Source organism: Panicum virgatum, chromosome 2K (assembly GCF_016808335.1).
Source record: "Panicum virgatum strain AP13 chromosome 2K, P.virgatum_v5, whole genome shotgun sequence".
NCBI classification, from domain to species: domain Eukaryota; kingdom Viridiplantae; phylum Streptophyta; class Magnoliopsida; order Poales; family Poaceae; genus Panicum; species Panicum virgatum.
Window position 1 is genome coordinate 42,717,596 of NC_053137.1, and position 140,376 is coordinate 42,857,971.

General features: G+C 46.0%; 14 protein-coding genes and 1 long non-coding RNA gene across 28 annotated transcripts in view; 8 read left to right on the forward strand and 7 right to left on the reverse strand.

Annotated features, from left to right (window-relative positions):
* LOC120678292 (transcription factor TFIIIB component B''-like) overlaps positions 1–7,119 on the forward strand; it is a 7,987-nt gene extending 868 nt beyond the window's left edge. The window contains exons 2-9 of one of the 6 annotated variants that reach the window (XR_005676473.1): positions 66–166; positions 247–284; positions 1,350–1,527; positions 1,663–1,807; positions 1,902–2,020; positions 2,109–2,311; positions 4,918–5,525; positions 6,699–7,119. Coding sequence is in view for 2 of the 6 variants with exons in the window: in XM_039959428.1 (XP_039815362.1) it covers positions 66–166; positions 247–284; positions 1,350–1,527; positions 1,663–1,807; positions 1,902–2,020; positions 2,109–2,258 (731 nt within the window). In the remaining 4 variants the exon portion in view is untranslated. Of the gene's footprint in view, positions 1–65; positions 167–246; positions 285–1,349; positions 1,528–1,662; positions 1,808–1,901; positions 2,021–2,108; positions 2,464–2,595; positions 2,871–4,146; positions 4,648–4,917; positions 5,526–6,698 lie in introns of those variants that run through there. The other 5 variants (XR_005676476.1, XR_005676474.1, XR_005676475.1 and 2 more) reach the window with 5 other exon arrangements.
* Positions 7,120–27,212: 20,093 nt separating this feature from the next.
* On the forward strand, positions 27,213–29,173 carry LOC120678281 (protein ALTERED XYLOGLUCAN 4-like). The gene has a single exon (XM_039959416.1). The coding sequence runs from the start codon at positions 27,556–27,558 to the stop codon at positions 28,984–28,986; it is 1,431 nt and encodes a 476-aa protein (XP_039815350.1). The 5' UTR covers positions 27,213–27,555; the 3' UTR covers positions 28,987–29,173.
* A 1,768-nt stretch (positions 29,174–30,941) lies between these two features.
* On the forward strand, positions 30,942–33,051 carry LOC120678322 (protein ALTERED XYLOGLUCAN 4-like). The gene has a single exon (XM_039959448.1). It carries the CDS (start codon positions 31,152–31,154, stop codon positions 32,583–32,585), a length of 1,434 nt encoding a protein of 477 aa, XP_039815382.1. The 5' UTR covers positions 30,942–31,151; the 3' UTR covers positions 32,586–33,051.
* A 272-nt stretch (positions 33,052–33,323) lies between these two features.
* On the reverse strand, positions 33,324–35,834 carry LOC120678332. The gene is made up of 2 exons (XM_039959457.1): positions 35,048–35,834; positions 33,324–33,630 (listed from the first exon to the last, which is right to left on the reverse strand). The coding sequence occupies exon 1, from the start codon at positions 35,771–35,773 to the stop codon at positions 35,051–35,053; it is 723 nt and encodes a 240-aa protein (XP_039815391.1). The 5' UTR covers positions 35,774–35,834; the 3' UTR covers positions 33,324–33,630; positions 35,048–35,050.
* Positions 35,835–36,717: 883 nt separating this feature from the next.
* On the reverse strand, positions 36,718–37,620 carry LOC120678339. The gene has a single exon (XM_039959467.1). The coding sequence runs from the start codon at positions 37,355–37,357 to the stop codon at positions 36,983–36,985; it is 375 nt and encodes a 124-aa protein (XP_039815401.1). The 5' UTR covers positions 37,358–37,620; the 3' UTR covers positions 36,718–36,982.
* Positions 37,621–38,582: 962 nt separating this feature from the next.
* On the reverse strand, positions 38,583–41,947 carry LOC120678346 (probable serine/threonine-protein kinase PBL28). 3 transcript variants are annotated; one of them, XM_039959491.1, is made up of 7 exons: positions 41,503–41,947; positions 41,084–41,348; positions 40,749–40,933; positions 39,951–40,149; positions 39,661–39,824; positions 39,430–39,534; positions 38,583–39,327 (listed from the first exon to the last, which is right to left on the reverse strand). In XM_039959491.1, exons 2-7 carry the CDS (start codon positions 41,169–41,171, stop codon positions 39,001–39,003), a joined length of 1,068 nt encoding a protein of 355 aa, XP_039815425.1. In that variant the 5' UTR covers positions 41,172–41,348; positions 41,503–41,947; the 3' UTR covers positions 38,583–39,000. The 3 variants fall into 3 exon arrangements, with proteins under 3 accessions (XP_039815425.1, XP_039815417.1, XP_039815410.1); XM_039959483.1 differs by having other exon boundaries at positions 41,084–41,366; XM_039959476.1 differs by having other exon boundaries at positions 41,084–41,360; positions 41,503–41,946.
* Positions 41,948–45,548: 3,601 nt separating this feature from the next.
* LOC120678373 (RING-H2 finger protein ATL48-like) lies at positions 45,549–47,449 on the forward strand. Its single transcript, XM_039959534.1, has 2 exons — positions 45,549–45,834; positions 47,037–47,449. The coding sequence occupies exons 1-2, from the start codon at positions 45,717–45,719 to the stop codon at positions 47,222–47,224; spliced, it is 306 nt and encodes a 101-aa protein (XP_039815468.1). The 5' UTR covers positions 45,549–45,716; the 3' UTR covers positions 47,225–47,449.
* Positions 47,450–48,096: 647 nt separating this feature from the next.
* LOC120678358 (CST complex subunit CTC1-like) lies at positions 48,097–66,480 on the reverse strand. 4 transcript variants are annotated; one of them, XR_005676498.1, is made up of 17 exons: positions 65,338–66,475; positions 65,144–65,262; positions 64,992–65,066; positions 64,811–64,889; positions 64,625–64,684; positions 64,280–64,357; positions 63,990–64,190; positions 60,284–60,388; positions 59,262–59,519; positions 58,827–59,165; positions 58,111–58,710; positions 57,939–58,030; positions 50,179–50,374; positions 49,887–49,977; positions 49,393–49,721; positions 48,563–48,993; positions 48,097–48,471 (listed from the first exon to the last, which is right to left on the reverse strand). XR_005676498.1 is itself a non-coding variant. In XM_039959505.1 (16 exons), the coding sequence occupies exons 1-16, from the start codon at positions 66,430–66,432 to the stop codon at positions 48,829–48,831; spliced, it is 3,882 nt and encodes a 1,293-aa protein (XP_039815439.1). In that variant the 5' UTR covers positions 66,433–66,475; the 3' UTR covers positions 48,148–48,828. The 4 variants fall into 4 exon arrangements, 3 of the variants coding, with proteins under 3 accessions (XP_039815439.1, XP_039815449.1, XP_039815456.1); XM_039959505.1 differs by having other exon boundaries at positions 48,148–48,993; XM_039959522.1 differs by lacking the exons at positions 48,097–48,471; positions 48,563–48,993; positions 50,179–50,374 and having other exon boundaries at positions 49,581–49,721; positions 65,338–66,480.
* LOC120678379 lies at positions 61,388–63,600 on the forward strand. The gene is made up of 2 exons (XR_005676513.1): positions 61,388–62,704; positions 63,338–63,600. It is a non-coding gene; the product is annotated as an uncharacterized LOC120678379 (long non-coding RNA).
* Positions 66,481–80,170: 13,690 nt separating the features above from the next.
* LOC120678385 lies at positions 80,171–83,161 on the forward strand. The gene is made up of 3 exons (XM_039959553.1): positions 80,171–80,277; positions 80,332–81,489; positions 82,560–83,161. Exons 2-3 carry the CDS (start codon positions 81,000–81,002, stop codon positions 82,604–82,606), a joined length of 537 nt encoding a protein of 178 aa, XP_039815487.1. The 5' UTR covers positions 80,171–80,277; positions 80,332–80,999; the 3' UTR covers positions 82,607–83,161.
* Positions 83,162–103,774: 20,613 nt separating this feature from the next.
* On the reverse strand, positions 103,775–105,006 carry LOC120695326 (serine/threonine-protein phosphatase 7 long form homolog). The gene is made up of 5 exons (XM_039978605.1): positions 104,942–105,006; positions 104,710–104,844; positions 104,418–104,626; positions 104,063–104,322; positions 103,775–103,779 (listed from the first exon to the last, which is right to left on the reverse strand). The coding sequence occupies exons 1-5, from the start codon at positions 104,987–104,989 to the stop codon at positions 103,775–103,777; spliced, it is 657 nt and encodes a 218-aa protein (XP_039834539.1). The 5' UTR covers positions 104,990–105,006.
* A 9,565-nt stretch (positions 105,007–114,571) lies between these two features.
* On the forward strand, positions 114,572–117,759 carry LOC120696047 (probable inactive receptor kinase At2g26730). The gene is made up of 2 exons (XM_039979208.1): positions 114,572–116,136; positions 116,967–117,759. Exons 1-2 carry the CDS (start codon positions 114,648–114,650, stop codon positions 117,599–117,601), a joined length of 2,124 nt encoding a protein of 707 aa, XP_039835142.1. The 5' UTR covers positions 114,572–114,647; the 3' UTR covers positions 117,602–117,759.
* Positions 117,760–121,942: 4,183 nt separating this feature from the next.
* On the forward strand, positions 121,943–123,933 carry LOC120678390 (RING-H2 finger protein ATL46-like). The gene has a single exon (XM_039959566.1). It carries the CDS (start codon positions 122,481–122,483, stop codon positions 123,732–123,734), a length of 1,254 nt encoding a protein of 417 aa, XP_039815500.1. The 5' UTR covers positions 121,943–122,480; the 3' UTR covers positions 123,735–123,933.
* A 1,596-nt stretch (positions 123,934–125,529) lies between these two features.
* On the reverse strand, positions 125,530–134,178 carry LOC120678395 (probable alpha,alpha-trehalose-phosphate synthase [UDP-forming] 9). 4 transcript variants are annotated; one of them, XR_005676515.1, is made up of 5 exons: positions 134,040–134,178; positions 127,135–129,127; positions 126,767–127,040; positions 126,169–126,667; positions 125,559–126,028 (listed from the first exon to the last, which is right to left on the reverse strand). XR_005676515.1 is itself a non-coding variant. In XM_039959579.1 (4 exons), the coding sequence occupies exons 2-4, from the start codon at positions 129,120–129,122 to the stop codon at positions 126,335–126,337; spliced, it is 2,595 nt and encodes an 864-aa protein (XP_039815513.1). In that variant the 5' UTR covers positions 129,123–129,127; positions 134,040–134,178; the 3' UTR covers positions 125,530–126,334. The 4 variants fall into 4 exon arrangements, 2 of the variants coding, with proteins under 2 accessions (XP_039815513.1, XP_039815527.1); XR_005676517.1 differs by having other exon boundaries at positions 125,559–126,031; XM_039959579.1 differs by having other exon boundaries at positions 125,530–126,667.
* Positions 134,179–137,861: 3,683 nt separating this feature from the next.
* The window catches only part of LOC120678414 (potassium transporter 23-like), a 4,474-nt gene continuing 1,959 nt past the window's right edge, over positions 137,862–140,376 (reverse strand). The window contains exons 6-10 of the mRNA XM_039959599.1: positions 140,096–140,148; positions 139,877–139,991; positions 139,512–139,766; positions 138,201–139,273; positions 137,862–138,110 (exon numbers count right to left, since the gene is read on the reverse strand). Coding sequence (XP_039815533.1) covers positions 138,225–139,273; positions 139,512–139,766; positions 139,877–139,991; positions 140,096–140,148 — 1,472 coding nt within the window. The 3' untranslated portion in view covers positions 137,862–138,110; positions 138,201–138,224. The remainder of the gene's footprint in view (positions 138,111–138,200; positions 139,274–139,511; positions 139,767–139,876; positions 139,992–140,095; positions 140,149–140,376) is intronic.

Sequence of the window (140,376 nt, forward strand, 5' to 3'; positions counted from 1 at the left end):
ATTTTGAAGCATCAGTTTAGATAATGTGAGTTTCATGCTTATATCTTGGGCCTTTATTGTTTAAGAGGTTAAGTCTTTACTGGAAATACCTCATGACGAGATAAATCCTATGAAGCTAAGTGCAGCACACCTGAGGTTGTTACAAGAGGCCAGAGAGCGTGTTAATGTGAGTTTTGTGGCAAGTTTAGTAGTTATATTTTTAAATAATTTTATGCTGATTCTAATGATTTTGTTTGGCTTCTTCAGGCAAAAGAGAATCCATCCGGCCCATCCTCTAATACAAGGTATAATATTTTTTTCACATTTCTTTTGAATGCTATGGAAGATATCATACAAGTTGTGTTGAGAGTGTTGAGCTCTCATCATTCTTGGTGCCTGGACCCTTTGTAAATATCGTAATAAATGTGTCTTCGACGTGTTTCCCCTTGCATCCCAGAATCTAGAGAAAAATCAAACTGAAGCCCACCTCTGGTGCTTGGCTGGTGCTAGAGGCCTTAGGAGTCTTGATCTAGGATAGTTTGATGGCCAAAGTTGTTGATCAGGTCAAGTGGTATCAATTCTGTAACTGGTGGAGTGGTGGTTGTGTTTGACATTCACTGCTACCTGCTTAAGCCTAGTCTATTGAGGTGATGTGGTTTATTTTGTAAGGGTCCGGATGTTCTCTCCTCTAGATACACATATTTCCTGCATTTTCGAGGAAAAAAAATACCATATAAGTAGATCTCGGGTATATAAACAAGCACAATGTATTAGTGTAGCACTTCCTACTAATCCAGATGTCATCTTGCAAAATGACCCTGCAACAGCACATCACAACGTAAATGTTAGCCTGTAAGAATTACTACATATTGATTTCCAAACTTTGTTAGGCTATTTATTTTTTCATGGACACATTTGATAGGTTATTGTTTGCATTGATGACATTGATGTTGGACCCCATTAAAGCTTGTATCGCGCTCCTATTAGTGCTATGTATTCCATTTCTGATATTATATTTCATACAACATCTGTTGAATAACCCAAACCCTTCCACTATATATCAGCTCCTCCCCTTTTGACTGTAGCGACTTTAAAAGTTCCCATCTAGTCTTGCTCCTCCTTGCGATAAAGTCTCTCAATATGTTCAGGCCCTCTCTGCTTGGGCCATGGCTTTCCAAAAGCATTGGCTGATTGGCTACCCAGAAATTCACTATTTTTTAGATGGCCGAATGGTTTGGCTGAATTTAAGTTGTAGACTAAAATATCTTAGGCATGCTTGATCAAGATTTGAAATAAAAGGCTCAAAGTACTTCAGTTTTGAAACTCTTGATTTGTGTTCCTCTGTTAATAATTTGTTATCTTATGCACAACAGCTTTCAATTTCATGATATGGATGGTTTGGACTATGGAGATGAGGAAGGAAGGAACTTCGACAATGACAGAACAGAGAACCATGTACAAAATATAAAAAAATTGAACTACCATTCCTACATGAACAAACAAACTCGAGGCAAATGGTCAAAATCTGATACTGATGTGTTTTACCAGGTATTTATTTTAAAAATCATGCCCTTGGACTGCTAGTTTTGCTGCATACAATCTCAGATCTTCTAAGATGCTATTTGCTTACCTATTTCTGCTAATTCCAGTTTAATATGTGCTTTTATATTAATTCTGGACCAGGGGCTTCGACAATTTGGTAGCGATTTTGCAATGATACAGCAATTACTCCCTGATAAGACCCGTCAGCAGGTGCGGGCAAAATTTAAAACTGAGGAGAAAAAAAATCCGTTGCTAGTCCATGATGCTATAATTCATCGCTCAGGAGGTGAGATATTGCTTAACTCGGGTCAACGCATGTTTTTTTCTCCTGATCTTTGACTTAGCTTCACTTAGTGCTTGTATTACTGATTTGTGTGCAGATAATTTGTATTTCAAAAAGGTAATTAAGAATCTCAACATTGAAGATGTCGCGCAGCAAGAGGTTAACAATACTCATAAACAAGATGGCGCATCAAGTGAACGAGGCCCTGAAAAAGAGGTTTTTCTTTAAGCACACATGCACTATATTTGTATTGAATTTATTTTAGTATTTAATTAGATTAGTATCTTATTTTCAATGTTTGTAGGATGTACTGGATGATTTCATCCATGAGGAAGATGATTCGAATTGGTTGGATGAAGAGCCCAGCATACAAATGCCTGATGTGCAAGATGAGCACGCTTCTGGAAATGATGATGATGATGGTGATCTTGATGATATTTTTGATTGGTACTAGCATGATAATCACGACAGAAATTAGGATCACGATCTAATTCTGCTTACTTTGAGGTATGGACATGCGTTGGGGTCACTTTTTATCAAAGTGATGCAATTGTACTGATTCAAATAGTAGTGTTGCCAGGTCCAACAATACAAACCATTTGATTTTAGCTTTTAGGATGGCTGGAGGGTTGAATTTTATTTGTTGCTCCTTATTTTTATTTTCAGTTCTCTTTACTCGCAAAAAACAACCCTTCCTCAGACCCCGCACAGTGCGGGAAGCCTACGGCACTGGATACGCCCTTTTTTTTTTACTCGCAAAAAAACATTCCCACCTTTTGTTGTTTGTGCAGAAGAATGATTCGTCCATACATGTCTGAGCACCTTTCCACCCTTTGTTTCTCCAATAGCATCCACTGTTGCTGTGTTTTCAATAGTGACCAGTGCCGCTAGATGTGCCTGTAGAATTGGTATCATGATGTTTATTACCAGTTGATATTTGATTGATAATTGCTAGGAAGGTTAGTGATTGGACATATCTGATAAGGCTCTAATCGTCCTTGGTTGAAGGTTCTGGTAATCATTATGTGTACTTGGATTGCCTAACAAGTAAACAGATGCATAACTATGGTCTGCAATTATTAAAAGAGTAAAATGCACTGTGGGTACATGAACTTGTAGTGCTGTGTCAAATAGGTCCATAAACTTAGAAACCAGACATCTAGCCCCTCGAACTTGCGAACCCGTTCACCCCAGGTCCAGTCCGGTTTTGCATGGCTTGCATGGCACTGTGCGCCCGCGATTTGCTACAGTAAACCCGGATTTGCTACAGTTACTGCGGTTTTGTTTTTTCTTTTATAATTTATTTCGGCTGAATCTTTGAAAAATCATAACTCTTCGATACAACATCAGATGAAGATGATTTTTATATGAAAATTGTAGCCCTCGACGAGATCTACAACTTTCTAGTTTTGAGTTTTTTCATTTGATGAAGTTAAGTTGCCCAAAAAAATTATACAAGTACAGCACCATAATAATCACGTACTTCTGCTTGTCGCACTAGAAAATTATTATATTTTTCTGTTTGTTGTCAAATAAAGACACTTGTATACTAAAATTTTAGTACTCTAAAAGATCTAGATTCTTAGAGTTTTAAGTTTTTATATTTGAAGTTGTTAAAATGTCGATAAAATAGTATAAAGCAGCATATTAAGTACGCAAAAGACGTTGAGGCTTTATACTATTTTATCAACATCTTAACAACTTTAAATGTAAAAACTCAAAACTACAAGAATCTAGATCGTTAAAAGTGTTAAAATTTTGGTATACAAAGTGTCTTCATTTGACAACAAACAGAAAAATATATTAATTTTCTAGTGCGACAAGCAGAAGTACGAGATTATTATGGTGCTGTACTTTTGTATAATTTTTTTGGGCAACTTAACTTCATCAAATGAAAAAACTCAAAACTAGAAAGTTGTAGATCTCGTCGAGGGCTACAATTTTCATATAAAAATCATCTTCATCTGATGTTGTATCGAAGAGTTATGATTTTTCAAAGATTCAGCCGAAATAAATTAGAAAAGAAAAAATAAAACCGCGGCAACTGTAGCAAATCCGGGTTTACTGTAGCAAATCGCGGGCGCACAGTTCCATGCAAGCCATGCAAAACCGGACTGGACCTGGGGTGAACGGGTACGCAAGTTCGAGGGGCTAGATGTCCGGTTTCTAAGTTTATGGACCTATTTGACACAGCACTACAAGTTCATGTACCCACAGTGCATTTTACTCTTATTAAAACTGTTAAAAAGAAAGAAAATATGCTCGAAGCCTTTGCTGCAGTCCATAATTTTTCTCTCTCAAACACCAATCGTAAGTCTTCAAGTAGGTTGCTTTTTCTGGTTTATCTGGATGGGGTTTACTGCTTCCTTCTGGCCTTGTGAGTTGCCAGCTCCCTAGTTGTTGCTAACCAGAGGATAGTGACAGAGTATACGTATCCCTGTAGTGCTGTGAATTAAATGGAAGTGGATACAACAATGACACATCCTTCCTGTAATGTTTTGTTGGAAAAGTGGACCTGTGATGTCTTGGCAACTACTATCATTAGTCAGTATTAGTGGTAGTGACAGATGTCTCCCGGAACGCCAAGTTTTGCAGGCTGATGGGAACTGTGATGAATGTTTTTTATCATATGATGCTGCTGAAGTGGCCCTTCCGTAGCTTCTTATGTAGTAATAATATTCTTTACCTCGCTGGCAAAACGAGAGGTCGATGGATGTTAGATATGTCATAATTCTCTTGGGTACTTCACTACTTTTGTATGTTGTTGATGCAGACTTGAATTCTGATTTATTTGAAAGGTGACGATGCTGTCATATTTTGTTGTGATCATGGTTCAATTACCACATCTGACATGTTTCTCGAGTCTAGTTCCTGCTAAGTAGAACAGTTCCCTTGTTTGTTTGAAAATGAATACTGTGTAAGGGCAAATACAACCGTTAGCCGGCACCCGTAGGCATGCAGAATATTTTTGCAAAAACACCCTCCCGGCTCAATCATGGACTAATTAGGCTTAAAAGATTCATCTCGTGCTAATTAGTTAGACTGTGTAATTAGTTATTTTTTTCAACTGCATTTAGTGCTCCATGCATGTGTCTGAACATTTGATGCGACAGGTACTGTAGAAATTTTTTTAGGAAGGTCCCGAAGAAAACGAGCCACGCCGTAGGCAGTGGCGCGTGCTCCGAAGCCAGTAGACGAGTCCGCGCGCCCGTTGTGCGATCCGCTTCCGTTCGTCGTCGGCGTCGGGGATCCGATACGCGCGGGGGCGATTTGCTTCCTGCGCGACAAATCTCGCGCCAAATCCCCCTCCAAACGCCAATGAAATACCCCCCAAATTCCCCATCGGCCAATCCCTAGCTGCAGAGAAGCGAGCAGCGGCTGCGGCAGCGGCAGCGGCGGCGCAGGAGCTGCTCAAGGCAGATGCGCAGCGGGAGCTGAGGGCCAAGGCGGCGGCGCAGAAGCGGAAGACCACGGGGGGACCTGCTGCGGCGGCACCGGAGATGAAGCGGAAGGCCACGGGAGGAGCTGCGGCGGCGCCGGAGCAGATGAGTTCTGGCCGCGCCGGCCATGCGCTGGAGCAGAACGGAACAAGTTCATCTTTGGCATGTACTCCTCCGATTTCAGTGATCGACGGAAGTTGCTTCTTCAATGGTGCTGGCAGCTTCTTCGGCAACAGCCCTTTGTCTCAACCATGGATGCTATCTTCAGATCCTGCAACATGGTACTGATTCCTACTCAATCTTGCTCTTAATTTGGGTCAAAATTGCTCATAGGAACCACAGGACAAAGGCATGGTCACCTTTCTGGTTATACAGAAAAAGCATTGCATCACTATTGTTGTTAAATTGCATCACTATTGGTTATACAGATGATGTAATTCAATTGATTCTCCTCTCCATCTTGTGTTTCTCTGGGAACTGATTATGCTATTTTCAATTGCAAGCCGATTGATTGCTTAATGGTAGGATGTGTTTATGTCACACTGAACTTCAAGATGCATCTGGCTTACGAAATGATTAGTACTGGTTTACTATCGACAGCTACCCTGTAGGTTCTCTTGGCACTTCATATGATTATAGGGCCTCCCACATTGCCCCTGTTTAACATGGATCTGTTCAGTATGCTTCTAGGCCTTGTTTAGATCCAAACTTCAAAATTCCAAAAGATTTGTAAAACGTCTGCATGGTATACCAAATGTAGTTGAAAAAAAATCGCATTACACAAATGAACTGTAAATCGCGAGACGAATCTAACGAACCTAATTAGGCCGTGATTAGACACTAAATTGCTACAGTAAAGCTACAGTAATCATGCTCTAATGATGGCTTAACTAGACTCATTAGATTTGTCTCGTAGTTTACAGACGAGTTCTATAATTAGTTTTGTGATTAGTTTATATTTAGTACTTCAAATATGAGAAGATTCCCTGATTCCCTTTCAAAATTCAAAAAAAGGGGAACTAAACACGGCCTTGGTAAAATGTAATTGTTTTGCATCCAAATAGGAATCTGACATTGTTTTAGTGGGCAAAACTGTGCCCTTTTTAAGAGTTTGGTTCAATTGAAGTAAATTGAAAGCGTCAGCTCAAACGAGCTGAAATTGTTCCTGAATATTGATGTGCAATGTGAACTGAAGTGGTGCATGTCTTTTGACATTTCTGAAACCTGTTTAGCAGATTGTTTGCATGTCTTTGTTTCCTGTCAAGTCTGAACTGTCAATTGTCATTTTTATTTTGTCTAGTGTAAACTGAATATGTCATCTCTTTTATTGCTGTCAAGTGTGAACTGAAATGGTGCCTGCATGTATTAGTGTCCAGTGTGAACCGAAATGGCCATTTGCCTATAAATAACTGCCTAGTGATGAAGTATTGCAATACCTCTCTTCCATTTTCTAGCCAATGTCGCCTGGTGATCACTCTGGCCTAGGCGATGGTGATTCTACTCCCCCTGATGGTGATCAAGCTCTCCGTGGTGAAGATCATTCCCTAGGCGCTGATTCACCACCTTTGGAGCCTGAAGACATGGAGGTACTACCATTATTCTGGTTATGTGTGGCTTCACAAGATGTGAAATATAGCAGCAAGAACAGTGATTTTTTTTCGCTAATACCGTGAACTGAAATTTGGGCATGCAGCATGTACTTGTATTTATTACATATAATTAGCCTTTGGTGGGTAAAGTATCCCTCGACAACGAGGTGTGTATGTGACATGTTTCACATATATGCCCAAGACTTAAATTCAACATAGAGATCAAGTATAAGACCAAAAAAAAAAAGGGAGGCAACTATGTAGAGGCCTTTCCTTGTAGTGCTAACCAGAGAGCCTCTCATGTTACCATGGCCCTATTTGATTTTTCTTGAAGTGGAACTGTTCACAAATTTGAGGATGGTTACTGTGGCATCACTTGTAGCCAGTTATCGGTTAATTACTTTATTAGTTTCGTCGCGAAAAGTTACACCCATCTATGAAGAGGTTTTGCAAATAGGATTCATTTAGTACTCCATACATGCAAGATTCTCTTCTAGAATTGGGTTTCTAGAAGGAACCAAACAGGGCCATGTTAAGCAAAGTCAACATTCCATTTTTTACCTCCTAGGTTATAGCTTGACACATGCACCCTCAGGTGAATTGCTGCAACAAAAAAAACTAAAGAGGCCCACTAAAAGAAAGTAGTAAAGCAATCCAAATTAAAATTCAATACATTATTATGTTTGTTTCAACAAGAACTTAAAAATAAAATTTTGGTTGAGTATGTTTTGATCAAAATGGTGAAGATACTTTTTTTAAAATAAACATTACTTCCTCTATCATGTGAATTGCTAACAAATTACTTCATATCATGTATATTATTAGCAAATTACTTGCTATCATGGACCATAAAATTACTTTTTTTAAAAAATTATGTACTACAAATGTTACTTTTGCTTAACTTTTCAGAATACAAAGTTACTTTATTATTCTTAATAAAGGCACATATCACAAAGTTATTATTTTCTAACATTAATACTGTACAAAGATACATCCTCTTAATTTTCACAGTGTAGAAAGTTACTTTTCTTAATACTGTACTAGATTGCAAGGTTATTCTGTCGTATAAGATGTATGGTGTCCAAAAACGAGTCCCTTTCAGGCTTGACCGCGAGATGGGGCATGTCAACCAACCAGGTGATGGCTAGCAAACATTCTCGCTCACATACACCCTGATCATGTGGCTCTCCCACGTCCTTTTTTCAGATCCTTTGAGCAGGGTGCCCAACAGCACCGACCGTGACTCTTTGGCTTGACTTGCCTTGCTTCCAGGGACGGCAATGGGTAACCGAAATCCGATGGGTTTTTACTCCATTAGGGTGCGGGTATAGACTAAATTCTATACCCGCGGGTTTCTTAACGGGATAAACTTTGTACCCGTCGGGTTTGCGGGTGCGGGTTTGTTCTTTAAGTACCCAAACCCGCAAATCTGTGGGTATAATAAATCCGACAACATATAACCTAAAATACTAATGTCACAAGGTTTTGTATCAAAATAAGATCCAATCACATGCTAAGAGAGACTTAGGCTCATGTACTTCCATTCCCATCGATGATTAACTATTCATAGACTCATTTGGCTATAATGCATTGTGTATTTGTTTATGTTTTCTATTAGATTTTGTTGCTTCTTCTATCGGGTACAGGAAACCCGCGGGTACAAAAAAAACCGCACGGGTACGGGTACAGGCATGAAATCATATCCGCGACGGGTATGAGTTTTTTAACGGGTACGATTTTATTTTGGCGGATACGGGTTTGGGTTAGTGATACCCGACGGATTTGTACCCGTTGCCATCCCTACTTGCTTCTGCTTCCCCTGCTTGGATGCAACGGAGGAGATTACTCCTGCATGGCCATGTTTGGTTAAAACCACGAAAACTTTTGCACAAAAAGACGAATGCATGCATGAAGTATTAAACGAAGTTTATTTGCAATACCTTTTTAGGAATAGGTGTAATTTTTCGAGACGAATCTAATGAGCCAAGTTTCATCATGATTGGCTACAGTGATGCTACAGTAACCGCGCTCAATCATCCTCTGATCGTATGGTCAAAGGCCTCATTAGCTAGAGCAACTGCTATAGTACCGCAGTTGTGGAGGTAATTTTGTAATTAGCCTTTATTTAATACCACTAATTAGTGGTCAAAGCTTCATTTCTCTCTCATCAAAACTTTTCTCCACTCTAACCAAACATGGCCCATGTTACTGCTATCTCAGATCGTTCTGTTCGGAGCAGGGGCAGAGACAGAGTCACAGAGAGGGCCCTCCAATCCAGAAGTCCCATGCCCATTCGCACCGTATGGCATGGCAGTCGGCGGAGGGGTTCCGTACCCGCCAGCTTCGAACGCGACTTGTGCGGCTGGAGGGCTGAGGTCTGCGGGAGGTCCGGCCAGTGCTTTACAAGCAAAATTTAAACTTTTGAGCAATTCCAGTGCCCGAAGAATAAAATTTGTTTGATCTGGTCACGAATCTGGACTGGGTGGATGTTTGGCGTTGCGCCAACACAACCGGCAGCAGCCCGTCCGATCGTCGTCGCGCAAGCGCTCCAAGCAAGCAAGCGGAGCCGCGCGGGCGCCACCGCCAGTGGAGGTACCCGTGTCAGGCCGCCCGTGCGCCGCGCAGTTCTGGCCAGCCTTGATGGTCTCGCCGCAGCTCGCCCCGCTGTACCGCGGCGCTGCCACCGCTGCCCGGAGGGCGGGGCCGCCGCAGGGGTGAGGCGGGGCGCGAAGCCGTGGAGCGCGGCGCGGAGGTCGTGCCGCGGGCCGCGGAAGTCGCTCAGCACGCGGCACAGCGCGCCGACGAGCGGCGGGTCTGGGTCGGGGCGCGGAGCCGAGGCCACGCCCGCGCAGGAGGAGGTGGGCACGCGGGAGGCGGTGAGGCGAGCAGCCTGGCGGCAGCAGATTGCATCTCGCGCGACGTGCCGCACGGGTGGGGGGGGGCGCTGTGCAGTGGGAGCAGATTTCGCTAGAGACGTGAGGGCGCACCGGTGCTCCTTACACGAGTTGGAATTTGGGGAAGGGGCGTGGGTGCGCGGCTGCGGTGGAAACGTGGGGAGAACGGAGGGGGGCCCAGGAACAGAGAAAGGGGTGAGCGAGTTGGAATTTGGGGAAAGGGCTGGAGTCACCTACAAATGGGTTGGAATCCAAACTATACCCACACCACTCTATTCTCATGAGGAAAATTATATAAACCCACTCCACCCCAAACTACCACTACCACACACCAATCCAACCCAAATATTTAAGTTCATAATATAATAACTATTAGCCAAACTATGGTTACAACTCAATAAGAACTCGTTTCTCAAAAAAATATAATATAGATATTGTCACATTGTTTTGCACAGAGTAGCTGCCAATTATACTGAGTCATCTTAAAAAAATTTCGGTCTATTTCGATTAAATTTTATAGTGTGAACGCGAGATTTTAATTTCAGGATCCGACTCTTTACATGGGGTCCATGTGTAGGTCTAGCTATACTACTTTGCACAGAGTAGCTGCCAGTCATACTGAGTCATTTCCAACAAATTTCGGTCAATTTCGATAAAATTTTATAGTGTGAACGCGAGATTTTAATTCTAGGGTCCGGCTCTTGACATGGGGCCCACATGTAGATCTAGCCACACTGCTTTGCACAGAGTAGCTGCTAGTCATACTGAGTCATTTCCAACAAATTTCGGCCAGTTTCAATAAAATTTTATAGTGTGAACGCGTGATTTTAATTTCAGGGTCCGGCTCTACACAAAGAATCCATTTCAACCTAACCCAACCCAATCCAACCCGTATTTACATAGAACCTTCTCCACCTCATCCAATTAACTAATATAATCTATTTCAACCCACTCAAATACACTACACATCAAAATCCAATTTATTAAACCCATTTGAATTCACACCGTTTGCAGGGTGAGGCTGGAGGCGCGTGTCGATGACGAGCGGCGGGCTGTCCTTGCCGAAAGCGAGCCAGGGTTTCGAATTTTGTTGGAGGCAAAGAACGAACGAGCGGGTCCGGTTTGTGTAATGGGCGAGAGTAGGAGTACCTACTGGTCAAGTTGCAAGTGGGGCGGGTGCGGGCTGCCCGCCCCGCGTCCGCAAGAGCAGCAACAGAGGTCGCGGGTACATGCGGCAGCCCGCGTGACGCCGTTTATTTTTGTGGGTTTAGACCGTCCACATTGGAAGGAGGAAATGAAGGAGCAAATATACTGTTTGGCACTGTAGATGCATTGTTTGGCACTGTAGACAGAGAGGGCGTCACTCATGTTACTAACATCAGAGTTTCACTCACTCATGTTTTAAGCACACTAACACTTATCTTATAAGGATTCATACTATAAATTCCTTAACAAGCTCATGTAGCAACTTCAAGTACTAGGAACAAATCAAACATCAACTAGATATGCATGCACGTCCTGTTCGTTCCTCACAAGATAAACAATTGCCAACTATTGTTGGGCTTACGTGATTAGCACGGTGGCATACATAAATACGGCTCTCCCTATATAGCTAGTCGATACATTCTAACCGTTCTTATCTTATCGAATCGTGGTTAGCATACCTGCATAAGATTGACAGAACATAAATATATAACCCCAATGAACCTTTCATGCCAGCACTCATGAAAGCGTTCCCAAACATTACCGCTCACTATAGAAGCGGCAGCCATACAATTTCCGCCGTATGGCCAACGTTAGCATACGCTACTTAGAGGCGTATTCACAAATTTCTTTACTCCCAATATAGTCGACCGAGGTCGGTATATTGGCAGCAGCTCAAGTAGGCCACTGCTTGAGCGCAGCGTTCGGTTCGCATCGCCGACGGGAAGGTCAGACTCCCTCAGCTGACTGAGCACACTTTACTTCCAATATAGTCAACTAATAGTTGGTATATTGGAAGCACCTCAAGTAAGCCACTGCTTGAGGGCAGCGTTCGGCTCGCATCACTGACGGGAAGGTCAGACTCCCTCAGCTGACTGAGTATCCTTACCATCTTACCTCAACGTAGGTGCGTCGTTACAGAAATTAAGAGTTGCTTCTGAGTATGGTTTGACAAAATGTAAAGTGCTGGAAGTCAGATAACATAAACCAAACAAAAATAACCACCTAGTAATTCCCATAAATTCCCTAGGACTTTACGTTCTAAACACAACTCTTAACGAATCCAACGTAGTTTTCCGAAATTCTTTATGGTTCCAATTTTATATGGAAAGCGATTTTTAAGGTTTCAACACCTCTGGTATACGCTTGTAGCTCTGATACCAGCTGTGGCAGAACCGTCTAAATTATCCCGGCTCAAGTGCGTAAACCATCACCATAAAGGCAACATTAGCTTAAACGCACTTCAAACGGAACAATTTTTGGTCTGTCGGGTAACGTCCCGATACAACCACCGATTCTCGGATCGAACAAGCATACCCCGCACGAAGGCGAGTCCAGAGATATTACAACCACAATTTTTACAACACAGGCATAGTAATGATTACAAGCCAGTTAAAAACATTATTACAAGGCCAACTTAAAATAAAACAGTTATACAAGTTATGATCATAAGTTCAGAGTCTAAACAGCGGAAGATGAGACACGATAACTACAACACGTCGCAAAAGTATACCAAGCTAGCCCAAGCATGGTATTACTCGTCACAGTCATTGCCGGCCGAAGACGTATCCCATTCTACGGACCAGCCAGGAGGCAACGAGCAAGGATAGGTCAAGCTAGCGATCTGATCCTCAAAACTCATACCTGAAAAAGAGTTTTAACAGCAAGACTGAGTATTCTAATACTCAGCAAGACTTAACCGACAACGGGTATAAGTAGCCCACCTTAGCTAGACTATGCAAGGCTTTGTAAGGCTCTGGTTTTCCTTTGCTGAAAAGCAATAAAGAATAGGTCCTTACTTTCAAGTTTTAGCTTCAAGATTCTAGTTGATTAACCATTCTATGTAAGCATCTACTATCCAATCATGGTGGAACTTCTAAGCAAACATCAAGATTAAATAAGAATATTGTTGCTCTTATTACTCTGTGTGGCAAAGAGATCAAGCAGTCTCATTTCATCGTGAGAGGCGGACGATTCTGAATCGAAATTCAACCTTGCAAGGGTAACCTAGCACACACGTCTGGAATACCGTCGGGTCATTCCCAAACAACCGTTAACCTTTCTTTCCGGCTTGTGGATAGTGCCACTCTCCCCGACTACAGGGCTCCAAGGCCGAACCTTGTCCCTAGAAGTCGTAGTGTTGCGCAACATATAATAAAAACCTATCCCTACTGAGAGAGTGGGAGGTATATCCACTCCCCGGTCCAATCGGCTACTAGGCTTGCCGCGTACCATATTTACGGCATGTGACTAGTACTTTCAAAAACTTAACCAGCACTACCACACACCGCGACCTTAGCAAGTTCATCAACACAGACGGGGTCTCACATAGGACATGATATCGAACACAACCCCGTCCGTCGTCCTTATATTGATAACAGAAAGTAAACAAGCAATTCCTATAAAGCTCGCGAGTGACAGGCAATCACTCGACTTTTACCGTTCCTATAAGCTTAGCAGATAGTCGAACTCAGGTCTAGTGTTCAATACATAGGTTCCTAGGATCATGCATCTAGGGTTTCAATTCAAATCCTAAGAACTGTAAATGCACAAGTAAATAATAACAGTAAATGATAATAATTTGAAATATATGTTATGTCCGGGGCTTGCCTTCTCGGTAGTTGCTAACTATTTCAGCCCTAGGCTCTTCCGAACTTTGGTCCGGGGCTTCAGTTAGTTCCGCAGTGTTTACTTGAGCTTCGAGATCACCTCCGTCAGATTCCGGGATCAGCTCGTACGTCCCGTCCGATAAGGCAGTCGTGTCTATATGCAATGCAAGAACAACATTATAAACAAATATGGGCAATCGTTTATAGAGTAGTTAAATAACAAATTTAACTACACAAGGCATCATGATCAACAGCACAAAAGAAGTTAACTAACTTCATAAAATGAGTGGTGGTGATTTACTATACCACTAAGTCATGGTTTGTAAATAAAACAACAAATCAGAGTACAAAAAGTACTAAATTCTACCAAAATTACCCTAAACAGAACATTAACATACTAAGCTACCCTGGAAAAATCATAACAAGACATGTAACCATTTAATCACAATAAATCATTTATGCAGGCAACACCTAGCACAAGCTTGAATTATACAGACTAAAATATAGCAAAGTAGAAGCTCAAAATTTAACAGGAGATCTACACAGGGATGATTTATCTACTGTGAATTTCTCACAATTTTATCTACACAGAAATAAATCTGAGAAAATAAAAAAAACAAACATCAGTAGCTTCTTTGGAGAAAATTTTCAGTTTCCCAAGTAGCTTCTTCTACAGTATGCTGATTCCACTGGATTTTGTACATTTTAACTTTCTCCCTTCTAGTACTTCTTTCTTTTGTGTCAAGAATCTTGATTGGATACTCCGTATAAGATAGATCGGATTCAAGCTCGATATCCTGTGGTTCAAGGATTTCAGTAGGTACCCTGGTGCACTTCCGAAGTTATGATACATGGAAGACATCATGAACGGCGGCCAACTGAGAAGGAAGACGAAGTCGGTAGGCAACGGGTCCACAAGTTTCGATAATTTCAAATGGTCCGATGTATCGGGGTGCTAATTTCCCTTTTAAGCCAAAGCGTTGAACACATTTAGTAGGAGATACTCGCAAATATACAAAGTCTCCTACCTCGAATTGTAAAGGATCTCTTCTTTTGTCTGCATAACTTTTCTGTCTTGATTGGGCTGCTTTAAGATTAACCTGGATAACTCTGACTTGCTCCTCTGCCTCAGAGACTAAATCTGGCCCAAAAATTTTGCGTTCCCCTGCTTGGGACCAATTCAAAGGAGTTCGACACCTTCGACCGTATAATGCTTCAAATGGTGCCATTTGCAAGCTGGATTGATAGCTGTTATTGTATGAAAACTCTGCCAGTGCTAGGCACTTAACCCAATTCTTGCCATATTGAATAACACATGCCCTCAACATGTCTTCAAGGATTTGATTGATTCGTTCAGTTTGCCCATCTGTTTGTGGATGATAAGCTGAACTACGAATCAATTTTGTTCCAAGGGATTCCTGCATTTGCTCCCAGAAACGTGCTATAAACTGAGGCCCACGATCAGAAATAATCGTCTTTGGAATGCCATGTAAACGAACAATCTGATCGAGATAAATCTCTGCGTACTTCTTGGCAGAATAAGTGGTGTGTACTGGAATGAAATGAGCGGTCTTGGTGAGTCTATCAACGATTACCCAAACAGAATCATGCTTATGAGGAGTAGTGGGTAAACCAACGATAAAATCCATACTGATGTCCTCCCATTTCCAGGATGGAATAGATAAAGGTTGGAGAGTACCAGCTACTTTCAAATGACTAGCTTTAACTCTTTGACAGACATCACACTCAGAAACATATCTGGCGATCTCTCTTTTCATTCGAGTCCACCAGAAATTTTGTTTGAGATCATGGTACATCTTGGTACCACCGGGATGAATCGAAAACTTCGATAGATGTGCTTCATCAAGGATTTGTTTTCTAAGCTCATGATTCTTGGGTACAACTAGTCGAGATTCAAACCATAAAACTCCCCTATGATCCACTCGGAAACATTTATACTTTGGTTCATCTTGTGATAACTTTTCCTTGATGACCTTGATACCCTCATCATGTAATTGCCCCATGATGATGCTATCATGAAGTGTAGGCTCAAGGGATATATGGTTCAAACTTCCTTAAGGTACCATTTCTAGGTTTAACTTCATTATTTCCTGGCATAGAGTTTCATTGAATGGTTCTACAGATAGACAATGGCATTGTGACTTGCGGCTGAGTGCATCCGCAACCACATTAGCCTTTCCTGGATGATAGTGCACTTCTAGATCATAATCCTTTATCAACTCTAGCCAGCGTCTCTGCCTCATGTTGAGATCAGCTTGAGTAAAGATATATTTGAGGCTCTTATGGTCAGTGTAAATATTACAGTGAGTTCCCATAAGATGATGTCTCCAAATCTTAAGAGCGTGAATGACAGCTGCTAATTCCAGATCATGGGTTGGATAATTCTTCTCATGATCCCGGAGAGCTCTTGATGCATAAGAGATAACCCGGTTGTCCTGCATAAGCACACAACCAAGTCCCGTACCCGACGCATCACAATAGACATCAAAAGGTTTAGTACTGTCCGGTGTAGACAATACTGGAGCGGTAGTTAATCTTGCTTTGAGAGTTTGGAAAGCTTCTTCACACTTATCATTCCAAACAAACTTCACTCCCTTCTTCAATAACTCCGTCATAGGCTTGGCTATTCTGGAGAAATTAGTAATGAATCGACAATAATATCCAGCTAAACCAAGAAAACTACGAATTTGATGAACTGAAATAGGAGATTCCCAATCCATCACTTCTTGTACTTTAGTTGGATCAACAGATATACCATCACTGGAGATAGTGTGACCTAAGAATTTCACACTGCCCAACCAAAATTCACACTTGGAGAATTTGGCATAAAGATGATGATCTCGTAATCGTTGGAGAACGATACGCAAATGTTCAGCATGATCTTCTTCATTCTTGGAGTAGATCAAGATATCGTCAATGAAAACCACGACGAATTTATCCAGCTCCGGCATGAAGACTGAATTCATCAAGTACATAAAATATGCTGGGGCGTTGGTAAGACCAAAAGACATAACCAAATATTCATATAGTCCATATCTGGTAGAGAAAGCAGTCTTTGGAATATCACAAGGCTTGATCTTTATTTGATGGTAGCCAGAACAAAGATCAATCTTAGAGAAAACCTTAGCTCCAGCTAACTGATCAAACAGAATATCAATGCGGAGAAGAGGATACTTGTTTTTAATAGTGACCGCATTGAGTGGTCGATAATCAACACATAGCCTCAAACTATTGTCTTTCTTCTTCACAAACAGGGCTGGACATCCCCAGGGTGAAGAACTTGGACGTATAAAACCTTTGTCAAGAAGGTTTTGGAGTTGGACTTTCAATTCTGCTAATTCATTTGGAGGCATTCGGTACGACCTCTTAGAAATAGGGGCGGTACCGGGTTGAAGTTCGATAACAAACTCGATGTCTCTATCAGGAGGCATTCCAGGTAAATCATCTGGAAATACATCCGCATACTCCCACACAATAGGGATATCTTCAAGTTTAATTTCTTTTGCGGCATAAGCACAAGAGTTAATGTACTCTCGTTGTGGTAGATAGAGTATGGTGGCTCCTTGATGTGGTGAATCTATCTCGATAGCTCGGGAAGAGATATCTAAGAGTACTTTATGTGTAGTCATCCAATTCACGCCTAGAATAACATCCATGCCTTCTAAATTTAGCAAGATCAAGTCTGTCTTTATCAATTTGCTACCCAGTTTAATTGGCACACATCTAGTGATTTGATTGGAAGCTATCTTCCCACCAGGGGTTGTTATCATAAAAGATCCCTTAGTATGACAAAAATCCAATCCTAATCTTGCTCCAAATTTGGCACTTATAAAACTATGCGTTGCACCAGAATCAAATAATATGACTGCGGGTTTATTGTGGATAGAGAAAGTACCCGTCATTACTGGTGCTCCTGCTGGAAGGTCTGCAAGAGTAGTGAAATTAACTCGCCCTTGCCGAACTTGCACCATTTGCCTCTTGCCCTTGCCCTTGTTGTTGTTGTTGTTGTTGTTGTTCTGATTAGAGTTTTGCCCTGAATTATTCCTTCTGGGTTGTGGACAATTCTTGGCAAAATGAGAAGCACTGCCGCAGTTGAAACATCGATTATTACTATTCCCACTATTGAACTGTGGGGCATTCGGCCTTGGGCTAAACTGCTGCTGTTGCTGTTGCTGAGGCACTGGAGGTCTGAATCCTCCTTGTTGCTGAGGCGGCCTAAAGACAAACCTACCCACTGGGGCATTTCTTTGTGGAGGCCTAGGTGGAGTATTTTGCACCAGGCGATACCTCGGTGGCTGGGCACTCGAGGGTCCCGTTGGTGCCTTCCGCTTTTTCTCAGCACGATGTGCAGCAATACAATCTTCCTGTGTAATGGCCATATTAACCAGCTCATTATAGGTATTGGGCTGAACCAAGTTTAAACATTCTTTGAGCTTAGTATTGAGGCCACGACGGAAACGATCACGTTTCTTGGCATCAGTATCAGCATGATGACCCGCATATTGGCACAGATGATTGAAGGTCTGTGCATATTGAAGAACAGTGCGGGTTCCCTGATCTAGAGCCAAGAATTCATTCAACTTTCTTTCCATTAGTCCATCCGGAATATGATGTGATCTGAATGCAGTTCTGAATTCTTCCCAAGATATGATATGTTCAGCAGGCTGCATTTCATAATAATTATCCCACCATATACGTGCAGGACCGCGAAGCTGTTGGGCGGCAAAGGGGGCCTTGTTCGCATCAATACATGGTACCGCTAACAAAGCAAACTTGGAATTGATTGTACGAAGCCAAGCATCGGCATCCAATGGGTCATCAGCTTTGCTGAAAAGTGGAGGTTGGGTACCAAAGAATTCCTGGTAACCCGCTGGTTGTGCCTCCCTTCCTCCATACTGTTGGCGTGGCTGATTTTGCTGCCCTTGGACTAGCTGGCGAAGCAGCTCTGTTTGCATGGCCATTAACTCGGCCAGATTCGACGGGGGTGGCGGTGGTTGCTGAGATCCACTGCCATTTTCACAACCGAAGCCATCAGGAGTTCCGCGTGTATGACCAACCATCTGTAATCATGGAAGACATCCATTAAATACATATTTCTCGCTTCCAAAATCAATGGTACATGCAATGATCATACATTTGGATAAAACAAAATCAGCAAAAAATGTAACTAGATGCGGTGTAGCACAATGTGCACAACACATAAATGTGCAACCCACAAAAATCAAAACTGGTCAGCTGCTAGATAGCTTCATGCTCCATCGTATAGAGACTCAATGCTGAGAGCAAAGGGTAAAGAAAATAATCTATCAATTCGCTCTTCATCGCTATGTGCTATGTTGCTAAACAACAGAGATTATAGAAGGGGTTGGACTAAAATTTAGTCTCACAGATTCAACACGCTAACATTTGATGAGCACATATGCCACAAAACTTTGCAACCTCTTGTATTCATCAAACGGCGTGAAAATGCACAAATAAAGAGATTTGCTAAGTAGAAAGATTATGATTTCCAAACTGGTAGTCGCTACTTATAATACATCCAAAGCAGCCTTGTTCTTACAACCTAACATCGCTTAACCTTACCACATATAATACAACAAGTGGTACTCCTCCCTAAGGCTATTTTACAATAACATCTTCCCTATATACATATGCTACAACAAGAGAACACAACTATCTAGGACAAGTCTAAGACGCCTAGAAGTCGTCGAGGTTGCCCACAGAAGAGGCACTGCCGGAAGAAGAGTCGTCCGGCTGAGGGTTAGGCTCAGCAAGTGCGTGCTCTGAATCTAAGTCAGATACTCCCTCAATCTCCTCTGGGTCCTCCTCTGCTGCTGCCGGCTCAGCTGGGGCATCTAGTTGCTCCTGGAGCATACCAACATGTGCTAAAGCATCAGCCCAATCTGCTTGCAGCTCATTCACCTGCGCCTGAAGAAAACCGATAACTGTGTTGCGCTGCTCTATCTCAGCACCATACTCCATAGCCTGATGCTCAAACTGTGCAATAGCAGTGTCCCTCCCAGCAACGGCATCCTGAAGTCCCTCAATCTGAATATCCTTCAAATGAAGGCCTCGCTGAAAACTCTGGGCCAAGTCTATCACCTGGTCCATGTGTCGCTGCTGAAGTATCTGGTAATGAGACTGAGCATTCATATATCTGACTACTGCCTCGATAGTCTCATCCGCTACATCTTCAATCAAGTGCCCAAAGTGTGTGACCCTGAACAGCCACTCTGCATCGCCAGTACGGACTGCTGGAAACAAACCAATAGGATATGCTGCTACCTCCTCGGGATGGTGCTCACAAAAAGTGGTGATAGCGTTGAAAGCTGCTTTCTCAAAAGCATCCACAAGACGGTACCCAATCACCTCAATCTCAATCGGTGGCCACTCCAAGGTGGGGTGCTGAGGAATGATCATCTTAACTCTGTTCTTCTTAATTCCATCCTCCGAAAACTGGCGTCCCGTGTACTGGGGTGGATCTGGGTAGTGGAAGATACGAAGTGAATCCCAAAGAATCCTCGGAAAACCCTCCCAGTACAGACAATCGGTATGAGCATTTCCCTCCTCATCCCAAAAGATCTGGGAACAAGTCGCCAACTGAATCAAAAAGGATTCAAATGTGAGTAATACAATTATCTCAAGACTTCTCAAATAAAGCTTTAAGAAGACTGCGGTAAAACAAATGTGATTCTAATTCACAAGATGATATGATTCCAACTCAAAGAATAATAAACCACAATTGGTACTGGTTCATCATTTGAGATTCTAAGGAATGAAAAGATCCTTATAACAACAAGATGGGGCTTAGGAGGAAGGCATGACTCGAAACCATATTTTTCATCTAAGGAAACCTAAGCATTTTACTAATATGCTACTAACATCAGAGTTTCACTCACTCATGTTTTAAGCACACTAACACTTATCTTATAAGGATTCATACTATAAATTCCTTAACAAGCTCATGTAGCAACTTCAAGTACTAGGAACAAATCAAACATCAACTAGATATGCATGCACGTCCTGTTCGTTCCTCACAAGATAAACAATTGCCAACTATCGTTGGGCTTACGTGATTAGCACGGTGGCATACATAAATACGGCTCTCCCTATATAGCTAGTCGATACATTCTAACCGTTCTTATCTTATCGAATCGTGGTTAGCATACCTGCATAAGATTGACAGAACATAAATATATAACCCCAATGAACCTTTCATGCCAGCACTCATGAAAGCGTTCCCAAACATTACCGCTCACTATAGAAGCGGCAGCCATACAATTTCCGCCGTATGGCCAACGTTAGCATACGCTACTCAGAGGCGTATTCACAAATTTCTTTACTCCCAATATAGTCGACCGAGGTCGGTATATTGGCAGCAGCTCAAGTAGGCCACTGCTTGAGCGCAGCGTTCGGTTCGCATCGCCGACGGGAAGGTCAGACTCCCTCAGCTGACTGAGCACACTTTACTTCCAATATAGTCAACTAATAGTTGGTATATTGGAAGCACCTCAAGTAAGCCACTGCTTGAGGGCAGCGTTCGGCTCGCATCACTGACGGGAAGGTCAGACTCCCTCAGCTGACTGAGTATCCTTACCATCTTACCTCAACGTAGGTGCGTCGTTACAGAAATTAAGAGTTGCTTGTGAGTATGGTTTGACAAAATGTAAAGTGCTGGAAGTCAGATAACATAAACCATACAAAAATAACCACCGAGTAATTCCCATAAATTCCCTAGGACTTTACGTTCTAAACACAACTCTTAACGAATCCAACGTAGTTTTCCGAAATTCTTTATGGTTCCAATTTTATATGGAAAGCGATTTTTAAGGTTTCAACACCTCTGGTATACGCTTGTAGCTCTGATACCAGCTGTGGCAGAACCGCCTAAATTATCCCGGCTCAAGTGCGTAAACCATCACCATAAAGGCAACATTAGCTTAAACGCACTTCAAATGGAACAATTTTTGGTCTGTCGGGTAACGTCCCGATACAACCACCGATTCTCGGATCGAACAAGCATACCCCGCACGAAGGCGAGTCCAGAGATATTACAACCACAATTTTTACAACACAGGCATAGTAATGATTACAAGCCAGTTAAAAACATTATTACAAGGCCAACTTAAAATAAAACAGTTATACAAGTTATGATCATAAGTTCAGAGTCTAAACAGCGGAAGATGAGACACGATAACTACAACACGTCGCAAAAGTATACCAAGCTAGCCCAAGCATGGTATTACTCGTCACAGTCATTGCCGGCCGAAGACGTATCCCATTCTACGGACCAGCCAGGAGGCAACGAGCAAGGATAGGTCAAGCTAGCGATCTGATCCTCAAAACTCATACCTGAAAAAGAGTTTTAACAGCAAGGCTGAGTATTCTAATACTCAGCAAGACTTAACCGACAACGGGTATAAGTAGCCCACCTTAGCTAGACTATGCAAGGCTTTGTAAGGCTCTGGTTTTCCTTTGCTGAAAAGCAATAAAGAATAGGTCCTTACTTTCAAGTTTTAGCTTTAAGATTCTAGTTGATTAACCATTCTATGTAAGCATCTACTATCCAATCATGGTGGAACTTCTAAGCAAACATCAAGATTAAATAAGAATATTGTTGCTCTTATTACTCTGTGTGGCAAAGAGATCAAGCAGTCTCATTTCATCGTGAGAGGCGGACGATTCTGAATCGAAATTCAACCTTGCAAGGGTAACCTAGCACACACGTCTGGAATACCGTCGGGTCATTCCCAAACAACCGTTAACCTTTCTTTTCAGCTTGTGGATAGTGCCACTCTCCCCGACTACAGGGCTCCAAGGCCGAACCTTGTCCCTAGAAGTCGTAGTGTTGCGCAACATATAATAAAAACCTATCCCTACTGAGAGAGTGGGAGGTATATCCACTCCCCGGTCCAATCGGCTACTAGGCTTGCCGCGTACCATATTTACGGCATGTGACTAGTACTTTCAAAAACTTAACCAGCACTACCACACACCGCGACCTTAGCAAGTTCATCAACACAGACGGGGTCTCACATAGGACATGATATCGAACACAACCCCGTCCGTCGTCCTTATATTGATAACAGAAAGTAAACAAGCAATTCCTATAAAGCTCGCGAGTGACAGGCAATCACTCGACTTTTACCGTTCCTATAAGCTTAGCAGATAGTCGAACTCAGGTCTAGTGTTCAATACATAGGTTCCTAGGATCATGCATCTAGGGTTTCAATTCAAATCCTAAGAACTGTAAATGCACAAGTAAATAATAACAGTAAATGATAATAATTTGAAATATAGGTTATGTCCGGGGCTTGCCTTCTCGGTAGTTGCTAACTATTTCAGCCCTAGGCTCTTCCGAACTTTGGTCCGGGGCTTCAGTTAGTTCCGCAGTGTTTACTTGAGCTTCGAGATCACCTCCGTCAGATTCCGGGATCAGCTCGTACGTCCCGTCCGATAAGGCAGTCGTGTCTATATGCAATGCAAGAACAACATTATAAACAAATATGGGCAATCGTTTATAGAGTAGTTAAATAACAAATTTAACTACACAAGGCATCATGATCAACAGCACAAAAGAAGTTAACTAACTTCATAAAATGAGTGGTGGTGATTTACTATACCACTAAGTCATGGTTTGTAAATAAAACAACAAATCAGAGTACAAAAAGTACTAAATTCTACCAAAATTACCCTAAACAGAACATTAACATACTAAGCTACCCTGCAAAAATCATGACAAGACATGTAACCATTTAATCACAATAAATCATTTATGCAGGCAACACCTAGCACAAGCTTGAATTATACAGACTAAAATATAGCAAAGTAGAAGCTCAAAATTTAACAGGAGATCTACACAGGGATGATTTATCTACTGTGAATTTCTCACGATTTTATCTACACAGAAATAATTCTGAGAAAATAAACAAAACAAACATCAGTTTAGAAAGATTCAATTTTAGCTCCTGTTCTAGCCATTAACTGATGCTCAAACTTCCTGGACAAGTTAAGATATTCTAGATGAACACTCAGGAATATTTTCAGGATTTAACAAGAACAGAAACTATTTATCATAAATAAAGTATACTAAACAAGGATTAAATCAAATAAAAAGCTACAACAAAGAATTGATCATGAAATTTTTATAGCAAAGCTAATGTAACAAGAGTAAACTACCACCAAAATTTCAGAGCAATATCAGCTTTCAAGTATCACATAAGAAAAAGGTTAAAGAACTAGTATTTATACACCTAGTAACACAAAACAACATCTACAGCAAAAACTTGCAACTAAAGCCTAACATATTATAGTTCTACTGCATAGAGCTCTTCAAGAGGATTCCAAAACATCAAGATTTGCTAATTTACGAATTTTCTACGAATTGATATTGAATTTCAAAGATCACTGAAAAACATTGCAAACCAGTCCCTAAGGCACTATTGCAATGAGTCACTGACATCGCAGATAACCCCCTGGGCTTTCTCAAATTCCAGCACGCGGTCCTTGGGTCGGGTCAGAGAGGGGAGGCGAGGTTTGACCGGCCGTTTCCCGGCGAGGGGCTCACCGGCGGCGAGGGTGGAGGGGTGCGTGAGCCTCACGGGTTCAAGGCGCACCTCTGGGTGCTTGGAATCGAGGCTAGGGCGGTCGGAGAGGGGGTGTCGACGGCGAGCGGCGGCTTGCGGGCTCGGAGCACGGCGGCGGGGTGGCTCCGGTGGTGTTTGGGTGAGGGGAAATGGCCTAGGAGCTGCGCGAGGTCGAGGCGGTGCTAATGGTGGGGGATGTAGGGGTGGAGCGGGTCTGGGTTGGCGGCTCCGCGGTGGGGTGGAGCTCGCCAGGGTTCAAGCAGGGCGGCGGCGGCGTTCTGCGGCGTGGGAGCGAGGGGAGAGGAAATGGACGAGCGAAATTGACCTCTGGGGTTTAAGTAGTGCTTAAGCGCTCGCTAGAAGAGGGCGGCGTGCTCTGCAGCGGCCGTTCCACGGCGGCGTCGCGGTGGCGGCCGCGAGAAGGTTCTGGGCTCGCCGGGGTGGCGTGGCTCGGCTGTGGAGGCTCCAGCGCGAGGCAACAGGAGGGGAGGAGCTCGCCCGCGACGCGTGGGAGCCAGCGCACGGCGAAGTAATGGCCGGGAAAACCGGGAAGGCGTCGGCGGCGGCGCTGTCGGTGGCGTCGGCGGCGAGAAGCAGAGCAGGGAGGGGGAGATGGTCATAAGGGCGATTTTGCAATTTCCAAAAGTTCCAGGGACCTTTCTGTAAACAAGCAATAACTTTTAAACTAAAGCTCAAATGAAAAAGTGCCCAACATGAAAGTTGTTCAACTTTTCAAGATCTACAACTTTGATGTTGTGCAAAAATTTATTTGACCAAAGACACAAGAGCTAAAATTAAAATCATTGAAGAGATTTTGAATTCTAGGAAATTTGTCTTTTTCAAAGCAAAATCACTTCAAAATTAGACTTAAAAGCAAAATGACTACCATGCATTAAATGCACTGAAATTTTGCACAAACACCCTCCACTAAAATTATAATTACACAACCTATTCAACACAACTGCAAAAAGGACCTTGCATAAAATCATAATTACACATATAACCTTTCATAATTACAAAAAGATCCTTTTTACGCATTTCAAGCACAAGATGCATAGCAACAAACACAATTACTGTGCAGACACCTATTTAATTACTGTGTAAACACCCGGGGTGTTACAGCTATCTATTCATTCTTCATCTGCATCTCCGCTCCTTCCGCGTTCTGCCTCCACGCCGTCGCAATCGGAGATTCGAAGCTCCCCTACCTCGGCTCCGGCTGCATCTTCTTCGTTGCCTCTTCCTCCTACTCCCACGCATGTTGAAGCTCCCATGCTCTGGCGCTGCAGGTTCCCTCCCCGTTTTCCCCAACGTTTGTGGCAGCCACCTCCTCCGCCACAAGTTGCGCTGCTAGGACTAGGAGCTCGGCGCTGGCGTCGGGGCCTCTACGGCTCTAGCTCCTCCGTGTCCTCGCGCCAACGCTTCCAAGCTGAGCTTGACTGAGTCCGCCTCCTCCGTATCCCCGCGCGGCAGCGCCGTCGGCGGAGGCAGAGGCTGAATACGCCCATCGTGGCCAGCCTGTTGGCTCTGCTCTTGGCGTCCGTCATGTAATTGTTGATTTTTTTTATTCGTTAAGACCCGGGTTATGCGGGCTCTGCGGCGCCGCTGGGTATCGCGAGCTAACCCGCGTAGTCCCATTGAGTTGGGCGGGTTGGCGGCGCGCAATGTGCAGGTTTGCGGCGCGGGTAAAGCCGGTGGGTTTGCGGCGTGGCCCGCGCCACTTGCATCCTGACCTACAGGTGGGCCACATGGCGTCATGGGGGGCGGCATTGCTCTGATAGATTTTTTTTTGAGGGGAAGGCATTGCTGAAATGAGGGCCGCCTCTCCAGAACCATAGGCCCGGCCCATATTTGGCCCAGTCCCCGGCACGAAACGCCGGCCCGGCCAGGGAGCTCGCTAGTCGCCTGCACTAGCCGGCGCAGCGCTGTGCCTGCGGCTGACAGCTGTCGGTGCGCCGGCCCGGCACGCAGCGGCCGGCGCGGCGCTAGAACGTGCGGCCGGTCGATCAATTTCTGCACAGAAGTGCGGGCCACGACGCGACGCCCCCGGCCACGCGCACGGCTTTGCACGTCTCCAGCTTTTTTTTTCTGAAAAAGGACACGTATCCAGCTTTCACTCGGGAGCGACCGGCGCGGACGCAGTGGCGCACGGCTGCATTAATGCATTATTCCTTTTTTTTGCGAGTGAGCATTAGGTTAATTAATCATGTCGATATTTTCATGTAAGCAAGAACTGTTAAACAATACTTCAAAACTATCTCTCACAATGTATAATTTCATGTTGTGGTTTCATGAGATATATGTTGCATTTAATTAAAGACTCATAATGTGTTGGTATTCGTGCAGAGAGGTGTTGGTATTGGTGCAGAGAGAGTTTCATCTAAATAAAATTGATTTCTTCTCTTTCTTTTTAAATTCTATGTTATGTCATCGTATAATCATATACTCTTATGACATACTAATTAATATGCATGAAACTTTTATAAACCTTCCATTCAGAGTGGCCTTATATCTCATCCTTATTGTGCAGGGCGGCTGCAGACCTGCCGTTGCCAATCCCAGTTCTTTTGTTTTTCCATTGGCAATTGCTCGTCGCTCTGTTTATGGTGAGCCCGTATCTGCCCATCCCTTTTAATCTCTGTATGACACTAGAGAAAAACAGATTTAGAGTATTAGACATTGTGTTCGACGAGAGTTCACGGTGTACATCAAACCGTACAATAATGTATCTTCTGGATTAAAAAGGCGTTTTCGTCCAGCTCGATGACGTGCAAGCAAAAAGTCATGCTATATGTTAATTTGTGTTAACTGTCGGTTAATGTCTCGCTCTTGCTTATGGTATTGTTGCCAAAGACGTCTGCTTGGTTGAATGTCATGGGCACCTATTTCTGGAGCTTTAACTCTTGATTTAATCTTCATGTATTGATGTATCTCTCACGTCTTTTTTTTCAAATAATTATCTCGCACATATCTTGCCACATTGTATTGGAACAAACAATCTACTCACTCCATCCTGAATTATTATATGTCCAGATACATAGCCAAAGCTATGCTCTAGAGAAAATTAAAAATAAATAATAATTTAATATGAAGGGAGTAGAATTGTAGATGTCCAGCATTTTTGTTCCCATTGTTTCGTCATGCTCACGGCAATAACAACCTAATCAACCTATTAGGCCATCGGCGACATGACGTAAAATAAGGCAATCGCCCCTTTCTCCTCTGTTCCCAAATCAAACCACCTTTTTTTTTTTTGCAATGGCCAGATCGCCGGCCCTCGGCTCTGAAGTCTGACATGAACAGCTACTTCCCCCATTTGGCCATTTCAGCCATCAGCGCAACAAAACTCTCGTCACCCTCGCCCATCGTCAGCTGAGGGTGGAGCTGGATCGATCCTCGATCCCGTCCCATGGGCGCCTCCACTCCCCGCCACCATTCCAGCAGCTCGTCCCTCCCGCGATCTCTCCTCGCCAAGCGGATCGTCACCTTCGCGCTCTACGCCCTCATCCCGCTCGCCCTCCTCCACTACCTCGTCTCCCTCCCTTCTCCTGCCCATCCGACCGCTGCCGCTGCCGCCGCCGCCACCGCCACCTCCTCCTCCCCATCACCGCCGGCGGGGCCCAGAGTCGCCGCGGTTAAGGAGAAGGCGGCCGCGGGATCCAAAAGGACGCGCGCGGCGCCGCGGTGCGACTACTCGGATGGGGCGTGGGTGCGGAGCGCGGCGGCGCCGCTGTACAACGGGACGAGCTGCGGCGGGACGATCAAGGCCGGGCAGAACTGCGAGGCGCACGGGCGGCCCGACACGGGGTACCTCCGCTGGCGGTGGCGCCCGCGCGGGTGCGCGCTCCCGCCCTTCGACCCGGCCGAGTTCCTGCGCCTCGTCCGCGGCCGCCACGTCGCCTTCGTGGGCGACTCCCTGGCGCGGAACCAGTGCGAGTCCCTCGTCTGCCTGCTCAGCTCGGCGTTCCCGGCGCGCCTCGTCCGCGGCGCGGGCGGCGGCGACGGGGACGGGGACGGCGACGAGCTCCGCAAGTTCCGGCGCTGGGCGTTCCCGTCGCACGACGCCACGGTGTCCGTGTTCTGGTCCCCGTTCCTGGTGAACGGCACGGAGAAGGCCAAGGGGGGCGCGGCGGGGCTGGACCACAACCGGCTCTTCCTGGACCAGCCCGACGAGCGGTGGGCGGCGGAGATCCCCGGCATCGACGTGGTGGTTCTGTCCGCGGGGCACTGGTTCCTGCACCCGGCCATGTTCTACGACCGCGGCGCCGCGGTCGGGTGCCACCACTGCCCGGAGCCCAACCGCACGGAGACGGGCTTCTTCGGCGCGTTCCGGCTCGCCGTCCGCGGCGCGCTCCGCGAGGTCGTCCTCCGCGGCGCCAGGGCCCAGCAGCAGCGGGAACGCCGCCCGAAGCTGGCCGTGCTGACGACGTTCTCGCCGGCGCACTTCGAGGGGGAGTGGGACAGCCCGGCCGCGTGCGCGCGCACGGAGCCGTACGCGCCCGGGGAGCGGGAGGTGGGGTACATGGACGGCGAGATGCTCCGCGCCGAGGCGGAGGAGGCCGCGGCGGCGGCCGCGGACGCGAGGGCGCGCGGAGCGGGCGTGACGGTGGAGGCGCTGCGGGTGACGCGGATGGCGGCGCTGCGCGCGGACGGGCACCCGGGCGCGTACATGCACCCGTTCCCGTTCGCCGGCGGCGCGAGGGAGCGCGTGCCCAACGACTGCGTGCACTGGTGCCTGCCCGGGCCCATCGACACGTGGAACGAGATCCTGCTGCAGCTCGTCAAGCGCTGGGCCGACGGCGCCGGCGCCGACGCCGAGTCGTCGTCCTCGCCGCCGTGAACCTGCTGAGTTTTTTGGGTGGGGGCAACAGTTTGGGTGGCTCTGCCGTTCTTTTGCGCTTGTTGTAATGATGGAATCTGGAATTAGAGAAATCCGTTTAAGGTAAACTCTGGGATCATTTTCTTAACCTGTACTAGAGTTACATATTAGTAAGGATGGATCTAGACATTCGATTTCTTTAAACAAATTTGATATTTTAAAATATATATGTTTAAAATTTTATGCTAATATTTTTTTATATTATCAAGCATATTATTACACATAAGAATAAAATTTTGTATAGATTTTTTATGTATTATTTGCTCCCTACAATTAAAAAGGTGAAAAAAGATTCGAATCTGTATCCGATCCGTATTCGAATTTTTATATCTATTATTTGAGAATATATATGATAAATTTGAGGTTTAGTTTTTATGAATTTTTACAAGATCAATGTTAAATACAAGGCTATGAATTTACATAGTAAATTCTATATCTTATTTATCCATAATCGAAGAAAAATGATCAAAAATCTGACATTCGAATAAACATCCGAATCCATCCTTATATATAGACCCTGCTAAAAATTACCAACGCAGAATTCATGGTCCACGAGATCCCTGTTTAGTTCTCACAAAATTTACTACAGTACCCGTCACATTAAATTTTTGGACACATATATGTTGTATTAAATGTAGTTGAAAAAATAACTAATTATACAGTCTAACTGAGTACCACAAAATACATCTTTTTAAATTTAATTAATTTATAATTAAATATTATTTATTAAATAATAACAAAGTATAGTGCAGTACAAAAATCCAAACTCTTCACGGACTAAACACAATTCTCTCGGAGACGGGGTCCCTCCCGGAACGGCCACGAGCCCTGAATCCGCGCCGTCCGGTGCGGATCGGATCGCGTTCGCGCCGCGGTGGTCTTGCTTTGCACTCTCCCCGGTCCCGCTGTACGGACGGTCAAACAGGCTCGATTAACAAATGGAAATGGGAGACGCCACCGCGGAAAGAATCAACCAGGAAGGAGAGGGAGGGGAGCCGAGGCATCTCATCAAAACCGCCCGGCCGCTAGAGATCGCGTGCCGCCGTCCACGGTATTTGGCCCTCACAAAATTTATGCTGAAGGTAGTGAACTTGCTTATCGCCTGAAGTTACCAGAGGGATGTGCGTTAGAGAATCTGCTTCTGAAGACTGAAGTTACCTACTAGTTCAGCCAGTTCAGTTCGCGAAAAGGTGATGAAAAATTATTGTAGTATATTTCATTGTTATTTAATAAATAATATCCAATCATAAATTAATTATGTTTAAAAAATTCATCTCGTATTAATCAGTTAGACTATATAATTAGTTATTTTTTTCAACTACATTTAATATTTTATGTATGTGTCCGAAAATTCGATGTGACGAATGCTGTAGAAAATCTTTTGAGAAGTGAACGGGGCTGAGTGCACCCAGATTTCATATCTCCCAAAGGATGGGACAAACAGTCCCATCAATTCGTAAGTTTGTGTCAGCACTCAGCACCGAGCTGCAACCCCATTCGACTATTACAGGAAATATCTGCAGGCACCTGAATTTGTTCTTGACCGTGCTATTCATAAGCTGTGGCATAACAAAGAATCAAAGAGCGGGATGCTAAGTAAGCAGTGTCATATCCAATACAGCAAGATTCGATCCACTTTAGCAATAGGCTTTTCGATTGAGGCCTATTTAGTTCAAAAAAAAATTCTACAGCACTCATCACATCGAATTTTCAGATATATACATATATTATTAAACGTTGTTGAAAAAATAATTCATTACACAGTTTAACTGTAGACGACGAAACAAATCTTTTAAACCTAATTAGTCTATAATTAAATATTAATTATCAAATAACAACGAAAATACTAAAGTACCGAACCCTAAAAAATTTGGCGAACTAAACAAGACCTAACATTTGAGTCCAAGACACGGAAACAGACGCTCATACATTGCCCATCGACTATTGAGAAGAGGTGCTGGGTTTCTGGCTATTCAGACGTCAGAGGAAGAGGGTAGAGCAGCAGCCCATTCCTGTCTTCCCCATTTCAGCCACCCGGGGCGCCTCGCTGGTCGCTGCCTTCACTCCCACTTCTCGACTTCTTGTCCCCATCCCATGCGCGCGCCTCGTGAGCTCTCGTAAGCTGGATGGCCGGATCGATCCCCATGGCCGCATCCACTGCTTGGGAGAAGCTCAGCCACCATTTCGCCTCCTCTTCCCTCCTCACCAAGCGCGCCGTCGCCTTGGCGCTCTACGCGCTCATTCCCCTCGCCCTCCTCCACTACCTCCTCACCCTTCCTCCTCCTCTGCCCCCTCCTCCCGCCGCCGCCGCCGCCGCCGCCCCCTCCTCCCCGTCGCCGTCGCGCCGGGCGAATGCCTCCGCTGCTGCATCGCCACCACCGGAGGAGTGCGACTACTCGGACGGGGAGTGGGTGCGTACCGCGGCGGGGCCGCGGTACAGCGGGGCGAGCTGCGGCGAGACCATCAAGGCCGGCCAGAACTGCGCGGCGCACGGGCGGCCCGACACGGGGTACCTCCGCTGGCGGTGGCGCCCGCGCGGGTGCGCGCTGCCGCCCTTCGACCCCGCGGGGTTCCTCGGCGCGGTGCGCGGCCGGCACCTGGCCTTCGTGGGGGACTCGCTCGCGCGGAACCAGTGCGAGTCCCTCGTCTGCCTGCTCGCCTCCGCGTTCCCGGCCCGGCTCGTGCGCGGCGCCGGCGGCGGCGACGGGGACGGCGACGGCGACGAGCTCCGCAAGTTCCGGCGCTGGGCGTTTCCGTCGCACAACGCCACCGTGTCGGTGTTCTGGTCCCCGTTCCTGGTGAACGGCACGGAGAGGCCCAAGACGCCGCCGCCGGCTGCGGCGGGCGGGCTGTACCACAACCGGATCTACTTCGACCAGCCCGACGAGCGGTGGGCGGCGGAGGCCCCGAGCTTCGACGTGGTGGTGCTCTCGTCGGGGCAGTGGTACCTGAACCCGGCCATGTTCTACGACCGCGGCGCCTTCATCGGGTGCCACCGCTGCCCGGAGGGCAACCGCACGGAGACGGGCTTCTTCGGCGTGTTCCGCCTCGCCGTCCGGAACGCGCTCCGCGAGCTCATCGCCCGCGTCGCTTCCTCCGCTTCCTCCTCCTCGTCGCCCGCCCGCCCCCGGCTGGCCGTGGTGACGACCTTCTCGCCGGCGCACTTCGAGGGGGAGTGGGACAGCCCGACGTCGTGCGCGCGCACGGAGCCGTACGCGCGCGGGGAGCGGGAGCCGCTGTACATGGACGAGGAGATGCTGCGCGCCGGGGTGGAGGAGGCCGCGGCGGCGGGCGCCGACGCGACGGCGCGTGGGGCGGGCCTGGCCGTGGAGGCGCTGCAGGTGACGCGGCTGGCGGCGATGCGCCCGGACGGGCACCCGGGCCTGTACACGCGGGCGTTCCCGCTCGCCGGCGGCGCCAGGGAGCGCATGCCCAACGACTGCGTGCACTGGTGCCTGCCCGGGCCCATCGACACATGGAACGAGATCCTGCTGCAGGTTGTCAAGCGATGGGCCGACAGCGCCGACGCCGGCGCGGCGTCGGCAGCGCCGTCAAACTAGTCGGGGTTACCAAGTGGTCGTGGGGACGGGTGAATTTGGCTTGGAGCTCGGATAGAATGTGAAATTTGTGGAGCCATCATTTTGTCCATATTCTCCGACCAAATGGAGTTGGTTCCGCAATGTAAACCTTGTTCTTTTTTTTTCATAGTGTAACCTTGTTCTTAGGTCTGCAGAAGATGGCAGAGGATGTGGCAATGGCCCTGAAACAGCGGCCTGAATGGGAGGCGTGTGACGCGGTCTTGACCTTTTCCATCAATTAGCGGCGCTCGCTATGCTACGAATAACCTTCTACCCGGAGACCACTGGCCTGTTCATGGTGCTCTTGGCTAAGCCTGGACCTGATCACCTGAAACATAGGAGTACCAGTTAAACAAAACATAATCAGTGAGTTATGCTCAGCTCAGCATACAGTTGTATAAACATGCCCTGGTTGTTAGCAATAATGTGTAATCTCAAAAAAAAAAAAGGCTGAGCGATTTGCGTGGCCAGTTATTACAATGAAAAAGCCACAGCAAAAGCGCAACTCTGCAAGCCACGATCGTCGAACTACCGGAGTTGGTACACTATCCGATTACCAGAAAATGTTACTTGGAATTCTATACAGAACGAGGTCTCCTGACAAGGCCGAACATCAGGATTGCAGCCTATTTCCAAAAATGTTTACAAAAAAGGCTTCAAGCACAGAACATACTACATGTAACACAAATCTGGTGAGCGAAAGAATGGAGACAGCACAGGTGGTTCAGGGCACACGAACACAATAACTAACAACATTCGTTACAGTAAACATCAAGACATGCGATACACTATGTGAAGTGTCTACAATGGAGGAACATCAAATACATTATCAACCAAAAGATTAAAGAAATGATCAAACAAAATACTGTATGTGTTAGGATACAGTATGTTCTAGCCTTCTTTTAAATGTAGTTCCTCCGAAGAAGGCAAATTGGACGAGCAAATGCCACATTATCACTATGCCGTCCTTGTTAAATATGATTGTCCATCCATGATGTTGTAGATATTGTACAAAATACATCAGCACCTGAAAACAACCATGGATTAGATTAACTTCGATCACCATGTCAATACAACTGCTTAGTAGAATATGGCTTGAAAGAGCACCTGGCTGATCAAATACAAAATATGCGAGTGGATACCGTTAGCAGTGATGAAGAACATTGAATAAGCACTGTTATACAACAGTGCTACTTGGAAAATAGATCAGCAAGAGAACGTCTGTGCCCGACATTTTGGACACTGGAATGTTGTCTACAAAGCTCAAGGGAAGCTGGTGTTGTAAATCTGTTAGCTGTTTTGAGACTAACATTAGGAGAGAGAATACATTAGATCAGGATTAGTTTATTAATTCTAGAGATTAGTTTCTTAAGGTCAAGTTTCCTTGTATATAAATAGGGATGGGACTGCATCTTCTTTCAATCAAGCAATGAAGAAGAATTAATCCCAAGTCCCATAATAGCCTAGTTTCCCTCCAAGCCGACTCCGCCCAGCTATCTTCCCCACGGTGTTTACCCCTTTTACTCCTAATGGAGTACGGTTCATAACAGCAAGTCACCCACACATCCCTTGCCTTTATCTGACAAATCCAAATCCTTCTATGTTTAAAAGTTTCCAAAGTTAAAAGTATTGTGGTGAACATTCTAGTACAAAAGGCAAAAAAGAAAGGAAGGGAACAGATAAATTGTGAGAATGATTTGTATTATGTGGTTGTTTGCTTTGTATCAATTATGCTGAGAACAAATAAACAAGCACATAATATCTACAACGATGCGATGTGTGATGTCAATTTGTTCTGTTCTAACGTCTAAACTCTAAGATACAAGATCAGTGGCCATGACACACAATCTACTTCGTTTGGTGGCCATATGCTATAATTGTGTTTGTTTATAAGTTTGGTTTTAGTAGCAGTTACTTAACAATTCAGTCTTAAGATTTAAAACTACAATTCAATACACAACTTAGTCTTAAACTTGAAAACTATTGCAAATCCTTAAAATCTTAGAGCCTACTATGCAATTAGATATGTATCTGTTAAAGCAAAATGGCAGATGTTCTTACAAGAAGGACATACATCTACAAATCAGTGACACACAATTATTCACAAGCTACAAAGATGAGGAAGGGGTTAAGAAATATTTCTTGTAATGCATCTAGAGTGGTTTTTCTTTTGGGGTGCGTGCAGTCAGTAGTACCTTTGCCGTCACTCCTAAGATAGAACAACCTATTAGTAATAAGTTGCTACTCTACTACTCCCGATTAGTCCATTCTAATTCAACACTCGTCAAACAATTTCAACCAGCTCCTAGTTGTTTGGAAACTACTCATGCCAATTGCCAAATCTGCACGCTCCCTACCCAACCTAAAATGAACACTACGTGTGAGCCGACCACCGAACTGGGAACTCAAATCTAAGATCAAGATCCAGTTGGAGAGCCTCTTACCTCTCAGTCGGCTCCAGCTCCACCACTGCCGCCGAGCGGGTAGGACACGAGCTCCCTAACCGCGTTGCCGACCTCGACGAGCGCGATGTCCATCCCGTACCCGGAGACGGGGAGCAGCTTGAGCTCTCGGAGCACGCAGAAGGCCTCGGCCATGCGGCCGCGGGGCACGTCGACGGCGACGGCGCACCGCGGGACCCAGTGGTCCGGGCGGAACGCGTCGGGGACCTCGACGCCGGCGTCCTTCCGCAGCAGCTCGCAGAGCTGGGCGTGGAGGCCCAGCAGCGCGGCGGAGGGCGTGGGCGCGAGGAAGAGCACGTTGTCGTTCGGGGAGGCGGCGGCGGAGGCCGGGAGCGCGGCGAGCGAGGAGAGCGCGAGCGGGAGCGGGTCGAGGCGGGACGCGAGCGCCCGGAGCGAGGGCCCGAGGCGGAGGAGCGGGTCCCCGGCGGCGCCGGTCCCTGGCGGCGGGAGCGCGGCGGCGGGGAGGTGGAGCAGCGGGAGGTGCGGGCGGGCGGCGGCGTCGATGAGGCGGGTGCCGAGGTGCCGCCGCGCCAGCGCGTTCCACGCCTTGAGCACCTGGTTCTCCAGCGCCGGGTCGAAGTAGAGCTCCACCGCGTAGTGGAACCCGACCGCCCCGGTGGAGGAGGAGGGCGGGGGCGGCGCGGGGCCCCGGGGCGTGCCCGGGGGAGTCGTGGAGGCGGCGGGGGCCGAGGGGCAGCCTTGCGCCATCGGGGATGGGGGATTGATTGATTCCGACAGGGAGGCGAGGGGGGCGGCGGAGGGGACGGAGGTGGGGCGGGGCGGGGTGGGGTGTTCTCGTCACGAATCGAGAGGGAGATTGGGAGAGACCTCGCTTGCCTGCTCGTGCTCGGGCGTGCCCGGCTCCGCTCCGACTAGTCCCGAACTCATGTGGTGTGCACGCTTGGACTGGACCTGCTCCGCCACAGTGCTACTACTCCATGGTTGACTGGCTGGTCCAGTGGGGGAGTCACTGACAGGCGGGACCGCACGGCCGAAATGGTGAATTCCCTGTTACCACTACCAGCACCAGGGGCTGAATCCACAGGGATGATTTGTTTGTTGTACAAAAAGACCCAGAACAAACGAAAACGCTTCTTTGTATTGTAGTATCGAAAATTCAAAAGGTTTCGTTGCAGCAGATGTGGCATTTTTGTGGTCTCGCGGTACAAGCGTTTCTTCTCTCTTAACCCAAAGTCAGGGCGAGAGGTGACTTGCATCGTGTTGGTTCCATGATGCCAATGCTTTATCTTGCCAAATTTTGGCAACTTCCACCAATTTCATGAAGCATTTATTTGTTGCCAACTTTGGTAGGTATTATGTCCCCTGCTTTTCGTTTCTTTTCTTGGTAATAATGCATGGGCTGCCAAGCTAGCCAGATATTGGTATCGCGAGAACTTGAGCAAATTTGTCACCATAAGCCCATATAATACAGAACAGAACCTCTAGTTTCTCGTAGCTCCATCATCATTGCAACTGGCATCTGGACATGAGTTCCCACCAAATTAACCAAAACATCCCATAGAAGTTTTACTTGATCATATCCTTCTGCCGTGTGTTTGGATTATGCTTTTTATTTTGCTCATGAAGATTTGCCTGCTTGCTTGGTTTCGGTGTAAAATGGTAACCTGGGAGCAATCGATGGTGATCTGTGCTTCCACGACAACACGAACTCGAATTAACAGATAACGCGTAATTCAACTCAAATTGCCGCCGCAAAGCCAAATAATCCGCCGAATTGGTATCAATTGGGCCAGTTTGAGACAATGCAAGTTTACCAATTCGATCCCAAGAACCGATCCCCTCGCCTCCAACCAAGAACAAGAGCAAGATTTAGATCTACCAAAAAAACCCCTAGACCTCGGCTCACCAGTTCGATGGATCCTTCGACGGAAGTACAGAAACAGCAGCGACCCTCTTCTAGTTGGAGCCAACGATCCAGCCCACGGTGGTCGACAGCGCGCCCCGGGCCGCCGCCGCCGCCCCAGCCGAGCTCACCGCGGGTGCATGCGCAGACCCCGCCACCGCGGCCGCGCCGGGCGCGCACGAGCGGGAGGCGGCGCCGCCGAGGTAGCTGCTGCCGCGCGCGGCGGCGAGGCGGGTGACGTCCTCGTTCTTGACGACGACGATCTCCTCCAGCTGGATCCTCAGGTACGCCTCGTCCTCCGCCGACAGCTTCATCCCCTCGGCATTCCCCTTCACCTCCTCCTCGTCGGGCCCCGGGGCCGCAGCCGCAGCCGGAGCGGGGGCGGCTGCGGCCCGGCGGCTGCTGACCATGGCGGCGAACCTCTCCATGCGCGCCAACAAGGCCGGCGGAAGCGCCTCGCCCTTCCTCTCAAATGGCCGACCGCCGAATCGGCTCGAGGATCTTGTGGAAGAGAGCGGAGATGTTCTTGCTGGCTACCCGGCGCCGCTGCTGCGTGATGGCGTGCGGGTTGGTTGGTTTGCTTGGTCTGCGTATATATGAGCGGAGACGGTGGCCGCGGCGGTGCCCCGAGTCCGAGCTCGGCATCGGCGTCTGTGAAAGGCAAGCAACGGAGCGTGTGGACCCCTTAGCGCTCGGGAATCTATGGTAACTTCCGCGACGCGTGCCGGACTTAGTTTGGGCATGCGAGGAGACTTGGCCTGGGCCGGCTTGTTGGGCTTTGGGATTGTGGTGTGTTTTTTCAGTTGGAAGTGTAACCTTTCCGACTTGTGGATTCTATACATTTTTTGGAAGTTTTTCCCTCTAGTATTTGAGATTCGTGCAAACAAATACACCTCACAAAGAGAATAAACGCCCTGTTCAACTTTCGATTTTAGTACTTCAATATTCCATGCTTTCAATTTCAACTTTTCGTCTTTACAGTTTCAACAATTTGAAATCAATTGTTGAACCTGTTTATGAACAATGTTGAGCTAATTCGCTCAAAATGTTGAATATGTTTGCAGCAGCTAATTGGGCCAAATATGCTTTAAAAATAAATGTCTTATCTACATTTCACAAGATGTACAGGAGCCCCCTTTCCGACTACCTCATGCACATCTATAAGACTATAACTATAAAGAAAAAAAACTAAAAAAAGGTCATGGTTCACATAGCACAAATTACAATCTGTAGTAGAAAGACCATGTTTAGTTCCCACCCCATAAACCCCGTAAACGCAAAAAAAAACCGTCACATCGAATGTTTCGACACATGCATGGAGTACTAAATGAAGTCTATTTACAAAACTTTTTGCATAGATGGGCTGTAAATCGTGAGACAAATCTAATGAGTCTACTTAATCCATGATTTGCAACAGTGATGCTACAGTAACCATCCTCTAATTATTAATTAATCATGGATTAATTAGTATCATTAGATTCGTCTCGCGATTTACAAGCCATCTATGCAAAAAGTTTTGTAAATAGACTTCATTTAGTACTTCAAATTAGTAAGATTCCAATACAAAAATTTTTTGCGCTGGAACTAAACAGGGCCAAAGCATCTTTTGGTTTCTTACCACGAGATTTCTCCAATAAAACTAACTTCAAAATGTTTATATAATATTCTCTCGAGAAATTTTTTCTATTCTATAAAATTGAAACACTTGTAATTTCTCCAGTCATATATATTTTTTTACAAATTTTGAACGCGTACGAGGATTTACAAATTTTGTACGCATATGACAGCCATGCGAGATCTCTCTTCAATCTCGTAGAAGAAATTGCGGTCCCAAACAGAGCCTTTATTGTTTGGTGTCCACTTTGTTTTTTTCCAAAAAAAATAAAGCATTGCCCTTTTTGCAGACCAAAGATGCATTCCTATCGCAATGAGAAGTTACTCCTTACTATAACCCTGTACATCACGACCGTGAGATCAATCCTCTCCAATTTTTGTTTCTACCAAACAAAAGTTGCAATTCCAATCCACCAGCGTCTCAAAACCCACCTCCAGGCTCCAGGCACCCGAGCGCTCAGATCTTCATGTTGGCGTACATGATGAGCTGGAGCTCCCTGACGCAGTCCGGCATGGACGGCCGGGCGGCGCCGTCGAAGGAGACGCACCGCGCGGCGAGCCCGGCGAACATGGACACCGACTCCGCCGTGTAGGACCCCCTGGCCATGTCCCGGTCCACCACCCGGCGCAGCCTCTTCCGGTCGCCCACCGCCTGGCGGATCCCCACGATGAGGTTCTGCTCCTGGGGCCCCTGGCTCAGGTCGATGGCGCGCCGCCCCGTCAGCAGCTCCAGCAGCACCACGCCGAACGCGTACACGTCGCTCTGCAGCGTCAGCTTCCCCGTCTGCAAGGAAAGAACCCGAGCTAGCTGAATTGATGCACGAGCAAAGATCATGGTGAATTGGTGGTGTGTGTGATCGAGTTGGCATGGCAGGCTTATTATTACCAGCGCGTACTCAGGGTCGAAGTAGCCGAAGGTGCCCAGCACCCGGGTGGTCGTGTGCAGGTCCTGGTCCTGCTGCATCAGCTTGGCGAGCCCGAAGTCGGAGATCTGAGTCACAGGGTTTCGATCAGCGTTCAGCGATGCATCAATGCAGAGGTGACCAAGATTTCAGTTTGAGCAGAAGCCACCACCACCACCAATGTCCAATGGTAGGTATCTGAGAGAGACTCTCACCTTGGCCTCGAAGTGTTCGGTGAGGAGAATGTTGCTGGACTTGAAGTCCCGGTGGACGACGGGGACGCCGACGGCCGTGCTCGAGTGCAGGTACGCCAGCGCCCTCGCCGCGCCCAGCGCAATCCGCAGCCGCAGCGGCCAGTCCATCCTCACCTCCCCAATGCCTGAACGAAGAAAAGAAATGTCAGATCGTCACTTGCGATGAACGAATGAATGTTGAGGCACAGGCGTACTGTGGCGTTGCAATTGGAAGATGAAAGAAAAAAATTGGGACTTGGTGTCAGTGTCACCATTGAGGATGTCCTGGAGGTTGCCTCTGGGCATGAACTCGTAGACCACGAACCGGTGCTTCCCGTCGGCGCAGTAGCCGATCAGCGTCACCAGGTTGGGGTGGTCTAGCCTGCTCAGGATGTCGATCTCCACCCGGAACTCGCGCTCGCCGTCGGCGTGCTTGGAGGTAGGCAGGTCCATCTTCTTGATGGCGACGATCTTCGCATCCAGAAGAGAAATACAAGTTCATATGGTTAGAATCATGTGTTCTGAACATTGCAAGTGGATATACTGAAGTATGGTATGAACTACTGACTGAAGGTTACCACATACAATTTCTGAACTGAAACGAATAAAATTTTAAACATGGGTGTTAATGCTTTTGCTGAAAACTTGGGTGTCAAGTTTTATCATGACAAACTGAGGATCAACTACTGACGTTTGATAAAATTTGACTGGTGGTTGCCACTTTGTTTTCTTGAGTGGACGTTCAGACAAAATGTCACACCACTCCGATCGTTGCTGTCTGCTGGACGTATCACATCCAGGTCAGATGGCCATCGCCTACAGCATTTAAATAAGGTATGCCAAATACATTCAACAGAAAAAAAAATGAGAACCTCTCTTCCAAACTAAACCATTCATTGGTGCTAAGAGTTGCGATAATTCGAAATGCTTCAGATGAAAGCTACTAGAGGACAAAATTGACATCAACGTCTGAGCTTAAGCAAACAGCTTAGCGTGCGTCAACAAATTCTGAAAAAATGAGCCCGCGCCGACAGGAACGAAATTGACAGGAATCGGTGAGAAGCAAGCACCTGGCCATCCTTGAGCACGCCTCTGTAAACCCGGCCGAAGCCGCCCTTGCCGATGAGGTTCCGGTCGCTGAACATGTTGGTGGCCTCCTCCATCTCCTTGAGGGTGAACACCATCGTGCTGCTGCGCTTCTTCGGCAGCGGGCTCTGCTCCTTGGCCTGCCATAGTTCAGCAGGCTTGTACACCCCTGCAGAGTGCAGAGGACTTTCAGATCATCAAAAAAAAATTTCATGAAGGCATCGACGGGTCAACTGAAACAACTCCTGCAGTGCATACTGCTTGGAAATTCGCGCATATATTGAAGGGGGGTAAAAAGAAGGAGAAATGGTTCGCTCACATGGATTTAGCTGATCAAGAGATCTGCTTCTCCTCCTCTTGTTCCAGGATGAGACTATGTTGAACATCTTGAACCCTCCCTTTTCCATTTCCACCCAAGAAATCTCGCGGTTTGCCGCGCAAAGATCCTCACGCAGGAACTTTGTGATGCATCTAGTTCGAAGATACCTCCCCGTGCTGAAGAACTCTGAAATATTCCTTGCTCCGGTCCAAGGCACAGCACACACGGGGCAGCACGCTTTACCAGAAAAGCACACGCCCTGGAGCTGCAAGAATGGCTGCCACTGCAAGTATCAGTTCATAGAACACACAGCAACTTATCCAATTCAGTGTTCATAGCAGACACTCACAATTCTCTCAGAAAGGGAGGGAAAAAGAAACAAACACATGGTGACCAACAAGCAAATTAACGGTGCTGACCTGAACCGATCGAGAAACCGGCGGCGGTGCGCCGCTGATCGCAGAGGAGGAATGGAGGATGTTGGATGGACAGGAGCACAGGAGCGAGAGAGGACGGGAGGGCACGGAGGTGCAGTACGCAGTGCAGGCTTGCGATGATCAATTCAAGGGTAAAGAAAGGAGGCGGTCTCTTGGGGGCCAAGTAGTAGGGTGACGAGACGCGCCACCTATAATCGGGGCTTTGGCCAAGAAGTAAAGGGAGGACAAGGCAAAACCGAGTAGGAGTGGGCATTACATTAGCAGCTCGCAAGGCATGTCGCATGGTGTGTAGAGATTGGAGAAAGGAGCGTGCTTCCGGGCCAAGAAACGCCGGAGCGGACGGTGCCTTTGCGAGGGGCGGAAATGGAGTTTGAAACTTCAGGGACGGGGAGGAGAGACCGTGTTTGTTTGATTGGTGCAGTGCAGCAGGATGGGTTTTCGGGCAGAAATCGTGGCGAAAGGGCGAGCGGAGACGGGGACGTCCGGAGGGAGGAGCGTGACGGGGGGTGATGGCGACCGAGAACGGAGGAGCGGTGGTGGAGGTGGCGGTGGTTGGAATGTAGCCGTTACCAGGAAGCTGTCAAGCTCCAGTGGTGAATTTCTTCAGTCCTGAGTTCCTGACCGAACCACAGAATCCACATTTGTTAATCCAGATGATGGTCCCCTTCTTGGCTCCAATCCGTCCACAACTTTTGAATCAAACCGTAAACCGTCCAGCCCATGCTAGAGGGATAAAGAAAAAAGAGAGAGGAGAGATGTTGATTTGCTAATTGGCAACGGAAAGCTTCAGGGAGGATTATGAAGAACGGTGACAGGAACAATTGACAATGGCTAGAGCGGTGACGAAGAGGGGGAGGGGAGGGCGAGCGGTTGATCGGATCCTGGCTGATTCCGACGCGCTGAGAGTGAGATGGACGACGGGTGGGGGGAAAGGTGTTTGTTTCGCAAGCGTTTCTTGGTTGGAGGGAGATCAATCCTCTGAAGCTCTCTCTGATGGCGACCGGTTAGTTCGTGTTGCAGGTGAGGTTGGTTGGTTTTGGGTGCAGGTCTGACGAACCAATGACCAAACTTGCCACTCTTTACGGTTCTGTGAGTGGGGGCGGAAACGGGAGGGGAGTGTTAGATTACGCACACGCTGCACGACGTTTGTATGACAAAATTCAGAGGATGTCATCAGATACTAGACTTGTGAACTAGATTGGCCAAAATATCTAGCAGAAGTAGCCTTCGAAATCTGCAGAACGTCGCGGCAATTGGACAGAGTTTTACCACCGTGGACTTCGGTGGTATCCTCCTTTTTCTTGCCAATCCTTCCTCTTTGAGACTGTGCAGATCATAACAACATATGATATGATCCTACGGAGTAGGATGTTGTACATCCTTATACGACAAAGATTTCACCAGATTGCAAACTGGAACATGATGAAGTACATGTATAAGTACCAAACTTTTTCATTGTACAACTACTTTTTAACATCAAGTCACCTTGGTGGCGACTATAAACACATCGAATTTCTTGGTCTTCCTGAATAAAGATCCAAATATATGATTCCTCTATGCAGACCGTTGCAATTTTGTCCTAAGCCAGACTTTCTTTAACGTTAGCCAAATTTACAGAAAAAAGGAAAAAACATGCTACAACATCTTTAGAGTAATATATATACTTTGACCATCAATTCTTTGTACAGCATATCATCAATTACCGCAAACCAGTGTTGTATTAAAAGATTTGTGAAATTCATATTGAAATTTTTATACACTAGGCATGCATATAGTTTGAATAACTGATGATCAAAGCTCATAAAGTTTTTTCTTTTAAATCCTAATATGACCTAAAAATAAATGGAGAGAGTTCTTATTTTATGTTTTGCTTTTAAAATGTTTTTTCAATTTTTTAACAGGCGATGAAGCTTTTCTTCTTAGTTCATTTCAGCTAACCACTTTACAAAATCAGTCTAGAATCACTTTTTTTTGTTTTGTTTTGTTGCTCGATCAAGAGAAAAAGACTAAAATTCACATGCTTATTTAAATGAAAAAATAATTAATATTACGTGTGATTCATGTCACAGATATTTAATGTTTACCAAAATACAAATTATCTTATGATCCACGTACTTTTGTGCATGCACATATACAACTGTTTATGCTTAATTTTTTAGTGGAGCAAATACACATGAAAATGATATATCATCAAACTTCTTGTTGCTCAAGAGAAAAAGACTAAAATGCACGCCTATTTAAAAGAACAAATCATTAATATTACCAAGTAAACACTAACCCTGCCTTGTTATTCATGTCACAGATATTTAACATGAATGATGATCAAAATACAAATTATGTTATGATGCACATACTTTTGTGCATGGCAGAAAAATACTATTAATTTATTTGCATGTAGGGGTGGGCACCACGTGAAAATCTCAAAAAGTTCCCATTCGTGTTGTAGCAGCACACATTACTTATTTACGAATGACTTTTTACAAATATAGGAGTGCGCACATAGGTGTACCTTTATTTACGAATGATTTTTATAAATATATAAAAGTGGAGAGTGAGGGAGAATAGGAGATGACAGTCAATGGAAGAGGAAGAGACCCTGATATAAATAAATTCGTCTATCTTATCCCACTAAAAGTGTGTTTGGTTGAGCTGTGCTTTTTTTAATCAAGTTGAGTTGTGACTTTTGGAAAAGTAGTTGTAGGCTGTGGTTGTGGAAAAAGCTGTTGTGAGGTATGGGCTATAAGAAAGCAACCATTTGGTTGGGCAATCGTGACTTTTGAGAAATTGCTAAACGGACCCCACAAGTCATCATAACCCTGCTCACTCATCTCTCTCACTGACGAACGGGCCCTGCTCGTCAGCCCCTTCTTCTCCCTCTCACGGGTCAAAGTGGCGCTGGGGGCTCGCCGGCCTGAGCGTGCGTGGCGGCCGGGCCTCACCGGCCTCGCATAGGAGCCCGCGACCTGGGTGCGGCGCGGCGATTGGACTCGTCGGCCTCGTACTAGAGCTCGCGACGACGTCCGCACAGGAGGTGGAGCTCGACCCGCGACGGCGCTCACTCCCTATTGGCCCACGCAAGAGGCGGAGCTCGGCCCACGGTGGCACTCGCCCCCATTAGCCTACGCGCGGCGGAGAATCGCGGCGGTGACGGCTCGCACGTGCAGGAGAGGCCCGTGCCGGAGCGTTAGAGAGGTAGTGGGGAGGGGAAGGCTCCGCGAGCTCGAGGGAAGGAGGTGGAGGGGGCGCTGCCGCTGAAGGCAGTGCCGCGTCGGGGGAGTTAGCAAGAGAGGCATTGGGGGAAAGGAAGAACAAACAGGTACGCTCATAAGCGGTGGCATTGCGGGTAATTTCAATGAAAAGTTTGCCCTCACAGCCGCTAAAAGTAGCGCGATAGTGGCTGTAGAGAATGAACTATAGAAAAGCAGCTTTTGTGGAAGCACATAAGAGGAAGCAACTCTGTTTAATTTGACTTTTGGCTTATTTTAAAAGTCAAAGCACTTTCACACCTAAACCAAACAGATCCTAACTCTCCCTCGTCCCACTATCCCTCTCTCTTCGGACACCTCCATGCGTGTTGCACACTCTTACTATCCCTCTCTCTTCTGACACTTGCATGTATACCGTAGTCTTGTCAGTCTATATTTATGTGATCCGTTCGGCAGCCATGCAACGACTCCTCTCCGCGATGAATTAGCAAATTACAAAATCCATATACTCGATTCTCCAATCTCTACCTCAACGTGGACAAAGGATGATATCTACAAAGTCATACTTTACATTATCACAAAAGCAAAAAAACTATGCTTAATTTTGGCATATCTCATCGCAAACACCCCATACCTAAACACCCTGCTTACGTTCGAAGCAGAAATTAGCACGATCTCTCAGAACAATTACCACAGTATTAATAGAAGCGTTCCAGAAGGTTCTAGACTGGTGTCACGTCGACGCCGGAGAAGGGGTCGCACCGACCCGGTTGGCAAGTTTGGCACCACAAGCACGCGCGGTGCTTTGCCCGCTGCCCACAACGGCTGTCCACCCTCGGATCACAGTTCAACGGCCGGGACACCTTCTCGCCACCAACTCAAGAGCGGCGGCGGCGGACCCGAGCGAAGAAGCGCAGCGGTCCCCGCCGCTGTTGCCAAAGACTCTTCCTTTTCTTCTGTTCCGTCCATCACCACCACCCCGGCGACGCCATGGAGAAGAGCAGTGGCGCCGCCGCTGGAGGCAGCGCCCCGCCTTCGCCGCCGTTCCACATGGAGGATTTCCAGCTGGAGGGGAAGAAGCCCGTCAAGAACCCCTTCGTCCCCATCGGTATGTACGCGCCTCCCTCTCGCTGATGCGCGCGGCGGATCCTTGTCGCGCTGGGGAACGGGGAGGAGTTGGTTCAGTCGCCGTGCCCCGGATCCAAGGTCGTGGGATCGTGATTCTTTGGGGATTTTAGGCGTGGGGTTGGGTGGGCGGGGGATCTAAACTCTATTGCTTTCCAGGACCGTGGTTTTGTTCTGCTGACCGACCGACCGGGCTTATGACGAGGCTAGATTGATTTAGCAGCTACCTCTGGATTAAAATGGGTTAACTGGTGTGAAATTGAATGCTAACATAATCCTTTTGGCGATGCCTTGGAATACCTGCTTATCATCACTTATGCCACAATCTTATAATGTATGCTTACTTGGGTGATTGCTCTCTGAGTTCTAATTTCTAAAGCCACAAAGACTGATAAAGGTTGACTTCTCATTAATTCAACTGCTCTTAGCCTATCGAACGGTTTCATTAATAATTCAAAAGCAGGTTATATAGTGTATTGCTCCTTGGTTGGGTGTACGAGAACAATGACTGTGTTGTGATCAGTAGACTGTTGATGAAAACAAAAATGAGGTAGCTAGGGTAACTCAGGGTAAATTGTAACTGTTTAAATGGGTATGTGGAAGTTCATCTAGTTTTGAGCACATGCAGTGGTGATGCTTGGGTGTGTAGCATATAGAGTAGATGTTGGAGTCAGGATGTGTAGCACCACCATGACCGCCATCTCAAGCGTCCACTTTGATCATGCCCTTATAACAGTTATGTGAATCATTCTTCAAGATGCAGATGTCCTGGAACTCATGAAACATTTTAAAGTTAACACAGTTCAGCTTATTTCACATCAATAGGCATCAGGTTTAAGTTGATTCATGAAGTATAAGCTAGGCCAGGTTTCTGCAATTATCTAGATTTAGTAGGAAGTATTTGATTAGTTCTGAGTTTATCGATATTCCTCTATTTGTTTCGCATTTAAACACTCATACCATTCAATCACGTCTTTTCTGCACTTTCTGGATCTGCCAACAATATGTTTTTTTTTTGTGTACTAGAATTGAATCATATTATCATTTTACATTACTGTTGCCGATGGAGATACTAATTCGCATTAGTACTAAATTATAATTTATTATCTTTGTATCATTGTGGACTTCACCTTATATGCTTGCTCGAATTACTACACTCCTATAATTTGTTGCATTTTCGTCTAGGTGCATTGGTGACTGCTGGAGTTCTGACTGCTGGTCTGATCAGCTTCCGATATGGGAACTCTCAACTGGGCCAAAAACTGATGAGGGCGCGTGTTGTTGCCCAAGGGGCAACAGTCGCTCTAATGATCGGCAGCGCTTACTACTATGGTGATCAAATCAAGCTGTTCAAGAAAGAATCTAGCCCTTGAACTTCGCTGGAGCGGATGTTGCTCCTTTTAGTGTATGGAATACCATATGTACGCTGAAATTGCAACTGGATCCTGCTGTTTGTCCCTCCTAACATTGGGCTTAACCCTGTCATTTTGGCCTGACATATAATAGCTAACCAGAAATGGGTATTGGTTCAATCGGCAGGCTTGATAATAAATAATTTATTAAAATAATCGCATGATTTTGCTGATCTTTGTGACAAATGAGGTTGCACGATAGACAGCTCAAGCGCCCATGTTACTTTACCATAGATGGCAACTTCTGCTATGTTCATTTGTGGTTTTCATGATTTGGCTGTGTGGAAGTTTGTCATCTGTGATACAAGTTCAGTGACTATATTGCGTTTTCAAACTCTAGCAGCTCAAGCATGATCAAGGAGCAAATGTAACATCGAACATCAACATCAAAAGATATCTCATTAGAAGAGATCCAACAGCCAAAACTATGTGTATGCAAAGATCAGCAGTATACTCCTTGCACATAGCAAAAAATGGATGAATATAAAATATCTGCATAACAGTGAATATATTCTGAGATCACAAGATGAGCATCTTAGAAGGGAGATCAACTCGACCATCCCAGCTGTTTTTGTGATTTCTACTCTAGCTTCACTGATTACTCTGATGATCAGTCTCGCGACACAACACACTTATGTCTAAATTTCACCCCTTTTCGTAGCTTTCGACGAGCAGCTTATGCCTTAAAAGTTGAAACTTATGGTTTAGAAACAAAAGTTTTGGTTACAACAGCAGTTGCGCAAGCAGCTCGAGCTCCATCCTTATCTGTCGGGTACGATACACTTTGATAACCTCAGACACAATTTGTACTAGACAACGATGGGTATTCTTACTGCTACAAGAAATCTCAATCTCAATATCTGTTGGAACACTAACAGTAGCACTGGATTCAGAGACTTGTACACATGCTATGTAATTTCACCTATAGCATTGCAAGTTTCTTACAGTAGCTTTGTACAAAATACAAACCAGGCAGGTAGTGCCAACATTGATCTCGTCAAAACCAAGTGCTGAACATGGATATCAGTCTACGAGCTACCATCATAATTCATAAATCAGGCCCCTTTGGGCATAAATACACAAGCCCCACCAAAAAAAACTGCTCCTTTACAAGCAGATACTTTGGAAATTGCTATACTGTCTATACATTGTGCTGTCAATAACAAAAACAAATCCCAATGAAGCCTCTCATCATGCCACCATGTCTCCTGTACAACCAAAAACAAACAAACATAAAGTTAAATTATCACCCCAGGCTTGATGAACTGAATCACCTAACTGTTCAGGTCACCATGTCACCATGAGAGAACTGCTTAAAATGAAGATGCAGCACCCTCCAACCAGGAAATACAAATACCACCTGTCCCCTTTGTACTCTCATTTCTTGTTCCTCACAAATATTTACCACTCAGCATATGCAACTGGCAAAACAGGTTTTCTGTTTGCAAACATCACAGTGAAATTGCAGTTCTCTTTGGATCATAGCATTTTCTGTATGGGTCAGTACATCAACCAAGATACTTTGCACTAAATCATCCAAAAGCTGAAGTGCTCATTGAACAACACTATCTGTTTAACAAAATGCCATGTAGCCTTCTAGCTTCGTCCATAGGATCTACTGGAAAAACTTCTTTTATCCAAAGCATCTGCATGTTCCGTACTGGGAAATCAGGAAGCTCTACATTGAACCCATTGAAATCATCTGGGTTTATAACTGATGCTATGACATTCTGCAAGAGTGTAAAGGTCATCAAACAACATACCTTCTAAATATTCAAGTATATTACTGATAGGTTTAATGTTTGACTAAACACTGCAACAATTTTCTAAGTCTATGAAACTACAAAATATAAGGAAGTTGCATATCTCATGAGACGCATAAATAAATACATGCTGTCATACTGCACAAATGAACAAAATACAAGACTAATGGCAGAAGCACCACATTTGATTCTGACGGAACAATTCACATGCTCATAGAATACTAATATTGAGTTCATCAAAACAATATGATGTCTTTCAGAATCATACCTAAATATACATTTTCTTAGCTCGAATACTGTATAATGTGCTAGATAATTGATCCAAACTGAAACATGCTTTGACAATTAATGGATAAATAAACTCACCAGAGCTCCCTTCCAACAAGCATTAAGGATAATAAATTTCAGAAGTTTGTCTTCAAAGCGACTTAAGACTTTATGCAAAACAGAAGATGCATCTAGGTCTCGGCAAGAAAAATCAGGAGGAATTCCACAGTTTTTAACAATAACACCTGTGTGCCTCTTCAACATTGTTTCTAGGCAGCAACCAATAGTACGATGTAATTTAGTGCTCTTTCCACCTTTTGAAAGCTTTAAATTAACAAAAGCATCCATTTGTGCAACTTCCTGCAGTCTAAGCAACAATTCAGCCCTTGCATCATCAGCCCAGCAACAGCTAAGGGATGATCCATCATCTAGAAAAAGCATAGGTAGTACAATATGATTAATACATGTGCTCCATGTGAATTATAAAAGTAAAATTATCCCTGTGTATCAATGGAATATTTTGAATTTCAATCTAGGATTGTATATGATGCACATTACAGTGTTGCCTAACAAGAAGAATTGCATCCTCTTACCAAGAATAAAACCAGCTAGCCGAACTTTTACATTTGGTATTTTACCATGATTAGTCGATTTATCCAAAACCAGCTTAAGAACAGTTGCCACCTGGAAACAAAGGTGAAGACATCAAATGCTGAACTTAAAAGTAGAGGCGTGAAAAGAGTAAAGCAAAAGATAAAATTGAGCTTGAGATCAAAGGAAACATCTGAACAACATTAAGCCGTTGTGAAAGAATCCAGGAAGATTCAAACAGAGTACATCTGTGTAACCTATACATGGGCCAAATATAACCAGAAAGCAACCTACCCTGCACTGAAATTGCATGCGCCTATCCTCTATAAAATGCTTCCGATGAAAGAACAAACATGGTGAAACTGTGCTAAGTGAACAATCCTTTAAGCAATTAGACTTGTGTGGTGAAATAACACTTTCTTCAGTCAGGTCAGGATGGCTGATAGAGGTAACTTCAATGTATGTAACAGGAGTTAACACTAATTCATGCCTGCAGCAAGAAAACAGAGGATGCATGAACCAACCACACAGAATGTAACTGCATATTTACATAGTGAAAACTAAAATATTATCCTGAAGTTCAGCTTTATTTGACATTCACATTATATGAAAGGGAACATATTAGGTGCAAACTAACATCTCCGTGCAAACTATGGAAACTTCAATCTGGGCCATAGGATCAACATCCAAGGGGAGGGGCGCAGGTGTAGGAGGGAATAATGGATGTATTCCTCCAACCCTAGAAGGGTGGGTATATATAATTCCTATATATGGGCCTCTATACACATGGGCTCAATATACACCAACACCCCCCACAGTCTGAACTACCGTCGCAGCAGTTTTCAAGACTGGACAAGAAGAGAGTACAAAGGGCAAATTACCCCCCCCCCCCCCCCCCCCCCCCGCAGCCACAACTAGCCACCTGCTACGTTGAGGCTGGAGCGAAACTCCGAGAAGGTCGAGGAGGGTAGTCCCTTGGTGAAGATGTCGGCAAACTAGGAGGTAGTCGGGACATGGAGTACCCGAACATCGCCGATGGCGACTCTGTCGCGCACGAAGTGCAGGTCGATCTCCACATGCTTCGTCCGCTGATGCTGGACAGGGTTGGTGGAGAGATACACGGCGCTGACGTTGTCGCAGTAGACGAGCGTGCTCTTGGCGAGCGGGCTGTGAAGCTCCGCCAAGAGCTGTCGTAGCCAGGACGCCTCCGCCACGCCATTAGCGACAGCACGGTACTCTGCCTCAGCACTGGAGCTGGAGCGGGAGACAACTGGCTGCCGCTTGGACGACCAGGAGACCAGGTTGCCGCCCAGGAAGACGGCGTAGCCGGAAGTGGAGCGGCGAGTGTACGGACAGCCAGCCCAATCAGCGTCGGTGTAGACCACCAGCTCAGCAGAGGACGAGCGGTGAAGGACCAAGCCGAGGTCCACAATGCCACGGACGTAGCGGAGGAGACGCTTCAGCGTAGCAAGGTGTGACTCTCGGGGATCATGCATATGGAGACAGACCTACTGAGCAGCGTAGGTGAGGTCCAGCCTGGTGAAGTCGAGGTACTGGAAAGCGCCGGCCAGACTCCGGTAGGCAGTAGGATCAACCATCGGATCACTCAGATCAGCAGACAATTTTGTCTGAGTGTCGACAGGAGTGGAGCAGGGCTTGCAATCAGTCATCCCAGTCCGCTCCAAAATATCAAGTGTGTACTGCCGCTAGTGAAGGAGACCAGACGGGCGAGGCTCAACAGTGACGCCTAAGAAGTGGTGGAGCTGACCAAGATCTTTCATAGCAAACTCCTGCTGCAAAGAGAAGATGACACTCTGAAGTAACTGCTGACTTGAGGTTGTGAGCACAATGTCATCAACATAAAGCAGCAGATAGACAGTCTCATCTCCACGGCAGTAGATGAAGAGAGACGTGTCAGACATGGCCTCGGTGAACCCCAATGTCAGCAAGAACGTGGCGAACCGAGAATATCAAGCCCGCGGAGCCTGCTTCAAACCATAGAGAGACTTGTTGAGCCGGCAGACCATGTCCGGGCTACTGGAGTCCACAAATCCCGCTGGCTGAGAGCAGTAGACCGTCTCTGACAGAGTGCCGTGAAGAAAGGCATTCTTCACATCTAGCTGATGCACAGGACAAGAGCGAGAGCGCAAGCGAGAGGACCGTGCGCACAGTAGCAGACTTCACCACTGGACTGAAGGTCTCATCATAGTCCACACCAGGCCGCTGGGTGAACCCCCGGAGAACCCAGCGAGCCTTGTAGCGCTCCAGTGTGCCGTCAGCCCGACGCTTATGCGTCCAGATCCATTTGCCAGTCACTACATTGCAACCAGACGAACGCGGCACGAGGTCCCACGTCTGGTTTGCGAGAAGAGCCGCGTACTCCTCTTCCATCGCGCGATGCCAGTGAGGATCCGCCAAGGCGTCGCGGACAGAGGAGGGTACCGGAGAGACCCGCGGCTCTCCCTCGGTGACGGAGAGAGTCGCGGCCTGAGACGCCATCCGCCGAGTCACCATGGGATGGATATGCCGAGGATCCCGATGGATGACTGGCGGGTGGTACACCACCGGCTCGGCTCGAGAGGGAGCCGGTGGAGGCGGCGGAAGCTCCGATGTAGGCGTCGCAGGAGCCTCCGGAGCCGGAGGCGGCGCCGAACGACGCTGGTACACCTGCACCGGCAAAGCGTACCGCGCAGGTGCAGGGGAAGGTACCGGGGCCGCGCGTGGCGCAGCAGGAGACACCGGGTCCGCGCGCGGCACGAGCGGAGTTCCGAGGGCCGCGCGTGGGGCGACCGCGGCCGCGTTCGGCGCAGCAGGGATCACCGTAAGCGGTGCCGGTGTACTAGGAAAACCTGCAGGGAAAGGACAGACAGGTAACGGTGGCTGAACCACCGGGTCAGTCGCAAAAAGAGAATCCAACTTGGGGTCAGGAGAAGGTGTGGAGGAGATGGAGTACGGGAAATCCGACTCGTCAAAGACGACGTGTCGGGAGATCAGGACGCAGCGAGAGGTGAGGTCAAAGCATCGATACCCCTTGTGGTCAGGGGAGTACCCAAGGAACACACAACGAGTTGAGCGGGGCGCCAGCTTGTGAGAAGCGGATGACGGAGGTGTTAGGGTAACACGCACACCCGAAGACCCAAAGGTGGTCGTAGCGAGGAGGGGTACCGAACAGAGCGTGGTGTGGAGTGGGAGCAGGAGAAGCAGTGGACGGAAGACGGTTGAGCAAGCAGGTGGCGGTGTGGAGGCTCTCAGCCCAGAAGCGTGGGGGCAAAGAGGCCTGGATCAGAAGGGTGCGCATGACGTCGTTCGTCGTGCGAATCATCCGCTCAGCCTTGCCGTTCTGAGGAGAGGTTTACGGACAAGACATGCGCAGCTGAACACCCCGAGAGAGGAAGAAGGAACGGGAGGTGGAGTTATCGAACTCACGCCCGTTGTCACACTGGACGGCCTTAATGGTGAGGCCTAACTGAGTGGACACCCAGGCAAAGAAGTGGAGGAGGGTGGGGAAGGTCTCAGACTTGACGCGCAAAGGAAAAGTCCAAGAATAATGAGAGAAATCATCCACCACGACCAGATAATATTTATAGCCAGACATGCTGAGTACAGGAGATGTCCACAAGTCACAGTGAACAAAATCAAAAGCATGCGCAGCATGCGAAGAAGAAGAAAAAAGTCTAACATGACAACCTAACTGGCACGCATGACAGAGGTGCTCAACAGGAGTCCTAGTACATGGAACATCGGTACTACGACTGAGCTAAGCCAAAACGTCGCGGCCAGGGTGTCCAAGCCGGCGGTACCAGGTGGTGGAAGAAGGCGTCACGGCAAAAGCAGCAGACGGAGAAGAAGTCGAAGGCGGAGCAGCGGAAGCAGGAAGCCGAAGAGTGTACAAGGGCCCCGGGCTGTCACATCGGAGGAGCGGACGCCGGGAAGCCGAATCCTTCACAGTAAGACCAGAAAAGTCAAATTTAATGGAACAAGAGTTATCAACAGCAAACTGGCGAATGGAAAGAAGGTTGTGAACCATCTGAGGAGCGACAAAAACATTAGGAAGACGAAAAGAGCAAGGAGCAAAACCCACGGTGGTGACAGAAAGACAAGACCCATCACCAACCATGATGGAAGAAGGACAAGAGGGGTGTGTGGGTCGGACAGAAGAGATGACACCGGCATCTGGGGTGGTGTGGAAGGAGGCACCCGAGTCGGCGATCCACTCGGTGCTGACCGGCGGCGTCAGTCCCATGGTGCTGAAGGACTGCGCCAGAACGGCCTGGTCCCACCCCCAGACTAGGTCGGCTGCTGGCTAGGCTGAGCGAGCGGGGACCAGGACGGCGCGAAGAGAGGAGCAGCACCGGTGAACATGGCCGCCGGCTGGAGCTGAGGACGAGGGCCTCCCCTCCCCCGGCCCTTGGAACGGCCACATCGAGATGCGCCCTGACCATGGGTTGCTAAAGGATGACCAGGGCGTACCTCCAGGGGCACCCTGACCAGAGTCGGCACACGCGCCCGACGGCCCCCACCGGTACCGGTACTCCCAGGAGCAGGGCCACCAGTACCACCACCACTCCGTCCCCCCCCGCCGCCGACGTCCACAGCCCCCCCCTCAGGTCTGCCCGGCGGGAGCAGCACCAAGGAGGGAGGCGGCAGGAGTGGCGGAGGAGGCTGGTGGAGTAGCGACGAGCGCGGTGGGGATGGGCGAGGACAATCTGGGCACGAGACCCCTGGTGATCTACTCGAGGGCGAGGTCGTCCCGAACCTGCAGGAAGGAGGGGAAAGGCCTCTGGCGGGTGATCCAGGTCTTTAGGTGGTCGTAGGTGCTGCTCAGGCCCCGCAGGACATTGAGCACCAAGACCCAATCGGACACCGGACACCGGACACCCGAGGTCGTGAAGAGCATCGGCCATGCCCTTCATCCGCCGGCAGAACTCACCAACGGAGAGGTCCCATGCTCGAAGGTGCGGAAGGTGCAAGGGCGGAGACAGGGGGGGCGGGCAGGGGACTGGCCCCCCCTAATGCTCCCGAGCACCATTATCAAAGGTGGAATTCATCCCAGCGACAGCCTGCGGCAAGACTGTTGGCCCCCCCAATTACTGCTTGGCCCCCCCAATGATCAAATCCTGGCTCCGCCCCTGGGAAGGTGGCGTCGAGCTGGAGAGCGCGAAACTCGGCGTTGCCGAGGAACTGCCCCTCGAGCGCCACCCAGGCCTGTCGCGCGGTGCCGCCGTGGGTCCTGATGAAGTCCTGAAGATCCAGGGAGATGGTCCCGAAGATCCAGGACATGACGACGCTGTCGAGGCGCAGCCATGCCGCGTCCCGCGCCTCGATCGGTGTGTCGAGGACGTGGTCGTCGAGGGCGTAGCGGCGGAGGGTGAGCAGAACCTGGTCCTGCCAGCGTCCGTAGGAGGACGACGTGGGGTCGAGGAGGACGGTGACCAGGGCCCGGATATTCTGGACGCCGGCAGCCTGGAGCTGGAGCTGGGCGACCATGGGGTCAGTCGGGTAGTGCCGGGGTCCAGATCCAGCGGGCGGGGCCTGGTGGGAGGAGACGCCGTGCTCGGGGACGACGGGCTGCTGGCCGAAGGAAACACAGATGTGGTGCTCCGCCTCGGCGACCCGGAGAGCGAGGGCGTCGGCCATGGCGCACTCGCGCTCCCAAGCGGGGGCAGCCACGCGGACCCGCTCTTGGGCCACCGAAGCCTCAGACTTGGTGCCGAGGAGGGCCGCGGCGAGAGAGGCGTCGGCCTGCTGCCTACGGAAGGCGGCGGCGGCGAGTGGTGCATCCGCGGGGGCCATCCCGAGGCCCGACCATGCGGGATCGGCAGCGGCGGCGTCGATGGCGGCCTGCTTGCCCGCAGCGATCGCGGCAGCGGTGGCGACGGGATCGGCGCCCGGCTGCAGAGGGGCCCTGCGCAACCCCTCCCGCGGCCCCTGCGCCAGCAGCGGCCGGCTGCTGCCCGGGCGCTTGCAGTGGCGGCCCGTGGGGAGGCAGCCCAGGGGGCGGCGGCCCATTGGGCACCGGCAAGTGGGGAGGCGGCCCGTGAGCAGTGCCCGCGGCCCCGTCCGCGGCGGCAGCGGCAGGATCAAGCAGCTGGGCCAGCGCCGCCAGGGCGGCCGCAGCAGATCCAGGCCCCGCGGCGCTCGGGACGGCGGCTCCCGGCGGCGTCGGCCCCTGCAGCGGCGATGGAGCGGGCCGGGCAAGTCCACGCGACGGCCGGAGCAGAGGATGGGATGGGGAAGGCGCTGGCGACCGAACCAGAGGAGGGCCCGGCGGCGGCAGCAGAGGAGGGGAGGAGAGAGGAGGGGACGGCGGCGGCCGGCCATGGCTGCCGGCGGCGGCGGCGGCTGTGAGGTGAGGGAGGAGAGAGAACCCTAACACTAGGCTAATGATACCATGTAGGAGGGAATAATGGATGTATTCCTCCAACCCTAGAAGGGTGGGTATATATAATTCCTATACATGAGCCTCTAGATGGGCCTCTATACACATGGGCTCAATATACACCAACTCCAGGGAGGTGGGAGGGGGGATTTGCAAAAGTGTGATTAATCAATCCAAGGACGGGTCCAGATTGTAAAATTACCCAATCCCCCATGTCCCTTAGATATTGATCCGATGATCCAAATTGAAGTTTTCATAGTTTGCACGGAGAGATTGGTTTGCACCTCATACGTTCCCTATATGAAAAGACCATGATCCCAGCAATTTGCATGATAAATTATTCTAGTCTGCAAACTTTCCCAAATATGAAAACAGTAAGATAATAAATTCAGGATGCAGTAATGCACTAAGCTAATTTACATTTTTATCCAGTATTAGTTAACAGCCATTTTGGTCCTTGAAGTATGCCAAAGGGTCAAACTGAACCTCAAATTTAAAAGGTTTAATCTAAACCTGAACGTTTACAGTTTTTGGGCCAAATCAGGATCCCAAGTCCCAGCCACTTGACATGCCATGTGCGGTGCTGGCTCAACACCTTATCACCTGCCCTAATATTCTACTTTCTCATCAAGGTTCTTAAGGTGTAATGAAGCCTATCTAGGTCGTCACATCTGCACGGGCCTAGTTAGACCTTGTTGGCGTACCCAAGTTACCATAGGACAGGCAACTCACTGCCTGAAGAACCTTGTCTCTCATAACTTGCAAACAAACCAAATTATCCTCTCTTCAAGGACATTTGGGTAGTTGGGTGCTTATCATAGCAAGCCAAGCTTCAGCTTACAGCCCTGTTTGCTCATCTGATAGGTGATAGCTTTCTCATCACAATTTCAGTAATGTGTATTCGGTTGAAAACCATATACAATGGAAATCAATGGGTGGGGCAGTATGGTCTCTTCATGGGGTATGAGTCTTCCAAAGAGGAATGGAGATTTAAGTGCTGAGTAGTGCTCCATGTGGTGTAACAAGCAGTCTCTCTCTTCTTGGGTCATGAGTACCCGAAGAGGAGGGATAGCCGGATGGCAATTAGATTGTGCAGAGCTCTCCATCTGGTGCAACAATTAATCTGAGTTGCCAATTTAGCGCAACAATCTATGTGGATGGGCTGGGATTTTAGTTCAACTCTCTGGTCCATCCACCATCCATATGAACAGTCTGGAGTGAGCCCCGTATGGGACTTGATTAGTCCTTTATGGATGAGGTTACACATTTGCATGTTTACTATTTGGGGAGATCAAAAACTTCTATAGAGTGCCTAAGTATTTGCCCTCACATTAGCTGCATAACAACATACAACATTGCTCACTCCAGAGTCGAGACCACTTACCTCTATACAAACAAAACCCAAGGACCGATGAACACAAATTGAAATAACGCAACTGTATGGAGAATGCGCGCTATTCTATTAGGATTGGAACAGCAACTCATTCTATTCAAGTTACCATCTTCTACAAAGTGTCAGACATCAGTTTCCTTGTCAGATAAAGGTCATACATCAAATTTGAGGTAAAAGCTACAATTTTTCATACAGGCAAATATGACCTTTTGCTGTAACCATACTAACAAGACAACGGAAGTAACATTTAATGAAAAAATAGAAGAAAGGGAAGGAACAAACTGTATTAAAAGGACACGGTGGAATGTCACTGTTGCCCCTGGTCCAATGCCAACAGTAGACGAATGTTTGCTTAAGTATCCACGGATACATACCTGCACAGGATGCCATGAGATGGAATATCATTATATCAAATTAACAACTAAGCAGTAAATTGATAGATCTGGTAATTTACCATATGATTATTATCGGCAACATGGATACATAGGCTGGACTTCTCATTACCAAGCAAACATCTTCCCCCCTTGTAGACATGTGAATGTATATTTTCTACTTTTCCCCGAACTGATATCAAATCTCCCTGAACCAATTCTCCAGTTTTTAAGTTAGCAGACTCAGAAGTTTCCTTATGCATCATAATGTCTACGCATGATGACACACTTAAAACTTCACCGGACGAAGCACACAGCCCATTCAATATATGACATACGATGTTATATTCTTCCATCTTTGTGCTTATCGCCTCACAAGAAAAATTCAAATGGAAATAAGAATTTCGGTAAAAGTCATTCCAAGACTGTACTAATTTTATTTCATCACGGATGATGTTTCTGGAAAATGGCTCATCCATCTTTACTTTAGTAACTCCAACAGACTGATCTCCAACCATCCCTTTGATGCTCATATTACCATCAAAGGTAATGGCAATGCTCCAAATTTTATCCTGAGAATCCAGTGAGACTTTACCACCTTCCAAACATCCACAACCTTCCATGGTGCTAGTAAGATTTCCACTAGGACATTGGAGAAGATAGTAGCCATTGATCCGCAGTAACTGCACATTGATGAGATCAAGTAGAATTTAGAGATGCTAGCTCCAGCAGCACAGCTAAATGGGGAAAATGGTGACAAATAAATAGTGAGAAATAGCCGTCATCATCAGTACCGTACCTGATACTTGATAAAACTTCCCTCCTTGAACTCCAACAAAATCCTTGATGTGCGTTCTCTTTCACATACAATACGTTCATTTAGAACATTACCATCTGATCCAAAGGAATTGGTAGACACCAGAGTACCACAAAGATTGGTGCTCCCGAAACTTAGCGAACATGGGACATTATACAATTTTGCCATAGAGGCTTCAGAATTACCTAGTAAATGAGAGTGTAATATTCTAAAGGCCTCTGCATGCTCAATGCATTTACCTTGCCCAATAAACTGCAAACCATATGGAAGTATTACAGCTTCAGCATACAGGATAGGCCCTGACATGTTCTGATGTTGAATCTGCAATAGCAAAATGAGAACATAGGCACTATTTTAGGAGCATGATTATGCAACAAATCTCTAGATTTTTGGCAGATGAAAAGAAACGGGACTCACATTATTTGCAGGAAATATGTGGGACAATTTAACTAGGTGAAATGACTTGGCACTATAATTAATGTGCAAAGGAATATGCAAGGAAGGACCAATTTGATTAAGCTCCCTCCAGCATACTATAACATACATATTGACGTGATGCACTCTTTTTCGGTATGGAAGCTTCTGAAAGATAGCCTTACAGGACAGGGGATCAGCAACATCACAATGATCTAGGTAAGACACCAGGCCTTCAAGGGCTAGTTTATAATTGCTGATCTGGATGGCAAAACAAAAATCAAAAAACAATTTTAATATATACACCCAAATGGCGCATAAACCAGTAAAGCAGAAGAATTAGGTAAGCTCTACTTTCTTGAAGTTGTGTGTAAAGCAAGTTAACAATAGCAAATAGGCACTCTTGGAACTAGAACTGCACGACATCATTCTTCTGTACATTATGTTGCTTTAAAAAAAGTACTAGGATGCAAAGTTTGTTCCAATCCCATGAGTAGAATCAGTACCACTATAATCCCTAGAATCATTAACCTGAAGATATATATCCCAAGGCATTTCTACAGAACAGAAGTATGTCCCTGATTTCAACATATTATCATGTCTCTGCAAGATTGTGCAGCACGGCAGTAAGCCCTGCTGCCCTGCAGGAGAAAGGATTAGTTACTGGATTATCCTTCTGCACTGCCACCTTCAGTGTGGTACCAGGTTGACAAGGCCTGGGACTTTCTCCGACCCCACGGCACTAGTTGCCCATCAATTCCAGGTGACACATCATCCACCTCTGCTGGATTTTCCAACCAATAATTGCAAAGGTCTTTATTCTGATGTCCAAGCGAACAAATGAGTACCACAAACTTTATGAAAGCAGGAACGGCAACTGATTAACAGAATTGCATTCGTCAGATGCATCATACAACAATATAGCCTTCTTGTGATCTTGTCCCAACTCCCAAGAATATTAGGGTAGGCCATTGCATGGCATATTCACATGTACAAATATTTCATAGTAAAACAATGGTTATTACCTCATAGATGCCATAGAAACTCCCATTCGATGGAAGATCAGGTATAATAACATCTACACATCCAGTGGAATCAACCAACTGCAGCCTCCCTGACAGCGGAGAAGTCTGTATGCAATAAGGGCACAGGCATTTCAAAATGTATTCTCTTGAACAGTTCAAAATGTATCCTAATCCAAAGTCTTAAGACTTCGGTCGTAAAGTAAAATAATTTATGTAGCACATCTATTCACTTGTCTGCACTGTACCATGAATATGCTACCAAATTATTTCAGAAAACCACCTTTGCATGTATTTTAATGTTTAAATTTGCCAAACTCTAGCCTTAAAAAGTGTCGTACAACTTTGAACATGAAGCAAAGTGAGATTCTCAAAGTAATTAGCCTAATCTCCTTACAGTACTGTCTACATGCAAACTATATTGAATATTAAGCCTGAAAAAAGTAAAGCCTCTGGATACAATAACAGAGGAATAAGGACTATATTTGTTGTGCTCCAAGATACATGTGCCATGGGAGAATTCATAAATAAAGAATGAAAAAAATATCAGTAACAAGGAGTAATAATCCAGTAATTGAGAAAATCCAGTGACAAGGAAAACCTGGGGTTCAATAGTCTTAGGCCCAGTTTGGTAAAGGGATTCAGTTTCTCCAAGAAACCTTTATAGAAAGAAAGTGATTCTGATTCTCATGCAAAATAGGATTTCCAGAGTTTCTAGTTCTGTCTCTGAATCCCTGAATCGTTTGGTTGGGATTTTCCTGTTTCTCTCCATAAACGGTTTCCGTTGGTAGGAATTCCTCTGAAAATTGGTTTGGAGAAACCCTACCAAACACACCCTTAGGCCTCGTTCGGAACGGCCCGGAACGAGGCCCAATCCGGACGGATTGGGACGGCCCGGAACGAAGTCAGGTTTGGCCCGGAATCACTGTTCGGTTGGCCAGGCCTGGAATCAAATCTGGGCCGGATCGGCCTCCACTCCCACTCCACGGCCCGGAACAAAGACAGACCTCCTCCCTCCCGGAACGAAACCAGGCGAGGCGAGGCTTCGACGCGAGACCGGGAGGCGGCGGCGGCATGAGGCCGCAGCGACATCGACGGATACGCTCTCCGCCGCCTTCTCGCCGGTTACGGATCGCTCTCCTCTTCCTTGCCCCATTCTCTCCCCTGCGTTATGGTTCTTGCTAGGGTTCTTGCCGGCGCTGCGGTGTGGTTCTTGAGGAACGCCAGAAGGTGGCCCAGGAGTGAGTGTGCGGTGAGGCCATGGGTGGTGGGTTTATTGGTCGTCAGGTTGTAGGAGAGGTCCCCCCATGGGAGAGTGCGATGGCTTGCAGTTTGGAGGAGGAACCATTGTCGTTGACTCGATCTGGTTGGGTATTCTTGGCTTTGATTCTCATGGTCGATCTACTCTCGATTTAGTTCTTGCTCTAGGGTCCGGTATCCATGGCATCTGCCGCACCACCACCATCATTGTTGCTGAATTTTGAAACGCTTCCCCTGCAAAAATGTCATTTTTTTATTGAGGTTATGTACGAAGGTTAGTAGTACATTTTGATTCAAATGTTCCAATTTGGATAATCATAACAACAATTCTATTCACTATCGAGGAATATGCATTTTACAAATATTGTCATGGAACAATTCGCAAGGCACCTCAAGTTTCTTTAATTCGCAAGGTGTAAAATATGCTGTTCTAAACACCTACTTAAGTTAATCTGCAATGTGCTTAAGATGTATATTCAAGCACAACTTATTTGATTTTTTTTTAAATTTATTTAGTTTGACCGACTCAGAAACCCCTGAAAATATACTTGTTCTTGTTAAGTTAAATGGATGCATCTTAAGTGGCTTGGTCGATGCATCTTTATATTCAGCATCGTGGATTAAGTCAAACAGTGGCTTTTTCAACCTTCAGATCTGAACAATTCCCAACAATCCTTATTGGTTTTTAAGAATCTTTGTAGATGAACTGTACCCATTTCAGTAACAGTATTACACATGTTCTTGGTTGTGTATGTGTTACACTTGAATGAGCATATTTCAGATATAGTATATCACTCTTTTTTAATCCACGGCAGACATGGATATGATAAAATCCATGGCAGGCTTGTGATTTTACTCTGTTATTGATAAGATGCTATCTCCTACATGCTTGTGAGCCACTAATTAGTCAAATCTCGAGTAGTCAATCCTTGTACAAGATTTTTTCACGGCATTATGCTTGTATACTTGTACAAGATTTCAAGTAAAGTTCCTAAAATTTACTGGCTGTCTAAATTATTTGTGCTTTTATACTTGTATACTTGTATACCATCTCGTTTCCTAATTTCTGGTTACTTTGTGCTTTTATTCAGATTGTACCAACAGTTCCTAGAATTGGTGAAGACGAGCCACCTCCATCCTGGGACCTGATTTTGACTCCGAAAGGTACTACAGATTAGTGGACATTAGTTTTTTTTCTTCTTTTTTTCCCCATGAGTTGTAATAAACTAATAATTGATTAAGATTATGTCAGTCAAATATTAATGATGAGTTATCATGTAATAATTGAATAAAGTAATTCATAGCTTTTCCTGATTGATATATTCATGGTATGGACTTGCATTGAAGCTAGATTGTATAGTTTGCTTACATTCCTTTCCTGGTATAGATGGGGTTAATCTGTGTAGCTCCCTCTAATTGATTCTAGCTGTTTGTCAATGATGCATCACTGCAAAATGCTTTTGCCTAGTGTGCCACTGAGCCATCACCATTTATGATCTGTACAGTTGATGTGCAACAAAATCTAGCTAGTCTTCAGCTGTAGAGAAAGAGAGAAATTTGCCCAGCTGCAGAGTGGTATAGGGAGGTGCTAGCTTGCTGTGCTCATGTATAGAAGTGAGTGGACAAGGTATAATTGATAGGGATAATTATTTGCTATAGAGATCGGCAGGTGCTCATGTACAGTTAGTCATAGATAGCTTGCTAGTATCAAGAACATGAAAACAATGTAATTGACTGTTACATAGCTTATTTTGTTGAATAAGCATGTCCTGAACTCTACATGTTGGTTTGTTGCAGGAGGCTCCAAGGTCAATACTCAAGCTGCTAGAAAGGCATAGGACAAAACCATGGTCTGAGTATAAGTGGATTTATCATGCTATTTTATCCCGCATCGTCATAAGTTACCTACCTATTGGATTTTGAGAATGAGCCTTGTTAGTTTTGTTTATTGGTTGCTTGGACAATCTTTCAAACATGACTCAATAGGTCTCTTATGTAAAGACTCGCACCTGGGTATTTATTTTCAGTTTATTTGAGAGTATACGGTGAAGATTCAAATATGTTTGCATGTTTATGTAATGAAAAAGCATGTGAAATTCAGGCTAGTTCAAAAGTCAACAGCAATGTGAACATGCATGTGAATACTTGGATATGTGTAGATGTTGTCAGCAGCCCTGGATTGATCCCTGGCTAACCGAACAACAAAATTGGAGCCTCCTGGATTGATTCCGCTTAGGAATTAAACCAGACCTGGAATGAGTGAAAGCAGGTGGATCAACTAATTCCAGGCCTAGATTGATTCCTCTCCTGGATTGAATCCCGAGCTGCCGAACGAGGCCTTAATAGTGAACATTCCAGATATCACAGTTCCGGTATCTTATGACAGGATAAAGAGTAATAAAAAAGTATAACAAATATGAGGCAGCTAACATAGGAAGTTAGACATAACCTTGATGGTCCCCACTAATACAAAATCCAGATCTTCACTCGAAATTATTTTTTTGGTACTGCTGGGATAAGAAAACCCATCACAAAAGAATTGGTTCTGTCCCTGGCTCGAGCCCACTTCTTCAGGACCATTCCAAAATTTAAGCATCGATGATATCCACAATGATTCACCTTTGCAGATAAAATTAGAGAAAGGTATGACCTAATGAATTCGAAATTGAATTAATAACAGGCATAAACAAAATAAAAGTAAGCTTTGTTTCCAGTAAAGAATAAAGAAGATACTAATACCAATTTGCAAGCCTCCAATTTTGATCCAAGTCTTGAGCTACCACAATCATGGCTGCAGAATTTCATTATTAAACTTTGCTGCACAACAAAGTTCAATTTACTTAATTCACATGGAAAAGGCGTCGGATGAGCATCAGAAATACAATAAGCACAATTAAATTAAAAGCTGTGTTACCAAAGTAAAGCTTCAAAAATAAACAAACGCAGTTCTGGTACTTCCAGCAAACTTTATTGTCCAGGGGCATGGCTCACCCAACCAAAAAAATTGCCCATCACATTCAATATCTTGAAGTAGAAATAATAGGCATACATTCAGTGAAGTAGATATACTACTAACAAACTTGCCTGAGGTTGGCACTTTGAGGAGAGAGTTTTAGTAGCATAGGCATGAACCACTCCTTGCTTCTGTTGGTACCTTGCAGTAAAAGAGTTTCAGTTCTTTAAATTAGCAGACAATATAACATGCTAACAACTAGTAACTACTGCAGTCAATAAATTGTTCAGATGATGCTATACGAATCAGCAACATACATTTTGTGAGCCTATAATCTCCTTATCCGAAAATAGTTTGGTGAACTTTTGTCTAAAGCAAGATATTAGAAGTAACATCCTGCGATAGAGGGGAAAGAACAATGAAAAGTGTTTGCTTTGTCAGTCACTTATCAAGTATTTGTCATATAACTATAGAAGTTAAATCATATCAAATCCATACCAAAATCTAGCATATATTTCCAGTGAGTCAACAAACTGCCCCAGGAGGCTCCTGCTCTCTGCCTTTATATAAGTTCTGCTCCAAGAGTAGAAACTGTTGAGTCTATAATAGCACATACTGGGTAATGATTGCCTATACAGTTACCATCTTACTTGGAGTCCACCAGGGAGAAAGAATTTACAGTGATGCTAGTTTTACTACATGTTGCAAGCAGAACAGTTCCCGTCCAAGCAAAATTCAGACGCATTGCTCGAAAGTTCTTTACAGAGATCTACAAAGAAGTAGAATAGCTACAGTGACATCTTAGGATGGAATTTTGAAACTCAAGGTAAAGATTAGAACATACAACAGCACCAACTCGAAGAGAATGTGGCGGCAGAAGCAGCAGATCATCTATGAGCATCCACACAGTGTCATCCAACTCAACTACCATGCCCTGCAAGTAGATCCCGGTGATGACCCCAGCATACACCCCACCACACTTCTCTGGCGAGCCATTCATCGGTAGATTTCCCTTGTAGGCTGGGCACCATGCCATTGCTGTATTTGTGGATGACAGAAACATTGTGTGTGAGCCTTTCTCCGCAACAGAGACCATCTTTTTCTTTAAACCCGAGATGTAGACCGGCCTCCCAACAAGCCACACCAGCAGAGGCCGCCATGTACATGCTGAGTCCACAAAGTACACGAACTTGACCACCTCAAACTTATGATCCGGGGCAGCTTCTGGCGGTGATACACAGCACCGGCGGCACCCACAGCACAAAATCTCAGCCAGAAACCCGACTGAACTAGCGCTCCTCTTTTCAGCCTTGGCTTGCGGCGTACTAAACACCACGCTGACGGACGTGACCACCCCAAACAAGCAGCCGCGGGCGGCCAAGTCGGGGTCTGGAGCGGGGCAATTGAGCGGGACCGTCGCCAGCAAGCCACGTTCCGGGGCCGGCGCGGGCTCCTCCTCCGCGAGGCGCCAGCGGACCACCTCCAGCACGCCCGCGGCGCCGTGGAGGCGGACGGAGGGGAGGTAGTTCCACGCGAGGGCGAGTACCTCGCGTCCCAGCGCCGCGGGGTCGAAGTCGAGGAGGCAGCAGCAGACGGAGGCGGCGGGGGAGGCCGAGGCTGCGGGGGCGGGGTCGGAGAAGGAGAAGCAGTTGTTGCGGCAGCCGGCGGGGGCAGCCGCGGAGGGGAGGGAGAGCGTACCAGAGAGGAGGACGGGGTGGGATATCGGAGCGAACGGGGCCGTGCCGGAGGTCGAGGTTGCGGTGGGGGTTCGGCCGGCGGTGGCGTCGAGCTTGGGTTTTTTCCGGGGAGGGGAGGTGGGGGCGGGTGCGGGAGAAAAATTGAGTGAGGAGGCGCCGGTGGTGGGGCGGCGGAGGCGGAGCAGGTCGGCAACGGTGAGCCGCCGCGGGGTGGGCGCGGGCTCCGGCGGCGGCGGCTCCATGGCTAGGGATTGCAGTGTTTGGGGTTTGGGAGGGGAGCGGGGGAAGAAGCCAAGAAGGGGAGAAGGCGAGCGGGCGGGAAACGAGGAGCGGGATATAGGGCCCACACAATTTTTTCGAGGGAAATGTAGGGCCCACCCAATCGGGAGTTGTGGTGCGGTACGTAGTGGGCTGATCTGGGCCTGGGCCTGATATTGTTAGTTTGGGCTTGAATAGAGACGGGCAGGCACGTTGTTGGGCTCGGTCTTTTTCGATTTGTTTACGACTAGGAACTCGAGCTTTTTCTTTTTCAAGGGCAGGATCATCCGTTGTGACTTGGTAGCTCACGGTGACCTTGTCAGTGAGTACTAAGCGGAAGAGAAGCGAGTCGTGTATGATGAAACCCTGGATAGAAAATGATCCAAATAAGCGCCGCGTAATCGATGTAATCACTGACCTATTGAACAGAAAACTACCAGTACTAGGTATTAGTACTAGATACCAGGACAAGATGTATACTCGAGCATAAACAAAGGTTGGGCCAGGAGTACTTGGCCTTGTTGAAGACGAGCGGAAGCAAATCCGATCCAGCCAGGAACCGGATCCTTCCATTGGAGGAGGAAGAGGAAACCGCAAGTGGATCGGTAGCCAGCTTGACCGAGAGCGCCTTTAATTCCTTCGCGTGGCTGCGGCTTGATGACCCGCCCACCACCCACATGCGTGGTCTAATCCTCGGGCCTCTTGCCAAAAATAGCAACCAAAACAAACCGTATTCGACACTGCACACGGCGAGGCGCCGCCGTTGGGCAGCCCGTCGCTGTCCACGGTCGTACGCCGACGACCACAGCACCCTGCAGGAACACCGACGAGAGAGAGAGAGAGAGAGAGACCGTGCGCTGCGGCGGCCGTTGATCCATCACTCATACCATGTGTTCTCACTGTATCCCAGTTCTAGTTCAGAATACGATCTCCTCATCCTGGTTTTGATTACCAGTTTTGTGAGATGAAGAATTCACTGACGATCGATCATGATAACAAAAGAAGAAGAAATAAAAACTGTGGGAGAGGCACAAGAGTGATAGGTTTTGTGTTGCCCTTTACGTGCGACTGCTGTTCGTAAAGGCATGCACCGAGCTGATATATATACTACTGGTATACCTTTTGCTTTCCTTGCTTTATTTGTAGGAGCAGTCTGTGTATAAGATCATTAGTGATTTTTTTTTTGTGTGTGAGCTCAGAAAACCATGGGCGCCTGTGCCGCTTGTCCGGGATGAAAAAAGAAATAAACTAGCCAGTGAAAAGCAGACTTTCACAAAGGGCAAGAATTCAATATTGATAAAAATGCAACCACGCGACACCTGGACTATTGAAGCAAAAGCTTGTGAGGTCAAGATCAAAAACCACAAAAAGCTCACTCTTATAATTCGTTCGACTTTTTTAACCCCGAGTTTGATCAGCCATCTTATTAAAAAAATATGCAAATATTGTCAAATTTATGTCATTCTTGAAAAAAATTATTAATAAAACAAGTCACAACAAAAAAAGTAATATTTTGTACAAATTTATGAAAAATGTCGAAGCAAAAGTGTGCAAGGTCCAGATCAAAATCAGATGTTCGCTCGTAGCTCGGATACAATCAGCCATCATTGATCGTCTTTGCTTCCCCCCAATTATGCTGAGGCCTTTACCCTCTAGGGCACGGAAGGTGCACAAGTGATGACCCGCTCATTAGCGGATAGGAATCGCTGATGAGTGGTCATGGCACAATCAGCCATCATTTTCCAAGTCTGATGACGGATGGGCGACTAATCATTCATATGGCTCATGGCTGGGGGCATCGCCGCTCACCAATCCAACGCAGGAGGAGAGCAACTTGCATTGGAATTGGACAGGCACACGCACACACAACTATATCTCCCTATCTCTCTCTGACAGTCACAGACACACAAGAATTGCTTCTGTTTTATACTACATTTATTATTTTTAAAAGGGAAAATTATGGGCATCTGCTGTTTTTGGCGAGCACGAAAGGCCAAGCTCCAGAAAAGAACTTGTGGTCGATGGCGCAGGTTGATGCCCAGAATCAATTCAGGCGCTTTCTTCCTCTCTTTTTTTTTTCCTTTTCTCTTTGTTCTTCTTTACTGCGAAAGGAGAAAACTCTTGAAAGCAGCAGCGGCAGGCAGCAGCGTGCTAGTTGGAGCGGACGAGGACCATGCGTTGCTCCCGAGTCTAGTACTATGCGGCGCTCTGTGCTACGCGAACCTGAGCTGAGGAGCTGACAGGCTATAGGGATTAGGGGGCATCTCTTTGATTGCCTTGATGTGAAGTTGCCTTTTGTTTAGAACACCGTCTCGGGTGGTATTAATTTGCTGGTTGCAAGAGGTTTTAGTTGACAGGGGACACTTTCATTGCGAAACCTTCACTTTCCTTTTCTATTAAGGCCATCCATAACAGCGCTTTATACTGGCCTATAGAAGGATTATTACACTGGCTAGTGACCACATTTGCCAGTTTTATAGATGTTACTAGAGTACTTTATGGATAACCAAATAATGGCATGGAAACTTCACATAGTTGTGTGGTAATCGAAGTACCAAAGAATGGCATGGAAACTTCTTCACAAAATTGTGTGGTAAGTGACACCACAAAGTCCACAAGCTTTTGCCAATCATCTGCTGGCTGACATTGAACTTGATGCAATGCAAGTGCTAGTAGTACTGCACATGCAACAACTTTACATATAGACATACTCCCTCAGTCCCATAATATTTGCACATCTAAGACCGGACACGCAAACCAATATATGATGTGAAATTACAAAAAAACCTCTTGCCTTTTGTAAAAGAATTCAAATACTATTCTGTCTCTTGTGAGAAGGATGTGGATATTGTCTTGTCTTTTTTTGAGAAGACTCAGGGTACTTTTGTCTTTTATGGTAATAAAGTCAAAGTAGCTATATTTTATGAGACAAATTTTAAACTCTAGATGTCCAATTATTTTGGGGACGAAGGAAGTACCTTATATTTAGATACATAGTAAATACTTTAAATTAAAAAAAAGAAACGATCTGCATTGGAACGGATAGTGTGTACTACATCATCTGAGAAGACAGCCTAGCTAGATGATTCACCAACAGGATAGACAGAACAAGAGGAAAGGTCAGCTGGTGCGTACTTGGTCCGAAACACACGCGTCCATCGCAGATACTAAAATGAAGCTGCACCGGCGCGTCCTAATCCTTTACACTGAACCTGAATCCTGATAGCACACGCGCACCCAATCCGATTGCCTAGAGTAATTGATTTCGTTTTAATTAATTTAATTAATCCCGGCGCATCCTAATCCTGAACCGTGTTGGCTACTGCCAAGCTGCTTACTGGACGGGACGTTCCTGTCATGCCCCGTAGGCGGCTGCTCAGGTGCGTGCGAGAGACCAGAGATGGGAGACGTGTCTGGTCTGGCACTCTGGTGGCGTGGTGGCCCGCGCGGCACACGTACAAGCCCACAACCCGGGAGATGGGGCGCGTGAGGTGTCGGGCATCTGACGCAGGACTCTCCCAGCTGACTCCACATGGACGCGACAAGTGGCGGGCGGGTAGCTATGGACCCACACTATAATGACCCTGCACTCGTATTTATCCAAGACTTTCTCCGGCATGCCAGTGTGATTCGTGAGCACATGTTCGAAGATTCTAGAGAGCGATCCACCCAAAAAAAAAAGAAGATTCTAGAGAGCGTCAATGGAGAGACCAGCCTAAAGAATCTTTGGAAATTTGGAAGCGTGCCTTAGCTTGAGCTTTAACACAGGGTAAATGGATTAGAGAGGAGCTTACCGGAGCTTGTTTGAAGAAATTACTTCCTCGTTGGAAAACAAACCACGAAATGTATTTACAAAAAAAGTTGATTTTTTATTTTTAAAAGAGTATAATTACATACAGCCTCGTAATTCTGAACCGTAAGAGCATAAAGTGCCAAGTAAACAGAAGAGCTCAATCTGTACTCCGGTTATAAGAACTTTGCTTTGTGGATCACAAGATCTGCAATTTTGTTGAACCTGTCCTCATTACTACTCCACCTCACCTCGTGTAATAAGAACGACAAAGTGACCGAGTAAGGTTCAACGAAGATGCAGATTATATAATAACATACACAGAGATGATAAATATAACAGCCAAGTAGTATACAATCTGCCAACTCCTGTTAAAAACTATAATAGTATACACGGAGGTGTTGTGATATGCTACTCACTGAACTATAATAACCAATCTTTGCCTTCCGGCCACGGAGGTCGCTCAGGCGGACTGCCGCCGCCACACCTACAGGCCCTCCCTCTCGCCTCCCACCACCTCATCGCCGCCGGTGTGCATCGTTGGAAGTCACAAGGACGGTGACGGTGGGTCTCCTCCCACGAATTTCCTCCCTCCCTCGAGTCCTCTTCCTCAACAAGAAGGCAGCCATGGGCAGGTGGCTATGGTGATTGCAACCGGTTCTGCAGGCCAGCGATGGCCAGATCCGACCCCAACCCAGCCGGATCTAGCATTTCCCAGGCCAGCCACTTCATTTTTTTGTTGGAGATGCATCTTGCGGCCGGCCTACACCGTCACCATGGACTATACCCCCTGGACTGGAGCAGTGGGCTTCGGCGTCATCACTGGTGATGTCATGCGACAGGGACAAGCCTTCGCAGAGGGTGGCTATGGCAGCGCAACTGCTCGGTGGCTTTCCCTTACTAGCGGGGAGCCGCGTGGTCACCATGGTCTGCGGTAGAGACAACAAGGCCTCTTTGGTTTTCTCTGTCATAGCATAGCACACAATTCTCGAGAAAAAAATCTTATATGCATGAAGTACTAAACGAAGTTTATTGCAAAACCTTTTTGCGAATTGGTGTAAATTTTCACGACGAATCTAATGATAGTAATTAATCGATGATTGACTACAGTGATGCTATAGTAACCATCCTCTAATCGTGCGGTCAAAGGCCTCATTAGGTTCGTCTCGCGAATTAGAACAGAGTTGTGGAGTTAGTTTTGTAAATTAGCTTTATTTAGTACCCCTAATTATTGGTCAAATTTTTTGTGCTACTTGTGCTAAACCAAACCAAACAGGGCTCAAGTTGTTGTGCTTGTAGCTTGCTACGCACATTAGGGTAAGTTTTTTTGGTGGTCTGACTATGGTGGGTTCTGGACAAAAGCGCTTCCCGGCTTAACGGCGGTGGCGGTGGCGGTGATGTTCTTAGGCTTCATCTTCCTCTATGGAGATGTTTTCTCCTTGGTGAAGGCATCGTTTCGAGGCTGCCCTTATACCACCATTCACGACAACTGCACAAGGTGATGGTCGTGCATTTAGGTGCCTTCTATTCTCTGTCACCCCTACATTTCATAATTCTTGCTGGTAATGGTTGTTGTGGCTTCCACTATAGTTCGGTGAGTGTCCCTCATTTGGCACTTCTACTCCGCCAGCGCTCTTCTTGTTGATGGTACCATCAAATCTTTTGTGGAGTGGCATTTCCACCTATACTGCCATTTCCCTCAAAGACTTCCTCCCCTTGTACGGCGTTGGGCGGCAGCACGTGGAGCCTGGATATGCTGCGAATGATGATACAATCAGCTCTAAGAGAGATCGTCGTGTGGAATGAGTTTTGGTTTGCGTGCCTCCCACCATCCTTAGTCTCTATTCTGTTCGCCTAACTCTCAGATGGAGGGTAACAACACAACGATTTAGTGGCAAGGGGTGATGTGGAGGTGTAATGACCACAAATTACCTGACAAGTACCCCGCATAAAATGTAAGGTATTTTAATTTTTCTAAGTCAAAATATTCTAAGTTTGACCAATTTTATATAAAATAATAATATTTTGAATGTAAAATGCGAATAATTAGATCTGTTGTGAAATATATTTTCATACTTTACTTATTTGATGTGTTAATGTTAATATTCTTCTTTATAAATATGGTCAATCTCAGACTACTTTAACTCAGGGCAAAGAAAAATACCTTGCGTTCAGGATGGGAGTAGGTTGTTCAATGATGGTCAGGCGATCGGTGGTTGTTTCATCAGCTAGCATCATGGTTTATCTTTTGAAGCATAATAAGGTGTTGTTTGTTCTTTGTTACTGCTATTTTCGGATTTTGTCGCTTCCTCATTTTTCCTGTTAAAAATTTTGTAATATTTTGTCCTGCTCAATGCCCTTCAATGGAATTCAGGTGGGGATTCCCCTTGCCTGATTGACATAGAAAAATGGTATAAGAGCAGGTATAACAATTGGCTTATAGCAAGCTAATCAATATCTTTACTGATGTGGAAGAGAGAAGAAAAGAGAGTACAAAGAGCTTGGATTTGATAGAAGTAATAAGCTGGGCACATAAGCATAGGCAGTAGTGAGTCCCGATATAGATGTATGTGAGGAGAAATGGAAAATATAACATGTTGGTACACTCAGACAGGAGTACCCTCTCCTACAAGACAAGGACGAAGGCGCTCAGGAGCGCCAACCACGGACCACGGGTCCGGACCCCCGCGGGCCGGACCTGAGCCTCTACAAGTGGAAGCCGGACCTCCAGGAGGCCTGAGTCATCGAGCCAGCCAAGGGACCCGGACCCAGCACCCTATTTGGGTAGGAGTCCGGAGCCCTTGCAAGCCCCTGTGGGCGCGGCCGCCGACCCCAGGGTCCGGCGCCGCCACGTGTCCCACAGGGCCGACCTCCGCTCCCCGCTTGGGCAGGGGTCCGGAACCGCCACGTGCCCCTGTGGGCGCGGCCGCCGACCCCCGGGCCCGGTGCCACCACGTGTCCCACATGCACGAGTCTTCTGCCTGAAGCCAGCCCTCCTACCGCATTAAATGCTGGTGGTTGGGGCGTGCGCTGCCAGAGCAGGGCATCGGATACCCATTCACGGGTTGGACAGGCGTGACATGACAACATGGTAAGCTCGCCTGTTTCCAAAGCGGCTCATCTGTTACCGAGGCATGCAGCAGTGTCTCAGCGCCGCGCACGTGGGCGATGAGTCATGATGACCAGCTACTAACTGGAGCAACAGTGCACGCTGCTACAGCGGACTGAGCCAGTAGTTCGGTGCTTCATCATAACCTCGACGCGCTGCTCCAGAGGCTAGACTCTACTCCGACAGGACAGCTCAAGACCATCCCTGGTCAGAAAGCTACGCACGGAAGCCGACGACAAGATCTCTGGATCTGAGGCATTGAAGGCCAAAGTGTAGTTTATAATACATCGCCGGGCCCACCTGTCGGGGTCCCACTCAGTGTACTCCTCCCCTTGGGCTTATAAAAGGGAGAACATGCACGGTAGAAAAGGAGGTTCAAGTCCACAAAACCAGGACAACTGAGTCACAACTCTTAGAACACTCTGAACATATCCTCCCTCTCGGGCGCAGAGAGCACACTCGGGGGTCAGGCAATACAACACACAGTGGATGTAGGGTATTACGCTCCGGCGGCCCGAACCACTCTAAATCCTTGTGTGCTTCCGTGTTCTTACGCCTCTAGATCGAGCACTCCTTGACTGCCCCCAAGCTCATCTTACACTTCGGATTAGGCGGGTGCATTCCGCGCACCCGGCTATGGTTTTCAGCACTCCTTGACTGCCCCCAAGCTCATCCTACACTTAGGATTAGGCGGGTGGCGGAATGCACCCGCCTAATCCTAAGTGTAGGAAGAGCTTGGGGGCAGTCATGGAGTGCTCGATCTAGAGGCCAATGAACGCGAGAAGCACACAAGGATTTAGAGTGGTTCGGGCCGCCTGAGCGTAATACCCTACGTCCACTGTGTGATGTATTGCCTGAGCTTGTGTGCAAGCTGGGGGAGGAGCTATGCCTGTCTCTGCATGTGTGAAAACTTGTGGAGCCTCTTTTTCTACCGTGCGTGCTCTCCCTTTTATAAGCCCAAGGGGAGCAGTACACTGAGCGGGACCCCGACAGGTGGGCCCGACAATGTATTATAAACTACACTTTGGCCTTCAATGCCTCAGATCCAGAGATCTTGTCGTCTGCTTCCATGCGTAGCTTCTGACCAGGGATGGTCTTGAGCTGTCCTGTCGGAATAGAGTCTAGCCTCTGGAGCCGCGCGTCGAGGTTATGATGAAGCGCCGAACTACTGACTCAGTCCGCTGTAGCAGCGTGCACTGTTGCTCCAGTTAGTAGCTGGTCATCATGACTCGTCGCCCACGCGCGCGGCGCTGAGACACTGCTGTGTGCCTCGGTAACAGACGAGCCGCCTTGGAACCAGGCGGGCTTACCGTGTTGTCATGTCACACCTGTCCAACCCGTGAGTGGGTATACGATGCCCTGCTCTGGCAGTGCACGCCCCAACCACCAGCATTTAATGCGGCAGGAGGGCTGGCTTCAGGCAAAAGACTCGTGCATGTAGGACACGTGGCGGCACTAGGCCCGGGGGGTCTGCGGCCGCGCCCACAGGGGCACGTGGCGGTTCCGGACCCCTGCCCAAGCAGGGAGTGGAGGTCCGGAGGTCGGCCCTGTGGGACACGTGGCGGCGCCGGACCTTGGGGTCGGCGGCCGTGCCCACAGGGGCTTGCGAGGGCTCCGGACTCCTACCCAAATAGGGTGCTGGGTCCGGGTCCCTTGGCTGGCTCGATGACTCAGGCCTCCTGGAGATCCGGCTTCCACTTGTAGAGGCCCGTGGGGGTCCGGACCCATGGTCCATGGTTGCCGCTCCTGAGCGCCTTCATCCTTGTCTTGTAGGAGAGGCTACTCCTGTCTGAGTGTACCGACATAACACAAACATACAATAATAATATGAAAATTACTAGATAACCAGAAGACTAACTGTTGTATAGCTCGGCTCAAATAATTTAACTTATAGCCAAACACTTGGCTCTATTAGGGCGGCTCCAGAGTTTGATGCATGCTCTTTTGCTAAGATAGGACCTACTAAGAAGGTGTTAGCTTGGAACAATTTGCTCCAACATGTGGTATAGTTAGCACCAAAGGAGGGACCCACATCATTATTAATTAAAGTGAAGTGATTCCTCATGCTCACTTGTGCTCTTCATCGGTTGGGTTATGGGCATGTTTGAATTTCAGAAATTATTTCTAACCCACCCTTTTTAGCCTAAAATAGTCCAAACTTTTCAAACATGAGGGCTGGTTCTTAACTATTTACAAATAGTCCACCTCCAAAAATTATCTCATCCAAGAGGTGATTATTTGAGCTATTTTGAGTGCACCCCACATATTCTCTCACACACTCTCTTGAAAAAGTAGGAGCCAAATGATTGGAAAAGTACTTTATGAGCTAAATAGCTCTTGCATTCAAATATGTGAGTGACTATTTCATTGGGGTGCTATTTGTTTAGGTTAAATAGCTCTACCAAATAGTCAAGAGTTAGTTCTCCAAACACGTCCTATGTACTATTCTCTTTCCACCGACATGTTCTGCGTATTGTTTATTCTATAGCAATTCTTGGCTTAGGCACCGGGTGCTTTGATAGCACCCTATCAAGAAAATGTTCCAATGTGTTGCACCTTGACTAAGGCCTTGTTTGGTTAGTTTTGATGGAAACTTTTTGTAAGTTTGACCACTAATTAGAGGTATTAAATTAAGTCTAATTACAAAAGCACCTCCACAACCATGGGTACTGTAGCCAATGAAGCCTTTGACCGCATGATTAGAGGATGATTAGAGCATGGTCATTGTAGCATTACTGTATCTAATCATGTATTAATTAGGCTTATTAGATTCGGCTCGCAAAGTTGCATCCATCCCTAAAAAAGTTTTGCAAATAGACTACATTTAGTACTCCATACATACAAAATTCCCTTTTCGCGAAATTTTTACTGTTGTAACCAAACATGGCCTAACTCTCTCTCTCTCTCTCATATTGGCACCCAAAAACATAACGTTGGAGCTGCCCATATGTAAACTTACATCGCTGAACCAAAAAGGCCTCTGGGAGACTCTCGCCTATTTCACCTGTGCTATTGCGCCGCGTGTGACTCTTAAAAAAAATTACCGCGCCAAGGCATCGATTAATGTCACCATGAAGCTTCGCGTGCACCTTACGCGCACGTGTCAGGCGGCCGCCGCTTGCTCGCTACCTATTCAGGGGTGACGTCATTGCCTTTGCACCAAATCGAAGATAGGAGAACCCACTCAGTCAGTGTTTGCTTCTTCCGTTCTTCTCTTCTCGCTGCTCCGGTCGGACGAGCTTCTCCCAATCCCTCGCCTGCTCCGTCCCTCCCCCACCCCACCCTCCACACGTGGCCTCGCAGAGCGGCCGAGCGCGGCGATGGCTGGTGGGCGCTGGTGAATCGTCACCTCTACGCACGCCATCGGCGCCACCACCATCATGGTCCTTGTGGAGGGACTGCTCGGATCGAAGATGGTGCCGTTGCCCTAAGGTTGCGCCATCCCTGTCGCCCTCGGTACCCTCACCTGTGAACGTGGCCACAGTTCCTGGGGAGTCCAGGTGCGCCGTCGGCAGTTGCCTTGCCGGTGGTTCTTCCCCTCAGATCTCTCTCCCTCTCTCCCCCTGTGATGGCAGGATCCCATCCGATCTTTGAGGACTCGATGGGTGGATCGATGGAGATGCAGCGCCATCCGCGTTTGCTAGGCTCAAGTGATTATTTTAACCCCCCCTCCCCCCCAATTTGCAGGCTTTTAGTGAGAATCTTCTCTACCTCCGGTTGCCGGGAGGATGAACACTACCCCATCTCTCTCTCTCCATCTGCTTTTCCCCTCCGCTGGCTTCTCTGATTCTCTCTGCCATGATTGCCTCTCTCTCTCTCTCTCCCTCTCTCTCTCTCGGCTTTGGGGTTCAATTACATTTAGCTAGGCGTATTTGAATTGATTGCCTTAAATGCTATAGATACTTCGTGTTCAATTTGACTGATTTGTATTATCACGTTAGTCATATATTAGCTACATGTGCATCCTGTGATTTACACTTCATCAGGTTTTTCCTTCGTGTTACAAAGTATATGTGTGCATTTTGTGTGGAGCCTGAAAATATGCCTAAATATTATCATCCTGGTTGCTTTTCAGCATGTAGCTCAGTTTCTTTTCTAAAAGAAAAATTGGGGGCGCACTCCTATAGCTCTATTTCTCATGAGATGTGTTTTGTTTCTTACATGTTGTGCAGTGCATGGGGGCATGTCAGTGCCTGTAGAAGTGGATTATTTGCTAAGGTCATGTTCCTAGACATGGTCAAATGAAACACACGATTGAACTCTATTTAGATGTTAAAAAGTTGAGTTTGGTGTCATTGGAAAGGTCAAAATTCTAAAGGATGCGGCCTTGCTAGGTTCTGTAGTTTGGTAGGGCTAAAATTCCTCATAAATTGATGATTGAAGTGTTATGATTAATATTTCATGTTAAGCCAATGTTGCATTTTAGCATTTAATAATTAAATATTGTGAATTTTATACAAAATTGTAAGTTTAACTTTGGTTACATCAATGTGATGTACGATGCAAGGAGATGTATAGAACTGGAAGCTGCTTCCTTTTCATATTTGCCATAAAATTCAGCCGGTGCGGTCACATAATTTAGATTTGTCATAGATTGCCTGCTAGATTTGAATGTACGAATCCATTCTTTTTTTCTTTCTTTCCTATGCAGGAACTTATTTTTCATTGCACGACTTCTTTCCAAAATTCAAGGTTAGTTCTCTCTGTATATACATCTATATTTCCATTCTGTCATTTATGTTTACTTCCCCTTCCTGCTATGACAATGAATGATATTTAAGAATAGATAAAATTATTATTATATATCTGTAGCTCTTGAACATCTCATGCACGTTCCTGTATCTTTTAAGATGCATATCTGTACCTTGTGTTTTATCAAATTGCATTTCCAATTCTTCTCTTTTTTTTTTACATTTGGCTGCCACAAAGAGTAAATGTGATGTGCATACCTGAAGTCCATGCAGTTTTGTGAGATACCAGATATGACCAGTTTTGATCTAGATGTAACTACTTTTGGCACAGCTGGCCTATCAACATGATAACATTCAGGGTTTAGGATCCACCATATCTTGCTTTAGTCACATGAGAGGTGTATCAAATTTTTGTCTTTTGCCAAATTATATTTTCTTCGAATATCATCTTGAAGATAAAATAATCATTTGCTTCTTTTTATTTGTCTAAGCCTGGGCTTGAGTGCTTGGAGAGACGTGGTCATATTTTCAATGCCTTTTCATATGAGAGGTGCTATGTTTACTGTTTATAATGGATTCAATTGAAATGCCCTAAGATAGAGATCATGATGCTAGCGCCATAATTGTCACATTCAGTTATTATCATTATTTTTATGCACTTGGCAATGTCATCATTGTGATTTTAAGAGACAAAATGCTTATGGCCTATTAACAAATGATTTTATTTTCAGCGGCTTCCTCCTGCACTTTCTGCCTTAGACCTTTGAATATGATTGTCGGTGACAGATAGGAACCTGCATTACAAATATTACCAACCATTTTCTCCCCTGCACCACTCAAATATCAAATACTTTTCTATAGGACAACAGAACTGGGTTGCAAAATTGCGTCAGGAAGGTATATGTACATTCCTTATACTTGATCTTCAATTTTTTTCATTACATGTTGGTGTTACCATTGTGTTACTATGTGATTAAACCAGCCTATCGTTCCAAAATATAGAAAATATAGGGGCAAATTTCCCATTGCGGAAACTGATTTTTCTCCATTATTTAATTTGATGATGGGGGTTTGACATTACCATACTACATTAAAGTTCATCTACCAATAATTTGATGCTTGCTCATGTGATTCAGTTCCATTACCGTATATATTACAATTTTACATGTGCATCGTTGCAGGTTCATCAAAGGTAATTCATGATCCGATGTATCACTTGGATAAATTTAAATGACTATCATTTTTTCAATTGTGATATATTTCGAGAATGTATTTATAGTTAGTTTAATTGGTTTTGTTGTTACTACAAAGTGTTGTAATTGCTACTTAGGATATCTCACAAAAATCTCACATTTACTGCAGATTTTTTCCCCTCTATATGCTGTATTGCTTGCTGATCAGAGGCATAAAATTTCTGCTTTGAGATAGTTTGTCACATGTACTTTTTTTCTTGCTTCAGATCAGATTACTTATGTACGGGAAAATAATCATCATTTACAGTATTTTTCCCTATTAGATAGAGCCATATATTAAGTTTGACAAAACTGTAAACATAACTGCTATATATGAACAAAAAACTACCACATTTATTTTTAGTAGTACAAATTAGATTTGTCTATTGATCGTGGCAGTCGACTTATTGCGCACGCTATACACACATTCCCTCTGGGCGCGGCGTTAGCACGCCAATATTCCTAGTATTGACCTTGCAGTAAGCAGCCAAGAAGGTCTGACCAGTGACAGATCTCCCCCGTGTTTTTACAAACGTGATGCACACACGTAAACACCACCACCATTTCAAACTGGTTTTTACTGGTATAATAACTACAGTAATCCCAGGTCCACGCACGCATGCATTCACGGAAGGTTCCCCAGCTGATCGCGACATGAAAACCCATGGCCGCGAAACCGGACCAGCAGCCATTTGCCAGGCAAATCCAAGGACCAGACACGATTCGCGGCTGCGAAACAAGAAAAATGCCCGGCGACAAGTGTCCCCGGAGCTCACGAAAGCGACACGTCAGTGCTCTCGCCGCGAGGACGACCGGCCTGGGTGGGGCCCCGGCGGCGCGGACGGTCTGGATCGTTCGCGCAGTCTGGCGGAGTCACGTCACCACGATCTCGGCCGTCCGCGGAGGGGGCGGAGCGGTTATTTATCCGGCCGTGCGGCCGCGGAGCTCTCCCCTCTCTAATCTGACCCCACCGATTTGGGTGGTTGCGTTGCTTGGAGTTGGAGGAGGTGGAGTGCGACGGAGATCCGGCGGTGGAGTGGGCCGCGTGCGTGCGAGAGGAGGGTCCGAGCGAGCGGGGAGGGCATGGAGGAGAGCGATTAGCTGTTCACGAGTCGGGAGGAGGGGTAGTTCTGATCTTACGAGCGGAGAGGCCTCGAATTTGAGCAGGCAAGGTTGTTTTTTTATTGGTGAATTTCGGGGGCTGCAAGTTGTTATCCTCGTGGATTTTGTGCTTTGGGTGTTCAATTTTGGTCGGAGTTTTTAAGCAGGAGCCAATTTGGGGAGATTTTTGTTTTTATTTGTGTGTTGGGAGCAATGATTTTGGTTGGATTCCCTGTTCGCCACATGAAGATTTGATAGGTTGGTGAGGTGCTTAATTTCGCACCCGATTAGAGAATTTTGCCCCAAAAAAGAGGCATTTTTTTCGGTTGTGCTACTCATCAGTCCAGTGAACTTGAACTTTGAAGGAAGAAACTATCCCGATTGGGCCCGGATTTTTGTTGTTGGCTTCTAAAGAAGTGATTTTCCTTCTTACTCTGGCCAAAAGCTTTTCCTTGGATTTGTAAAAAAATCGGGGTTTTTTTCTGAGATATTATTTGTTGATTTAGGTTTTCGGCCCGGCAGATCCAAGAGAACGCCGAATTTTGCTCGATTTCGCTGCGATTTTTGGTCTCATCGGGAGGCTCCCTAGCCTTTTTCTCGCGTGAAGAAGTATTTTCTTTTTTGCGCCATGTCCATGGCGTTGGGCCGCTTCACGCAATGGCTGTGGCCGGGGGGCGCCGCCGCCCGGGTGGCCACCCACGAGCTCCCGGGCACGGCGCTCACGAGCTCCTCCTTCCCGGACTTCCCCTCCGGGTTCCGGGAGCCCGACACCGTCACGTTCTACACCGCCGGCGGCGGCGCGGCCGGCCGCCGCACGCGGCCAAGGAGGGCCCGGAACCGGCGCCGCAGCCGCGGGGAGCCCAGGGTCGACAGGGAGTACGACATGGTCATCGTGCCGTCCGACGGCGGCGGGTGCCTGTCTGGGTCCGATTCTGACGACTCGGACTGGTCCATCGGCTGGCTCGAGCCCCAGGCGCCGGAGCTGCAGACGGACGGCGACCCCGAGAACTGCTTCGCCGTCCTCGTGCCGTGCTACCGCCATGGCCGCCAAGAGCAGCCTGAGAGGCGCGAGGGCAGGTTTCTTGGCGCCGGAGCCCTGGCCGACGGTGGCATCTCTGGTGAGCATGCTGATCTGATATAATGATGCGCATGCTGATCTGATATGTGAATTCAACGTGCTTTCTTCAAAGCTCACTAGCGGCCATGCTATTTTGGTTATATTTATGAAAGGATTTAGTCGTGCTATTTTAGTTATGTGAATTCAATTTAATCGCTTATGTTTATGGAAAGATTCAGTTCTGTAGTTGTTTCGGATTGGGAGGAAATCATGTAGCAATAGCACGCATACAGTCTATTGTAGAATTAGGAAAGAATCATGTGAGCTGGCTGATTCTTGTGTGGTACTTAAGTACTCTGAATAGTTCAGTCTTCTGTTTCAGAAGCTGACATAAACTGCCTGAATTCGGCACTTTTCAGTTACAAATTCTTGTTTTGGCAATAATTTCAGTTTGTTAAGCTGACATAACATAAGGTATAATAGGATAAGGAGCTAATGTCTTTAGCAGGTAGATTGGCTTTCTTTACCCCTTTTCTGATAGAGAAATTCGTGGTCAGATGCTAGAAGGCAGCTAGAGTTATTCCCCCAATGATTGCTTTTTATGTGAATATGTAATGTTCTTCTTTGATTATTGGTTCAGTAATGAGCTGCTCGGAGTAGTTCTATCACATTTGTGGGAGTAGATTGGCCTACTACATATGCCATTTTCATGATTTGTGTGCTATTGATTCATGGGTTAGGTGGCTTACTTGTACTATTGTCTTGCAGTCTAGGTTTGGTTTGTTTATAAAGTTCGTCTTGTACTCAACAGTTTGGTACACCAAGACTTGCGGTTTACTTTTGGTCTTAAAAGTTAACCAGTCCTACAGTTCACTGGGATAATTTCCCCCACACTGTTCAATCTGATTGATAGCATTCAGTAGCCTTCTCATGCTTTCTTAATTCGCATGCCACTGAATTGGATTGTGAAAAAAGGTTTCTCATCATAACAGAAATAATCACATTTAGTATTTAATGTTTCAAAATAATCACTTTTTTGTCCGTTAGTTCAGAATATTGATCAGAGAGCATTGCTAAGCCTACCATGACTGCGGTGTATGTTCTAATATTCTTCTTTCCTTGGATTTGCAGATGGAAAGAATTTTGTAGAGCACTGGCTTTCTTCTCTCAAGAACTGATAACTCAGACCTCCCCTAGCTACGCTGTAAATACTAAATAGTATGCTCCGTTTTGTTCTACTATGTTTGTCCTAGACGCAGAATGTATCGATGAAGGAAGACATGAAAACCCCAAAAAAAGAAGCATAAACCGAAAAGAAAAACGATGAGCAGTGGGATTCTGAAGCAGCACTGAATGGGTATGTCCTTCCTGAGGTTCCAAGGCTATTCTACTCTTGCAACGCAAGGCGAATGCTGAACAAGACAAGCTGTGCGTCATTGAAAAAAAAAAATTGCCATCGTCTGATATGTGCTGAGTGCTAACATTTGATTGATAACATGTAGAGATGAACGCTATTCCATTGTTAATTTTCCCACTTGCTTGTGGACCTCGAATTCTACGGCCTGTAGATAGTGTTCTTGCAGTGTATATAGTCTGCGCAGACTGCAGTTGCGCGATTCTTCAGTGTGTGGTGCGTGTGCGTGCTATTCTTGTACATTGGAACTGAATCCTTATGAATCAATTAATCTGCTGTATATAAATTTTGTGAAAATGTAAATTCTGATTTCTTGTGAGTTTGTCGGCCAGTCATGTGAGATGTCACTGTATTATCGAATCATTTTATAGGCTCTGTTTAGTTTCCAAATAATTTTCTACAATATCCGTCATATCGAATGTTCTGACACGTGTATGGAGCATTAAATACAATTGAAAAAATAATTAAGTAACAACAAAATGTGTTATGGTACCAAAATCAATCACTTTTTACCAACTAAACGGGGCCTAAGGATGTGAATGCGTGGCTTGAATTTGGAAAGGATGGGCTGAGACCATTCCAAATTGCCAAGGCAGGGAAAATCTCCTTGGAATAAACTGAAGCAGAAACAAGGCTTGGCTTGATCCAAGCTTTGTGGCTTATGATCATGAATCCATCATATCCTAAATTCAATGGTAAGTAATTTTACAAGACTGGACCGAAATAGAACTAGATTTTTTTTTGAGGGGTCCGAAATAAAACTAGATGCTAGAACATTATGAGGAGAACTATTTAATGGGCCTCATAGTAAGCCGTCATCGATTTCAATTCTGTTCTTCCAGGGGCTCTTTACTACGGGGAAGGGGGCGCTACTGGCGCGTCGGCGTGACTGGCAGCACAGCCATCGCGGAAGGAATATTGTGGGCCGGCCTATAGAGAATACATATATAAAAGAAAAAATTGAAATAGATAAATTTGTAATTTTCAATTGGAATGTCCAAATCGAATTTGCATTGCATCATTAAATTTTTATGATAAAATTTTCAAAATAAGATCCCTGTTGACTATATTTAAATAACTTTTAAGGTGGAACATTTTTTCTTGAAGGGGAAAATAAAACTGTTCTATCTTAATCTTAATTTTTTAATATAGTCAAGTGTAGTCTTGTTTTTGTAGATCTCGTCAATAAAATATAATAATATAATTAAAATTTAATTTAGATAGTTGATTTGTAAACTGTGTTTTTTTTTCATTTGATTCTCTCTTTACACGGAAGTACGGAACCCATGCACTATATAACCTTTTTTTAGATTACACAGTACAACTCAGACACTCACAATGAACGCACACTCATACCCTTATGAACACACGTACGCAAACCCTATCCCTATGAGCATCTTCGAAGACTGAGCCGGCAAATTCTCGAGATTGACGAAGTCACCACAAGCGGCCTCGCTGTCGACGGGAACGTCGCCTACCACTTAATGCACAACGCCGTTAAATCCCAGAATATAACTAGTTGGGCTACCGAATCATGGGCGGGAAGCAACGAAAGAAAAAAAACAAAGCCTGAAGAGGAGACTGCGATGGTTTGCCTCCAGGTTTTTTTTGACTTGCTTGCCTTTCATTATCAGCTGGCCGAAGCCTCAAGCATAATCAGGTCATACACTCTTTTTGTTTCGTTGTAAACGCGGAACACTTGATGCTTGAGTATAATTTCTCGGCGGCATGTTTCTTAACCAAAAAAAAGGAAAACTAGGTCCGTAGCATCGAAAGATCACGACTTTTTTCATAAGATACTACGAAAATGCTTGCCTCGTAAAATACCACTCAAAGATGCAAACGTTATGTGATAGTACCAATCTGTTAGAGAGGAGATCGGACACACTTCAAGGGCTTGTTTGCTTGCATTCCTGGCAAAGCCACCTGGCGCAGGCAGCGAGCCCAGGCATCCGATTTCAGTCGTCTAGAGGATGGATTCGGATGTCTATTCGAATGTCAGATTTTTGGTCATTTTTCTTCGATTATGGACAAATAAGATATAGAATTTACTATGTAAATTCATAGCCTTGTATTTAACATTGATCTTGTAAAGATTCATAAAAACTAAACCTCAAATTTATCATATATATTCTCAAATAATAGATATAAAAATTCGAATACGGATCGGATATGGATACGAATCTTTTTTCACCTTTTTAATTGTAGGGAGCAAATAATACATAAAAAAATTTATACAAAATTTTATTCTTATGTGTAATAATATGCTTGATAATATAAAAAAAGATTAGCATAAAATTTTAAGCATATCTATTTTAAAATATCAAATTTGTTCTAAGAATTCGGATGTTTAGATCCATCCTTACGTCTAGGGCTATAATCGCTGGCTCAATCCAAATAAGCCCCAAATGTAGCAGCCGCTCGGCTGAATTAATACAAAATAGTGAGTGACTAAAGTTTATCTTCACTCTTCAAGAACCATATCAATAGATAAAATTGGTCTAGTTTATACTCTCAAGCTATCATAAAAGTCCAATTTTCAACCTTCAACTACAAAACCGGATGACAAAGATCATCCAACTATCAAAATCGAATAACTTTGGCCATATGTATATTTTTTATTTGTAAAAACATAAATATTAAAATTTAAACTAAAAATTATATTTATTTATTTTAAATAAAAATAAAAAGGTATGCCAATATTTCTCTAAAATGTAACCTATGCCAGTTATTCATATCAATTTTGTATATGTTTAGTATTTATGTGCTTGTAGCTATGCCTATTATTTTTGAATTGGTAAGATTCAAATAGAGAAAAGGTAGATATTATATTTTTGAAAAAACTTTGTTACTAGTTTTTATTTTTCCTATTTAAAATGAATTAGTTTTGATTTTTTAAATATAACCAATTTTTATATATATATTTTTTGAAAAATATGAAACCACCTAAAGGGCCAAAACTTGTCCAGTCTTGATAGTTTGGATAGCTCTTGTTATCCGGTTTTATTATTAAAGGTTGAAAATTAGACTTTGTGATTGTTTAAGGGTGTAAATTGATTTTTTATCATAAAATTAGCATTAGTGAAATCATTTTCTTTGTTGATTTGTTTATTGTGTTGTGAAGGGTTTGCACTTGCAGCATAATATTACAATTTAGAATCTATATTCAGCCTTCGGTGATCTCAAAAGAAGCTCAAATAAACTTATTATCAAAGCCTTCTGTTTGTTGTTGTGCCTAGTGAATCGAACCATCATTTAATGCACTAATGTGATTGTGGGGTGCAATGGCTTCGTCTATCTAGCATTCCTTAACACCGAGGAGTTAGAGGACCAGATGAGATACACTAAGATAGAATATGTCAATCCAAACGCCCCATCACCGCCGATTGGTATTACGACACAATTGTGATGTGTTGACCCTATTTCTCCTCCTCTCCTCCTCCTCCTCTCACTCAATCCACTTCCTCCCCTGGTCCTCTTCTCTCTCAACTCCGCCACCCCTCCCCTCTTCTTCCTCGGCTCCCCTCCCTTCCCACGCCACCTCCCATCCTCCCGCCACCTCCTCTTCCCCAGCTCCCCTCTCTTCTCTCGCCCCCTCCCCTCCTTCTCGCTGCCGCCTCCCTTCCTAACCGCCTCCCTACTGTCGCCTCGCATCCCTGTTGCTTACCTCCTCTCACTTGCCTCCCCTCCCTTCCCTGTCCCCCGCCCCCTCCCGCCTTCTCTCTGCCGCCGCCCTTCCCTCCCTTTTTTCTGCCGCTCCAACCACTTCCCCCCACCGCCACTTCCGCACCGCTCCTCCCTCCCCCACCTCCACCTCGGCCGCTCCTCCCCTCCCTCTCTCCTGCAGCATGGGGCCGCTGGCATGGAGGAGGAGCAGTGTGGCGGCCGGCGCGGGGGAGTAGCACCCCATCACCGCCAACCCTAATCCAACGGGTGGGCGAATTGGTGGTGATAGGGGGTATCTGTATTAGTGATACTTTATCTGTCCATTTTCTCACCTTCTATACTCTTAGATACTCCACATCATGGTGCATCACTGCTCCTCTAACATTGTCATTCTCAATGACATAATCCATACACATTGAGTGAACACACGTCATGAAACCATGCAAGCAGCTAGTGGCACGATCCAGCAGAGTATCCTGCCATATATTTTTTTTGTGTGGAGACAACAATGACTACACTATAATGATGATGATGACTATTGCAACTATATGATATATGAATATTGCGATGAACTTTTTGATGTGCACTTGATTTAGCACTTGAGATGTGTATCTGAACCTATAAGTTGTGGTGATCTGTGATAATATGCAACATATAATTCCTGTGAGGAACAAGGATCTTTCAGCTAGAACAAGAGGAGGGACCATAGTAGGCCATGAAAATCTTAAAACATATATCACAGAGTACTACAATAAACATTTTGAGGAGCCGGAGCAGAATGACTTTTCTCTAAATGAGGATGCTAGGGAGGACATTCCTCAAGTGTCTCAGATAGAGAATGAGTTTCTCTGTGACAAATTCAGCGAAAAGGTAATTAGAGAGGCGGTAGGAAATTAGTCAGTTCTGTTCTAAGTTCGATTCCACTAAATGTCTCTTTTCGAAGGTTTCTGGTGGCTAATAACTTACTCTAGTGGCACCAGCTGGTGTCTAGAGTAATGGATATTCAGCTACAAGATCAAAGTGATAGTTTTGTGTGGTCTCTGCAACAGAATAGTCTATTTTCAGTGCGATCCATGTATAGGGCAATAACTGCCACTAATATAATACCACATAATCATATTATTTAGAATCTAAAATTGCCACTTTAATTAAGATTAAGATTTTTATGTGGTACTTGATTAAAGGGGTTACTCTCACTAAGGACAATTTAGCTAGACGGGGATGGAAAGGGAGTTTAAAATGTTGTAGTTGCTATCTTAATGAAACAATACAACACCTTTTTTTATTGTCAAAATACTAAATTTTTGTGGAGACTGATAAGTGCTGTTTTTAATTTGCCAATGCCGTTAAATGTGAACCATATGTTTACTCACTGGTTATATGAGCTAAGAAAACAATGCAAGCATCAGGCCTTAGTGGAAGCATGTGCCATCTTACGGGCGATTTGGCTAACTTGAAATGACATTACTTTTAACTGTGCGCGAGTTTCTTCATCTCTGCAGGTGCTGTTCAGAGGAACATATTGGATCCGGTTTTGGGCGCTGCAGCAAAAAGAAGAGGAAAGGCCGCCGGTGTTAAAGGGGTGTCGCGCACTTGAGTGCCTTGCCGTAGAAGTCTTCGCGTCGAATGGATGGCCATTTAGTAATCGGATTGCTTGTGTTTAAGCACATTTTAGTCTCTCTTATTTTTGCTACTCGGTTTCGTTTTTTTCGGACGCATTGTGTGGTGTGGTTGTGTTTTCGAACAGTTATATGTATCAATCGATACAAAGGCTGGAATATGCTTAATTTATTGCCTTATCTAAAAAAATATAATTCCTGTGATGTAATATTGCAATCGAATGATATTTTTGATGAATCGATGACTATGCAATTACAATCAAGGGGTGCTAGAACCTACAAAATAAAATTACAATGGGCAATTGGATGATGGTAGAGAAGTCTTTGTATAGTCAGTGTGTTATAAACCGAATGTATGAATTTATTCCCATTCTAAGTTGGATTTAGAACCGAGGGTACAAAAGTGTTTTACCATCAATTATTATTATGAATCGATGACAAAAAAAATTATCTGTACTGTTGTTACATGCTTATAAAAATATTCTTTTCTATATATGAACTAGCGAAGATTTAGAATCCACTTGTACAAATGGTCTTTGATCGATTATAATGGATGATTATGTACTAATGTAAAATATATAGTTATTTCTTTGGAAAAAGTCTATATCACCCCCTCAACTATGGGGTTGGACTACATAACCCCCCAAACTATGAAATCGTCTATATCACCCTCTGAACTTTCCAAAACCGGTCAAAGTACCCCCTAAATCAGTTTTGAAAAATCATAGTAAATCACAGAAAAATCATAAAATAGAAAATCGAATTGTGTTAGACTCCAAATGAGTAGATCTACACAATGAACATATAATATAGTATGCTTTAGTACAATTTTTTACAGCTATGAAGAAAAACATAGATCTAAAGCTACAGCAAAAAAATATACTAAAGCATACCATATTATATGTTCATTGTGTAGATCTACTCATTTGGAGTCTAACACAATTCAATTTTCTATTTTATGATTTTTCTGTGATTTACTATGATTTTTCAAAACTGATTTAGGGGGTAATTTGACCGGTTTTGGAAAGTTCAGGGGGTGATATAGACGATTTCATAGTTTGGGGGGTTATGTAGTCCAACCCCATAGTTGAGGGGGTGATATAGACTTTTTCATAGTATTTTACTAATTACAGTAAAAACAGTTCAAATAGGGTAAATCAACAGTTTCATAGTAATAATCTTATTTTGAGCAGATGTGTTATGTCTGTCTTTTAGCCCAGAATTTCTTTCGCAATGTAACATCGAGTGCACCATGTAAATTTGGCTCTAGCTTCTCTCGGATACATATGTACATTAGGGTTCGCATATTTTCAAACTAAAGGGATTTCACAAATATTTTGTTGAAAAAAATCATTGTTGACAAGAAAAGGGGACACTTTACATATACGCGGCTAGGTTAAATTTATCAAACATTTATCTTGAAGATGAGGAACTAACTTCTTTCATGCAACATTGAAATGAGAGTCAATAACATGCATTAAGAAGACATCATAAAAATGGACCGGCTAGCTGGCTATCTCTTTTAATTAAGACCAGCTAAGCAAAATGATGCTTGTGTGTGTTTGTGGATACAGCCAGCTTCCAGCTCACATATCTTATCATGCGAGAAAATTGAAGGCCCACAGACGACAATGGTAAGAAATAGAGAATATAGTCAAACTATTTGAAAAAACTCGCAGTTATAAACTAACTAGCTAGGTGGTCCCTTCGTTCCAAATTATAAGTCGTTTAGGAAAAACTAGGTATATAGTTTTTCTATGTATCTAGACATAGCATATATCTAGGTGCATAACAAAATCTTTGTATCTAAAAAAAATTAAAATCACCTCTAATTTAGAACGGAAAGAAGTAGCATTGAAAGATCAGTTTCAAATATACTACAACCAGCCAAATTTTCAGTTATTAGGTGCCAAGTATTTATTTTTTTGTTTATTGCTTCAGACAATATGGTTATAATTATTGTTGTTTATTCTTTATAAATCAACCATTTTACCTTTGACTAATAAAAACTAAAGACTTTTTATAGATTCTTAATGCAGTACTAGAATTATTTGATTCATTCAAATACTTTTTTGTAGTATATAACACTTTGTTCAAGATATGCTACGTTATAACATACTCTCTCCGTCCTGGAATGTAAGGCGCCTTGGGTTTTTTCAGACAGATTATGCAGGTTGAGAAAAGATGCATGTACCCCTCATTAGTACATTATTCAATCGATCAATTGATTAATTTTGAGCTGGCTCTTCAGCGGCCCGCACCAAAACCAAGGACATTATCATGTCTTTTTTACTCCCAGGCCCATCGCTACTACAAAAATGATTAATCGAAGCGGACAAAAACGATTAACCGAGACATTTTCCACAACAGCCTCGTGGGCAAGGTTACGGTAAATAACCTCTTTTCCGAGGCAGTTGTGCCTTCCAGCCTTGGTTAATCAAATAAAAAAAATTAAAAAAGCTCAAACCCGCAGAGCCCATCACGGGCCCGCCAAGCCCATCGCCATTGCCTCTGCTGGCCAGCGGCCGCAGGCCGCACAGCTACCGCTGTAGGCTGTCGCCCCGCGGATCCGACCTCGCCGCCGCCGGATTTGGCTGCGCCCGAGGCCGCGCAGCCGCTCCTCCTACTCATGCCGTTAAGCCCACCGAGCCGCCGCGCCCTTTCTGCTCGCGCCGCCTCCCCGCCTGCTCGTGCAACCATGCCTCTGAGCCGCCAGATCTGCTTGCGCCACCGGATCGGCCCCGCGCACCGTCGGGGCAGGGGCCCGAGGGAGGGAGGGGGCGCGGCTGACGGTGGGGCGGCGTGGGAGGGGAGGGAGGAGGCGCGGTGGGCAGTTGGGCTGGGGTGGCGTGGGAGGGGAGTGAGGGGGGAGGTATAGATAGATAGCTAGAGAGAGAAGTGAGGCTGGGAGAGGAATGGACTCATATGGGCTTGCATTGGGCTCGGTTCCATTAACCGTGGCGGGTTTTTATGAGTCGTCCGCCTCCAAAAATATGGGGTATTAATCGAGGCGGACATTTTAAGACGTCCACCTCGATTAATGGATTTTGGAAGGCGGTTTTTATAACTACTTTAGTTTAATAAAAAAATGTCCGCCTCGGTTAATCGAAGGCATTAACCGAGGCGGTTTTTTAACGTACTCGCCTTCAAGGAAATTTTAAAGGGCCTCGGTTAATGAAATTTTGTAGTAGTGGTAATTGATTTTTTTTTACAAAATTAGCACCAAAACTAGAGAGATTAGCATGCTTTTTTGTTCAAAGAATTCTAGGATGGCTTATATTTGGGTACAAATTTTAAACCCTCCAATATCTTACAATCTAGGACGAAGGGAGTATATGGCTACGTGTCAATCAATACTGGATTTCGGGGCTTCGCCGTGTGCCCAACTAGGCACACGGCGAAAGGTTCGCCGTCAGTGGCCGAGGGCGAACACCCGACGATAGCACTTGGTTCGCTGTGTGCTTCATATTCGCCGTGTGTTTTCTTTGCGGCACACGGCACAGATGAATTTCACCGTGTGCCCGTTGTTTCGCACACGGCGAATACGGGTACACACGACGAATTATCAGTTTCCATAGTGAATGTTCTAATAAACTTATGTTTATTATCAAGGGTGTTATGGCTTCGTAAAAAAAACATGCATGGTTTTCAAAACTGCAAAATCCGCAGTGTACCCTAAAAAAATTATTTGAGACCATGGTTATAAATACTAGTGTATTTTTTCCATCTTAATTATCTCAGTTCTAATTCCAACTTGCAAATTTGCAAAGCTACGTGAAATGCAAAACAAGTTAACAGCATATATATAGATAGAAAATGAAACGATCTATAGGAAATCATATATACCATATGTCTAAAACCATACCAATCATGCGGCAATCGCAAGTACTCTCACCTTTTTAAGAACAAGGTATTTATCAATAAACCACCCGGTATATCTATATCTACTCTCTGATTGATGAAAACCGCCAACCACTCAGAAAATAATCAAATCCCTATGGAAGAAAAAGAATAGGACATCTCAAGAAAGGCACTCTTGACAAATCAAACGACTTATAAACAGTGACAAAAGTATAAATAATGCGTCGCTAGAAAAAAAAGAAAGAAATTAAGGAAACAACAAACTGTAGGAAGATATAGAATGATACAGATGACTTAACTACAGCATTAATTCGCTGTAAATAGCTCAATAATCGATCCTTCATCTCTACGTAGTACCAAAACTGAGATTTATCCATGATATATTGTGCATATATATATACGCGGACGCTACGTATAATTATGTACGACGCACACGAACCACCGTAGTGGCCAGCTAGCCCGCCAACAGCCAGCTTACAGCCTAGAGGCACGCGTCACCGTCGACATGGCAGCAGCCATGATTCGTCGTCGTCGTCGTCACGGCGGCGAGCTCGGAGAGCGCCCTGAGGAGCTCTATCCTCTCCCGGAGTCGCACGATGTAGCCGGCGGTGCGGAGGAGCAGCCGGTGGGCCGGCACCGCCGTGCCGCCGGGCACCAGCCGCCGCAGCTCCCGGACCTTCCGGCTCATCAGCGCTGTCGTCTCCGCCGCACGCCGCCGGCGCCGCCCGTGGCACGGCGACCGCCGCCTCCCCTCCATGTATCTGGCAACAGCGAGCGCCGCGCCAGACGAAGATCGTGCGTGTGCGTGCGGCGACGACGTGTGTGGTGTGCGTGGGAGAGGCAGAAGAGATGGTGGAATGAATAAATAGAAGCGTGAGGACCTCCTCCGGGGAGACGTAGGTTTTAGCAGGGGGTTGGGTGCAAAAAAGCTGGTGAGCTGGGGCTTGTCGCGACGCGCGGGGCCCGCGCGGGGACGCCACCACCGGCTTGTCCTGCAAACGTGTCTGACAGCTCCCCTGATCGCCTCAGGACCGGGGGCAATTTAGTGCCTGATCTTTTGATCCCGAGTGGGATGAAAACGGTCGGAAACGGTAATTATTCGGTAATCAATTTTTTGGTCGTTTTTTTATTGCGAATAAATAGGATATAGAATCTTGTATACAAATTTGTATTCTTGTTTTGAACATTGAGCTTGTAAAGATTCATAAAAGATAAACATTAAATTCATCCTATATTTTCTCAAATGATAGATATAAAATTCGGTATGGATTCGGAAACAAATTCGGTATTTTTTCACTTTTTTTTGTTGTAGGGAGCAAATAATGCATAAAATAATTTATGCAAAATTTTATTCTTATTTGTAATAATATGTTTGATAATGTAAGAAATAATCACCATCAAATTTTATACATATCTATTTTAAAATATTAAATTTATTCTAACAGTTTAGATTACCACTTTCATCCACTACCCCGTTTTGCCCCTCCATCGTTTTGTAGAGTTGGACCAACTAAACTACAATGGTATCCAGGTTCGCTGGGTTTTGGATGAATCATCAATGCTGGTGCCCTGCCCTACATTTCGGTTATAAGAAGATCGCGTTGATGTCAGCCATGAACAATGGCGCCAAACCGTGAAGTATTGCGTAGTTTGTTGAGGTTGCTCCATGTCATTTTCGTACCATGAAACGGATCGGACCATGAGGGGGCAAAATGATCATAACCATGGAAGAAAGTGTAAATTCTGAGAAATTGTAGTCTCAACAAATTAAAACTGTTAGGTATAACCATATACTAGTATTAATAAGCTGATTTTTAGCTGTCTCATATCAAACTTCTCTATTTTTGATAAAAATTAGTCTCACGAGATTTATAGATTGAAAAATATATATTCACTCTGTTCTACTGGCTGCGGCTGGTGGCTGGTGCTGGTTTATTATGAGAGAAAATTACTGCTGGCTGGCTGGTTGCTGGTTTGATATGAGAGAAAAATATTATTAACTGGCTGGAGAAGCGGCTGACAGAACAGAGTGAATTGACAATGTATTTATTTGATACTGTAGATTTTTCGTGTGTGTGTGTATATATATATATAGAGAGAGCCCTCCAGGCTCCGGCCCCCTCCTCCGATCGATCCTCCGGCCATGCAACCCACCAAATTAAACAAACAATGCCCCGGCGGCACCGCGCCCGCGGACAGAGAACTAATCAAGCGCCGTGCTCGCTCGTCGTCGAGCAATGGCGTGGCAGTGGACGGAGCGAGAGGAGAGGAGGGTAACGACGACGTGGCGGGCGCCGCGGCCGGCCAGACGGCGACGCGACGGTGTACGCGCGGTTTTTGGCACGTAGGCGCGCCGCCCGCTGGCAACGAACGGAACGGGACGGCGCACATGCGCGAGCGCGCCGCTACAACACCTACTTCCAGCTGCCACGGCGACAGCCGGCCCTGCATGCTGACTGGGCCTCGACCTCTCAAGTCCATCTCAACTATCTTTAGGGCATCTCCAAGAACTTCTTCAAATCACACTAGCTAAACTTCCATTTAGCTAGTCATTTAGCAAACTATATAACTTTGTAAGGAGTGGGAAACCAAAAGACTAGTGAAATTTTCCTCTTCATATCTAACTCTCCTCCCTCCTCTTCTCTCTTCAACTCACTAATAAGTGGACCCATGATGTCATCTGCGGCTCCCACTCTTCTCCCTCCTCCTGCTCCATCCGCCTCCTCCCGTGGTCCCGCCGCTGGTAGCCTCATCTGCCTCCGTCGCCGGCCGCCCCATCTCCCTCCGCCGCCGCTGCGCGAGCTCCACCCGCCGCGCACGGGCTCCGCCGCAGCGCGCGAGCAGCGCCGCCGCGGGCGTGAGCTTCGCCACCGGGCGGGGCAATGCGGGTGGCAAGGCCGACAGATGGAGGTGGGGCCATCGCCACCGGGAAGCACGGAGGCAGGTTGTTGAGCACAAGGCCCGCCGAGGAGCTCGGCTGCAGAGCCAGGCGCGTGGAGCTGCGGATCTCGGCACCGAGGGGGAGCTCGCGCTAGAGGTTCGTGCCGGGAGGAGCTGCACAACCTCGAATCGGCCGCCGCCGCAGCCGATTCAGCCGCCTTTACTGCTGATTCAGCCGCCGCCGCCAACGTCGGAGCTCAGGGAGACGTCGGAGAGGAGCTCGGAGCTCGGGCCAAGGGGCGAGGCGCGAGGCGGATACCGAACAGCGCAGGCGATGTATTTTTGCCTTCCGGGAGATCTGGAATGGCTAGTGAGATAGCTAATGGGAATGTTTACATAAGCTGTTGGATCTAGTTTTTGTAGGTTTTTTTTACTTTTTTTACCTAACCAAATTCATTTACATAAGCTCTTGGAGTTGCTCTTAGCAAGCAGGAATTGGATTGAATTCAACCGTATCGGATGCACACTATACAAATGATTTTAATTTTTTTTAAAAATAATTTTAGCCATTTTAGAACTAATATTTTAACGCGGCTTGTAACTTAGTCACGTCGGTGTGACTAAAGTGCCACGATGGTGCGGTTCAAGATCCACCACTTCCGGGATCCATTTTCAGGTGGTGCATGCTATGGTGATTACTTTTGCTATTATTCTCATAAAAGATACTCTCCTCATTTCATTCTGTAGTTCGTTTTGGCAAATCTAGATGCATAATTTGCATCAAGACTAGTATAGTGTCTGTGCATTGCTACTGGTAATATAATAGACCCAATACCATCAACTTTGTGTTCATTCACTTCGTGTACAAGCTTGCCGTGATTGTGCGAGACATTGATTGTTCGTGTTTCGATTCAGATTCTGATTATTTGTCCGAGTTCCAATTAGAATTCGGATTGATTTGTCCGGACTCCGATTAGAATTCCGATTGACGGACCAACAAAATATTGCTTGCTTTAGAAATAGTACAGATACAAATAGAAATTTACCTAAACGATCTACAATTTTGAGCGGAGGGCCGGGGGAGTAACCATTAAATTGCATACGGAGACCATGTCGTGTTCAAATCATGCATCCTGTCACAAATCACACGACATATGTAGTCTTACGCTTACGGTGTCTCTATGTACTGTTACTTTGTATCAGTCTAGTCTAATATTAGCTGCAACCTGCGTCTATACGGAACTCCGTATACGGGTCTTCCTCGTCAAACTTTGCATTGCATCATCGATGGCGCCGGCACGCAATGTTAAGAAAAGCGAACGCGATTGTGGCTGATGCTAGCAGCCATGTGCCATACATTTATTGGCCATAAAAGTTGTCGTTTGTTGCGATTCAAGCAAGGGCACCGTGCGCCCACAGAGAAAAATGATCGTCGTCTCACTCTCACGCCACATTTTTGTTTTCTCTCGCGCTGCTGTATGGTGAAGTGTACAACATCACCCAGCTCATCAGACGCCAGACGTACGTGGACAATTAAGCCTGTCTATATGTCAGCCATGTATAGGGGTGGTAATTAATAGGCCATGACTCTAGTGGTCTCTTCACAGCCAACAAGACGTTTAAATTATTTAGTTTAAAATTATATAAGATCAGAGTCCGATCCTCGTATTTTCTAGTTCAAAATTTTAAACTTTTTACCACCCCTATGTAGCCGCTGGGCGCTGGCATGGCCGCAATGCATGGTCGTCGTCGATCGGTCTCGGTCCCCTTTATTTACACATGGGTCGCCGCCGGCCAGCCGGCCGGCCGTTCGGTTTCGCTCGCGTCGCGTGGGATGCCGGCCGGCGGCGCGCGCGGCCGTGAGCGTTTAGGCACACGCATCGGTGGGTAACAGCCGTCCGAGCCATGCTATTGGATGACGCACGCTGTGTACCAAACGTTCAGGACCACACTATGCTTGGTACGTATCTGGTGTACGTAATTTATTTGCTAGCTAGTTCATCAACAATGCGATGCAAGTTGGTGAATAGGGGCTTCTTCTGCATAGTAAAAAATCTGATATTTTTAGCAACATGATAGATGTATGGTCATACGGTTTAGTATTTGGCATCACTTTAGGCTCGTACTGCTACAACCGCATATACGCACAACTGCAGACAACAAACTCCAGCTGCACTCCACCATCGCCCCTGGAGCACGTACGTACCGCGCACAGTACACGGCTTGTCCCGGCGTGTAACGGACACACACAGGCACAGCTCGCGTGTCAACTTCTGACAGCAAGCATGCACATGCGTAGCCGTCCATCGATTGATCGATCTCGTTCGAGGATGCATCGTCGTACAGTACGTGCCAGTCGTTGCGCGATCATCTTCAGGAGTCAGGGAGAGATTGATGTGTATGTGCACGCTCGCTCGCACGTATGTGTATGTAATCGTTTGGATAATTGGGTCGTGCATTATTCCTTTGAAGCCTTGTATTGATGCACACATGGACAATGTCTCTCACTTGGCATCCGAGTCTCCGAGACCGGGCCGCAAGGCCAGTGTTGGGAATTAATTTATTGGTGATCAACACTAGTAACCGCCGGTGACGGTTACTTGCCCAAAGGGCTTCACATTCTTTCACCATGCCCCTTCATCATGTATATATATGTACAAACTAACAGATCAATGGAAAACACAGAGATTTCACCCTTGTCATTTGTCTCTCATTTGTGTCTCTTATTTTACATTCGAGTACTACTATTCTAAACACGTTATCAGAACTTTTGCTCTAGAGAATTTGAGCGACAAGAATCAAGAACAAGGGCGGCATGCAAGAGCAATTTGTTCCTCGACTTGCCATCAGCACTTGTTCTTGTCGATAAAGAAGAGTCAGCGAAGAGGAAATGACAACTTCTTCCCGACGGCGAGTCTCCGGCAGCAAAAACGAGGATGCTTGCCACCGCTAGAGCCTAGAGCACCATCTTCGTGGGCATCATCACTGATGCTTCTGATTGGCCATCAAGATAAGTAACCAATCGGTTTCTTCATGCAATCGATATTGCTATATGATTTTCCTTCGTAGAAGAAGGACATTTGATGTCTGTTGGCATCAATGATTGGCTGATCTTGAAGCACCTTGCCTACTCAATTTATGAGTTCGGCCAAGACACAGAAGAGGGGCAACAAGAATAGTTTCTGTTTCTTGACTCCATCAGCGATGATCTAGTTCTTCCCTGTTTCCAGAGTTTGCACGGAAATATGTGAAATTCTCCATCAAATTCAAGAAGAGGGGCATCATTGTGGTCTTAAACCATGAACTGATGCATCGATGGGATTAACCAGAGTCCAAAACTGTAAGCATCGATATGTTCCTTTTTCTAATACGAGATGTTATAAATATTCTGGTAGTAGAAATCAGAATTCTGCACATCTCGATCTCTCCAATTGTGAGAAACACAGTTGCCATGTGTTTGGATTGGAGAGAAGCAAGCAATTTTTTCTTTTCACAAGAGAAGAGCGGTTGCAAGAATGTCTCATCAATATTGAGAATGGTAAGCACTAATGGCTATTTTATCAACTGATTTTCGTTGGATTTGTCGTGCTTCCCCTGCATTGCTCTCAATGTTAGTGCTCATCTGCTCCCTGGCCGTGGCCGCACCGCCGTGGTTGAATTTTTTTATTTTAATCATTTTTAATCTAATATTTTAATATTAACTCATGCATATCTAAATTTCCAAAATTAGCCCTTTTGGTCGCGCCAAGCTCCGTGGCGCGACTCCCTATGCTTTGGCGTGACCAAGCTGCCACGCTGGAGCGCCCGCGGCCAAGCAGCTGACGTGGTAAGGCTGAGTCGCGCCACATGCGTTGGCGCGACTGAGTCGTGCCATGCGCCGTGGCGCGACTCAGCTGAATATAGGCCCACCCGCTGGACGGCTTCTTACTCCACCTCCCTTTCTTTTTTCCTTCACTCCCCACCCGACCTGAGCTCCATGGCGCCGCCCGTCGCTGTCCCCCTCTAGATCCACTCGATCTTCCACCCGATTCAAAGGGGAAACGAAGGGAAATCGATCCCTGAAGGTAGCTCATCCACTCTATCCGATTGGTTTTCATCCATTTCTTGGTTTTGTTAGGGTTTGAGTTGGCTAGAGTTTAGGTAGGGTTTGAGTTGAAATGGGGGATTGAGTACGAATCGGGTAGGATTAGTTGTGGTGTATCGTGCAATTGAACGATGGTGACACTTTTGTATCGTGTAATAATTGCCGCATGTATCAATTTGGATGTGATAGTGTTGTTTAGATTTTTTTTTATTACAAAGAGCTATAAAGTGTGAATAATCGTCATAGTAGCAAATCTATTTTATGTGTATTTTGGTAAAAATTCTTATGTTATGCTATATATAGTTATATTATCTTAATCATGTATGAAGTAATGAAGTGTGTTGTACTTATAATGAAGTAATGCCATATATAGTTATATTATCTTCTTCATTTTGTGTATATGTATATGTGTAGATGGATCGTTTAGTTCGTTTATTTTCGGGTGGGACGATTAAAGAAAATGGAGAGTTTGCAAGAATGAGGCAAGAAGTAGCAAGATTTGATGTGGCACCTTCATTCGATGATATAATGTGTCGAGTAAATTCATTATTCAAAGTAGAAAATAAGCATATGGAGTTAAGGCTTTGTGATAGGTTTGATGCTGGAAAGAAAAGGTCACACTATGTGATGATGCCAATTGGTTGTGAGAATGATTGGTTGTTTTACAAAGAGTTGGTCAGAGGTTCGCAAGTGGGTTGTGCAGAGATAGTGGTTGATGTGTGCAATCGTAGTATGGATGCCCCTGCTGAAGATGGTGATGATTACCCCATTGAACATGTAACTCAAGAAGCCATTTCACCGGATCATGATTCCGATGCACCCGAGGAGGAAGATAAAAGTTATGGTGATGATCTTTCTCATTACTCAGATGATGATGACAGTGGTGATGAAATTGGGATGCCGTGTAAACAATAATTTCGATGAAGACGACTTTGACAATGAGGAGGTCGGTGATGATGACATATCTCAGGGCTCGAAAGAAAATGAGGGTGGTGAAGACGACAATGATATGGTACTTCCAGAAACAGATGGGACACATATTGGGCAACAAATACATGGGCTGCCGTCGGTTAGGGTGTCCCAAGCATCTGCATTCGTTCCAAGAAGAACCGAAGCAACTCCATTCATGGCACAAACACCAATGGGAGATGAAATGGCAGAAGAGACAGTTAGAGAACATATATCAACAATGTTTGGAAGACGTATACCCCAATTGACTACAGTTGAGTTGAGGCAGTTGAAGGCTGTGCATGTTGATGTTCCAGAGGTCCCTATTTTTCATTCTATACCAAAAGAGGGTTTTTGTGATTCGGGTCTGCGTCATGCATGTATTGAGCCCGATAGTGGTGAGCAGTTGATAGAGAAGGGAATGATATCTGATAGCCTTGAGGATCTTAAATTTTTCTTGAGGGACTACTCTGTGCGGCACCATAGACCGTACGACGTGGTGCATTCATCGGCTAAATTGAGGTACACGGTTCGTTGCCAGCAGGGGTGTCCTTGGAAGGTTTGGGCACATCCTGTCGCTGATGATACGGTGAAATGGAGAATCAGTAATATTAAACAACCTCACACATGTGGGACATCTGAGGTTTCTCAAGAGCACTCCCAATATAACGCACCTTACATTGGGAGACGCATTGCCGCAATGGTTCATGCTGACCCAGATGTTTATGTGACCGCTATTATTGAAGCTATTAATGGTTTTACAAATTATCGGGTAAAATATGGAAAGCCTTGGAGGGCCAAGCAGCATGCTATAGCAATGTTATAGGGCGATTGGAAGGAAGCTTATGGAAGGGTTCCAAAAATATTAAGTGCAATTGCACACTTCAACCCGGGGACAAAGTGGTGCTCTCATACCACTGGCAGTCAAGAGATGCACAAGGGTTCCATGAAGTCTGTAATGAAACGTGCATATTGGTGCTTCCCGCAATGTGTAAAGGCATTCAGGCATTGCAAACCTGTTGTAAGTGTGGATGGCACGTTTCTTACCGGGAAGTACCAAGGGGCATTGTTGATTGCAACAGGCATGGACGGCAAGGATCGTTTGATCCCCCTGGCATTTTCGTTGGTTGAGGGTAAAAACAACGACAACTGGTCATGGTTCTTGCATTTGGTTCGTAGAGATGTTGTTGGATAGGACCGTAAGGTGAGCATTATTTCGGACCGGCATCAAGGAATTCTTAATGCAGTTGAGGACCACATGGAAGGGTACCAACTAGTCGTGCATAGGTGGTGTATGAGACACTTTGCCGCTAATATATGGCAAAGACAGAAGAGTAAAAAGGTCATAAAACAGCTAAAGTTAGTATATGCATCAAAGACGGAAAAGACATTTGAAACTAGGCTTGCAAAACTAAGGGGTATGATGAACGAACAGGCAACAATGTGGTTGGAGGACCAAATGGAAAATAAGTTTAAGTTGGCTCTTGCCTATGATGATGGTTCTAGATATGGTGTATGTAACACAAATATCTCAGAAGCGTTGAATAAGGTTCTTAAAGGGGTACGTGTTATGCCCGTTTCTGCCATTGTGGAGTACACCTTCTACAAGATCAATTCATACTTTGTGCATAGATGGGAGAAAGCAAGGCAACAAATAGCTTCTAGGCCCAACCAAGATCTATGGGGGAAAAGTGCCAAGAAGCTCCTAACCAAAGCAGGTAAGGTAGCTGCAAGCATATCAGCTGAGCTGTTTGATCCGACAACATATGTGTATTCAGTTAGGACAGCAACCGCATTGACTGTAGGAGAGATGACTGGTGGCCGCATGTACAAAGTGGACCTCACAAGCGTCACTTGCACCTGTTGTGTTCCATAGCTGTTGCATGTACCATGCTCGCATATGATTGCAGCATGCCACGTTAGAGGTGTGTCCCACCTATCACCAGCATACATGTCACTGTTATATTCTAAGAATACTGTCTTGAAGACATGGGAATCTAGATTTGAACTGATTCTTGATCCGGCACATTGGCCCGAGTATAATGGTGCTGAGTACATTTCAGATTATAGATTGCTCAAAGATAAGGTTGGAAGGAGGAAGAAAAAACGGCTCCGTAATGAGATGGATCAAATTAGTGGTTACGGTGATGATATCTATGGTTATGGTGATTTCAACCAAGAAAGTTCGAAGGTTCAGTGTAGCATCTACCATAAAGAGGGTCACCAAATGGAGAAGCACAAGGAGGGCCCAAAAAATTTGCCCAAAAATCAAAGAAATAGAGTGTCAAGAAATAGTTCGGCCGTGGTAAGAAAATAGTTGTACATAATAAGGTGTTTTGATTAATGTTTCATACCGTTTGAACCACTGTAATTTTATATTGTTTATGTTCAAATAGTAGTATTCTGATTATTTCCTACCTTTTAGCAGGATGTTGCCTTCACGGAAGCGTAAAATTGTGTACTCCGAATATGAGGAGAATGCCTCCGTGCCTTCCCCGTTGCCAATCCCGAATTGTGAATGTAGAATTCCAGCAGAGGTGAAGCAATCAAGGCATCCGAAAATAGCTGCAAGAGCTTACTACACGTGCTCTCGGGAGTGGAGTGTGACCATGTGTTTTGGGTGTCCGATCACGTGTAACCCATGCGACTTCTTTCAATGGATTGACGGACCTGAGAAGTTTGACCCTAGAATTCGTTTATTTCCTTATCATGAGAATGAAACTAAGCCATACCATGAGTTCAAGCGATGGGTGCCTCCTCCACCAAATCCTTCTTCGATGACGCCGGAAGAGAAGGCCGAGGCTGCAAGCATCCGTGTTACAAATCATCCACTGTGCCACTGTGGAGTCCCTTGCAAGCTTCAAAGACCTAACCTTGAACTACCTGTTAAGTTCACACCGTTCTTCCATTGCAAACTAACAACACATGTAAGATTTGTCTGCTACTTGTGTCATTACCATGTTGTCCTATTTCTTCACAAATTTGCATTACTAATACTAACTCCGCTCTAGGACGGGCGGCCACTATGTGATTTCGAAGAGTACATCTACGGTCCGAAAAGTCATTGGCCAATCGAAGAGGAAGTGCAAGCATTCGAGAGTGGGAAAGAGAAATGGCCATGCGAAAGGACTCCTCGGCCTCGGTGCAAGTGTGGCATCTTGGCTCATAGGGGTGTGGTCCCGACGGAGCTTGGCTATGGCTGGTTTTGTGGAAACTCGTACGGAGACTATTGGGTAAGCAATTTGTATTATTCGCATTGTTATTTTTCGGGAAAAACTTTGATATTGTGTATACTTTTGGTTGAACATCATGTTCATGTTGCAGGAGGGGAGGACATGTGATTGGGAGACCTTTCTGAGTAGAGAAGAGCTGAGGATACAGTTGGCCCGGTGCTCGGAGTCATTGAAGATAGAAGAAACAATCAAGAAAAATAGACTATAAGGTCCAAGTATGATGTTCCAATTCCAGACCATAACACTTTGTGGAGGCCCATATTTGCAGATATGGTCTCCCAATATGGATCGCACAGGTTCGACAAAACAGGCATGGCATTTGAGGAAGAACTCATTTCCTATTGGAGGAAGAATCGAAGAAAGTATCCTAAACCTCTCACAAAGCAGGAGAGGCAACAAGAGCGAAAGAAGGAGGAGGAGCGGAGGAAGCAAGAGGCAGAAAGATTGAGGTCCATGGAAGTTCGTCAGCCTTATCAATTTGATCCTACGAAGGTATATCGTAGAGGCTCATGGGAGGAATACTTCCAGTTGATGGAGGCAAGAGAAAGAGGGATTGATTTGGAAAGTGCTCGTAGAATGGCAAAAGAAGCACAAATGAAAGCAATGCATGTAGTAGTTGCTGACTTGCCTGATGATATATGTCATGCTGCAGCCACAAAGTTAGGCTTTTTTCAAGCTAACATCAGTCCAAAATTGGCGAGTGATGAGGTGGCAACTGAGATTCAGCCGGTCGAAGTGGAAAAAAAAGGGGTAGGGAAGTGCCTACGGATGATAAAGGAAAGGGGGTTACCATTGACATCAGCACTGATGATGATGATGATGATGATGATGATGATGATGGTGATGATGATGATGATGATGATGATGATGATGATTGGGGTGATGACGAGTTGCTTTATGACGGCAGCCCGACATTTCGGGCTGCCTACCCATTCTCGTGCGAGCATCATACTCGTCGAAGACATCTTCGGGGTCCGAAGGAAAATCCTCAATGTTGGTAGCGTCCATTGCAACCTTTAGCTTCAGCCTTGTTTGTTGCTTCAACCACTCCAAGTATGTCTTGAACTGGGAGTCACGGTGAACAGGTCCGCCAAAAACAATGTTGTTTGCCCGGAGATTCCAAGCATTGACATGCGCAACGTGCTTCTCCTCCCAGTTTTTCATACCCCTTTGCTTGCGACGATCGATTCTACATGTAAATATTGCAAGCATTAATGCAGTTCCAATTTATAGCAAAACACGCAAATAATTTCCATAACATGATATTGCATAAAAAAAACTTACGCATGCAGCTCTTGGCTAGTACTGAGATGCTCGGGAGGACATGTCTGAAGTATTCCAAACTGGCGCATCACGCGATTTGGAAGGTGAAACTCCACAATATAGTAGCAAATAAGAGGACAGACGGAGCGCCAATATTGAGTATCCATGGTGCATTGCGGACTAAGCTCCATGTTTTGCACCTCTTCGCGATTGTATGGTTGCCATTCAACCTAAGACAACATATTCAATATGATTACAACAATGATATGGCTACACTACATGATTTGCGGTAGGGAAGTCGTAGTAGACTTACGTGTGCAGCACTGAGGCAGTCAAGAGCATTGCTGTAGTCTACGTACCGCCTTCCTGGATTCCCGTGCATGGTTTCACTATTGTTCCACAGCCAACCCACAGTACCCACCGCCTCTTCCTCGTATGATGGAACAACCTTATGGAAGACAATAAGTAATGAGGTTATCCAATATTCAAGATTATATGAAGCAGACAACAATAGTGCCAAACAACTGCACAAATCAGGTCTTTACCCCAATACTATGCCTCTCGGGCCTGCCAATAGGAATGCGCTCCCACATCCACAATTGCAAAAGGTAAGCACAACACCAAGGCTTGCATTATCTCTGCTCCACCTACACGCATCACACATCTGACGGTACAACCATCCAAGTGCTGCATTTCCCCAGCTGAAACTGCCAATGTTGTCCCATTCCTGACCAATTAGTTCTATCCACATCCACGAGATTGTGTTCCCGCTCGAATCCGGGAATAGAAACCCTGCAACCAATTGCCATAGCCACGCTCGGGCGAGCCTAGCAACCACCCCTTCTGGAGCATGAGCTAGAGGTGGCGTACCAAAATGATCGGACAACCATGTTGACATCACTCCTGTAGGCTTCTTGTCCTTCGTGTCTTCTGGTGGTTCAGGTGGGTGCACTCCAAACAACAACTCCACTCTATCTCTCCATCCATTTGGACATATGCTCCCGGTCACAGCTCTTCCATCAATACGAAGTCCAAAGAGCATAGCCACATCTTGTAGTGTAATGGTCATCTCATTGGCAGGAAGGTGGAATGTGTATGTCTCAGGCCTCCATCGGTCAACAAGTGCTGTCAGAGCTGCATTATCCATCCTGGGGAGCCCATCCTTGACCAACCACGCCAACGGGAGGAATCCAGCCCGTTTAAGGTACGGTGTGTACCTATCGTCCCAAGTGTGAGTCTTGTGAAGGTGGGGACGTAGAGGCCTCAAAACCTACAAACATATTAGTCAACATTGTAATCAACTAAAGTCGAATTAGTAATTTCACACAAAAAAAATTCAATCACAAGTTCACCTTCGTACGCTCCTCTAGTATCTTGCCACGGTGCCGCTCATCATAAACCATTTGTAGGAGGGGATACCGCGGGTGCTGTGCCATCTACATTCAAAAACCGAGAAATCAAGAACAACCAAGTGATAAATCACTATAAGGTCATATTTCATATGCAGTCATTAAATATTTCATTTGTAGCTTTGTTGGTACCTTAGTGTGTTAGTCAGCCTAATTCAGTAATGCTGATCCAGATTACCACTAGACGTATTTACGTTGCACTTTCGTTTCAAAAAAAAAACATGCCCTAATCATTGGCTATAGTCAACTACTGCAAGTCCATCTTCTAAGTTCTGAGCTTATAGTTCACAACTTATAATTTTCCAACTTTCAACTTCAATTTTCGTAAACAATATTCACAACAACGAGCCTGCACATGTTTTTTTCCTAAACCAAGAACAGAGATAGAATTAGCGCACATGACAAATTTCTTATTGAACAAGTATCAGTGAAAATGCTAATCAATTAACTAGTTCACTGAATACCATCTTCCAAATATAAATGAATTCTGGTTATTGTTAGTGAGTAACACCCTATTCCAATTGTTATTTACTATTCACAAATGGTATTATGAAAGGAACAATCATGGCTGAAACAAATCATACCCACCAGCTACTATACATACGCAGTACGAATATTGATTTCTAAATTTCTTCATGAATACCTCAATCGAAAAATCAGAGGAGGAAAGGAAGAAATGTACCTGCTCACTGAAAGGAGGGGGTCAGGGAGGAGGTCAGGCGCTGGTGGGGGAGGGGCGGATGGCGGCGGGCCAAGGACCGGTAGCCGCCGCGGGGGGCAAGGCCGGGCCCCCGCTGGCGGCGGCGCCAGGAACCGGCGGCCTCCGCGGGATGCAAGGCCGGGCCGCCGGCGGGCCAGGGACCGGCGCCCTCCGCGGACTCTGCAGGCGGCGAGACCGGTGGCCCGCGCCACGCCCTTCCTTCCTCGCTCCGCGGCGACCGACCGAAGACTGGATGGCGGCGGCCCAGTGGAGGCGGGGGTGGTGGTGCCACCAGGAGCTGCGCGGGTAGTGCTGCCTTGGCGCAGGGTCTCTCCGCTCCGCGATGCAAAAAAATGGCGGTGGCCGCTGCCTGGAAGAGGATGGAAGAGAAGGAAGAAAGAGAAAGGTGGGCTAGGGTTACTTGCTGGCCCGCCTAGTAATGGGCTGAGTCGCGCCACGGCGCATGGCGCGACTCAGTCGCGCCAACACATGTGGCGCGAATCAGCCTTGCCACGTCAGCTGCCTAGCCGCAGGCGTTCCAGCGTGGTAGCTTGGTCGCGCCAAAGCATGTGGCGCGACTCTTCAGGGACTCGCACCACGGAGCTTGGCGTGACCAAAAGGGCTAGTTTTTGGAAATTTAGATCTGCATGAGTTATTATTAAATATTAGATTAAAAATAATTAAAATAAAATTTTTTTGCCGTGGTTGTGCCCATGTTCGCGCGGCCATTAACATTGGTTGTTGCTGCCCGTATGCGGCAGCGGCGGTCGGGGACATCGGCATGCGCATGAGCGGTGCCGGCACGGGCAGGGAAAGGGGCGGCGGTGGCTGGAGCGGAGGCATACAGTAACCGCGCTCGGCCACCAATCCCTATGGCTGTAAGCCGGAGCGCGTGCGAGCCAGCACGGTTGCAAGCCAGAGCGGCTTCGGGCCGGCACTCGCGAACCAGCGCACCTCCTGCATGCTGCCGTGGTTGCGGGCTGGCGTGGCCGCGGGTCAACACGGCACACAAGTTGGCTTGGCCACTGGCCGCGCGGCGGCAAGTCGGCTCGGCTGAGGGCTGCGCTCGAGGGGCTGTGCCCCCCCCTCAACGGGCCAGCACAACGCCTAAGGTTTGGAGTAGGCTGGCGTTCTCTCTACGAGCTGCCGTAAACGAGCGGTGGCAGGACGGATTTTAGGCTTCCGTCCGGATTGAGTTCATGTATTTCTACATGATCTCTGATATTCTTTATTATTGTACACATGTGTTAGTACTCACCTTTTTGGTCTTTTTCATGTCACTGAAATTACCTTGCAATTTTAGTCTAGCCCAATTCAAATGCTTCATTCAATACAATTCATGTATTCTCTATTTTGGAATAATTTGTTCCATATTCTTGGACGTTGGTCAGACACAAAAAGTATTTTACATACTTCCACGGAATCTACCCTATGTTTTTACATAGTGATTATTCTGAAGTGAGATTCCAACTCAGAATTTGGATAAAGGTCTACACCATCTTGGTGATAACCATGAATTCAATTTGAAGATTGAACTCATCACTCAAAGGCACCATAAGAAAAGTTCCACAATCGATGTTACATTGATTCAGATATTACATCAGGCAGAGGAAATTAATGAGCTCATTGTGAGTAGCTCTCAGCGATATCGACAGGATATTGCTCCTCTATCTGAAGTGCATGTCACTCGACAGACTGAGAGGGATAGTCCTAACAACCACCCTAGAAACTCATCTGGTTGTAAGCGGAAGAAAATCTGCAAGCCTCGAAGAGAGTTCAACAAGGGAAAGATATTTATAAGCCTAAATAAATATGATAACCACGAGACTTGTTTTCAAGTGTGGTTATTACAATCATGTGGCTAAGAAATATAAAATCCTTAAGTATTTGGTGGAACTGTACATGATTATGAGACATGGATAGAATACTGAAGGAAAGAAGTATGGAGTATACTTCATCTCCAAAGTGCATGAGGATGGTAATTTGGACTCTGTTCCTGATGGAACGAGACCAAGTGAATCCAAGACTCTCCAACAAGGGGAAATCCTTCGGGAAATAACAATATTGTCATGGATTGCGAGTCCAACAATATGTTTGGAGACCTTAACCCGGCTCCTTATATTATCTTCCAGATAATTATAATTTGCAAGGATTATAATAGAAGACATGATGATGTCCATACTATGTTTGTACTAAGCATATGTTTACAATAATATAAATGGTAGGTGTTCTATGTATTTGCATGATTTTTTATATTGAAATTCTGCAATACCATAGATTGTTACAGGATCCGATGGAGGAAAAGATATGCCTAGTGAACATTGTACTTTGGGAAATAAAATATTTCCAGGCTCTTCAAAGAGAGAAGGAAATATTTTAAAAGTCGCTGGATGCGAAGCTATGATAGTTGGTTTTTGGATGAGCCACTATTATTTTTCCCATGGGAACGTAGTAACCATCGAGAAAACATTATTGTATCCTGATGAGACCTCGTACCCTTCTAAGTTACAATGTTATCCGTCGAAATGACATTCATGTGTTAATACACATGAGATAAATAGGAAATGGTTTCCTATTTTAACAGATGCAACGGATTTGGCACTGAAACACTTGAAGAGTGTTCTCTATCCTATCTGGATTGTACAACACATACATTAAACTAGTAATGCATATTGCGTACAGAATAATTCTCTCTTGATGGAATCAAGATTTGGCATTATGGCCTAGTCATTCTGCCTTGAATAAGGAGAATTATTATCAATTTTGTTGGTCATATCATCAATTCCCCAAATTGGATTTGATGTGCATCATGGGCACACTAAGGGAATTAATTTAAGGGCCTCTTACCTTAAATTTTGAATATGAGCAAATGTGGCTTTATTTAAAAATCATGTGGATCAACTAGGTATTTGAAAGAGCATGTTAATGCATAATCTAGTTCCATTTGTGTCACTTAGGGTGATACAATTTTTGGCAAACTCGTTGCTCAAATTGTTTATTTGGAGCAAATGATCCTGGACGCGGGATCACAACCATGCACATGGAATTGTTTGGCCTTTTGGGAACTATATTATTAAGTACCTTACATCCATAATGGTTTATGATGATTTAGTTGAATCTCTAATCAAGAGAAGACAACTGTTTTATGTGATCAAAATAGAATTGCAAAAGCCAACATCTGTTGGTGGAATGTGGATGTATACACCACATACATTTCAAATTCATCAAACTGCAATCATACGGCTCCCTCCGTTTGCAGTTAATACATGGATATTTGGAATATTTCCCACTTACATGTTAAATATGTCTTGGACATATTGATATCACCACCTCAGCATACAACTATGGGCAAGAAAATCCTGGAGGTTTAAGAATCCGTCATTCATTTTATACCTCGGATTATGCAAAGGGGATTTTTTTATGGCCCGGTATGTTGATCATTTATGAGGAGGATTCCAGGCATTAGGGGGATATTTATACCACATAGAGAATGCCAGGAATCAGGAGTAAATGTCACATTTTGATATTCTCCCCTCGTGTTATCCATGTACGAGAAGAATCTGGACTACTGGTTTAGAATCTTATATATTTGCAATGTGTGCAAATAATCTACCGAATGCATTTACTCATGGTGTCATGTGTTTATTATTGTGCCAGAAAGAGTGGAGGTACCTTTTGAAAACCACTCAACTCCCATTAAGAGGGGGGAGAAGTATGGTCACAAGGAATATAGCTTGTTGGAAGCTTTTCCATGAAGAGTAAATGCTAATGAATACCAAGTTGATGACACCTTATTGGATATTTACTATCCAAAGCCTATGGATGTGTATCATCCAAAAGACCAGCATATGTGTACACATTTTGTGGCGCTGGGTCATTGGAACGCCCTAACTCTGTCCTTGTCGGAGTGACATGGAGTTCAAGGGTTAATATTTTCACAAGGAATATTGGTTATGTTGAACCAATTGAATAAAGTCTACAATGTCGACATTTCTCCATATTGGATTGTCGTACACCTACTGGATCCAGACCAAAAGTCCTAGGCAAGAGCATTGTGATGCTCACTTTGGGTCAAATGAAAGGTGGCAATTGAGGAGAATCGCTCTCGCTAAATGATGATGGAGTAATATGTTACTCTCATAATGCTTTCTTGATAGAAGCATGGTGGTGAGATAGCAAGAGCTTGTAGCATATGGTTTCGTGCAGAAACTTTGGTATGTGAAAATTATGTTCCTACATTTGATCAATGGCAGATCTTTGGAATTTGATGAATTCGGATACACAAGTCAATGGGCTTCGTGTTAGAAATCAAAATCGCAACATAAATTGTGTACAACTTAAGTCAATGCATGACTTGAAAAGGTTGGTGTTTGTGGTACACTGATTGGGTGAGTCCTTTCCTTGGAAAGTTTACTCCCAACAATGATGGTTGTATAAATGTGATCATATTGAAATTCTGAATGGATTTTGTGTCATTTCGATCACATTGTTAATTATACTATCATCTTATGACGGATTATGAAATTAAGATTTGGGTAAAACCAAATCTTGCTTAGGTCTGTAACTTAAGCATACACATCAGTACACCAATATCTGATGATATCGGATGATCATACCCATCAGCTCTTATGATCGTTTAGTCCCTAAACATGGATCATTATTTTGACCCTGGGATTGAACTTAGTACCAACATAGCGCTTATGTATCTTGCAAGTTGCAACAGCCTGATATTGCATTTGCAGATATTTGCTAGCACAAAATAGCGCTACTCCAATGAGGCCTTTGTGGCAGGAGTTATACGATATCAGTAGATATCTATGTGTACTAAAGACTCTCAACTTATCATTAGATGAGTTGAATAGGGATCATAAAGGGATATGAAGATACTGCACAACTAATCCCCGCTAATGCGTATCACTGACTGATGTCTTTGTGGCAGAATTCTCATAGAGGTTGCATAGACTATAAGGATTATTCTCACATGTCATTCAGAAATCTAACATATGTATGTTTGATTTCTGTTGACGCAAAAATCAACACACTGGTATCCGAGGGCAAGTGTTCGCCGAGTCACGGAAAGTCAACCAAGCGTGCCAGTCAATTTGACCTGAAATTGACAAGGAAGAAAACAAAGTCAAATTCGAGAGCGTATCGGCTGGGATTCCAAATGTCTCTCAGGTAGGCGTATCGGCAAGCTCTGCCGATACTGAATGCGACAAAAAGATATTGAATGCAAGCGTATAATAACGAGCGCGTCGGCAAGATCAGCCGATGCACTAAACGACAAAATTGGCTCTGAGCAGCCGATCGCGTATGTATAACAAGATCTAAGCTACGAATGTGTAACTCAGATGATGCGAGCTAAAAACAAATCTAAACCGGCTCTTGAGACAACAAAAGTGTTACTTCAAAACCTAAAGCAGATCCAATATGTTTTTAGATGTGATAATGGCCAAAATGCATAGGAAAACCTACAAATCTAGCCGATATCGATAAATTGTGAATAAATCTAGACGAGATGACAGCGATGCGCCCGGAAGTCAAAGCCTAGATGAACTCGATAACTTTTGAATAGATTTGAACGAAGCCACAACGATGCGCCTGATAGCTAAAGCACAAATATACTCGGTAAAACGAAAACTCACCAGCAAATCAAGTCGCTCGAATGTGAGACGTCCTTGATCGACTTGAAAGAACTGTCGAAAAAGAAAAGAAAAGGCAAAGTCGCCGAAAAAGTGCAAAGGAATTGTAAAGTTGTGTTGTATTGGATGTGTATCAAGTTTTTCCGGTCCCTTACAACTGATATATATATATATCCTAGCGCTATCAAATCCTAGCCGATCACGGCAAACATTACTTGACTTAAAAGAAAAGACTAACTAAAGATAAACTACTCTAAATACTATAACTGAATCGTCAAGATTCTCGTAGAGTCCGGATCCTCTCCTCCTTCCTTGACTTCATCTGCAATTCTCCATCGGCCGGATACCAGAGCTAGTGGATCAGCATTTTCAAAGCATATTCCTCTGGCCCATCGGACGGACTCCATCGGTCGATTCCAACCATGTGCATCTTTTGGTTTCTTCCAAATCAGCCACCTTTCCTTCACAAAAATCACCTTCCTTGACACGTGTCAAAAAAACAGTGTCAACACATGCCCCCCAGTTTTGGAATAATTTATTTTGTTTCGAAATTACTCCAACCAACATTCAAAGCCATTCCTCATACCCCGTGCACACGGCTTACCCCGTACAACTGGGTAAAACTCTTCTTTGCCCCTGGCCTTTCGCCTTCCATCTGCGCAAACCCAACGCGCTGATTCACCTTCCGTCTTTTCACCTACCCAGACTAGGCCATAAATATTACCCCTTGGCTCTACATCGACAACAAGTCTCCATTAGCTACAGCTCCTTCTTCCTTCTTCCTTCTTCCTTCAGTAAAAACCCTAGGTCTTCCTGTAGCAATGGCGGGTTCCAAGCGCACCGATGAGGGCCCCTCTGATATTCCGCCGGCGATCCGCCGCCGCGTGGAGTAAGCCCTGTTCTCCCATCATCGGAGTGCCACGTTTTTGTTCAACTTTCGATCTCTAATTTCTTTGCCTCTTTTCTGTGCAGTGACGATGCTTCTTCTGGTTCCTGAGAATGTAAACATGAACACATGAAAACTGCACTTAAACTTACATTTCAGTTTTCCCTTAGGATAATTTAGTAGAGCATCCTTGGCTACATTAGAGACAGATATGTCAACATTTTAGAGCTGCATGGTAAAGATTAATGAACTAATATTGTTACTTTCAGCTCATCTAGAAGGAAAATACATGGGTGTAGGTCCTGAGATAGCAAGTACAAGGCTATTCTCAGCTTATTTTTGAGTGGCTTTATTTGTTTTCTTCTTCTTTCTTGGAGGCCCCCCTGCATGAGCAACAAGAAATTATTGCAATATGTATAAAGCTGCATACATACATACATACTGAGCTACTTCATTGTTCGAGAAAAGAAATGATTTTTACATACAAAGAAAGATCACAATCTTTCTAACAAGATTACACATTACAGCTCAGATGCTCACAACGCACGCACGTAGACTCCCCCCTTTGACCATGGATGAATTTGTATACTCCAGCTAGTTTGATTTGCTCCACGAAAGTAGAAAGCGGAAACAGATGGGCCTTGTTTCTCGTCTCTTTCCAAGGAGGAAGAGGTTCCAAATCCATTTGAAATTGTTAATAGGCTCCAAGTTGGGGCCCATGAAAGCCCAGTATGTTCGAGGATAATCCTCTCTGAACCTTAACTTTGTTTAAGCAAATCACAGGTACTATTACCTATAACAAGGCATCCGACCATGAGAAAGTCGGCTAGAATATCTACAAATACTAGTATATCTAAGACACTGAGTTGTGTACTACTTGATTGAGTACCAGCACCAAGCTACGTTCGCCTGCACCCTGCAGGATGCCTGTAACTCTTTCCTCATGCCGGAAATGTTCCGGGTCCTTCAAAGCTACGCTGTCAGTGAGAATTTTACTATTGGGATATGTAGCCTTGCAAACCCCAACCCCTGACCGAGTCATACTCAAATCATCAGTGCCAGACTTGCCAGCCAACTAACAACACAACCAGATCACTCCCAAAACCAAGATTGAAATAGCACTCCCACTCACAAGTAACAACAGCTTCAGACATGTGTCAAACTCATACTCAGCAGCAGCCTCAACCCCAGATCCCTGTCGAATCTTTATTCAGAAGAGAAACAATATTTTCCGCGGCGACGACGGCGGCACGCCCGTTACCTGGGACCGTCGGACCCGTTCAATTCGTGCCATCGCGGAGCCGCCCCGGGGCGATCTGCCGGCCGGCGGATGCGTCTGCCCGGCACCCGGCGCGCGCGCCTCCAACGCTGCCGTTTGGCCGCACCTCCCTGTCCCCTGCGATGCCCGGCCGCGGCACGCGCACAAGGTCCGCCTGGCCCTCCCCCCCTGCTTCGTGCCATCCGCCCTCTCGTCCGCTTCGAACGAGCCCGGCTGGCGCGCGAGCTTTTGACCCGCGCGCGTGCAGCCGCTTCCAACTCCCTGCGGCCATCGTGACCGCAGCACTTGCCACATCCAGCTCCGAGCACTTCTCGCGGTGCTCCTGAGTTGCGTTCATGGCGAAGCTTCTCGCCGCACTTGCAGCAGCACTAGTAGTTGTGCTCGCATCTTGTTGCTGCGGCGTGCGAGGCGACGAATCGACTAAAGTGAGGGAGTCCCTTGTCAACTTCCTGACGGCGCTCGCCGGGGATGACGACGGGGCCCAGACGACGGCGGTCGGCCTGGGGTGGAACGCGTCGATCGACCCGTGCACCCGCGGCAACACCTCCTCGGCGTGGGGCGGGACCGTCACGTGCTTCGGCAGCGACAGCGGGAACGACGGCCTGATCAAGAGGATCGACCTCGACGCGCGCGGCCTGGGCGGCACCATCGACGCGGCGCGGCTGTGCGCCGCGCCGGCGGTCCGCGTGGTCAACTTGCTGGGCAACAGACTGCGCGGCGGCATCCCCGCGGGCATCTCCGCGTGCTCGGGCCTCACCCACCTGATCGTCAGCGGCAACCAGCTCTCCGGCAGCCTGCCACCCTCGCTCGCGCAGCTCAAGAGCCTGCACGTCATCGAGGTCGCCAGGAACAACCTCTCCGGCGAGCTTCCCGGCGACCTCAGCAAGCTCAAGCTGGAGAGATTCGTGGCCAACGACAACCATTTCACTGGCACGATCCCGGACTTCGACCTTACAGGATTCAGTGCCTTCAACGTGTCCAACAACAACCTCACCGGGCCAATTCCCAAGAACGCTACAAGATTTGGCAATGCGAGCTTCTGGCCTAACGCCGCCGGCATGTGCGGCGAGCCCTTCTTCGATCCTTGCCCGCCGCCGTCCCCTTCGGCATCGTCCCCGACGGCTTCGTTCAACGCACCGGCGTCGAGATCCAGCTCCGATGACGAGGACGACGACGGGGAGGGGAAGGGCAGGCACAAGAAAAGGACTGTGCCCAAGATGGTCATGTACCTCGGGTACGTCCTCCTCGGCGCCGCCGTACTGGCCTTCGTCCTGTACAAGATCTGCTCCAGGAAGAGGCGGAGCAAGCTGGGGCGGAAGTCCAAGCCCGGCGGCGGGGGCAGGGGCGTGTACGACAGCAGCAGGCTGACGACGACCACCACCACCACCACGGCGGCGGTGAGCCCGAGCAAGTCGGCCTACTCTCTGCCGACGTCGACCGAGCAGAGCGCGGCCACCGCCGCGCCGTCGGCGTCGCTGATGGTGCTGCGGCGGTCGGGCACGGCGTCGATCACGTCGACCGCCGCGGCGGCGGCGGCCAAGGAGCTGCGGTTCGAGGACCTGCTCAAGTCCCCCGCGGAGCTGCTTGGCCGCGGCCGTTTCGGGAGCTCGTACAAGGTGGTGGTGCCGGGTGGCGCGGCGCTGGCGGTGAAGCGGGTCAAGGACGAGGCGGTGAGCGAGGAGGCGTTCCGGCGGCGGATGGAGCGGGTCGGGCGCGCCAAGCACCCCGCCGTGCTGCCGCCGCTCGCCTTCTACTGCGCCATGCAGGAGAAGCTGGTGGTGTACGAGTTCCAGAGCAACGGCAGCCTCGCCAAGCTCCTCCATGGTAAAACCTTCTTTCACTCGCGACCTCCTTTTGCGCGTCTGAGGCTCTCTTGTCATGCACGGATGTGATTTACAAATGAAATTCAAGAAATTGTCATGTGACAAACCAAAACGATTTTCAAAACTCAGTGACCGGTGTTCAAAATATTATTGGATTATTTTGATGGGCGGATTGGGGCAGGATATTACCTCAGACTTCACGGTACTCTTGGAAATCTATTTGAAAACGGGACCTTTTGGTGCGAAGATTTCATATTTGCTTATGTTCCATTTGGGATATAAATAAAACTTTTCATTCAAATTTCTACGAGAACAAACAATTTCATGCAAAAAGGCTTTAATTAGTCGAGGCCTGCTAATCTTTTGGTCCATGTCGAGCTGGGCAGCCCATCGTCGAGTTGTGTGGTGAGGAGCCCATGCTAAAAGTATAACTGGCTTTGAGCTGTATTCAGCTGTCAACTTGCTTTGTTCCGGTCCAACTTATAATAGTATGAGGCCATAACTTTAGACTAGTCCATCCATTTCTCTTTGCAATTCAGACATTTTTTGGATAGGCAAGATAAAGAACTCATCAAATGGTTAGTATATGTATATGCAGACTTGTCACACAATTATCGTTATATATAGCAAATAAAAAATCATCATACACGTAGCGTGCTCACTACTGGAATTTTCAATCACATATTCACATTCGAAATATGATTATTGCCATTTATTTTGGATCATTTTCTTGTATGAATTGTATTTCAGTTTGGATAATATTCGTATGGAGTTGTGATTTGTGAAAGCGTCAATACGATGTTTCATCCCTTGCGAAATGCTAATCTGCAGGCTCCATAGAGAGCAGCCAGGGTCCCGTGGACTGGCCGGCGCGCCTGCACATCGCCGCCAAGGTCGCCGACGGCATGGCGTTCATGCACACCGCCCTGCGCGGCGACGGCGCGAGCTCCAACACCTCGTCGTCGGGCGAGGAGGCGGCGGGCGACGGCCCCATCGCCCACGGCAACCTCAAGGCCACCAACGTCCTCTTCACGGCCGGCATGGACCCGTGCATCAGCGAGTACGGCGTCACCGCGCCGCCCGGCCGGCCCGCCAGCGGCGGCGGCGACGCCGCGCTCCGCGCCGACGTGCGGGCGTTCGGCGTGCTGCTGTTGGAGCTGCTGACGGGGAAGGCCACGTCGGCGCGGGGCGACGGCTCGGAGCTGGCGCGGTGGGTGACCTCGGTGATCCGGGAGGAGTGGACCGCCGAGGTGTTCGACCGCGCGCTGCTCGCCGGCGGCGGCGGGGACGGCTCCTCCGAGCAGCGCATGGTGCGGCTGCTGCAGGTGGCCATGCGGTGCGTGGAAGCCTCCCCCGGCTCGGGCCCGCCGCCGACCATGCGGGAGGTCGCCAGCATGGTCAACGCCATCCGCGAAGACGACGCGACAGGTCCTTCTCCTTGGAAGCGTAGCATGAGTGATGACTAGTGCCGAGCACTCGACTCATGCGGTGCCCTGCAAGATACACATAAACCTGCTTCATTATTCGCAAAAGTCTGTTAATTAAGTCAGTTGAAAATTCTGTAGCACGTACGATGATGCATTTGAGCATAAACACTTTGTAACTATTTTTCGAGCAATAACACTCTGTAGTCTGTAACTATTGTTTGCTTAGCCCAGAGGATTATTGTATTGATTTCGCTGATGAGACTTCGCTATCTCAAAATCTCAATGTTTTGGTTGCTGGTCCTTTTCTTTTGCATTAAAACAAGCAAAACAAAAGCCAGTAATGTGTGTACAGATGTACATATGATGGATTGGACGACAAGCTTGGTAGGAAGCATCATGTCTTGAACCAGACTCGACGACCTGCAGGATGGGTGTTCCTTAAATTAAATGTATGCGTTCTGGTGCAATTAGGTGCGTGTTGTTGCTTGCGTGGACGTACGCAAACAACAAGTCGAGATCAAGATGATCATATTCAAAATATTGTCCCCAACAACCGATGGCTTAGCTTAATTCAGAACACATTTCTGCTTGCTGTGCTGTATAGTAATGGGATTATTCCCTTGCTTCCATCCATAAACGGGTAATTAATCTAGAAGGTAAAAAAATTATTTTGATTGCTAACCGCTACGCGGCGGATAAATATGACAATATTTTTCATCTCAAAAAATATACAACATTATTATATGAAACTGACAATATAGCATTATTAAAAAGATGTCCAAATTACACTAGAGACATCATTGACAGTTAGACGAAGTGTAGATAACCCTTAGGAGGGGCCGGCCGGTGTATATAAGATGATTCTTCATTTTGCTTCCAAAAAAAAATTGATTCTTCATGAACATTAGTGGTATAAACAAGGAAGCATAATAATTTGTGGAGTATTTGGTTGACAACTAGCACGCATACAACAGAAGGATTCTAGGCATATCTAAAGCCTTAAGCTGATTGGAGACGAGGAGGAATATTTCTCCATGCACCACCCAACGAATAGCCTATTATGAACAAAACAAAACAAAAAAACATATACACTTTTATTTCCTTGTTTACAATAGTGTAGTGATATAGAATCCTCAAACACTTGGGATGGCGGCGGCTGGTCGCCGTGGATGGCCTTATCCAACTATGCCTAGCGCACGCTGCGAACCCGGCCCGTCATCTTGACACATTGCACGTCAACCAGCAGCGGAGCCAAGATCCAGAGCTAGGGGCCTCTCCTTTCCTTCTTCCTCCTCCCTCCTCTCATTCCTTCTTCTTCCTGCTCAAAATTTTATCCTTTCTTTTTTCTTCCTCCACAAAATTTGTTGGGGGGCTTCCATGGAAGCCAAGGTGGTAGGGGGCTTGAGCACCCCCTGGTTCCGCCACTGATGTCAACCCTATCCATGCATGTATCCCATGTTACTTCATTCTACATGTGCCTACTCCGAAAACCAAAAAACCATAAACAGATTAGAAAAAACCGCCGCCAACATGGAAATCAAATGGGATTATTAGAGCTAGTTGACATGCGGTGCATCAACAATTCGTCTCGCCCTCTCCTCCTCCGTCCACACGCATGCTTCGTTCCATATGCAAACAAGACGTAATCATGCATGGCTGCCCCCTGCCGCCCAATAATGCGCCCACTCGTGGAGCCCGGCCTGCAGCTGCAGGAGATGCCGAAATGGATTAGCCCTCATCAACCAGACTTGGGGTTTGACATTAATTATTGGCAGCAACAACGTAACTACTGCTGGAAATAATTAGTGCTCCATTAGTGTTAAGCACGTGATTGACACGTGGATTAGTCGATTAATCCCGTCAAACAATTATCACCGAGTCATTTGAGACTAACGACACAACAGGGGATCATTTACATTCCATTAACACTAACTCAAACAACTGGTACTACCAATCAAACACGTAATCCGAACCCGCGGCCCCGGTCGATCGATGCAGTGCAACTGCAACCGTCCCGACACGTACGGCGGCCAGATGCTGACCGGCCGGCTGCGCGCGGGGTACCTCCACGACGGCCAGCACGGACGGACGCACCCGCCGTGGAAGGAACCCGGGCACCGGATTCCCGTGGAAAAAGCTCGGGAGGGTGATGACGCCGGGCCTGGTCGACGACGATGACCGCGCGCCCGGGGGTGGTCCGCGTGCGGGCAGGGGTTAGTGGGGGTCCCGGCCGGCGGCAGAAATTTGGTCACAAGCTCTTCTTGACTTCCTCCGTTTGGAAGAGGCGCTTGAACTTTCGAGGGCCGTTTGGTGCCAAGCGACTAGCGTTTCCCAACAGTGGCAGCCAGCCGGCCCATGTGCCGGTTACCAGGGTGAACAGTGACCAGCCTGCAGGCGATACTTGTTACCTCGAGCGCAGCAGCGCGCGGCGGCCGGCGGCGACGAGCCGAGATGTCGAGTCAGGTCGACGTGACGACCGAACTCCTCTGGCCCGGGCGCCCGGCCCGGTCGAGCCCGCACAACCAACCATCCCAACACGTACGACGGCCGCGGGCTGGCCAGATGCTGACCGCCTGACCGTACCGGCCGGGGCGGCGGTAGGCGGCATCACGGACGCAACCAACACGAACTGAGCTCGAAGCCCTGGACACCAGATCCCCTTGGGAAATGGGACGATGACGCATGCATGATCAGCGACGGCTGCATGCCATTGTGGCGGTCCACCCCCCCCCCCCCCCCCCCCCCCAAGCTCTACGTCGCGCGCGATGCCAGGAGCCTCCGAAAATCAATTCAGCCCATCCCCGCCCACGACGGCCCAAGCACGCCACCATCTTCCTCGCGCCATTGCCTTCGGCAGCTCCACCATGACTAGTGTTAGGGAGTTCGGGGTTCGGGTTTGGAGTTCGGGCTGTTGCTCACCACCGGCCTTAGAGGAGGGCCGGCGGCGGTAGACCGGCTTGGCGGAGGAGGGCGCGGGGGGCAGCCACAAGTGAGGGCGCCACCGAGACGAGGGAGTCGATGACGACGAGGGCGGTGGATTGATGGAGGCGGCGGCGACGATGGGAGGGCGACCGGCGCGGGCGGGCTAGGGTCCCGCCGGTGCTGCCTGCCAGCTGCCATGGAGCTCCAGCGGGATCCTAGCCCGCCCGCGCTGGTGGGGTGGGTGGGATTGGCAACAGCCGGCAAGTGTGGACTCTTGAGGCGATGGTTACGCCTCCCCCACACACACTAAAAAAAGGCTCTTTTGGATGTTTTGACGTGGCTAGTTTCATCCTACGGTGACAGACAGTCCACGTGGTTACCTATTTGTTACCGATTAGCCGGGATGGGTGCTGATATGGCGTATCGACCGTTGACGCCAGGGATACAGGGATAACGGACCTTGTGTGACTAGATGGCTGACATCTCATCGTGCTGCTCGGTAACTTGAGCAGCGCGTATACTCGCTCCATGCAACTAGATGCCAAATTTTCGAAGGAAACGAAAGGGAGGGGATAGGCGTATGCATACCAAGGGGACCATGAACGTTTTGATCAGGTCCCGACTCAGGAATTTTGTAGGAGCAAGCTACTTCTTTTGATAACGCGACTGGTGTTTTTCCGTACCCGCAGCGGCAAAGCTTGTGACCAAGTTTACCGAACACATGACGATGAGTCAATCCAACGGTCCTTGCATTGTCGTAGCGGCCAAATGGTTGACATCTTTTTTATTGTACTTTGTAATTTGATTAGCATTTACAGAATCGACCATCCAGAAAATTCTTGCTGGAAAACTCCAGTGATATCATAGTGCTTCGTGGGTGGACCATGCACGGTTCCGGGGTCCCCGACCTCAATAATTTCGCATGGAGTTCATTTACGTTTCACAACCAAACTTTCAAATTCAAGGTCTGTTTGCTGCGGCAGCCGATGCTCACGCTCCCCTGCAAGCAAATAAAATGGCAGTAACTGCTGTTACACACAAAGTTTTTACCCAAACTCCCAAAGCGAAGCCATCTCGCGCCGATCCGATCCGGCGGCCCTCAGGCGAGCACGTAGATACGGTGGCCGCCCCGGGGCCGGAAGCCGTGAACCCGCGCAGCATGGCGTCGCTGTCGCAGCCATTACGGTCGGTCTCGATCGGTCTCGCACCGAAATTCCAGCCATGGCGAGTGGCGGCGCATGGATGGATGTTGCAGCCGTGCCGGGCAGGGGGGGCGCCCATCACCCGTCCATGACATGATCCAGCCAGCCATCAGCCCAACCACCCCCAACGCTGACATGCTGTTCCCTCTTAACTCCCCCCACCGCGCTTTCCGTTCACCGCAAGCGACGCGACGCGACGCGAGCGGCGCGGCGAGCCCGACCCAACCTACCCAGTGCCCCAGCCGCGAACGGCGAACCCGACCCGACCTGGCCGCTGCGTTCCCATGCCGCCCGCGGCTGGCTGCCTGGCTTGGCTTCCCCCGCAGCGCGCGGCGCGGCGCGGCGCGGCGCGGCGGGCATCTTCCACTCCCCACTCCCACCCGCCACCCCGGGGGGCCGGGGCGGGGCGCGCAATAGAAAACGCCTCCCCAACCGCAGCCGCGGCGGACACGGTCAGCTTCCTGCCTGCCTACCAAGCCGGAGCGCGCCCGCGCGGGACGTATCACATCCAAAGCTTCGGAGAAGCTTAGCTTTGCCTGCTCGCTCGCTCGCGCCCTCGCCGGTTGACTTGTTTGGTGCTTTCGATCCGGCCGGGCCTTGTTTGGTGCCTGATTGCTCGGCCTCACCTGACTCGTCGCCTCACCGGCCGATCGTCGCCGCCTATATAGTTGGTTGGTGGTGCGGCCGGAAGTAGAGGTGGCCGCTGTCGTCCGGTTCCCCTCGTCGTGGATGAGTGCGGCTGCATTGGCGGCGATCGAGGGAGCGGGAGCGCGAGCGAGAGGAGGAAGGGCGGGATGGCGCCGGCCGGGGCGATGAGGCGGGCGGGCGGCCGGTTTCGGGCGCGGGAGGAGGCCACGACCGCCGCCGCCGCCGCCAATGGGTACTTCTTCGGCGGTGGATTTTCGCGCGTTCTGGAGGAGGCGCCGGAGCCGGCGGTGGGCGCTCCGGCCACGGCGGGGAGGGAGGCGCCGCCGGCCGCCGCGGCCGTGGCGGCGAGGATGACGCCCGCGGTGCTCTTCGTCACGGTGGTGCTGGCCGTGGTGCTGCTCGTCTCGGGCCTGCTCCACGTCCTGCGCAGGCTCTTCCTCAAGACCCACCGCGCCAGCGCCGGGGGCGGGGAGCGCCAGCTGCAGCACCTCTTCTTCCCGGCCAGCCACGAGGACGGCGCCGGCGGCTCCGGCGGCGGCGGGCTCGGCCAGGCCGCCATCGACGCCATGCCGGAGTTCGCGTACGGCGAGCTCTCCGCCGCGGCGGCCCCCGTGGCCGCCAGCGGGAAGGGGAAGGAGAAGGCGGCCCGGCCGTTCGACTGCGCCGTCTGCCTATGCGAGTTCGCCGACCACGACCGCCTCCGCCTGCTCCCGGCCTGCGGCCACGCGTTCCACGTCGCCTGCATCGACGTCTGGCTCCGCTCCAGCGCCACCTGCCCGCTCTGCCGCACCAAGCTCACGGCGCGCCACCTCGCCGCCGCCGCGCGGGACGCGCCGTCCGTCGGGCAGGACGTCGAGGAGAACAGGCGGCAGGAGGAGGATCGGGCGCCAGACGCGGCGGCCGCCGCGAGCAGCGTCGTGCTCCCCGTCAGGCTCGGCCGGTTCACGAACGCCGATGGCGACGCCGGGGCGAGCACCAGCACCAGCAGCCGCATCGACGTCGACGGGAGGAGGTGCTACTCCATGGGCTCCTACCAGTACGTGCTCGCCGACGAGCACCTACTGGTCTCCGTCCACATGAGGCACGGCAATGCCGGCGGCGCGGGCGCCGGAACCGCCGGCGTAACCACATCGAGCGGCGGCTGCGGCGACCAGCAGCACGGCAAGAAGGTGTTCGCGCGCGGCGACAGCTTCTCCGTGTCCAAGATCTGGCAGTGGCGCGGCAGCAAGCGGCTCCCCGCTGCCAGCCTCTGCGCCGACGACGGCCTGCCGTGGGCGCCGGCGGCGAAGGACCCGGCGGGCGCGCACACGAGGCAACAACAAGTCAACAACACAGCGACACTTGATCACAGACAAACCGTCGAGACACACACACACACACACGCATGTCATGTTGGTTAGCGTTTCTTGGTAGAACTTTGGGGGTAAAATCGTTCCACGAGCAACCACGCGAACAAAAATACAAAAAGAACGTCCTTCTAGGAGATTTTGCTTTTTGGCTCTTTTTGTACAATACATGATGACTTCTAAAAAAAAATCATGACTGACGTTCATTTCCAGGCTTCTGCTCCACACATAAAGAACCCTATAATTTTTAGTACTTTTACCGGAACATCCTCGCGTTTAATTACTCTCCCCGTGCTTGTTTGTACTCCTACATACCGTGCAGCAAGAAGATGGCAGTTCAATTCCGGTCAGAATCAGATTACTGTCCACTGCCCCACTGTAATTGTTTCTTGACATGTGTCCCCTCTCACCTGTCTCGTCCATGTCCCTTGATGAAATTAGCCTGTCACGTTCATGTTCACTGCTGGCAGTAATTGGTGATGGTGAAGACTGAAGGGGAGGAGGTTGAAGAGAACGTGGTTAGGAGATGATCCCTCTTAATGATTGATGAAAGGTGGATGGCCAGCTAACCCATCTACTAACAATAAAACCCAGCAACTGCAAACGCTTGCTGCTGGCCGGCCTGACCTCCATGCTCCATGCCCTATCGATCTGTGCTGTATGGGTTAGTTGCACAGTACAACGCCACTCCCTGGGGCAAGAGCACGGAGTAGAGGACCACACCAACCTCTTGGAGAAGATGCATGATGAACACTGCTGGAGTATCCAAGTGGGGGCGGCTTGCAGCTACCTCAGCCACTGCAGGACGAATCGAGATTCCTCACTGCCAGTTACGAGGCCGGCTTAGTTTGACCTGACACGATTTCAGGTTGATTAATCTGCATTGCAGTCAAAGCAAAGAGGAGCTGGGCGTTGGGCTTTTCGAGCGAGGTAAACGGCCGGGGGCAAACTAGCCTCTCTTCCTGGCTGCTCTATCTGACTGCCGACGGGGGCACGTGTGACTCTGCGCAGAACGATGCAGAATCTCACTGTGTCACCTCTGGATTAGGACCTCGCGAACAGAAACCACCAACGTGTCAGACTGGCAGTTGTTGCAGAGACTGTAGATGCTTTATCCACTACTATTTGATTAGAGGCTCCATTTGGCCATTAGCAGCCTGACAGTCAGATCTAATGGCCATAGTGATCGCGACTGATCACATGATCTGATCCGGCAGCTTTGTGACTTGTCAGACACTCGACACACCCAGACTTGTTTTCAGTCGGGCAAAGTACGGATCGGAATTCGGAGTACCCACGGCGAGATCTCAAACGGCTCCATGATGAGCAGCCGACCCGATCGATGGAGCTCAACCGTCGTTTGGACCCCGGCCAGGATAGAGTAAGCGGGAGAAAGTTGCATGGATCGAGATCACACGAGCTCGCGTTTGGAGGTATCCGTCGAGCTCAGCAGGCAGCGCCTTTTTCATGCCGAAAAAAAAAAGACAGCGCCTTATCGGCACCTGCCTGCTGGTGAGCCGGTAGTTTGTAGGGCGGGCTGAATTTTCATGTCCTCGTCTTGGTGAGGATCGGTTCAGGATTGTGCATGATTCTGATTTGGTTTCTCCCAATGCAAGAACGATTTGTTTCTCCGGCGAATCAAATCAGACTGTGCCATCTAGCTAGTTTAATGGGTTCATGTTCGTCTCTTCTTTCTCTTAATATTTTCCAAGCTGTTCCATTTCCTTTTTTTTCCTTTTTGATGAAGCAAGCATACACATACTTGTGGCCTGATTCCACGAAAACCAATACCAGGCGGCATTAGAATACCGTCCCAAACTCTCCTTATCTGAACTCACATGAGCAGCACTTTATGCGGAGAAACACAAGACCTGGATATACTCAGCATTCGCTTCAGACAATAAGTAGTACTCGACACTAGTACAACCAGCTAACAATACGGCCGCCATACACTTGGCCACACAAAAGCAAGTAAACATCTCTTTCTCCCCTCATACAACAGGGATCATGCATCAGCCTTCACCTTGGGCACTTCGCTGTCACAAACTCACACCCATCAATTTCTTAATAGTACTAGGGGGCAAATTGCAGCCTACTGATGCAGCTCTAATCGCCTAATGACATCTGTTTGTATTGTACAGTGGAACAGTATACATAATAGGTCCAGCTCCAGACTAATAGAGTCTATAATGCTGGCTGAGTGCAGTGCAGTGCCAGGTAGACCAAACAGAGTTGTACAGGTCTAGAGGGCTTTCATCTCCGCTACACAAAACAAGAACTTGTGGTTTGTAATTGCTGCACAGGAGCCCCCTTTCGGCATCAGGTTTGACTACAATTGCAACATCACCCTGCTACAATAGCAGCATCAGGAACTTGCTGCTGTATAAATCAGGAACTTGTGGTTTGTGATTGTTGCCGTATTTGCAACACCAGTGGTGAGTTGGTGATGCTATATTTGGAGGAACATGCGATTTGTGATCACTGTTACCTTTGCATCATCGATGCCAATGCTTCATGCTCACTGATTTCATACTCCCCAAGGATAGTTCAGTTTTCAAATGATGCATAGCTTGCAGGCATTGGAGATTCGAGAATGGCAGATTGAACATGCTTTGCTGTTTGCTCCTAGTATTGTGAAATGGTTTGCTTGTGGATCAGTTGACAACCTCAAGTATATCCTTCGGGCTGACATGGCTATGGCTGGCAGCATCCATTTGGGACGACACAACTGTTACACCCTTCAGTAATCTGATCACTTCACTGCAACCGTCGACGTAGTAGTTAGCTTTGCTGGCCTTTGGGCCAACAGAGCAGGCAAAGATCTCTGGGATGGCAGGAAGATCAGTATAGGATGTTGCTTTATTGATGCTCTCAAACATGTCCTCATCTGATCGATCATTACCAATGCACATCAAAAGATCCGGTACTTCCCCATTGTTGACCAGTGTCCGAATAATCTTGTCCACGGCAATGCCTTTGCTAACTCCCTGTGTCCAGGAATGGTGCAATTATACAGATATTTCAAGCCTCAACAAAAAAACTAGACACAAAATGCAACAAAAAAACTATTATGAAATTGTACAAACCCGAGGTTTAACTTCTACAATCTGATGGCCACGCTTCACAACAACAGGTTCATTTGCTAGGACTCGCTCTAGATGGCCCACTAGCTCCTTTGCTTGGCAGGAGCCAAAGTCATGATCCGTGTTCTGATAATGCCACACTAGAGCACTCTCCTTACGCTCTATGGAGGACCCATCAGTTGTCTCCGTGTACACATGCATGATAGGATCCGCAATCAGCTTCCATTCAGAACACTGACATAATGAACTTACTTCCCATTCAGCTGCTCTGCTCCATCTGCCGGAACAAACATGGTTAATAATCACACAAGCAGAAAGAAAACCACATAACTGTTTATGAACAAAAGATTCTTTGATCGTTATATTAATACCTGATGAAGTAGCCATGTTCAGCAGCAATACCAAGGTTCTCGCATGAATCAAACCACTCACATAGGGAATTTCTTCCTCTTCCACTAACTACAAATACAATGTTCTTCGTATCATTGCACAAATTATTAAGGATTGAAATCAGTTCTGCACTTGGAGCTTTATTGAGTGATGACTGAGGCACAAGTGTCCCATCGTAGTCTAGAAATATCACTCTCTTATTCGCTTTTTTATAAGATGAAGCAAAAAGTTCTAGAGACAGTCTTCTAAACCCAGGTGATAGAGCAATAACTCTAAAATTCAAACCAAATCCAGTGGTCCAACACCTTCGGCTATATTGCTCTTTGCACGTTCTCTGCAAATCTTGGTCAAAACTTCGTGCCCAATAAGCAACATCATGAGATTTAACATAGCGATAATGCTTCTCATGACGCTGAATCTTCTCATATTGTGTCAGGTCTGTTGCACTATACAATGCATCAGCCACATCTTCAACACTCCAAGGATTTACTCTAAAAGCTCCGCTAAGAGACGGTGAGCAACCAACAAATTCAGAAACTATCAATGTGCTTGTGTGAAGTGAGCTCTTATCAGCACCTCTAAGCTTATCAATCTCCTCATTTCCCTGCCTGCAGACTGTGTACTCATATGGTATTAAGTTCATGCCATCCCTCACAGCATTTACAATACAACAGTCAGATGCAACATAATATGCAATCTTTTCATAGAAAGGTATCAAATAGTCAATAAGGACAACAGGCCTGTAATTAGCAGAACCATATGTATCATTTATCCTTTGAGCTACTGATATAGCTTCATTGTTTGCTTCCTCAATGTCTTTTCCAATGCTTCTTGCAGGATTAACAATCTGTACAATGACAACTTTTCCCCTAAGCTTAGGTGTTCTCTTCAAAAGAAGCTCCAAGCCGAGCAATTTTAGACTGATACCTTTGAAGATATCCATGTCATCTACACCTAAGATTACCAACTTGCCCCGATATATATTCTCGATTTCTTGAACCTTGCTCATTGTAGCAGGCAACTTCAACATAGACTCAAGCCGGCCAACATGTACACCTGCAGCTAGTATTTTGAGGCTCACCGTTCGACCGAAGTACTCTATACCAATGTGACCACGTTTTGACTCATAATTAAGGCCTAACAGCCTGCTGCAACATGAAAGGAAATGGCGGGCATAATCAAATGTTTGAAAGCCAATAAGATCAGCATTAAGAAGTGACTTCAGGATTTCATCCCGCACTGGCAGTGTTCTATAGATCTCAGATGAGGGAAATGGACTGTGGAGGAAGAAACCAACTTTAATCTGGTGCAGCTTCTTTCTTAGAAAGGTTGGAACCAACATGAGGTGGTAATCATGAACCCACACATAGTCATCATTCAAAGTGACTGCCTCCATAACTTTGTCAGCAAATATTTTGTTGGCCCGCACGTAGGCTTGAAAAAGGGAGCGGTCAAATAGTTCGCCTTTGTCATGGCAAACAGGAAGCATATAATGGAAAAGTGGCCATAAGTGTTGTTTGCAGAACCTGTGATAGAACTGCTGCTGGAGGTCAGCTGGGAGAAAAGTTGGTATGCATATGTGTTCCTTGAAGAGCTTCTGAGAAACTTGATCTTGCTCACTAGGATGAACTTGAACATTCAAACTACCCACATAAATAACTTCATTATCAATTGGAAAACCATCTTTAAGTTGAACAAGAAGTTGATTATCATCCATTACAAAAGACCATTCACCAGTAGCTTCATCTTTCATACAGTTCAAAGGAAGAAAGTTTGCAGCAACAATCTTTCTCTTCAAACAAGAAGGTGCAGAACCAACTAAATCGCTACCATTACTACTTTCCCAATCAGGGCCAGATGTGTTGCTAGGGGAAGTCACTGTACAAGGAAGAGATCGAAGAGGTTGTTGGAAGTCAGATACATCTTCACCGCATATATCTAGAAGATTTGGATATGAATTCAAAACCATGATTCCTGCAAAGGAAGACCAAAGAATACAAATAATTAGGCCTTTACAACAACAAAAATAAATTTCCTGCATACAAATGAGTGCATTATTTGGGATACAAATTACAATAAGAACATATGAACATTCTAGCACACGCCGTTTGATTTCTCAAACATAAAAATAATATCCCTTGACCCAGTTGGTCATCACTATCATTTGCCTAAACGATGGTTTAACCTGTTTAATGTTCATTTTGCCCAATAATTGGCTAAATATGGGTGATTGATCGTTTAGCTTTTAGGCTGATAGTCACAACAATATTATAGGAATTGATTATCTGGACTAAAGGACCTAGAAAATCATCTGTAATTTTTAATGAAAAACATGCAAGATACACTCAAAGTCAAATTTGATTTGTGAAAAAAGAAATGAGAATACTAATCCTCACCAAGCACTTATCCAGGTCAATTAATCTAGATAAGGAAAATTCATGCTAGTCATTTGTAGTATTGGGCAAGATGATATGGGCTTGAGCTGATTCACATTATTCACACTTGATTATTTGAATTGGAAATCTGGACATAGGTTATTTGACCAATAAAAGTGGATAAATAATTTATGAGAAAATAAATATAATAGATCACCCACAAATAAAATCTATTTTTTAAAAAAATACACACATAACACAACAAAAGCTTCTTTGGATTTGTGATTTGTATCGAATAATACTGTGCTAAAAATAAAACATGAATGACCTAGCTGCATGTAAACATGATGTTCTGCTCCTGGGATTAAATGCAAAGCACATTAAATAGTAATCACATTGCATTTTACATTGTAGGTATTTCAGTGTTGTACTTGAAAGCATATTATTATTTTTCCCATGATGAGTTCTTTAGAGTTTCATGACATACCACATCTATCTTCTCATCTAGGACCACAATATCCAATCCAGCCCTGATTTAAGAAAATGGGCCACACTCTCCTACAATATAACACAAAAGGACAAATTCGAGGACCACCTTCCAGCAACATGATGCAAACAATACCTGAACTAATCATTTCCTCTCACCAGTTACAAATATTATCTCAAAACTACAATGTCAAACCACCTTTGCTATGCGATGTATCTACCTACAAGACCTGACATGCCAATCAGGACATGTCACTATGCCAGCTGAACTGGCTCACACAAAAACTTCAACACCTACTTGGTGAGATCTGTCATCTGCCCTATAACAAAATAGTGATACGAACAAAGCAAGATGGTCAAGTCAAAGAAAGCTTGAGCTGTCCCAGTCCTGCTCATGCTATTTAGCAATAGCGTACCAAATGCAACTGGCGTTGCCATTAAATCAAAATCCAGTCTACTACATGTTATGTTACAATCTAGTGCAGAATGATTGTTGCCCAGCATAAACCATTTGGCATGGATATCAGGTACATGATGAAATTATTGGAATCTGATCCTCCATGCGTTATTGTATTGATGATTAATTTCCTGAGGAAACCGCACATGATGCTTCCTAGTAATGGTGAATCCATAAGTTATACATACTAGACATCATTTGAGGAATCAGTCAAATCAGCAAGTAGGTGTACCACTTCTTTGGGGAATTCTGGGGTCTAGAGGAAACAGAATAACTGTATAATTTTGTTATGACACCAATATTAAGGGTTTGGGGGCTAACAACACAATTTTGTGTCTATAAACCAAACATATAGACTCATTTACATTCTTGTTTATAGTTCGTATGCTCATTGCCCTTCTTGTTCCTTTTTCAGTTACTTAAGTTCCCAAATTCGAGGTGGTCTAGATACCAACATGGGCGACTATTAAATGCAACTGCAAGTGACATAAGAATGGAACTAAGCAGGCTCATAGAAAACAAAGCTAAAAGGATGATTTTTTTTACATAGATATCCCACCCAGCATAGGACATAGGTGTACCGATACTTATTTGCAAAAATATTGTAATTGGCTCGGATTGAGCACAAATAGCTTACATCAGGGTTTTGGGTGCTCGGTTTCGGACAGCAGGAAGGGAAGAAAAATGGCGGGCATACCTGGTGGGTTCATCGCCGGCAATGGACCCAGCGAAGACCGAAGGGCACTGCTAAGAAAGATCGACAAAGAAGAGGTAAACCCAAGGTGGGAGGGGGCGGCGAGAGAAATAGTGGGTTCGTCGCCGGTAGAGGACCTGGCGAAGACGTGGTGAATGGCACTGCCGGCCCAGTCGTCACCACTAGGAAAGGAAGATGGAGAGAAGAGAGATGACTGGGGGAGGGGGCCAGGGGGTCAGGGGGAGAAAGAAATTGAGAGACAACTCAGACAAGGGGTGACCCCGCAGGCGCTTATTGCTTATTTTTCTTTTATCTGTTAGCAAATTTTTCTCTTTAGAACTTTATTACATACTGCTATTGGATAATATAATGGAACTGGTCGGTTCACTTCTTCATTTAAGTTAAATGATAACTAAACACACTTTAAACTTTTAAGTATTTTAAATGAGATTCTTTTGGCAAAATTTATTAGTTTTTTCTTATTCTTATAGTTTTCTTTAATTTCTGAGAAAAAGTGATAATAAAATTGGGAACAATTTATTTTCCATTTCTAAATTGCTAACATTTAATCCAACTAAGGGCCTCTTTGGATGAACTAAAACTAAAGTTTAGCTATGGCTAAAGTTTAGACGTCTAAATTTAGTGGGCTAAAATTAGTGCCCTATCCTATCCCATTGAATGCGGCTCAACATTAGTTGTACTGCAAAAAAAAAATATTTGTACCCTGTACCAAGTACGCGCTGCAAGAGGATAGCATTCGGGGAGGTGGTTTTGGTATTTTGCTAGCTGCTGCCAGAACCCGGTTTAGAGAGCTAAATGGACTACTCCCTCCTTCCACTTTTATAAGATATAATATAATATGGCACGATCTTTCAAATAATATTTTGACCATTCATCTATCATATATTATAACAATTATGGTTATAAATTTATAATTATGATAAAGTATATATTTGATTACGAATCTAATTATATAAATTTACATTATGAAAATAAAAAATAGTAGTCAAATTATTGATCAAACATAACAAAGTTTGAATTTTGATATGCGTGTACATCTTATAAAAGTGAAAGGAGATTGTAAACTTTAGTCGGGGAGTTGACTAATATTTAGCTCATATTTAGCCTCCACATTTGGATCATCCAAACTAATTTTTAACTGATTAAAAATGAGCCCCTAGAAATAGCCCCTAAGTATATGGTAGACATCATATAAATCTACGTTTCATATATATACATCTACTTATATAAAAAAACCACGATATGCCAGTTATGTTGGGCCTGCGGCCAGTATTGTGCGGGGCCACCTTTTCGATATTATCTATCTATTGATCCAATCCAAGTGTATGATTATTGCTAAGAGTCATTACTAACGCTTTAGCAAACCAAGCCGAGTAAACAGCATTAGAGCATCTCTAAGAGTTTCTAATATTTTCTTCTCAAAATTTTTTGTTTGACAACTCTCCAAATAGGTATGGAGAAGCAAAAAAGAGTTCATCTCCAATAGTTTTCCATTTTTACTCAAAAATGAGAAGTTTCTAACAATGAAGTACTATTTGATTGCAAAGGGTAGAGTTCTATGGATCAGGAGGAATGGATCAGCACCTGCTGGTTCATTTTTTTTTTGTTGAGACGGATGCATCAGCAACTGCTGGTTCATTTGATTGTTTTTTAGACGGATGGGTCAGCAGCAGCTGGATCAAAGAAATAAAAAAGTACCATGCATGCATGCACACACAAGGGGGCGGCAGTCCACCGGCGCAGGCCATGCGCAAGTCAAGATGGCAATGGGTACCCGAAATCCGAGTACCCGATGGGTTTTACCCGATAAAAAGACAGGTATGGAATGAGTTTTCTACCCGTGGGTATATTATTGGGCAAAATCTTGTAGCCGTCGGGTATGGCGGGTACGGGTACGGATGTATACTACCCATACCTGCCTACCCGCGGGTAAGAAATACCCGCACAAAAAAATAAGCCATCTTAAGTATCTAACTCATTTTAGCCCATATGACCCATGAATTTGGCCCAAATCTAATTAATCCCTCCTAGTATATATATTGTTGAACTCTCCTTCAAATCCTACTCCACACTCACTCCAATTTTAGTTTGAAATGAATTATTTTTCATATGAATATGTGATATTTATATGTAATTCTCGGGTATGCTTTTCGGGTACAGGTTACCCGTCGGATATAAATTACCCGCCGGGTACGGGTATGGAAGCATTTTCCTACCCGTGTACGGGTACGTGTAACCCGACGGGTAAAACTTAGTTCTAGCGGGTACGGGTATGGGTGGCCAATACCCGACGGGTATGTACCCGTTGCCATCTCTATGCGCAAGGTGGCGCAGGCCAGGGCCAGGAGGAGGCCAAAGGCAAAGTGGCGGCAGACCACAGGCGCAGGCCATGCGCAAGGCGGCGACAGGGCAGGGCGGGCAGTGCAGGCCAAAGGTGGCGGCACCGGGAAGAAGAAGGGCGCGTGACAGAAGAACATCGGGAGGTGCGATGGGGAGTCGGAGGGATGCATATTTTTACGCACAAAAGAAACTAATTTGCCAATTGTTAGAAGATGAGTAATTAGAATAGGGAATCATTGGAGAATGTTTTTTTGTCTTTCCCCAAAAATATAAGGATGGAGAAGAGAAATAAAAAACTGTTGGAGATGCTTTTAGAAAGTGTTCTTATCTTAATTTCTATACAAACCGTACCGTACCTATAGGATCTTAGCTCCAAATATAGTTCCTTTCTTAATTTAAGAGCAAAAATCTCTCTTTCCTAGCTACGGCATCAAGAATTTCGATCAAGACTCGAGACATAGCCGATGGGTCAATCAACATGCTAATCAATAGATAAGTGAATCTGTTACTTACCACCGTGATGAATCTAACCGCTTCCCAAATCCAAAAGTTGTTTGATTGGCACCAAGCTAGTCCTCTTATATGTTGCCCTCAACACCCAGAGAGAGAGAGAGAGAGAGAGAGAGAGATGGATGAACGGGAATGCTTTTCCGGCTCTGGCTCGTGGTGGGGTTTTACGGTTTTCTTTTCGAAGATGACAGCTGAGTCCGATTGGACGATTATGCCCCTGGTCGCCACGCCCATCCAGCCAAACGCCACTGCAGATAAGGTGTAATGAGTAAACTACTCCCTCCGTCCTAAAAGAATGCATCTTTCGTTTGTCAAAGAGTTAAATAATTTAAATAATTTTAAATTTAACTAAATTTATATAAAATAGTATTAATATTTATATTAAAAATAAATATCATTAGATTAATTATAAAAATATTTTTATATTAAATCTGTTTGGAGGTATAAATGTTAGTGATCTTTTATAAATCTGATTAAACTTGAAATTGTTTGATCTTCAGGGACAGACAGAGGAAGTGCCATATTTTTCATTCACGGCTCTATTTTTTTCTCTGTGCATACTAATATTCTTTTTTCATCTTTTTGCAAGGATATTACTATTTTATTTTGGCATCCAGTGGGAGAAAATTCCAAGTTAGATTCTTGGGGCTTGCAGGTGTTATAGGCTAGTAACTTCCGTGCATATTTTGAAACACTACTACTATCTTTGCATTTCGGCATGGACTTGGCTGCTGATTAGATCAATGTCACCGTATTTTTTAAGATTTGCTTTCATTTTCAAAGGCTATGCGAGGACTTGGGCATGGAGCCCGTTGTTGTTTTATCTGAAATTCTGAATGTTCTGATAATAGAGGATGGGATGGATTGCTCTCAAGACGTAAACATGAAATAAATACGTAGTAGATTACAAAGATGAGGTGGTTTGTTTATGATGTGTTTGCCTACACTAATTGACCTCCGCTTCTATTTTCTTTTTCATATTGAAGTATTCAAAGCTTAGTTGGCATCAAGGATTCCAGCTACTGGTAAATTAACTATGTTCTCTCTCTTTACTTTCAGAAACGAGAAGTCAAGTAATTTCAAATTTGACCAAATTTATTCAAAAATACTAACATTTATGTCTCCAAATAAATTTAGTATGAAAATATATTACATGGTTAATCTAATGATACTTATTAATTTGTAACATAAATATTAACATTATTTTATATAAATTTGGTTAAACTTGACATTGTTTGACTCCACGGAGGCGTGAGTATGAGGGAATATAAGACTCTTGACACAAAGGACAAGAATGTCCCTCCATTTATAGACTATCAAGAAGAAAGGTTTCGTAGAAATGGTTAGTTCTAGTGAAAGAGGCCTTTTTGTTGATTAGAAAGATAATAATCAGATGGACACGTAGGAAGATAGACAGGTTAACCTTTCGGTGCCTTCTTGCATGATTCTTTCGTTTTCATACGGGATATGCGAAACCTAAAAGCGACCAAGCATTTCATTCAGGTCAAGGCCGATCAGTGAACATCTGCTCTTGTGCTCACCTGGACTCTGCAGGCAGGGGCTGCGTGGTGACCATTTTAGGCTATCCTATTGGGAGCATTAGTGCTTGTTAATCTTATATTGAACCAGCAAAGATGGTTATCTAGTTGGACACTACAACTGGAAAAGAAAAGGAAAAATGTCATCATCACCATCTGGCACTTAACAGCGACATCTAGCTTTTGAAAGATGGCAAAAGTCATCAGATCAACATTATGTTACCAGACTTTTACTAGAATAAGGCATATGCTCTTCTATTGCGCGGTGTAATTTTGGATACATATGCGAGATTTGGGACACGTTTGGATCTTTAAGCTAACTTTGCCTAACAATTTCCAATCCTCACTTTTGACAAGGTGTGCAGGCATTTGCTTTGACGGTTGGCTTTGCCACGTTATTAAGTTTTTTTTTCTTACCCAAGTGTTCATCAGTTAAACAAAACTTAGGGTTAAATTGAGCAAGTAGCCTTGAATTAGAAGACCTTTTCTATATATAATGGAAACTGAACTAGAAGACATGGATCCATGGATTCTTTGTCTCTAGGTTAACGGATCCATGGATTGTGCGGAGCTCAATTCCTTCCGTGCTTCCCTTCTAGCCTTGTTAAAATACAGAAGGATAGCTCTCCTTTTGCTTGCAGTTTTTGGATGCAATCATGCTAGTCATTGTTGAATCCTGCTCACGATATATATAATTTGTTTTTAACAAGGCATCCATTGTATCGAGGATTAATTATTCCTCACAGAGATACTGACAATAAAATTAAAACCAACTGTCAGAATAATCCACCGGATATTCTGCCTCGACGAAACAAATCGTAGTCACAAGGCCTTCTTGCTACATCATCTGGCTTGCTTGGGATAACGGCGGTTGAGTTTACACTAGCAACACATAGAAAACTACGAGTAAAGCTGGCACAGAGATGAGTGTGGATCAGTCGGATGATTATCGTCTCGGATACTACTGCGGATATGGAATCTTGATCCCGATCGGATAAATTATGTGGTTGGATCTTCCAAAGCATCAATCCTGTTAGTATAGCGGAAGATTTTTCGGTCCTCGTTTTTTAAAATTGTGGGAATAGTCTTAACATTGAAGAGCAAACAGAGAGCTAAATTAAACTAATATGAACCTGGCCAGTAGGGATGTAAATGGTACGGATATTTCCCGACCGTATTCGAATTTGATTCGATCTGGAAGGGTTTTTATCCGTACATATCCGATTCCGAGTATCCACTATCCGTAACCGATCCGTATCCAAATGCTCAAAAGTTACATTTTTATAATGTCGATATCCATTACAATCTTATCCGACAAAAACTAACACTATCCGTATCTGACTCCGTATTTGAACACAAATATGAAAACAAATACGATATCAGTGATATCCGTCCGTATCCCATCCGTTTTCATCCCTACAGGCCAGGATGCAGGGAGGTAAAACCGGTGCACCTTAAAAAGCAGCCGTTCCGGGAGACCAACCACTCCAACCAAAGTCTCCAACTCTCCAAAGCATGCGTACCAAGACCATTCATCCTCTGCCCCGAACTGTGCTCCCAATTCGGTGTCGGATAATTGGGCACGTAGCACCATGTGGCCGCTGTCAGCGGGACAGAATTATTAGAAAGAGTCCCAGCACAACACTCAAGCATACCTTAAACAGCATGACGTGATTACAAGAAAACTGTGCTGAAAACTACACCTGAAATGGGCAGGCCTTTTTTCTCAGTGCTCCTCTGTTCTTCAGAAAACTATACATGGCATGATGTTCAGAAATAGAGCTAGACAGGTCTAGTCATCTGGCGCCTCGTGCCGTGAATTTGTTGGCCACAGTACTTGGCCTCTATCTTCTTCGAAGTTCCAAGAACAGTTTCCATCTCCTCGGAGAAGCAAAGGTGGATTGCCTCCTCCAGATTGCTAGGGCCTTAAACCCCAGAAGTCCACTGCACCTCTGCGTTCATATGTATCCATTACATGGAGATTAGGTGCATGACTAATCCGTTTGATTGTTTGACACTTATGCTGTTCTTTATTGGAAACCTTTTAGTATTTTCTACACCTATTGCAACACTTTGATGATAATGCTTGACAGAGGCAGATCCGTATCAGCGCTGTTCATGACCTAATGTTGGTGCCGTGCCCACTGGCAATCAAATCCGACTTGAATCTGGTTCTAACAAGGAGCAGGAAGCCATCTAGGGTAGCTCACCCTTGAATCTGGTTCTAACATGGAGCAGGAGCCATCTAGGGTAGCTCACCCAGTAACCAAAATTGACAGCATGCTCATTAGAACATCTTCTAGCGACAAATCTTCAGTAAGATGCTGGACATCTTACAATCACAAGTAACACATAACAATGAAGTATGTACAACGTAGCATGTGGAGGCCAGGCCCAATATTTGGCATTTGCCCCCACTGCATTATTTGAAGGGTCAACAAATGCAAGGAGTGCTAGGATACATACAAGAGATGATGGCAGAAACATAGCTGCTCATACAGATACAGTCTCCACAGATATCATACAAACAACTAAAATTCCGAGCAGATGGCAAGAGGCAGCAATGAATTCAATCAGTACTGCCATACAATCTCTAAACTACATGCTGGTGCGGCATGCCATCCAAGACTTAAGGTTCAGTCTTGTGGCATCAAACCATGTATGTCATACCGACACGCATGATGTTCGAGTGGGGGACCTTCAGGGTCGCAGTGCCAGCCCTGCAGTTCCTCCTCAAGAACGCGTAGAAATAGTTGATAATAAACTTCTTCGTGAAGAATGAATCCTTCCTTGCCCTCACGTCACCGTGAGCTAAGAGATATGTGAACCCAGATGCCATGGCTTCTCTCAGAGCTTCCAGCTCGTACTCTAACACGGGGTCTTCTTCTGCAGACATGGAACTGGAGGGAAGCACAGGAGCACTATCATCTCTGGTGCCCATTCTGTTGTCATCAACAGATCTCTGATCAGAAAGCAGTGGAGTTTGCAGATCACCTCCACAAGCAGGAGACTGAGGCACCTCAGATACAACAGATATGTCATCACGCTCAGCCTCCATTGTGCTTGTCTCCAGTGCGATTTCCTGGGCTTCCCTCCTCAGAAATTTCTCAAGACTCTCGACCAGAAGCTGCTCAAAGAAGCCATGATCCTCCTTCCTAACATCTTTATAACCATAGCGTGCGACGCAGCGGAACATGTGGTAGTCCTTCTGGCCAACCCTTCGGAACAAGAACCTTTCTTCAAGCGGGACATATGGGACGGGGATATACTTTATGCATACAAAGACAATAGTGGAATGCATTGCTGGCAGCGTGACCAACAGTTGGCCAAAGATTGATGGGATCCCCTGGACCAATTCATTGTACACAAGTCCAATGCCTGGAACTCTTACAGTGCCAAGTGTGGCTCCAAGGTCAAGAATGAAGTCCAGGGATATCTTGCCCCGCATCTCACTCTGGTATTTCAACACACTTCCATAGTTCCATGTGTACATTATGCAGAGAAACAGTGAGGAGAAAGCCAGCGGTAACCACCCTCCTTCTTGTATCTTTGACAGAACGGCAGTTAAGTAAACAAACTCCACTGCACCAAAAAGAATAGGGAAGCACAGCACAAGAAACAAGTTGGTTTGCCATATAAGAAGCATCACCAAAGTCACCAGTATAGTGCTAACCATCATGACACCAACTTCAGCAATACCTGAAAAGGTTCAAAGAAAAAAAAGGTAATTGATGCAAATGGGAGAGTTCTTTAGCAAAAATAGATAACTACACCCTATGTTACTCCATTTCAACACATCATCCACAAAATCTGTATAGCACAATGCAATAGTAGCAAGTCTGCCTAGTCATAAGTTGATTATAGTGAAACATAGTACATGAAATGGACATTTTTTTTTGGTGTGTGTGGGGGTGGGGGTGGGGGGGGGGGGACTAACCATAGGCATTGGCGATATCATTGGTACTCCTGAAAGTGGCCACAATGATGATGCACATGACCATAAGAAACCAATTCATCACAGGTATGTAAATCTGGCCCATGATTTTCTTGGAAGTATGGATTATCTTAATCCTAGGAAAGCAGCCCAGAGCCATTGCCTGCTTTATGCAAGAGAATGTTGCAGATATCATTGCTTGGCTGGCAATCATAGCAGCAAGTGTAGCAATCACAAATACTGGCCAGAATAGAACTCCTGCTTTGCACATCAAAGCTTAGACTTATATAGTAAATCTCACATAAATAATTTAGAGTGATTATAACACAGATCAACCTGATACATTTATTACCAGTTGAAAGTTTTACCTGGTAAAGAATCATAAAATATTCTTTCTACAGCAAGCGGATTTTTCATCAAAAATGCAGCTTGGCCCATGTAAGCAATAAGCAGACAGGGGAATACGACAGCGGTAAATGCTACCTGGAACCCCAAAAGGGGGAAAAATAGTAGTGAAACTGAGCATGTCAGATAATGAACAAAATGTACAGAATATCATGTAAAAAACACAAAAGGGAGGGGGTAACCTGTATTGATTTGACAGAGAAATGGCCCAAATCAGCAAACATTGCTTCAGCTCCTAAAGGTATATAAGGTAGTGAGTTAAGTTTACAAATAAAACTTTTTTTATGTCAGGTTTTAATGAATGACCAAATCAATGAAAAAACTATCATTTTTTTTCAGCATAAGTGGCAAGGATGGTATAGCAACACTGCAACACTGAACAAGTGATGGAAACTCTACTAAAGGATGCACTGATGCTAGATACAAAATGGTACAGCTGAGGAAAGAGCATTTTCATCACTCA

Excerpts from the sequence above, each read along its gene's own strand:
- LOC120678281 (XM_039959416.1), top strand. The coding sequence starts at position 27,556 with ATGGGCGCCTCCACTCCCCGCCACCATTCCAGCAGCTCGTCCCTCCCG.
- LOC120678322 (XM_039959448.1), top strand. The coding sequence starts at position 31,152 with ATGGCCGGATCGATCCCCATGGCCGCATCCACTGCTTGGGAGAAGCTC.
- LOC120678332 (XM_039959457.1), bottom strand. The coding sequence starts at position 35,773 with ATGGCGCAAGGCTGCCCCTCGGCCCCCGCCGCCTCCACGACTCCCCCG.
- LOC120678339 (XM_039959467.1), bottom strand. The coding sequence starts at position 37,357 with ATGGAGAGGTTCGCCGCCATGGTCAGCAGCCGCCGGGCCGCAGCCGCC.
- LOC120678346 (XM_039959491.1), bottom strand. The coding sequence starts at position 41,171 with ATGGAAAAGGGAGGGTTCAAGATGTTCAACATAGTCTCATCCTGGAAC. Across the intron at positions 40,150-40,748 it reads GCGTGCTCAAGGATGGCCAG|ATCGTCGCCATCAAGAAGAT; the intron begins GTGCTTGCTTCT and ends CTGGATGCGAAG. Across the intron at positions 39,825-39,950 it reads CCTCCAGGACATCCTCAATG|GCATTGGGGAGGTGAGGATG; the intron begins GTGACACTGACA and ends TTCTTCGTTCAG.
- LOC120678373 (XM_039959534.1), top strand. The coding sequence starts at position 45,717 with ATGGAGAAGAGCAGTGGCGCCGCCGCTGGAGGCAGCGCCCCGCCTTCG. Across the intron at positions 45,835-47,036 it reads GAACCCCTTCGTCCCCATCG|GTGCATTGGTGACTGCTGGA; the intron begins GTATGTACGCGC and ends ATTTTCGTCTAG.
- LOC120678358 (XM_039959505.1), bottom strand. The coding sequence starts at position 66,432 with ATGGAGCCGCCGCCGCCGGAGCCCGCGCCCACCCCGCGGCGGCTCACC. Across the intron at positions 64,191-64,279 it reads AATTGGAGGCTTGCAAATTG|GTCATACCTTTCTCTAATTT; the intron begins GTATTAGTATCT and ends CGAATTCATTAG. Across the intron at positions 48,994-49,392 it reads CTTGTTGGAAGGGAGCTCTG|AATGTCATAGCATCAGTTAT; the intron begins GTGAGTTTATTT and ends ACACTCTTGCAG.
- LOC120678385 (XM_039959553.1), top strand. The coding sequence starts at position 81,000 with ATGTCCATGGCGTTGGGCCGCTTCACGCAATGGCTGTGGCCGGGGGGC. Across the intron at positions 81,490-82,559 it reads GGCCGACGGTGGCATCTCTG|ATGGAAAGAATTTTGTAGAG; the intron begins GTGAGCATGCTG and ends TTGGATTTGCAG.
- LOC120695326 (XM_039978605.1), bottom strand. The coding sequence starts at position 104,989 with ATGTGGGAGCGCATTCCTATTGGCAGGCCCGAGAGGCATAGTATTGGG. Across the intron at positions 104,627-104,709 it reads ACTGCCTCAGTGCTGCACAC|GTTGAATGGCAACCATACAA; the intron begins GTAAGTCTACTA and ends ATGTTGTCTTAG. Across the intron at positions 104,323-104,417 it reads ACTAGCCAAGAGCTGCATGC|AATCGATCGTCGCAAGCAAA; the intron begins GTAAGTTTTTTT and ends ATTTACATGTAG.
- LOC120696047 (XM_039979208.1), top strand. The coding sequence starts at position 114,648 with ATGGCGAAGCTTCTCGCCGCACTTGCAGCAGCACTAGTAGTTGTGCTC. Across the intron at positions 116,137-116,966 it reads CCTCGCCAAGCTCCTCCATG|GCTCCATAGAGAGCAGCCAG; the intron begins GTAAAACCTTCT and ends GCTAATCTGCAG.
- LOC120678390 (XM_039959566.1), top strand. The coding sequence starts at position 122,481 with ATGGCGCCGGCCGGGGCGATGAGGCGGGCGGGCGGCCGGTTTCGGGCG.
- LOC120678395 (XM_039959579.1), bottom strand. The coding sequence starts at position 129,122 with ATGGTTTTGAATTCATATCCAAATCTTCTAGATATATGCGGTGAAGAT. Across the intron at positions 127,041-127,134 it reads GAACATGGCTACTTCATCAG|ATGGAGCAGAGCAGCTGAAT; the intron begins GTATTAATATAA and ends TTGTTCCGGCAG. Across the intron at positions 126,668-126,766 it reads TTGTAGAAGTTAAACCTCGG|GGAGTTAGCAAAGGCATTGC; the intron begins GTTTGTACAATT and ends TCCTGGACACAG.